The sequence below is a fragment of the Myotis nattereri genome (assembly GCF_964212035.1).
Source record: "Myotis nattereri genome assembly, chromosome: 13".
NCBI classification, from domain to species: Eukaryota; Metazoa; Chordata; class Mammalia; order Chiroptera; family Vespertilionidae; genus Myotis; species Myotis nattereri.
Window position 1 is genome coordinate 27,757,999 of NC_138088.1, and position 144,179 is coordinate 27,902,177.

Sequence of the window (144,179 nt, forward strand, 5' to 3'; positions counted from 1 at the left end):
AGCCTCATTTCCTTGTTTGTAAAACAGTCCTCACCTGTTTTACAGAGTAGTGGGGTTTACTCATAATGAAAGTAAGTGGCCAAGTATGGTAACATTATTTAGGAAATCCCCCATTTGAATTTTTTCTGATTCTTCTTTTTTCAATTAAATTTTTTATTCTTTTTAAATTTACAGTTGATATACAGTATTATATTAATTTCAGATGTGCAACCCCATGACTAGACATTTATATGACTTATGAAGTGGTCACCCCAATAAATCCATGACCTGAATTTTCTCAGCCATCTCATTTGTTTCAAATTTAAACCTAGAACCTTCCATGTGGTATTTGATGGGACACATTAATCTAAGCTATCCTATATAATAAAAGCCTAATATGCAAATTGACTGAACAGCAGAACCACCAGTCACTATGACGCGCACTGACCACCAGGGGGCATACGCTCAACACAGGAGCTAAGCCCAGCCCAAAGGCCCTAGGCCAGCCAAGGCGAGTGCCAGTGGAGGGCTCCTCCCACCCACCGATCGCCCTGCCAGTTGCCCCACAGATCAGCCCTGATCACTGGCTAGGCCTAGGGACCCTATCTGTGCACGATTTTCGTGCACCAGGACTCTAGTAGAGACAATAATTAGCTTTTACTGCTTTTAGTAACTTCATCTTTAGGATGGTGTAGGCTGTGTGAATGCTGAGGACGGGAGCCTCAAAGGGTGGTGTATGATTAGCAGTTCAGAACATTAGGCTACAGCTAAGATCAGCGATGATGGGTAACCTTGCACAACAATTTCAAAGCATAAGCTATTGTTTGATAAACTTACCTGCTCAACTCTAATCAGCATTCTAAAATTTGTCTCTTGGTTATGGTTACAAAGGACTGGCTGGCCACCTTGCTAGATTTGATTCTAAGTCTGGATGAGACAGAAAGGAGGGTTGTCTCAGGGAATACCCACTTGCCCAAGTGTCACCCTGTAACTCAGGAGATAAGGGGAGTTTTTGTTTTCCTCTATAAGCTTTCCTTCCGCAATCTTTTATTTAATTCCTACAGTGTGCAAAACACGATGCTAACTTAGCAATGGGCCAATAAGCTCTAACTGTAGACGATAGAAAACATTTCATGATACAAATCAGAGTGAGCTTGTTCCATGATACATGAGGAGTACGGACAGGATAGTGTCAGTATTCCACAGGGGCCTTCCCACCCAAAACTTATTTACCAGAAACGAACATTTTTGCTCAGACTTCCCCTTGGAAGGCTGTACATTCTTGGAAAACGACTCAGTGATTTACTTGGGCTCACCTCCTAAGTAATGAGCTTGTAAGGCACAGAAAAAAGGCACCTTAAAGTCATACCTTATCCTCCCCACCCCACATTGTTTTAAATTGAGCACCTATTTTGTTCCGAGTTCTATGCTAAATGCTGGAAAAATAACTCTGCCTAAAAAAAAGTCACAGACTTTCATTAACTGGAAATTGGGTTCCCCAACCTAGTCATCTATCCTCTCAGCTAAATTGGACTCCAACGAACATTTAGCTAGCGTCAGATATCACGCCTGTACCTCCATGAATAAGAAATCACTACCAATGCGTTTATGCAGAGGAGTGTGTGTTGCTGGCCAAGAAGATAGCTTAAGAGATTTTGGCAAATGCTTTTTAGAACTCAAACAGGTCCAGAGATTCTCTTCTGTCCTCCACTCACCAACCCCAAACCTGTGATGACACTTGTTTGGATGTATGAATCCTGAAGACAAAAAACAAACACCCCCCCCCCCCCGCCCCTTCCCACTTCTCATTCCACAGAGGATGGGGCTTGGATGGCACTGCTGTGTTGGGGCTTCCTGCTGAAGCCTGGGGGGACAGGGGCCCAGCCAGGGCCTGGGCAGCTCACTGACCTTGCAAGAGTCCACTACAGCTGTCATTCATGGAGAAGGTTGGGGAACTTGGCAGGGAGAAGTTTGAAAACATTTTGATTCTTTTGGTTCTAGAATATTTCTTAATGTTAAGTGCCTGTAGCTGAATAATTTATGTCTTCTTAGGGGCAATGTCCAATCTCCTGTTGGGGCAGGAATGTGGGAGCGGGAAATCTCAGCCTTCAGAGTCTTGGTAGTGGATGGTTGAGAGGAGATGTTTGTTCATGTGTAGAAAAATAGTTCATTTTAGGGTTAAAATAGTTACTTAAAACATTGGAGACATGGTTGTAGATGGCTCAGAAAGGCCCAGACTGGATAGGTGTTGGCATAGAAAGAAGGCATGGGAGGTGCAGTTGAAGAGAAAAGAAGTAGAGGGCTTCCACCCAGGTGTGGGGCCCCCTGTCCGTCTCGAGTACCAGGTTTTCCTCTTGTCCACCTGATCACTCACCTCTCTGAACTGTACTTGAGCTGCCATCTTTCTGATTCTGCTGCTTCTTCATACCAACCACTATTTTATCCCGTGTCAGGCATGCTGGGCTCTTGTATTACCTTTTTCCAGTCTTGAGATACTGCAGAGGCTAAGGCTTTAGAGCCAAACAGACCTCCATTCAAATCCCTGGTTATCCCTGGTGTGTGATCTTATTACCTAATCTCTCTGGAAATAGGAGTGTTAATAACTCACCTCACAAGGTTTTATGAGATTAGAGTCAAAGTATGTGTAGGCCCTTCTTAACTGTAGTTATGAATAAAATCCTTTCAACCCGCTGGAAGACAGGCATTATCTCTGTTCTCCAGATGGGGTAGCTGGTGGGGTTAAATGCCTGGTCCAAGGCTACACAGCTAATACCAGCCAGAACCAGGACCTAAAACCAGTTCCATCTGGCCCTAAGACCTTTGCTCGCTCCCCACTCCACCGACCATGTGTGACAAAGCCCAAGTTGTTTTCAGTTGAAGTCCAATGTGTCAAGTTCTGTGCCTAGTGAGTCTGCCCAGCCAAGTTCTCTAGTTTTCACTTGTGACCATCTTTATTCTGGACTCTTTGGTCTCACCTTGGCCTGAGTCAAAGAAGTTGGGAGGTGATGAAGGTAGACTATCTCAAAATAGTTACATCTCATGAAACACAGAATCCAATTTATCAGAAATTTTGAAAAATTGCTGAGGCAGTTATGTTAGTAGCTCTGAAGGAAAGTAACTGTGACCTCGTACTTCTCATTTGTCACATGAGAAGTTTACAGAATTTCACATGTCTTTTCCAGTGCCAACATTTCTGTAATATTTCAGACCCTTCACCACTGTTGGTTTTATTTTTAGCTGGAAAGAGAAAAATTTCCTTGAAGTCCTATTTTAATTAGGAAACAAGGTACAATAATCATGCCTGCAATCATTTAAGTAGAAAACCACATGCCATTTATTATGATTCTCATTCAAGCTTTCTCTCATGCAAGGCACATATGATTGATGAATTAATTTTTCAGATGTACACTTCCTTTCTCACATAACTCAGCTTTGGGAGAATCAAATGAAGCTTAATTAGTTCAGAAAATGCAACTTGAACTCAAATTTTAGAAATTTACAGAACAAACAAAATCCATTTACTGTTAAAAAGGCCCAACTTTTCATTTAAGTTCCGAATGACTCGAATTTCAGGAGTTCATGTCTCCTGCCTTGCCACACAGCACCCATTTCAGGAGTCTTAGGGGGACAAATCTTCATTATACCATAGAAACGGTAGCCATCCCAACAGGACACTCGTATCCTAAAACCCATAGGGCCAGTGCCAAATTTTTGTTGCCTTCCAACAGCTTGACTTGGTTTCCTAATTACAAGAAGAAGAAGAAAAAAACCCCACAGAAGTGAAAACATCAACAAGACATAATTACCATATGATTCCAAAGTTTCTAAAGGATACTTTATTGAATATAACTTTTATGGGAAAGAGACCTTTCCCATATGGAGACAAATTGAAAACACCCAACTTTGAGATTTTATTTTTAAAATATTTGCTGGGAAAAGTAGACTTAATATACAGGGGTGGGCTAAAGTAGGTTGAATTACCAGCCATCATTATATAAAAAATAAATAATAAGTAAGGATATGAAATAATAACTAATAATAATGACAAACTATACAATAAGAAATAACAATACAAGAATAAACTCTGTTTTGCATATTAACAGCTGTAAACCTACTTTTTCTCACTCTTATATGTGTTTTTCTTGCTGTAATGATAATTTGAACAACGTGCACTTCCAGTTTTCCAAGAAAGCTTCTACTTTCCATGCAGTTATTATGGGGTACTGGGGTCCAGGATGGGTAAGGCCCTCACCACTTCCTAGGAGGAAGACAGCAACTACCTATGGGGTGGTACATGCAAGCAACCACAATACAGTATCATGAGCTACAAAATGCTACAGACAAGTGAGCAATAAATTCTACCTGAGGAAGTTAGAATGGATCACAGAGGAGGTAACATTGGGTTTCAAAGGATAAGTAGGTGTTTGATAATTTTGCATGTTTAGGTGCTTAAAAGTACCTGAAAAGGATGATTCATTCAAAGGGTACCATCTACAAGGTAATGTGCTAAATGACAATGAATAATAGTCACCATCTCTTATTCAGTGTTTATGTGTTAGGCACCACTATTATCTTATTTAATTCTCACACTACCCTAAGAAGTAGGTACTGTTATTATCACCCCATTTTATAGACATGTTGAGGCACGAAGAGTTAATGTAACTTGTCCAAGGTCTCATGGCAAGTGGCAGATCTGAGTCAAGCCCTATCCATCTAATTCCAGACCCATCTCTCAACCACCATGTCCTAAAAGCATTCTTGTTATTTCTCTGTCCAGCTAATGATAAGGAGGTCAAGGGGAGAAACTTGTCAGTTATAAGTTGATCAGTGGGAAGGTAATGAACTAATTAATAAACAAGAATGAAATCACAGGTAGTAAAAGCTGGTGAAAAATAGATTAAAAAGAAAAACTGTACTTTCAGCTACCCTGGTTGCTAGTGGTGGTTTGTGGATGTTCCATTTACAAAGAACAGATTGTTTTGACGTGAATAATCTGACAACAGCTGTTGTAAAGATATTCTGGCAAAACCAGGGTCATCAGGCCCAAAGAGTAACTGCAAGACTGTCCACCCCACTGTTCAACCAGTGGTTCACTTTTGCAAAGAGCCAAGATCAAAGAAAGAGAGTGGCCATTAATAATTACATGTGAATATTTCCATTTCAGTACAGTCGGTTTCCATTGGAATACAGATCTTTTCAAACGGGACTTTTAATTGGAAAACATTAATAAGTCCGTGTAGTTGAAAGAGGGTGGCATCTGGGGACTGGAGAAGTTAGTAGTATCCAGGCTCCAACTTGAATAATGAGTAGCCTGGGTGGCTGCTCCATGTCCTGATAGAGCATAGCATGGCCTGGCACATGGCCTCAACAAAGAGTCATTATTATACTTAAGGGACCTGTTAAGCAAAGATGGACAGATTTCAATTATGTGTCATTTTTTTAAACATATGTCTCTGGGGAACTTCTGTCAATATTATCTTGACTATTAGATATTAATGGAAACAAGTAGGATAAGCACATTTTTGTCAAAAAGGAAAATATTTTTGAAATGTGACTCATGTTTAAGATTATAAACTTGAATCCAATGAAAAGTGTTTTTCTTTTAGTGAAAAAGACTTCACAAAGTATGTTCTGTTCTTTGTCTTGACCAAGAATCCACACTTAATATGGGGAATAATAGAAGAGAATTTGAGAAAGGGGTAATGTCTTAGTGCAGTGGTTCTCAACCTGTGGGTTGCGACCCCTTTCGCGGTTGAATGGCCCTTTCACAGGGGTCGCCTAAGACCATCCTGCATATCAAATATTTACATTATGATTCATAACAGTAGCAACATTACAGTTATGAAGTAGCAACGAAAATAATTTTTTGGTTGGGTCACAACATGAGGAACTGTATTTAAAGGGCCAGAAGGTTGAGAACCACTGTCTTAGTGGCAATAATTAGTAGGAATAATGCTATATAATAAAAGCCTAATATGCTAAGTGTCCGGTTGTCCATTCAACCAATCAAAGCATAATATGCTAATGATATGCTAAGGCCACTCAACCACTTGCTATGACATGCACTGACCACTAGGGGGCACGCCCTGGAGCCCTCCCACAACCTCTCCCCCTGGCCAGCCCCACCTCCAATCAGCCCCCAACACCCCGATTGGGGGCAGGGCCACCGGCCAACTGCCCGCGGCCTCTCTCCTGGACCCTACCTGTGCACGAATTGGTGCACTGGGCCTCTAGTTTTATATAATAGATGAGATTGTTGTTTTGCATTGTTTTGTTTTTGCCGGGGGACCTAGCCATTTAACTAACACACTCTTCTTCTTGAAAGAAAGAAAGAAAGAAAGAAAGAAAGAAAGAAAGAAAGGAAGGAAGGAAGGAAGGAAGGAAGGAAGGAAAGAAAGAAAGAAAGAAAGAAAGAAAGAAAGAAAGAAAGAAAGAAAGAAAGAAAATATATATATATTAGAGAGGAAGAGAAAGATAGAAACGTCAGTGATGAGAGGGAATCATTGATCAGCTGCCTCCTGCACACCCCTGACTGGGGATTGAGCCTGCAACCAGGGCATATGCCCTGACCAGGAATAGAACCATGACCTCCTGGTTCATAGGTAGATGCTTAACCTCTGAGCCATGCAGGCTGGGCCCCAACACATTCTTCTTATGGTTTCAGGAGTCAGAGTTGATTTTAGAAACCCTATTTTATATGAAAATATGATTGTAAAGGTTTTAATCAAGACCCTACAAGCTGATGTCAGGGTGAAGAACAGAGAATACAATGAAGTTTAACTCACAGAGACCAAAGGTTGCCGCTACTCTCTGTCTAACTTACTTTGTGGGATACCACTGTTCAACCATTCAATAAACAATGAACAGTTCAATTTGAATTAGATTATTTGGAATCTTGATGGAATCAAAAGAAAAAATAAAGATAAGTTTTAAAAACTAGATAAGAGAGTACTCATTTTATTTTCAGTACAACATTCTATAAAATAATAAATGTATTCCCAGTATCTTCTGGAAATAGGAGAGAAAAAAGGTAGGTAAAGGCATACAAATGGGAAGGGAAATTATTTGCAATCATCTGAAATTATGAAATATATCTGGCCCAAAACAACCTACAATGTCTTATATTAGAAATTGGAGGTGATATTATATTTTAACTGTAATTTTTAAATACTGTGATTCAAGATAAGACCGAGGTCTTGAGCTAGTCACACTATATATGTTCTAGGATACTTCACTTGTTTGAAATTTATTTATATTTTTGGTGTATGTTTTATTCAATAACAAAATTTTTCCCTAAAATATGCTGCTGTTAAATAGTTTTCTCCCAGAAGAATGTCCCTGCAATCTCAGAGAAGAAACACTTGGTTAATAAGCTTCTAGCCAATGTAAATCGACGTACTGAGATCCTCTTCACTTGACCCACAGTAGAATCTGAGTGTGTTTGTGAACTTGTGATGATACTAATTTGTGTCCTTCCAATGATTTAGATCTATAAACAGATCTGACATCATGGAGAAGAACCAAACAGGAATCAAACACATTCCTGTTTCTCATGAGTATTTTGAATGAGACAAGAACATGTTGTTTAGCAAAAGAGTGCATTTATTACAGAAGACCAGGATATCGTCATGTGTTAAATGACTGGTTTGACAAAAATAAAATCAGGTTATATTACTTTTAAATATATAAGGAAGAAAGGAGATTAATTTCTTTAGTTTTCTAAAGTTATATAAGCAACATTGTTTTATTTATTATTTTGTTGTTAATCCTCACCTGAGGATATTTTTTTCCATTGCTTTTCAGATAGAGTGGAAGGGAGGGAGGGAAAAGAGAGAGAGAGAGATGAGAGAGACACATTGACTGGTTGCCCTCCCCATGCACCCAGACCAGGAGTGGGGAGCGAACCCAAAACCCACATACTACCCTTGATGGGGAATCCAACCTGCCACCCTTTGATGCACAGGCCCACACTCTTAACCGTTGAGCACACTGACCAGAGCTAAGCAACATTATTTTAAATGAAAAATATGAGAAATGAAAAAAGCAAAAACAGAAAAAAAAAAAATCACAGTCATTCCGCCCAAACTTGACTGTTATGACCACCATTCACATTTGTAGGTTATTTCTATTTTATTTTTTTAAATATTTCTATTGTGAAGTCTCACATACATACAGAAAATAAAACTTTTATTTAGAGTTGAATAAGTAGGTAAAAAGTGATTGCCAATGTAACCACACCCAGGACAAGAAATGAACCATTGCTGGAAGTCCCCATCTTTGCCTTTCCCTTCACTTACCATCACCATCCTGAATTTGTGGTAGCCAATGCCTTACTTTTCTGGACAAATTTGCCACTACACTGTTGCCACCCATATAAGCAGCACTTAACTGCATTTTTTTTTTAATTTAAAAAGTTTTCATTATAATTCACATATACTATTGTATTAGCTTCAGATGTGAGTCAACCTTTATGTACCTTACAGAATAATCATCACAATAAATCTAGTAACACCTGTCACTGTACATAGTGATTAGAATATTAATGACTATATTCCTTATACATTATGTTCCCATGACTTATTTTATAATTGGAAGTTTGTACTTTTATTTTTTTTAATATATTTTATTGATTTTTTTTTTTTTTTACAGAGAAGAAGGGAGAGAGGGATAGAGAGTTTGAGACATCGATCAGAGAGAAACATCGATAAGCTGCCTCCTGCACACCCCCCACTGGGGATGTGCCCGCAACCAAGGTACATGCCCTTGACCGGAATCAAACCCGGGACCCTTCAGTCCACATGCTGACGCTCTTTCCACTGAGCCAAACCAGCCAGGGCGGAAGTTTGTACTTTTAAATCGCCTTCTCCTTTTCTGCCTATCTCCCTGTACCTCTCCCCTCTGGAAACCATCAGTTTGTTCTCTTATTTTGTTTCTGAAACCATGCACTTTTAATTCTGTTTTTCTGCTTTACATGATTATACTTAACACTGTGTATTTTATTTTAGGCCAGCTTTTAAAAATTTTCAACTTATGCTTTAAAAAGCAACTCTGTTTTTGTATGTAGCTGTAGCTCATTATTGTTTAAAAAAAAAATCCATTATATGAATCTATCTATCATCTACTAATGAGCATTTGGGGTGAAGATATTATAAATAATGTTTGGATATGTTTCCTGGTATGGATAGACATACATTTCTTCAGGGTACATACCTAAGATTGTGCTGGGGGGTCATAGATATTGGTTTTAATCATCTTTAAATGTTTTAACAATTTTCTAAGCTGTGCTTCTATTATTTCATATAATAATCATTTTATTAGACAAAAAAATCTTCCATTTGTGACTGAATTTCATGGCCTGGTTTTTTGTAGTAAATTCACTCCTCCCCTTTCTAATTTACCCATAAAAAATCTTAAAACTTATAGAATTTATAGCAGACAATTTCCTGAGTTATGTTCTGTAACGTAGGCAAAGAAGTTTGTTGTCATGGTAGATATTGAAGCAAAAATATTTTAAATAATTTTAGGAATTTTTTTATTGAGTTATATTTAACATGCAACATTGTACTTGATACATTTATATTGTAATATAATTGCCATACAAGCATTATCCAACATCTCTGTTGGATCACGTAATTATCATTTCTTCTAGAGTTGGGAATAACTAAATCAAGTCTCTTAAAAGGTTTAATGTTCATAATAGTGCTGTATTTTTTTTTGTTTTGTTTTGTCTATAATCACTGTGCTATGTATTAGGTCTTGAGGATGTATTTATCTACTAGTTACAAGTATGTACACTATACAACATTTCTCCCATTCTCTCCACCCCACACCTCCGGAAGAATTGTTGTTTTAAAAAGTATCGTGAATGTTTGCCCTGCCAGGAAAATCCTAGAATTCAATTTAACTCTTCTGTTAAAGGTGCAGTTTTTAGCTACACAATTGTGTGATACAATGAAATTAAAGGGCCATATTTTCAAAAGTCCACCCTTCAACATCTTCCTGACTTCTCTGAGAGTAATTTTAGAGTTTCTCTATGCAGGCTCCCCGCCCCTCAGCTTCATACACTAGCTCACGATCCAATAAAACCTTTTAATGTGCTTTGACCCAGGATCCAAGGTTGCTAAGAGACCACCTGCGCTGAATGCACTTTGTTCTAGCAAGAGCAGGCAGAGAGGAAACCAAAGAGCCGTGTTATCTGCCACAACCTGGGACTGAGTCAGGTGAGAAATGGATTTCTACTTTTCAGTCTTTACCAGTTGTTTCATCTTGCCCTCACTTCCTATTTGAGTCCCTCTCCTGCTGTTGTTGGAGGAAATTGAAGGTACCCTTCAGGGCACAAACAAAGGAAACAATCTGGCGGCGGAGTTTATAGGAGAGAAAGCCACTTTGCAAGCCCGTGTGTTATTCTTGCCCCTTGTTTCTGTAGCATAGGCAAAGTGTTGAATGTGGGGGAAATTCTAGATGTTCACTTTGCTAGTAGTCATTGCTGAGTAATTTGAGGCACATTATTTCTTCCTTTAGGAATGAGGCTATTTATTACAGAAATTAATCAAGATTGCTAAAAGTGGGAGATAATGACACCTCCATAAATCTCATCTACCTTCCCCTCTTTTTCTCCTCTCTTAAAACTCAACCTGCATTTTTGTTTTTGAGTGAAAATAGCACTAACCCAAACTTGCCACTTTTTAAGAGTACTGATGTTCATTTCAAGTTGAGTGTCTATAAGAAACTTTGATGTAAGCATCTGAAAATTCCTTATTTGACCTTGCATTCCTGAAAAAGGAGTTAACTGTAACCCTAACCCTAACCCTAACCTTAACCCTAACCTCCCTACCTGACTGACATTTGGTGAAATGCTCCAACAGTATGTTAACCCGACCACAAATTAACACTTTTACAAATTCTATTATACTTTTTAAAATTCCAGCTATTTTTAAACTGTTTGATTAACACTGAAATGTGGAGGAAATTAAGTGATTGATATCATATTAAATGACCAGAATATGAGTCAGAGGATCTTGAGGGGAAAAAAATCAAGATAATGAAAAAGACCTTGTGTTGTTTGATTTTTTATTTTGTTAATCCTCACCTGAGGATATTTTTTCCATTGATTGTCTAGAGAGAGTGGAAGGGAGGGAGGGAGGATGAAAGAGAGAGAGACAGAGAGAGAGAAAGACATCAATGTGAAAGAGACAATTGATAGGCTGCTTCCCGCACATGCCCTGACTGCACCCTACCCATGGTAGAGGTAGAACCTGCAACTCAGGTACATACTTTTGGGAATTGAAACTGAGACCCTTTGGTTCTCATCTGATGGTCCAACTACTGAGCAACACTGGCCAGAGCTTGGTGTTTCATTTTTTTTTAACTAAAAAGAAATGTTTTTACCTGCCTTTTTCCATGTTTTCAAATTTTCATTTCCTGGTAATACCTACTATATTATGGGTTGGAAGAATGACAGTTTCACCGATACCATTGTAAAATAATGTAAATGACTTAGCAGATAAGACTTTATAAATACTGATAACATAAAAAAGAAGTTATTTTGATAGTTCCTTGAGCTGTTTAGTTTCTTTTTAAAAATTAAATATATTTTTATTGATTTCAGAGAGGAAGGGAGAGGGAGAGAGAGATAGAAACTTCAATGATGAGAGATAATCATTGATTGGCTGCCTCCTGCACACCTTTCACTGGGATTGAGCCTGCAACCCAGGCATATGCTCTGACTGGGAATCAAACTGTGACCTCCTGGTTCATAGGTCCATGCTCAACTACTGAGCCACACGGGCTGGGCTAGTTTCTTTTTTAAACATTTACTTTTCAATTATAGTTGACATACAATATTAGTTTTATGTATATAGGAGGGATTAGACATTTATATATGTTACAAAGTGGTTGAGCTGTTTCTTTGAGAAAGAGAGGCAAGTTTGGGATATAGAAAAATCTATGATTATGACATAAAGTAGCCAAAATGAGTGCATGAAAAATATTTTAATTCATTAAGGAGTAAAACATTTTAGTTCTTTGGGTGGTTACAAATACGCCCAGTCTTGCCTAAAAGGTGATTCCTCATCACTATTTTTTTACAGTGCAAATATTAGACTTAGTTTTTAAAAAAATCAGAATTATAAATGTGTTCATTTGAGGCTACCTCTCTCTTTTTTCCTCTAGGAAGCAGGATCATTCTGGATATGACATCTAAAAACTGGATATTAATTTCTACTACTACCCCCACAAATCTGGAAGATGAAATTGTGGGAACAATTCTAAAAATTTTGTTTGTTATCTTTGTTGACTTAATGTCTATTATTTATGTTGTTGTAACTTCTTAAAAAGTTGACTTCCCTTTATAAGTAAATTTCATATTGAATTCCTGTGAATAAAAATTTGTAGTTTAATGTGTTGAGTGATTTTAATTTGATGACATCTCCAGTTCTTCTAGAAGCCAACAGGATGATAGTAAAATGAAAACACAGTTAGTATTGTTTAGTACTTTACGATTTATAAAGCATTCCCATAAATTAAAGTGGAATTTTTCCTTCCAAAATCTACACTACTGAGTCATAAGACTTTCTGATTTTTAACACAATTGTTATGTGGTAAATTGACTAAAATTTGTGGGTGTAATTATGGATGAAGTTGATTTTTTTTAATATATTTTATTTATTTTTTACAGAGAGGAAGGGAGAGAGACAGAGAGCCAGAAACATCGATGAGAGAGAAACATCGATCAGCCACCTCCTGCACACCCCCCACCGGGGATGCGCCCGCAACCAAGGTACATGCCCTTGACTGGAATCGAACCTGGGACCTTTCAGTCCACAGGCCGACGCTCTATCCACTGAGCCAAACCAGTCAGGGCTGAAGTTGATTTTTTAAGGCTGCATGCCTATGTGACATTTTATATGGTTCTATTTTTTTTTTTTTAAACACATTTCACTGATCCCCTACAGAGAGGAAGGGAGAGAGACAGAGAGCCAGAAACATCGACGAGAGAGAAACATCGGTCAGCTGCCTCCTGCACATCTCCCACCGGGGAGGTGCCCGCAACCCAGGCACATGCCCCCGACCGGAACCGAACCTGGGACCCCCCAGTCCGCAAGCCGACGCTCCACTCACTGAGCCAAACCGGCCTCAGCTATATGGTTCTATTTTTAACACACAAAGTTTAATATACAATAATCTTTTCATAGGATATACCAGTAATTTTTACATATTTTAAACACATTTCATCTGTGTGTAGGTGGCAGTATGTCATTTAATGTAAGGCTCACAGTAATTGTAGAAGGTAAGTGTTTGTTATTTCCATGTTATAGGTGAAGAAACTGAATCTTGGAAGAAGTACGCAAGCTTGAGAGCGTTACTAGGCAGTGGCAGAACCAGGTCTTGGGCCTTCAAAGACAAATAATGATAAGACAAGTTTGGTAAAAAGCAATCTGTAGAGCTCAACTTTTTTTCACAATAATGTTTTATTCAAGACCCTATGGCTGTATTTTAGTATATTAGTCCCCCCTTACCTGTGGGGAATATGTTCTAAGACCCTCAGTGGATACCTTAAACCTCGAATAGTACTGAACCTATATATACTTGGTTTGTTTTTTGTTTTTTTAATACATATGTTGTTGTCCTCGGAAACAGCACCACACTGGTGGGATCAGACTGGACCTGGACTCAATACTTGAGTTCTGGTTAGGAAAGAATTCAGAATCAAGACTCAAACTATAAGTGAACATTTACTTAGAAAATCACAGAGGTAGAAATAATTTGTGGAAGAAATGGGCTTAGGAAAAAAATTATAGAGGTAACGGAAAGGGCCCTTGGAAGTGAGGAAGGTAATGGTGGCTCACCTGGGGTGGGGGAGGCGGGGTTAGGAGGGGGAAAGGGATACGCACCTGCATGCTCCCAAGAAGGAGAGCACACTGGGTCCTCCGTCCTAAGGGTTTTAAGGTGGAGATTTTAGGGGAGGTCACAGGGGAAGATCTCAATACAATATTCAGCAGCTTTCCAGGTGTGTTCTTTCAGGGTCTAGGTTTCCACTGTTTGGTCAGAGCCAGGGCAGGGGTCATTATCTAATGCACCTGGTCCTGAGGTCAGCCTTGGTGTTGCTTGTCTGGTTTTGCTGCTTTTTGGGCCTAGAGCTGAAATACAACAGAGGGGTAGAAGTTATCTTTAGGGAGGAAAGGTCAGGGGGTCTAAATGACATGACCTTCCAGTGATATGCTAGGGGAGGAAAGGTCACCTGGGGATGAAGTCCTGCCCTACAGTTGTCCTTTGCTTGGTACCTGGGGCTTTCTATCCTGGTGACATTATATACCTGGCCCATCCTTGCTCTGCCCAAGTCTGTCTGTCTACCACACATATATACCTATGATAAATAAGGCACAGTAAGAGATTAACACATCTCTCTTTTTCAAAATAGCTTACTGTACTGTACCAACCCTTTCACTTAAAGCAGGGGTGAGGAATCTTTTCCTGCCAAGGGTCATTTGGGTATTTATAACATCATTTAAGGGCCATATAAAATTATCAATTTAAAAATTAGCCTACATTAACTCATAAGCTGTGTCATTATCCTATCCTATATAATAAAAGCATAATATGCAAATCAACTGAACAGCAGAACAACTGGTCTGCAGTGGGGCGGGGTGGGGGGGTGGGGGGGTGGGGGACTGGCGAGCAGGCAGCGCCAGGCCAGCCAAGGCACGTGCCAGTGGGCAGAGGGAGGGGATGGCTATCTGGGGGCATTGGCAACCAGCAGCAGCAGAAGGGCGATTAGGGGAGGTGGGGCCGGCTGCTCATATCCCCTGACCAGTCTGCCTGATTGCCTCTTGCAGAGGGAGGCCAGACTGAGGCTTAGGCCCGCTCCCACTAGGGAGCGGGCCTAAGCCATCAGTTGGACATCCCCTGAGGGCTCCCAGACTGGGAGAGGGCGCAGGCCAGACTGAGGGACCCTCCCCCCCAGTGCATGAATTTTCGTGCACCAGGCCTCTAGTAGTTTCCATAAGTTTATGTTGAGGAACGAGCTGTCTTGGAAAATATTGTTTTGTTAATTAAAAAACCTTGCTAGAAAAAAAAAAAAAAGCCTGCTATATTTGGTCAAAGATTTAATTAACTCATCCCTAATGCCTTGGCAGGGCCAGACCAAATGATTTCTCGGATCTTATATGACCAGCAAGCCAGACATTCCCCACCTCTGACTTAAAGGAAGCATTTTAAGTAAAAGCTTCTCTTTGGCATATTCATATTGCCAGCATCACTCCCTTGCCTCTTAGGGCCATCATTAAGTATAATAAGGTTTAAAGGAACACTAGCACTGGATACTCCAATGGTCAGGCTGCTTACTAGTGACCAATGGTGGGTGTACACAGCGTGGATGTGCTGGACAAAGGATGCTTCACATCTGGTGCAGGACCACTTGAGAATTCATCATGCTGTCCAGAACAGTGTGCAATTTAAAACTTGTGAATTCTTTACTTCTGCAATTTTCAATTTAATATTTTTGGACCGCGGGAGGTAGACCCCTTGTCATGGAAACAGCAGAAAGTGAAACCATGGTTAAGGGGGGACTACTGTATTGCTACTATTTAGTTTTATTCCACATTTTAAAATCTTTTGCAATAAGCAAGATTCTTTATCCTTTTCTCATACCCAATTGGACAATGCATTCTCTTCCCCTGTTTTCTTGATTCCTTATTTTCTGACAGTGTTAAAATATAACTGTGGAACGTCTGCTTTTTAAGCTTTTGAAAAACACTCTGTCCTCTTGACTTTTTGACTTTCTACATCGGATGCACATGCTCCACAAAACTCTGTTTTCTTCCATGTGATGATCTTCTCAGACTTTGCCCAATCATTAATGCAAGGTTTCATAAGAGACCTAATGAAGTGTGAAAGGAATCTGGGACCTTTGCGACTTATTACTTAACAGACTCTTACTGAACCTTTCAGTGGGGTTGGATATTTAACCTTAAGCCAAAGAGAGTCAAACTATTTGAGCATTTGTTGTGACAGAAAGTCTCACTTTTTCTACGCTATATTGTTGGATCTTTCCTTTTGAATAAATAGTCACCCCCTGTTGATGTGATGTATTTCTTCCCAATTCCCTCTATTTGGGATTTGTTGGAGCCTTTTATCAGGTACTGACAAGGGAGTAAAGTCACTCCCATCTTCAAGCAATTGTTTCTTTTCCCTGTGTGCTTGCTGGCAATACACAATGTGGTTAGAAGCATGGACTTTGAAGCCACACTGCCTGGGTCCAGATCTTGGCTTCCTCTCTTATAGTTTAATAGCCCTATGTCTCTGCTTCCATACCTATGAAACAAGTGCCTATGTCACAGGTGTGTAGAGAGGATAAAAATGAGATGGTCTGTGTAGAGTGCTTAGCACAGCTCTTGGCATTTGGAAAACCTGCAACCCATGGGGGGTTGGTGTTGTCAGCATCCTTGGGTGGAAGCAGAGGCGAGGAGACTCCTTTCATGCTGTGTGTGGAGTGTTATCGAGCCTCGATCGCCCTGCTTGCTCTACACTCCCCCCTTACCCTTAGAATGGCCTCACAGTCACCCATTCTATTGGCCCCAAAGTGTGATTCTATTGCACTGGACCCCAGCTTAGTTCTGTGAGACATCTGTAGGTCTAAATTGGATGACCCTGCAAAGCTTCTTCTGGTTATGTTATTTTGGGACCTGGCAATGATATTATAACATGACTTAAGACAACAAATAATACTTGATAAATGCTCTTTTTCAATAAGCAATGAGAGTCTTAATATTCAAGTGTTGTGGCTTTGTCATTGGAAATAGGTTGCTTTTCCTTCATTCCTCAAAAAATATTCGTTCATTTCCTTTTTGCCAGGCATGGTGCTGGGGGTGGGGTGGGGGGGGGGGGGAGATGAATGACTACCCAAATGATGCAACTGCATTTGAGGAAGTATCAGGAGGGACATGCTTGGGGTGTTATGAGGGTATGGAGAAGGATATTCTACCAGTAACAGCAATTCCTGGGAGCTTGTTAGACATGAAGAATCCTAGTTTCCCCCAGACACACTGAATTCAGAAATGCATTGTCATCAGATCCCCAGTGATTCATATGCATGCTACAGCCTGAGGAGCACCGCTGTGAAGGGAAGCTCACGGGACTAAGTGTTCCTTCCAACTGGCTACTGAGCAGCTATGTGACCCCTGGGCAAGTTGCTTAACCTCTCTGGGTCTCATACTCCTGCTGCGGTAGAACAAAGTAGAACCAAGAAAAAAAAACTAAAACAGCATTAATACTACTCACTTTGCATATCACACTGAAATACTGTGAATATGAAATGGACTGGACTGAAACTTACATGGAAATGTACAACAGAAAGGAGTTACTGTAAATCTTAAGCTGTTGTTACAAATGTTGAGAAGACACAGTAGCTCTGTGAGGCGAGGGACCTGTGACTACCTTTAGTAGAATTGGAAATGGATTGTTTTCATAAATGACAACACAATTCTGGCATGTCTGGGTCATATGCAGCCTGGATTAGGTAACACAATTTTCACTGGGTGGCTTTCTGTGGAGTTGCATAGAACGTAATGTCCACATGCCCTGTTATCACCAATGCGGCCACTGAGCTGGATGGTGTTTCTTAACTTCCCACTAATAGCTATGCATTATCTAGCCATGCCTGAGTTCAGGGATCTACAGTCTATTAATTAAGGTCCTGGTATCCATTCAAGTGGCCTTGCAACCTTCCCAGCTCTGTGGTCCCTTAAAGAGATTCTGCATTTGAGAGGAGAGGTCAAAAAGTGCCTGCTAGAATCCTTATTTTTAATGGCAGTACCTCACCGGAGTGCACTGTGCTAAGTGTTTTGCATAGATTATGTAACTTAGTCATGTCGAGAGCAACCCATGTAGAGGTGCAAGCTCAGAGGAATTGAATAAAATGCTCAAGTTCACACAGGACACCCTCACTGTGGTGACACAGTTAGGAAGTGAGAGCACTAAGACCCTCCACTCAAAACCATCTGCCTCTAGAACCCTGTTATTAATCATTCCGTTACTCTGCCTCATATCAAGCCCACAGAAGTTAATTACCACTGGCTCCTCATTTGGAAGGCAAGGAGTTTGCACTACAACGAAGCATCTTAATCCTATACTCAGGGATTCGTGAATAAACTGAAACCTAGCTCTGAGACATCATGGAGAAGAACTGCTTCAGTAGAACCTGGGCAGTTTGAGAGAGGATCTTAAATGTGTGGTGTTTGTGTGACCTGCAGGCCAGGTTGCTGTTGTGGGTTGCTCTCTACATGACTGTTATTTGCTGACCTTACTGGGAGCAGGCCTACTAACTGAGCAAGCTGAGGGCGAGTTGCCATGTAGGCCATTCTGGGATCAGTAGTGAGCCCAGGCTTATTTATAAACCCACAGCAAAGGGCCCTGAGCTCACTCTGCCATCTGACTTGGGACCTTGGTGAGGGAAGATTAGAGCAAGAGCACAGGAGTCCTTGGTGGCCAGCTGGGTTTCCCGTCTGAGCCATGTGCCCTTTCCACCAGGAGCTGGCTGCAGACTATTCTTGGAGGGTCAGTGTCCCTAGACTCCTATACAAGGTGTGATCTTCAAGTATAGAGACTGACCTTTTGGATGTTGTTTATAAAGTTTTATTATGACTTGTACCATGCAGATAATTTGCTCAATAAATATTTATCAAGTACTCACTGCCTATCTGATAGTGTTGTAGGCCTAGGGAAATACTGTGGTTCCTGTCCACATGGAACTTGCTTTCTGATGGGGAAGGTAGACAACAAACTGATAAACACATAAAAATTTCAGATAGTGCTAGGTGCCTTGGCAAAAATGAAACAGAGCAACGAGAGAAGGGTTTCTGTAGGGAAGAAGGTTTTAGCCAGGAGGGACTAAGAAACTTTTCCTGAGAAGATGACATTGGAACAGGGGCTTGATTGATGAGGAGCCAGTGAGGTAGAGACCTGAGAGAAGAATGAGGACTTCAGATGCAGAGAATAGCAGGTGCAAAGGCCCTGCTATTGCAAAACATTGGGAAGTGCAGTGTCACTACAGCTTAGTAGACATGGGAGTTAATTTTTCAGGATTGATACAAGTCAGCTTCTATGCAATTTCCCTGACATTTGTCCCAGTACCTAGGTGGTTAGGGAAACTTTGTCATGGCCGAATATGAAAAGAATATAAGGACTTCTGGTGTTCCGTGTCCTTTGTGCGGGCACGCATCACAACTTATGTTGAACAATGAACCCTCTCCCTGGGGACTGCAATTTTTCTCATGGTTATTTCAGGCTGATCATGTCTGGCCCCTTTGTCACAATGTTAAGCAGCTCCATCACTCTACTAGTTAAATTAAAAAGCTGAATCTTTAGGACAGCGTTTTAAAAACCATAAGCGAAGCAAAATCATATCTGCTGTAGTTTTTTATAACAGCTTTATTGAGATATAATTCATATACCCTACAATTCACCTCTTTAAAGTATACAACTCAATTACTTTTAGAATATTTACAGAGTTATGCAGTCACGACCACAATCAATTTTAGAACATTTCATCAACCCCAAAACAAACCCCATATTCATTAGTGCCCATGAGGAGTTGCTCCCCACTTTCCTCCAACCTACCCTCCTTCAAAGCCCCCACCCCTGCCAGCTCTAGGCAACTCCTAATCTACTTTCTGTCTCTCTAGATTTTCCTATTCTGGGCATTTTATATAAATAGAATCATGCAATATATAGCCTTTTGTATGTACCTTCTTTATGGTCAAATAATATTTCATTGTATGGACATACTATATTTTATTATCCATTCATCAGTTGACAGACATTTGGATTGTTTCCACTTTTTAGCAATTATGAATAAAGCTGCTATGAACACTCATGTACACATTTTTTTGTGATGGCATATATTTTCAGTTATGTTGTGTATATACTACTTTGAACCTTTTGAGGAATTGCAAATTATTTTACAAAGTGTCTGCCCCATGTCTATAGTTTTTAAAAGTTTTTTTTCTTGAACTCTCGGGGAAAAATTTTTGTCACCGTGATAATCCTCAGGATTTCAAATGTCAAGTAGGTAGATGATGAAATAAAGGCTGAATATAAAAACATTAATTTGATTTGAGTTTTAAAGCCTTCATCTATTTTCTTTAAATCTCCATGCTAGCTAGGAGAAATCTCCTTATTACTCGATTTCATGTCAAAAAGTTAATCACATAAGAAATTCCTCACATTTCCTTCAAGTACCTCAGGGCAGATAATAAACATCCAAGTTAACATGAGATACTTTTTCATTGAAGGTGGTTATGTTTACTCAATTAGTATTCATTCATTGGATACCTACTCTAAACCAGGCACGTGCCAGGTGCTGGATAATTTCCTGGTTGTTTTCTACTGTAGGAGGTTCACTTTATTAGTTGTGTGGTTGGAGGATTACTGTGTAGTACAAATAATTCTTATAGTTCCTTTCCCATAAGCAGACCCTTTGAAAATAGAGTTTTGGGTTCTTGTTATTCATTAGCTGCACACTTCTCCTTATAAAATATGCTATTTGGGCCATACAAAATAATCTTGACCAGCCAAAGAAAAGTTGAACCAATCGCCTGTCCAAGAATTACATCTAATTTAGAATCCAACTCTTCCGTTCATTAAGACCATTGTTGACAGAAGGCGAACCCAAGTTGACACCTGAGGAATAAGACGCAAGTCTTCTTGGTTAAAAGGCTGATTTTTAGACTTTGTTGGTTGCTGGACTTTGTTGATTTCTCGGACCAGTTTTCATACCTGCCTGACACTACAGAAACTCTTCTTGAATGAATTTCAAGGACTCAGATGCAGCTTTTGACAAGACATTCTGAAAGGATGTTATAAATGACAACCATTCATAGTCACTGTAAACTTATCAGTGGATAAAATTTTTCTTTTCCAATTATTGGAGAGGGAGGATCAGAATCCTGACTGGAATTCTTTGGTATACTCATGAACGTAAGCACACATAGAGCGCTGTGTGTTAAGCTATTTTATCTGGTTTAAGTCACTGAATTTTCACAAACACAAGATGAGATAGGTATTATTCTCTCCCGTTTTTATAGATGAGGAAATTGGCACAGAGATGATAAGGAACCTCATCAAGGTTACGAGGTAATAGGTAGACTTGCCTTCAGGGCTGTGTGCTTTAATCCTCTATTCCCTTTGCCTCTTATCATTCGACCTTTGAAACTTCTGTTTTTTTCATCTGAAAAATTAGGTCAAATGCTACATTGAGTGTGAGGTTGTACCTGCTAATCTCCAAGGTTTATTCTGGTTCTAAGACTGATTCAAATTCAGCAGTTTCAAAAGAAGCATGCATGCCCGGCAGGTATAGCTCAGTGGTTGAGCATCGATCCAGGAGGTCACAGTTTGATTCCAGGTCAGGACACATGCCCGGGTTGTGGACTTGATGCCCAGTGGAGGGCATATAGGAGGCAGCCAATTAATGATTCTCTCTCATCATTGATGTTTCTTTCTCTTCCTCTCCCTTCCTCTGTGAAATAAAAAAAATATATACTTTTTTTTTTTAAAGAAGCATTATCAAGACATAAAATATTCTGGGAATGTTAAAACACCCAGAAGCAGCCTTTTTGAGCTATATGTATGTCTGGATGGTCAGGTTCAATGGAAGGAAATGACCATGATTATAATTGTTCATGATGTTGTGAGTTAATTGAGCTTTCATTTGGTGGGTGCCATTATCCAAGTATTTGTACTGTGGGTCATACCACTCTAGGTTTAGAATGAAATGATTTTTCTCTGAACACAGAGTGATGGCTTTGGCTGTGGATAGCAGAACTGCTGGCATGCCTCTGTCTGAGTCAGCTGTGCCTCTGGTGTTTGATTGACATTTGCTTGTTGCTGCTAAAGGATCTGGCCCCTTCCTTCTAAGGCAGTGGTTCTCAACCTTGGCTGCACATTAGAATCACCTGGGAATCTTTTTAAAATGCTGATTTCTGGGCCTCATCCTCTGGAAATTCTGTTTCTTTGTTATGGGGTGGGGCCACAACATTAGTAACAAAGAAACAGAATTTCCGGAGGATGAGGCCCAGAAATCAGCATTTTGAAAAGATTCCCAGGTGATTCTAATGTGCAGCCAAGGTTGAGAACCACTGCTTTAACCTAATAACCAACCCAGATTCCTCTTCGTTACAAAAGGCCTGTTCCATTAAAACTTCAGCATTTACTTTGCAGGCACCACTACTCACTATACTGGTAGTGAACAGGTTTCCCCCTTTTTGTTTCTATTGCATATGCCCACCCATCAATGACTTTATTATCCAAATCACAGGCCAGAAAACTTGAGTCTAACCAAATAATTTTGTATTATTTCCAGCTGCAAAAAGAAAATATCTTGGAGCTATATTTTAGATTTGGAGTTTTTTAAATATTTTTTATGTTTTATTGGAACAATGAGATATAATATTTTGAAATTTGGGCTATTGTAGAGGATACTGCAGTATGAGGCATACATCCCTAATTTCCAGCAATTGTTTATAAGCTCTTAGGGGGAACCTGGAAGCCATCCCAAACCTTTCTTTTTACTAATCCCCATATCCATCAGATGCATGGTACTTCTTAAGCTCTCAAATTGGTCCCCTTATTTTTTAATAATTAAAAAATATTTTTATTGATTTCAGAGAGAGAGAGAGAAACATCAATGATGAGAGAGAACCATGGCTAGGCTGCCTTCTGCACATCCCCCACCAGGGATGGAGCCTGCAACCTGGGCATGTGCCCTGACTGAGAATTGAACCATGACCTCCTGGTTTATAGGTCGACACTCAACCACTGAGCCACACCGGCTGGGCTATCTTATAATAATTTTATAGGTTTTATATTTTACAAATTTTTTTGCCTCAGCTATCAAATCAACCTTCTAATTAATTTCCCTTCCAGTCCATCCTCCAATGTGGTTTGTAAGAGTGGCCATTTTGAAACACAATCCCAACAGTGCCATCCCATTATTAGAATCCTTCAGTGATGCCTCTTTGCTTTCTGAGTAAAGCCTTCATATGGAGTCGAGAACTCCCATGGCCTATCCCACTGTAGAGGACATTTATTGTGTTTTGTCTAGTCAGCATCCCAGTTTGCTTTTGGAGAATTACCTGTTCCCCAATGAGTACTCTCAAAGTGTCCCGTCTTCCCCTAACTGAGAGATGGTTACATTGCCCATGTCAGGCCAGTCACACTCTTTCTTCTGGGACTTTGAACTTATGGAACATGCTTGACTTTACATTTTTCCATCAAGAGTATATTTTTCCCTTGGCTGGCTTGGCTCAGTGGTTGAGTGTCAACTATGAACCAAGAGATCATGGTTCAATTCCTGGTCAGGGCACATGCCTGGGTTGCAGGCTTGATCCCCAGTGCAGGAGATAGCCAATCAATGATTCTCTCTCATCTTTGATGCTTCTATCTCTCTCTCCCTATCCCTTCCTCTCTGAAGTCAATAAAAATATTTTTTTAAAAAGAGTATATTTTTTCTTTATAACTTTTAGCTTAATGGGTTAGTAACCATTTTCTAAACTATACTCAACAAAACAAAGTTGCTGCAAGTTGGATAGATCTATGGTGATCATATTTAAAAACAAATATTTACTTGCTGAAACCATAGGGCAAAATGTTTGAACTGTCCACAAATTTTAGACTATATAGAGCCTGAACATATAGAGTAGAGGTCATGCTTTTTCTCCTTCATCATGTAAGGCAACTGAAGAATTAAATGATCTGTTGCAGCAAAAATAAATTACTAACAGTTTGAGCATGCATTCATTCACTCGCTCATTTGGTCATTCATTGTGCTCTAGGAACAGTAATGAACAGGACAGACCTGCTATCTATTCTCAGGAGTTTATAATTTCTCTGTGCAAACAGACAATGAACACATTACAGATGCTGTGAGTCCTATACAAGGAAATATACTGGCTGCTTTGGAAACTGGTACACATAAAGGTGTAGGTTGGTTTTGGTCATGGCCTTGAAACTGTATAATCCAAGTCAGAAAGATGAGAACTAGAAAGTGTATATATATGTACACACACACACACACAGAGGACATGCACATTCTTTGTAATTTTATATTCTGATTTCCACTCTCATGGGAAAATACTAGTTGAGTGGAAAATACTAGCATGGTTCTCTGTAGCTTGAATGCCTGAATTTGAACCCCAGCCTACTCCTCATTAACTGTGTGATGGGGGGCAAATTATTCAACTTCTCTCTAGTTCATTTTCATAATTGGAAAAATGTCGATGATAATAACAGCACTTACTTTGTAGGTTTATTGTGAGCCTTAGATGAGTTAATACATGTGAAAGGTCAGTCCTCTCAGTGTTAACTCTTACCAGCCTTGAATCATTTTTCTAAGGTAGAGTGGGAAGGGTACAGCCAGACCTTTAGAAGGGCCTAGAAGGGCCTGAATCCTTCTCCATGACTTGTTGATTGAGTGACTCAGCAAGCAGCTTATTGTCTCTGAACTCTAGTTTCCTCATCTGTAAAATGGAGGTAGCACTATTTAACCACGTAAGATTGCTTTGAGGGATAAATGAAATAGCATGGCTCTTAGCAATTACCAGGCACTCAAAGACTAGCATTTATCCTTCTCACTCCCTTCTCCCCAAATTGAAATCACTTGAGCCAGAGACTATGATGAATGAAAAGGTAAGAAAAGATGAAACAATATTCTAGAGAATTGCAAGTAAAATATGTATGGCATGTAATAATAAAGGTCATTTTTAACATTTGAGAATTGGTCTTTTCAACAAAAACTCTACAAACACCAGAGGGAAAGATTTATCCACTGCTATTATTTTCTGATCTTTTATCTGTTCGAGTGTGAATGAATGAAATGGAATAGAATGATTTTTAGATCTCTCTCTGAGTTAACTACTATAAAAACTCTAAATTAGATTTTCTTTACTTATTTTTATTTCAAAGTGTAGGGCCTATACAGCTATGCTGTCATTCATAAACAGCGGAAGAACAATGGGTACAAAAGGGAAGAAATCTACCCTGGTATAATAATCCAGGAAGGAAAGTGTGGTCAGACAGGCAGGTGCTGCACCAGCAATTCAGGTTGCTCTGCTAATGTCCCACCCTCCTCTGACCAACCCATGCCTTCCTCTGCCCTTGGTTTCTGCTGCGATGAGGACTGCAGAGCAATTTCAGGTTTATTTCCCCATCTTATTCGCTGAAAGATTGGGGCAATAAATCGTCTAAGAAGGGGAGACCTTCTTAAAGGCTTAGACTATTTCACCCATCACAAACTTCTTAATAAATGCTTCATCATAATAATACAAGGTACAGAACAAGCTCCTTCGTGTTTTTTTTAAAATGCTTTCCCTAGGGTTTCTTTCTTCCCAAGGGAGGTTCATTTAAATCCAAGTCATTTAAATGGCCAGCCTTTTTCTCTCACTTCATCCTGTTGAAAGTACATCGACGTCCGGGCTCAAGAGAGACCCAAAGGCAGTGGCTGCACAGAGCTATAAAGTCAGCAATATTGAACTTATCTGCCCCTCACCTTGCAAGCAGCTCTTGCATCCCTGTGTCACTGGGGGGTAAAAACTCTGGATGGTAGGGAGACAGTTTTAGTCTTGTCTCTGCCAACCTGCTCCCCACCCCCTCTCCACCCTGGGGGGTGGTCAGGGGAACATCCCTAGCTTCTCTGGGTCAAATTCCATTCATAGGTAAAGCATCAGGGTTGGATTAGATTGCTGAGTTCTCTCGCATGGCTACATGCTCTGCTGAGGTGTGACTGAACAATGAACCTTCACAAGGGGTAGGGGCAATTTTCACATTCCAGCCTGGCAGCTATTCCCAAAGCCAAGTGGCCAATGGCCCCAGAGCCTGCTCCCATGCCCCCGAAGTTCTCCAGGCTTCCCTCTGCCCACTTCATTCATCACACTGAGTCTGGACCCCCAGGCATTTGAGTTTTTGACCTCTGGGATCTAGTCTTATGCTAACATTGGCCCATGCTGTGTGTAAGGGTAAGCTCATTTTCAGTTCTTAGTTGATAGGCGTGGACTGGCCCCAACAGACATGGAGTGCTGGCCATATACTCTCTTTAAAAGAAATCTGTGGCGATTTGGTGGAGATGAGAACAGGTCCATAGCAACTTCAGAAACTAATTGGTGAACACAAACATTTTCGGGCAGGGCTTCCTTGTCTCCCAATATAATTCCATATACAGTGACTGGTTTGACTAACTACCAAGAGGACATTTGTTCTGACGATTAGGGGGTATTTGAATCAAAGAAAAAACTTTCTAAAATATCTTTTATTGACACACATAGAGAAAAGGACACAAATTAACAATGTATAGATCAATGGTTCTCAACCTTGGCTGCACATTAGAATCACCTGGGAATCTTTTTAAAATGCTGATTTCTGGGCCTCATCCTCTGGAAATTCTGTTTCTTTGTTACTAATGTTGTGGCCCCACCCCATAACAAAGAAACAGAATTTCCAGAGGATGAGGCCCAGAAATCAGCATTTTAAAAAGATTCCCAGGTGATTCTAATGTGCAGCCAAGGTTGAGAACCACTGGTATAGATCAATGCATTATTACAAAGTGAGCACACTTGTGTAACCACACCACTTGAGTAACCATTGTGTTAAAAAAATAGAACATGATGAGAAACCCTATTGTATCCCTTCTCCTAAGAAATAAATGTTTTATGTTAACAGAACCATCTTTTCATTTTTTCTTTCCAGAGAGTATTCCTGGGATCACCTCCCTTTTCGTCTTACTGTTACTTAAATTTCCTCCCTAATCTTTCTCCCTCTGACAACAAAAAAATAATGTCAGCTAGCACTGGCCAGTCTCTTCCCCATAGCCTGGTAGGAAGGAATGGAGTGGGACAAAGTGATGACCTGCTGTTTGCATATCTGTAAGAAAACTTGACATGCGTCGTCAGGGCCCACAGAGTTTTTTGTTTGTTTTGTTTTTTTCATTCTCATCTCACAGGCAGGATAAGAAAACGGAAGCTCAGGAAGTGCAGAAATCGACCCTTTGCAAAGTGTAGGGTCTGTAAGTCAAAACCAGAGCCTTCCGTGTATAAGGGAATTCTCATCCCCGTGCTGGGTGGCCCCAGGCCCCTTTGAAAAGCTAGTAGAAGGTATGGTGCCCCTTCCCAGAAATATGTACACACACACAGGACACCAAAAGGTGCATAGTGTAGGCGGTTCCCACACCAGGTGAGGCCCTGGTACCTGTGGACTATGCCAGTCGGTTGCAGTGACTCTGTGGGGATACAGCACACAGAGCCTTGCCCATTACCTTCCAGCCACAGGTGGGAGTGTACTGTCAGCGCAGTCCACCCGCAGGACACCCCCTAGATGTGGGCACTGCGGGGCGCCCTGCTTTCCGCGGAGCTGTCACAAAGGACAGCACTTGGCATCCTCACTGCTCTCTGCCCGGGAGCACCGACTCCAGAATTCTGGTGCCCGTTTCTCCGGGATCGCTGCCAGCGGAGTATACAACTCCTGACCGACGGGCACCCGGCGGCCCCGGGAGCCTGGGAGACCAGGGGCGACTCGCATTCATCTCTAGACCCCGGGATCCCCCCACCTGCGCTTGGGCCCTGGGAGGGTCGGCGTCGGCACAAGCGCGGCGGCGGGCGCGCTCCTGTGAGCGCGGAGAGGGCGCCCGGCCGGCGGTGCCAAGCTCTACCGCCTTGGTGGCTCCCGGCCCGGCCCGGGGCCCTGGCAGTGCCCTCCCTCCGCCTGGCCGGCCTGGCCCCGCACCGCTCCGGGCCGCGAGAGCTGGAGCAGCGCCCCCACCGCCCGCTTTTCCGCCTCCATCTTCTCCGCCTCCGCCTCCTTCCCCCGGCAACCCGCGCAGTCCTAACCGGTTTAGACTGGCCAAGGTGCCCCGCAAAGCCGCGAGGGGTGTGTGTGCGGCGTGGGGCAGAACCCGGGGAAGGACTTCCCGGGGAGGAGGCGAGAAAGAAGGTGGAGCCCAGAGGAGGGGGCCGGCTCCCTTCCTCCATGTGGCCGCCGCCGCCGCGGAGCTCGGCGGGGGCAGAGGGCGGCGGCTCCCGCGGCAGCGCGTAGCGGGACCGATTGCCCAATACTCCGGCAGGGGCCGGGGCCGGGGCTGGGGCCGGGCCCCCGGATAAATACCGCCCGGCAGGCCCGGCGCTAGGGGACAGCGGCGGCCGAGGTCCCCACTGCACCACCGCCCGGCCCACCCGGGGCACCGCGCCCCGTGCTGCGCCCCGGAGTCCCCCACCGCGGCGGGTGCGCAGGTAAAGGGCTGGAGCTCGCGGGAGGGTCCCACGCGTGGGTCGGCCGCCGTCCGAGCTGCCGAGCTGCCCAGAGGCCAGAAGTAACTCCTCCGACTCCGAGTTGGAGGCGGCGGCGGCGGCGACGCTGTCACCCGCGGCCAAACAGCTCGGAACCGGCTTCTGGTGGGAGTGTGTGCCGGGGGCTGAGAGCGCTCCGTGCGCGCGCGCCCACCGCTGACAGCCCTTTTGTTGGGGTGCGTCTCCGTGGTGGGCAAGTTCCCCCAGGAATCCGAGGGCGGCGTTTTGAACGGAATGGGAAGCGAGAGCGAGAGAGAAGTGGGTCCTGGGAGGAAAAAGGTGTTCTTGGGTTGGGTTCGCGGGGGAGAACTGTCCCGGACTCCCGTAACCGCATCTGGGGCTGCTGGTGGCAGAGCTGGGGGTGGGGGTGGGGACGACTCAGCGGGCCCCTATTTCCCAGAGGGCATCGAGGCCTCCCGGCGCCTTGGTGGGGACTTGTGCTCGCAGGTGCCCCCGGGAGGGTCGGAATTAAAGCCCGAGTTCTCCCGGGCTGTGCCGCGCCAGTTCAGCATCTGGGAGCGCAGGAGCCCAGCCTCTCATTCTGCTGGGCAGACAGGGCCCCTGGGCCTCCTGGACACCCAACTGGCACCTGGGAGGACTTGTGCTGACCGCTCCACCGGTGGCTCCCTAGGGCACCTAGTCTGGCTTCCGCAGCGCCCAGAGCTGGGGAAACAACTGATAACCAGTTAAAAGTTGGTCACCAGCCTGGCCGGTGGGCTCAGTGGTTAGAGCATCGGCCCAAGTACCAAAGGGTCGCAGGTTCCATTCCTGATCAAGGGCGCATACCTGGTTGCAGGTTCGATCCCTGGCCCTTGTCCTACCTGGGTTGCAGGTTCGATCCCAGGCGGTGGTCTTGCTAGTGCGGGAGGCAACCAATGGCTATGTCTCTCTCATATCAGTGTTTCTCTCTCTCTCCCCCCTCCCTTCCACTCTCTCTAAAAATCAATGGAAAAAAATATCCTCAGGTGAGGAATAGCAAAAATAAATAAATAAATAAATAAATAAATAAATAATAAAATAATTTGGTCATCCAAAACAAATCAAAGTTTGTTGGGATGCCAGGTCTAATCCAGCACAGATCAATCTCTTGGAAGTTTAGGCAAAATTTACACTAAATATATTACTTACTACTTACAGTAAGTTATTTAACATAACTTTTTTTTTACTAGTTTCCTGTGTCACAGTTAGTTTTGGGTGTATTTTATTTTTCCAAATCTTGAATTAACCTGGATAGTAGTTCTGATTGTAGGTGGATTTACACCCAGAGTAGTCAGCAGTTCCATCAAATTTTGTTAATTTGGTATGTCCTAACAATTTCTTAGATTCCGGTTGGCTTCAGGTGTGAGAAATTGTTCTGGCTCGTTCAGGCAGAGAACTGAGGACGCTAGACAAGATTCTGCAGTGAAAGCACCGGTTACTCACTATACAATCACACCTTCTTTTAAATAACATGTGAATGCAAATAACAGAGTTAGTGCCCAAGTCATTGCCAAAAATGTGTGTGTGTTTTAAGGCCCTGAGAAATGGAAATTACAAAACAAAATAGTTGCACCTGCAATTTTGCAAAGACTCATACTTTTAGCACCACTGGCTGCCTGAGGACATCCTTCTCTGTTTCTTAATCTTTTGTGTGTAGGCAAGTAGGGTAACAAGGACCCTTCGTATCAATAGGATAAATATAGGGGCGGAGAAAAGATACAGGGAGGTAGATCAGGATATTAAGAAATCTCTTCTAACTTCTGACTGTGACTTTGAAGAGATAGTGCTGATGGTATGCATTGGTTGGTGTCTGAAGCTGTATGAGGGCAGGTCATGGTGCTTAAGGGGTGAATCTGGTCATGAAGCTCAAGCTATAGAGGATGAGAGTTAGACAGACCTGGTCAGATTTACAGGCTTTATTTCCTCATCCCATGCCTCGATCTTTTGAACCCCCAGCTTTTGTAGTCTTTTTCTTTTAAAAAAATATGTTTCATTGATTTCAGAGAGAGGAAGAGAGAGAGAGAAACATCAATGATGACAGAAAATCATCAATTGGCTGCCGCCTGTACATCCCCTACTGGGGATAGAGCCCACAACCTGGGCATGTATCCTGACTCGGAAGCGAATCCTGACCTCCTGGTTCATGGTTAAAGGCTCAACCACTGATCCACACTGGATGGGCTGTAGTCTTTTTCTTAAGTGAGGTATTTCTTTAACTTAATCGGTATAGAACGACAGTGGGAAAGTACAAAAGAAAGTGTCTTGCTTCTATAACTATAGCTTTCCAAGAATCACCTAGGACTTTAATTAAAAACTGGAAGAATGTATATATTTTGAGCTAGTTGGCCTTTTCTTTGGGAAGTTCTTTATAAACATCAAAGTATTTCCTGAGACTGCAAAGATTATGAGACTGAACTATAAGTTAAAACTAAGTTCATGGGAAGAATACATAGTCCCTGCCTTCAAGAAGGTTAGCCTCTGGAGAAAGATAGGCATGCTGACAGATATTTTCAACACCAGATAGTTCGATTGGAATCAGATGGCAGTGATATCAATAGTGTGATCTTAAATGGCAGAGGAAAGGAAAGGTTCACTTAAGGTTAAAAACTGAGAAAAGTTTTGTGGTGGGTATAGCATTTGAGCTGGGACTTGAGAAAGGAAGAGCATTTCCTCAGTGGAATGGAGGCCTGCTGGAACAAGGGAATAGTATAGAGCAGCGGTCACCAACCTTTCAGACCTCATGGACCACCGCTTGGCGACCACTGGTATAGAGGAATGGAAGTCTGGTGTGTTCACAAGCAGAAGAGCAGGTTGAAATAGCTGGAGCCTGGAATTTAAGGTAGATAGGCTGGGAAGTAGGATAGGGCTAGATTATGGAGAACATGACAAACCATGCTAAGAAATTAAAATGTCATTGAATATTATTATTGTTATAGTTACACCAATAATTTTAGCATTATTAGCTGTAGTTCATACCTTGAAGTTCAATTTTGTGAGCTTCCCTCTCTAAAATATGTAAATTAATAAAATCCCAGTGGTACATGGTTCCTATAAATGTTACTGTAAAAGAGTAATGTGTTCTGAGTAGCCTTCAATTTTGGGAGCGTGCTTAGCTCAAGCCAAATCTGATCCCTAGAAACGATAGTATGGTGACATTAGTTTTCCAGAAGAAATGAGCCATTATTCTAGTCCCCCCTACCCCGCCCCCACAGACACAAATCTGCAATTTTGTGGTATAACAATTCTTAGTTTGATTAGAACTTTAGATAGGAAAATACCTCTACTTCCCCAGGCCAATAAGCAGAGTAAAGCCACCTTCTATTTTCTGTTTCTATTATTATTGGGCCCCTAGAGGCCCAATGCATGAAATTCGTGCAAGGGGCTCGGCCCTCGCAGCCCAGGCTTCAAGTTGAAGGTTGTCCAGAAGGATGTCGGAAAGTCATTTGGCTCTCCGCTCTAATTAGCATATTATGCTTTTATTATTATAGATTATTACTGTTTATCAAACATGATATGTCAAGTGAGCTAACACGCCTCATTTTATCTATGAGGGCATAACTTATATCTTAGACTGAGAATTTCAACAGGTTACTCAGCTAAGTGAATGATGGGACCAGGATTTGGACCCAAGAAGTCAGTCTTGAGAGCCTATCCTTTGAATAATTGTGCTATCACATAACAAGGGCATAATTAAAGGATAACTATTATTAATAGTAGTCAGGAGGAGTGTTTCTCTGTTTTCCTTTGTATCCTCATTCTCATCATTCTGAGCATTTTATTTTATGTTTTATAATTGAGATATGATTGACATATGACATTGTATTACTTTTAGGCATACAACATAATGATTATATATATAATCATTTTAATTTCTTATATATATATGTAAGTGCTTACCATATAAGTTTAATAAATACCCATCACCACACCCAGTTACATACTTTTTTTTGATGAGAACTTTTAAGATCTATTCTCTTAGCAACTTTCACATATATGATACAGTATTAACTATAGTCATCATGCTGTACCTTCCACATCATTCTGATTAATTTTACTTTACACAATCACATATTTCAATGTTTTAACACATTTTCAAACTATTATATGAACTTGTACATTTGCCCACTCAAAAGAAACTCTTAACCTCTGAGAAAAGACGGGATATAGGGTAAAGAAAACATTAATGAATACAAAGACCAGGCCTGCCAGGTTCTCTGGAAGAGTGTCAATTTTAAATATTCTTCTCATTATTCGATAAACCCCCAAATTGCACTACATCATATATATATATATATATATATATATATATATATATATATATACATATATATATACATATAAATTGATTTCAGAGAGGAAAGGAAAGGGTGAGAGAGATAGAAATATCAATGATGAGAGAGATCATTGATTGGCTACCTCTTGCACACTCCCTACTGGGTATCAAGCCCAAAACTCAGGCATGTGCAGTGGCCAGGAATCGAATGGGAACCTCCTGGTTCATGGGTTGATGCCCAGCCACCAAGCCACACCCGCTAGGCAGGCTCCTTTGATATTTTGCATGCTATATATGTTGCCATGTGTTTTGATTTTTATTTTGAAAGTGATGCAACAAATATACTAGTTTGTACATGACATACTGAACTGTGTATTCTGACAACTGATTGGATTCCACATTGTCATGTACAGATGATGCAAATCATATTAAGCAAAAGACCATACCAGTTTAGACAGCTTCATCATAGACTTCTTCACCAGAATACTGCTATTAGGGCCAAGCTTTGTGGGATAGGGGTTGTATGGAGCATACTAGATAAAATGCAACAAGAACCTGGCTGGCAGTACAGGGAGCATGGGTAAGAGTTTGGGATATAGGGAGGTATTATACCAATCAACTTTTGTCTAAATGTCTGGCCCTCATTTTGCTTATACTTCTGTTAAATCTCTAGGTCTTTTTATCTATTCTCAGACTATGAGTGATTTTAAAATTCTGCTATTTTCTCTGAACCTGAGAGCAGGACTTGGGAACAGGTGACGGCTGCATTAGTCAGTAAGGGACCTTGATACTGGTCTCTCCCCGGGCATGACACATCTGAACCTCAGTTTCCTCATACAGATGAGGAAATCGAGGCGTTGATAAGAGCAGTGGCAGCAAGTTCACAAGGGAAGATGGGCATCAGAGATAAGCAAAGCAGATTGGGGTGGGGGCATGTCAGGAGAGTACAGAGGAAACGACATGCAAGTCAATCTTGGTTCCATGTCAGGAAGACATTAGGGAGTGGAAGGAACTGGAGACAACATGCCCATTCAATGAGGGCCAACATTAGTAAGTTCTAGACAGTTTTATCTAAGAACCAGGGCCCAGTGTTGCCAGACCTTCTGATTTTTCAAGAGAGTTTGGAAATTTGAATTTTTTATAAAGAATCTCCCAGATTTAAAACACTGGAAATTCATTCAAAATTGCTAAACATTAAATAAAAATAAAAATAAAAATTGGGCAGGCCAAACAAAACACCTTTGGAGATCTAGAGCTCAGACTTGGCCTGAGCACTGCCAATTTTCTAGGTGATTTCCGAGTTTCCTTTTGGCTTCAGACTTCCATGCCCCTACACTTAACCCGTTTTATCTGACCTATTTCTTACCCTTTACTAAAACATATTTCAGTGCTCACCATATCTAAATTATGATAACTTTAGAGGAGCTTTTTGTCATGTGCTGGACTATGTATGATAAATCTATACGTTCTTTAAAGTCAAAGGATGCCTTTTTTTTTTTTTTTTTTGGATGGCCATGCTATTGACATAATTCGAAGGCCCCTGCAGTTAATTACTTGTGTTAATTATCCCTTTTAGGGACAGTTAGTATGGTTATGGTTTAATTCCAGGACCCAGAGCTGTTTCTCTAAACATTTTAATTCCTGCTCTTCCTTCTCATCCCAGTGTGAGATAATAATGAGTGAGGGAATTGATTCGGGTTTTCGCCTGGACAAGGTGTATTTATAGGCTTGACTTGTGGTGCTAAGACAAAGGAATCTTCACCCTGGCAAGATTTCACTATCTGGTCTGCCTCTCTTCTTAAACATAGAGCAATCTGGGGATATCTTTGAATTGCAAGTAGGTGAATAAGGGTTTGGCTGTTATGAGTTCTGCTACTACAGCAGTTTAGTTTTCTTTAAGAGCATATTACTGTGGATCCAAAAATAAAAATGGAAATAAAGGTAATGGATTTTCATATGATTCCAATCAATTCTGGCTCCTAAGAGACCTGTGCAGAGAAATTCTTTAGTGACATTTTTTTCAAAGCTGGAATTTTTGGATTTGACTGGCTAAGGTGTGTTCTTCGCTTTCTATCCATGAGCTATTTTACAAACACAGGGGCATGACTCTAATTGAAAAGTTCAGGGCAGATATTGACAATGGGAAGGAAGAATTCGAGTTAATAAAGCAGGAGTGATGCTTAGAGAAACCACATGCATTACTGGGATGAGTTGACTGCAAGAAGACAAACAGAAGGCTCTGAATGACAGTTCTGAGCTACAGTTCGTTCTTATCCTGGCTCCAGTGATGACTCAACCCTCCTTTGCACCTCTGAGAGTGTAACTACCTCTGGATGTTTAACATTTAAAACCTAACCTGAAAGAATCAGGTAATTATTTGATCAAACCATCCGACATACCATCTAATGTTATATTGGTAAAAAGTTGAGATTCAAAACATCAATTTTTTATATTTTTACACAGATATTTGGCTAGTCCTTCAGATTCAATGATGGAAGCAGGCTATGAGCTCTAAAGAGTCAGGGGTGTCAATCAATTTGACCAAAAACTGCAAGGCAAACAAAAGCTTCATTTGGGGGCCTTTTTGGAATTGCAATTCTGGAACCAGATTCGGATAGGAACCCAACTGTGTTCTGAGGTGGAAAGAAAGGGATAGAGTTTATTAAGACATAAAAAAAGGGGTTTTCCAAAGCGATTGCACAAGTTGCTTTGAAAGAGCTGTGATTGATGCTGGCAAGCTCAGTGACTTTATACTGTATATGATTAATTTCTTGTGTCCATGGCTAGGTGAAAAAATATTGTTTGGGAGAACCAAGATGGTAGCATAGCTAAACCCTACCTCCCACAACCACATCAAAATTACAACTAAAATACAGAACATCCATCATTCAGAAATACCTGAAATCAGGTATTGATTGGAAGTCATATGACTAGAGAACTAAAGAAAAAACTCATTGAGACTGATAGGAGAGAGGAGGCTTAGAATGGGCTTGTCCAACACACAACTTGTGGCGGTTTTTTACTTGGGAGGAATATCGAGGCTGCAGAGGCCTCCCATGAGGAGCAAGGAGTCCAGTCCCACACCAGACCCCTCAGAACAGAGTTCTAGTGCTGGGAAGAGAAGTCCCCATAACTTCAGGCTGTAAAAACCAGCAGGGATTGTGGCTTAGTAACACAGAGGCTGCTGGAGTCCCAGGCAGTTCCTCTTAAAGGTCTGGTGCACCAACTTACTTGGACTCTCTCCCTCTGAGCTGCAGTGCTAGGGCAGTGGTTTGGGGGGACCCAAGGACATACAGGGAAGAACTGGGTTGTCTGGCACTAGGGCAAGAACTTGGGGTGGCTTTCTCCCAGACAAAAGTGCTGGCAGAGGTCATTGTTCCTATGCTGAGACTTCCCTCTTTGCAGAGCTGACTAGCAGGAGCCATATCTGAGTTTCCATCAGCCTGATTCACCCTGTTCACTCCACCCCGGTGATTCCCTTATATCCCGCCCCACCCAACTTGCAGCCCCACGCAAGCTGTTTGCAGCAGCTTTTCCATATGAATAGTCTGCACTGACTCAGGTTTTAGACTCCCCTAAAGTCTCCCAAGCAAGTAGCAGCAGGCATCAGCATGCCACATTCTTCTCAATAAGAGGCCCTTGGGGGCCCAGCGCCAGCAGCAGCCTGCCTTATTTCATAGCTTGGCCTCTCCTGGGCACTTCCAAGTCCAACATAAGTAGCAGCCATCTATAAGCTCTGTAGCTTGTGCAGGGTAGCCCCAGACAGGGCACAGACAGTGGCTGACTTTGTACCTCCAGGAAGGCCCCAGAGCCAGTACACTTGGTGGACAGCTTTAGACCATGCCAGATTACAACTCTACACATCCATGACCAACACACTCAAGGACAGACTCAGTGAGCACCAAAGCTCCACTGAAGCAAGTCCTGCTCCATAGCGGTATCTCTTGCACAGCAGCTCTTCCACTCTAGTTGCAGCTGGTACTCAGTGCCAACTGGCCTGGGGATCAATTCCTCCCAGTGATACCAACAGCAATCAAGGCTCAACTACAACAACACAGTGAACACAGCCCACACAAGGGTGTACTTAGAGTGCCCAACTCAGGTGACTGAAGAGGCTGAGCCACTGGGCCCTACAGGACACCTATTACACAAGGCCACTCTACCAATCCCAGGAGGCATAGCAGCTCTACCTAATACATAGAAACAAACACAGGGAAGTGACCAAAATATGGAGACAAAGAAACATGCCACAAATTAAAGAACAGAAGACATTTCTAGAAAAAGAATGAAATGAAATGGGAGCAAGCAAAATACTAGATACAGATTTCAAAACAGTGGTTATAAGGATGCTCAAGGATCTTAATATGAGCTTCAATGGTTATAAGGATGCTCAAGGATCTTAATAAGAATGTCAAGGATCTTAGTGAGAATTTCAAGGAAATTAGTAAGAACGTAACATAAAAAAGATCCAGTAAGAAATGAAGGCTACATGAACTGAAATAAATAATTTACAGGGCATCAACCATAGAGTAGAGGATGTCAAGAATCAAATTAGCTATTTGGAATATGAGGAAGCAAAAAACACCCAATCAGAAAAGCAAAAATAAAATAGAATAAAAAAATACAAAGAGAGCATAAGGAGCCTCTGGGACAACTTCAAGTGTACCAACATTCGCATTCATGGGGGTACCAGAAGGAAAATAAAGAGTGCAAGATATTGAAAACCTATTTGAAGAAATAATGACAGAAAACTTGCCCTACCCGGTGAAAGAAATAGACTTACAAGTCCAGGAAACACAGAGAGTTCCAAACAAGAGGAACCCAAAGAGGCCTATACCAGGATACATCATAATTAACACATTGTTTGCAGGTAGTTTTTATCACGCGCTAACAGGTGGCGCAGGCCATTTTTGCTAATTTTTTGCGCAGATGGCAACGTTCAGTAAAATTATGATAACTTTAGTTTACGTATTTATACGTTACCTGCATTCTACTGCTAGTCTATAAAAAACGTATTAATACGTGTCCTGTGCTCTACTACACGGGTAGAACGTATAAATACGTAAAACGTATAAATACATTTCCCACATACAATGTGTTAAAATATCAAAAGACAAATAGAGCATCTTAAAAGCAGCAAGAGAAAGGCAATTTGTTACCTACAAAGGAGTGCTCATACAACTGTCAACTGATTTCTTAACAGAAACTTTGCAGGCCAGAGTGGGGTGGCAAGAAATATTCAAAGTGATGAATAGCAAAGGCCTGCAACTAAGATTACTCTACCAAGCAAAGCTATCATTTAGAATTGAAGGTCAGATAAAGAGCTTCACAGACAAGAAAAAGCTAAAGGAGTTCATCACTACCAAACCAATATTACATGAAACATTGAAGGGTATTGAAGAAGAAGAAGAAGAAGAAGAGGAGGAGAAGTAGGAGGAGGAAGAAGAGAAAAGGAGAAGAAGGAGAAGGAAAAAAAGATAAAAATATGAACAATAAAATGGCAATAAATATATATCTATCAACAATTGAATCTAAAAATCAAAATAAATAAAAATAAACAAACAGGAAATCTAATGAACAAAATAAACTGAAGAATAAAAAAGAACCAGAGACATGGAAACATGGAACAGACTGATGAATCTCAGAGGGAAGGGGGTGAAGGGTAGGAAGAGATTATATGCATATATGCATTACCTATGGATACAAACAATAGGGTGGTGAAGGCCTGGGGTGGGGTGGGAACTGGGTGGAGGGGGCAAGTGGGGAGTGGGGGAAGGAGGACATTTGTAATACCCTCAACAATAAAGATTTCAATATAAAAAATGTTTGATTGGATAAAATAATTTTTATTTACTTATTGATTTAAGAGAGAGAAAATTGACTTATTATTCCATTTATTTATGCACTAGAGGCCCAATGCACAAAAATTTGTGCACTCAGGGGGGGTCCCTCAGCCCAGCCTGTGCCCTCTTGCAGTCTGGGACCCCTCAGAGGATGTCTACCTGCTGGCTTAGGCCTGCTCCCTGGGGGATCGGGCCCAAGCTGGCAGTCAGACATCCCTCTGGCAGCCCGGCAGCCCTCGGGGGATGTCCACTTACCAGCAGGAGCAGACCTAAGCTGCAGTCGGATATACTTAGTGCTGCTGAGGAGGCGGGAGAGGCTCCCGCCACCACCACAGTTCTGGCACCCGTCAGCCTGGCTTGTGGCTGAGCAAAGGTCCCCCTGTGGGAACGCCCTGACCACTAGGGGACAGCTCCTGCATTGAGCATCTGCCCCCTGGTGGTCAGTGTGTGTCATAGTGACCAGTCATTCCCAGTGGTTCTGCTGTTAGGGTCAATTTGCATATTACCCTTTTATTATATAGGATAGAGGCCTGGTGCACGGGTGGGGGCTGGCTGGTTTGCCCTGAAGGGTGTCCCGGGTCAGGGTGGGGGTCCCCACTGGGATGCCTGGCCAGCCTGGGTGAGGGACTGATGGCTGTTTGCAGGCTGGTCAAGCCGCTCCCCCCCAGTGGGGACCCTCACCCCATGGAGGTTTGGCCAGCCTGGGTGAGGGGCTGATGGCTGTTTTCAGGCTGGCCACACCCCCTTTAGGGTGGGGGCGTCCCCACTGGGGTGCCTGGCCAGTCTGGGTGAGGGGCTGAGGGCCGTTTTCAGGTTGGCCAAGCCCCTCAGCAACGAGAGCTCCCAGCCTCTCCTTTTTTTCATTTTTTTTTTATTCTGGGATTTATTTACCTTCTATAATTGAAACTTTGTTGCCTTTTGCGGAGGCTACAGCCGGCCGAGGGAAGCTTGGCTTCCTCCATCACTGGAGCAACCAAGCCTCCTGCTCGCTCCAGTTCCGTGGCTGCCGGCCGCCATCTTGGTTGGGTTAATTTGCATATGGTCGCTCTGATTGGCTGGTGGGCATGGCTTAAGGCGTAGTGAAGGTACGGTCAATTTGCATGTTTGTCTTTTATTAGTGTAGATTTATTGGTTGCATATATATATACACATATATATATATATACATAAATACATACACATATGTATATATTGATTTCAGAGAAGAGAGAGAGCGAGAGTGAGATAGAACATCAAGAATGAGAGAATTATTGATTAGCTGCCTCCTGCACACCCTACACAGGAGATCGGACCCACAACCCAGGAATATGCCCTGACTAGGAATTAAACTGTGACTTCCTGGTTCATAGACCAATGCTCAACCACTGAGCCACACCAGCTGGGTAATTGGTTGCTTCTTGTATGTGCCTTGTCTATAGATCGATCCACAGTGCTCTAACCAACTGAGCTACCCGGCCAGAGCCCCAAAAGTTTCTTTTTTAAATAGAGGGTTCAATGATGCTGAGCCAGTTCCAGGAATTGCTTTGGGAGGTAGCCGTCTAGTTTAGCCCAGTTCAAAAGTTTAGTTTCACATGGAGGGTGTGTATTAGCTCAGCTTCCTGGAAGTCTCCCATATCCATTTTATATTACTCTCTTGACAATATCAACTTTATTTTGCAGTTTTTCTTTCACATTTTCCCCCTTTTGATCTAGATTTTTTCTTAGAAAGCATTGATGATCAACCATGAGGAAATATTGGTCCATCATTGTAAAAGCAGCACTGATCCCTCATTGCCAGGAAGGCTCATTCCTGGTATGTCATGTCCCACATAGGAAGGAAAGCAGTTTCCTGAGTTTACAATAGGAGAGCTTATGGTCGGTCACATTTGAGCAACAAAGAGGCTTGTTGGAAGCAGAGCTAAGTCACATATTCCTCAAATAGGAAGTTCTTTTGTAGACGTAGTCTCACTTGGATTTATTTGTTGTATCATCTCTGGACATTAAGCTACCTGATTCTGGCAGTGGCTGTTAGTTATTGTTTGATGCACCTGGTAAGACACCTAATTAAGGTAGTGAACAGTACAATCACAAAAAGCAATATGATTAAGCCTGTAATATAGAACAAAGCCAGGTCCCTATTCTTGTGGGCAGCCAGCTAAATAAGTCTGTCCCATCCTAATTTATAGAGTAATAAATAAATACTCTTTTTATTCAAGGATCTTACCATTCTTTTCTAGAATCTCAAGTTGTTGTATCACTTTATCTGATTTGTTAACATAGAAACAAGATTCATCTCCCAAAAGGGCACAAGTACCACCTTGTTGGTTGGCTAACAAATCTAGAGCCCCACAGTTTTGGAGTACTACTTCATCCAGATTGTCAGTTATTCTTTGTTGTTCTTCAAGACCGGTTGCAGTAGTGTTTAATGCTTGTGCTACAAGAATAAAAATATTTCTGATGGACTTTTTAAATTCAGCTATTCCATCCCAAGGGAAGAAAGCTCTAATAAAGCTCTGTCCAAAGCCTCTATCTATATAGGGTTTTGGGTGGAGAGAGTACCAAAAAGACCATACCCCAAATCCCAATTCTGTTTGATTCATGTTGGTTGAAGTTTATTGACAAAATAGCTTAGATTGGGGATAATGGTGGAGGAAGGGAGAGTCTTTCTGGCAACAGCATCAGGTCCTAACATAACAATACCACATCTGCCTCAGCGTGGGGTACTAACGTGACCTATATTTGGGTCCCACATAAGAGGAAACACCTGGTGCTCTCAAGTGAGAGTATGTAATTAGGCCCTTTAACCCAAACTTCAGGGAAGTATTAAGTCCTATTTCTGAGCAGAGACTTCATCTTAACCATATATTGGATGATCATGCAGAAGACATTAAAGCCATCATCCTATCTAATAAAAGAGAAACATGGTAATTGGTGTACGACCGCTACCCTTCCCATTGGCTAATCAGGGCGATATGCAAATTAACTGCCAGCCAAAATGGTGGCCGGCAGCCAGGCAGCTTGAAACTAACATGAGGCTTGCTTGCTTCAGTGACGGAGGACTGCAACGTTCCCTGCCTGCCTTGCCGGCCTCTGAGCCTGCAGTTTCAAACATTGTAACAAATATAGAAGCTAAACAAAACCCCAGAAATCAGCTTTCAGCGAGCTGGGATCTCAGAGCTGGAGTTGATACAGAGTTTCGATTATAGAACCGAAACAAACCAGATACCTGCTTTCAGGAGCGGAGGCCTAAGAGCTGGAGCCTCAGAGCTAAAGCTGGCCCAGAATAAAAAAAAGAAAGAAAAAAAGAAGCAGCTGGGAGCTTCAGTCCCAGCCTGAAAACAGCCCTCAGCCCCAGACTGGCCAGGCACCCCAGTGGGGACCCCCACCCTGAAGGGTGTGTGACCAGCTGCAAACAGCCATCATCCCCTCATCCAGGCTGGCCAGGCACCCCAGTGGGGACCCCCACCCTGATCCAGGATGCCCTTCAGGGCAAACCAGCCAGCCCCCACCTATGCACCAGGCCTCTATTCTATATAGTAAAAGGGTAATATACCTCCCAGCACCAGGATCAGCGGAGCTGCGAGGCCTCCCGGCACCAGGATCAGTGTGACAGGGGGCAACGCCCAAACCCCCTGATCGCCCTGTGGCTCTGTGTGTGACAGGGGGCGGGGCCACAACCTCCCTATCGGCCCTGCTCTGTTCGTGACAGGGGAAGGCGCCCCAACCCCCTGATCGGCCCTGCTCTGTGCCTGATAGGGGGGAGTTCCCCAACCCCCTGACCACCCTGCGGCTCTGTGTGTGACAGGGTGCAGCACCCCAACCCCCTCACCCCACGGGCCCTGCTCTGTGTGTGACGGGGTAGAGCCATAACCTCCCCATTGGCCCTGCCCTGAGTGTGACAGTGGCGGCGCCCCAACCCCCTGATCGGCCCTGCTCTGTGGGTGATAGTGGGCGGCGCCCCAACCCCCCCCACACACACACACACACGAGCCCTGCTCTGTGTGTGATGAGGTAGAGCCATAACCTCCCCATCTGCCCTGCCCTGAGCGTGACAGTGGCGGCGCCCCAACCCCCTGATCCGCCCTGCTCTGTGTGTGACAGGGGGTGGTGCGCCAACTCCCCTATCGGCCCTACTCGGTGAGTGACGGGGGAGCTCCTCAACCCCCTGATCGGCCCTGCTCTGTGTGTGACGGGGGAGCTCCCCAACCCCCTGATTGGCCCTGCTCTGTGCGTGACAGGAGGTAGCTCCCCAACCCCCTGATCAGCCCTGCTCTGTGCGTGACAGGGGGCAGCGCCCCAACCCCCTGATCGGCTCTGCTCTGTGCGTGACAGGGGGTGGTGCCGCAACCTCCCCATCGACCCTGCCTTGAGTGTGACAGGGGGTGGTGCCCCAACCCCCCAATCGGCCGAACCCTGAGCGTGACTGAGGGTGGCATCGCAACCTCCCAATCCGCCCTGCTCTGTGCATGACAGGGGGCGGCGCCCCAACTCCCCAATCGGCCCTGCTCTGAGCCCGAGCAGGGGCTGCACCTAGAGATTGGGCCTGCCCTCTGCCACCCGGGAACAGGCCTAAGCCAGCAGGTCGTTATCTCCCGAGGGGTCCCAGACTGCGAGAGGGCACAGGCCAGGCTGAGGGACCCCTCCTTCCCCCGAGTGCACAAATTTTTGTGCACCGGGCCTCTAGTGTGATTTATAATGAGTGATTCAAAGAGCCCCTGATGTTTCCATATATTTGGATCAGGATTGAAAGGTTAGCATTTGATTTTTCCAAGTTTTCAGGCTGGCATTTCCTAAGAGACATATTTCATTTGTTTTCCACAAAACACCAAACTTTTGATCTAGTCCCCAAGTCATATTCCAGAGCCGAAGGATATCCTCTTTCCAGGAGTGAGTGGCATTATTTCCGGAATTTCCCCACATCAGAGAGACATTGTAAGAAGTAACATTGCAGTCACTTAAGGTCCCTTGAGGTGTGAACTCCTGGTTGTCTGAATCATACGAAAGAGTGTAGTCACTAATGCTTAAAGGGACAAAACCCACGATTCTGCCTAAACCATCTATATCTTCAAAGCAGACAGAGAAGTCATCAGTAAGCGTCCAGATTGTATTTGGATAATCCCTTGTGGTTTGGCAGGACCTCATGGATGAAAGATCATGTGTTCCATTAACATTTTTTTTGAAGTTTGAGAATAAAAAAGACTTTAAATCTGGTGTTATGTCAATTTAGGTTTGTAAGCTTTCAAGGCTTAAGGGCCAACCCACTAATTCTAGTTCATTATAAGTATGGTTAGTTCAGGTGTGTATATTCACAGTCAGTTAAGTTGGCACTGTTGGATAATTGTTGGATAGGAGGAGCAAAAGACTGTGGAAGAGCAAATAGGGAAGCCATTGTAGTAAGCAGACATAAGAATCTGAGTATGTCCATCCTGAAATTAGAGTAAAGAGCTAGGAAAAGGAAGAATATAATCAGTAAGTGAGACCAAGATAGTCAAATAGAAAATCAAGTATAAGGGTTGCTGGGTGGAATCATGCATGACTGACCTGGTCGAGAGTCTTGGGAGAGCCATCTGCATCAGGTGCCATCTGCTTCAATCCTAGAATGAGAAATCTAGTGGTGGACTTGGGTTGTTTAGAGATTTTCAGGTTAAGACCTCTAGTCCATTTGCAAGACTTCAGAGGACCCTAAAGGCAGGGGGGAAACCTATCGAGGTATGGTTTTTCCCAGGTTGTACTATGGGCAGATTTGGCATTTGGGGTATACCTGGGAAGCTATTTTTGAAGATGAGATGACCCCCAGTAGTAATGTTTTTCTCATAAAACCATTTTTGGTCAGTGTTTTAGTGAGTTAAGTCATGCGCATATTGTAATATGTGATGTTGTATGCAGTCAGGGAGAAGTGGTTGGTAGTTCCGAGCTACCCATAACATTCTTTTAGGGCCAAATTTACAGCCTTGTTTTAACCGTTTTTTAAAAACTTTGTGGAACAGCCAAATTATGTGCTTCCATAATGTTATCTTTTTAAAACCCTAATTGTTTCTGTTGGTAGGATGGATGTTTCCATTGGGTGCTGAGATTGTTTTAATGCCTCTAACTTAGCAGCAATGTCAGCCAAATTATTACTTCTGCTTTCTTCTATATTTGCGATGGAATGTCCAGGGATATTTATGATTACTTAAGATTTAGATAATTGGATAACCACTAAGAGTTCTAAAATATAAGAACTGTTTTTATCTTTGGTCCAAAACAAGTCGACAATCCTGTTTCAAGAGCTCACCTCTCAAAGAAGATGGAGGGCATCTTCATCGATGTTTCCTCAGAGGGTGAGCAGAGGAGGTGGTCATCCGAATATTGTAAGTGGGTGGACTGGTAAGGACATTTTATACTGGCAATATCTGCCTTTAAAATTTGGGGAAAGGAAGTCGGACTTTCAGTGTGGTTCTGAGGCATTACTGTCCAAGTATAATGTTGCTCTTTCCATGTGAAAGTGAGTGAGGATTTAATTTCAGGATCAGCAGGGATGCTAAAGAAAGCACTACAAAGATTTATAACTGACAAGAATTTATTTTCTGGTGGTATGACAGAGTAAGGTGTGAAGGTTATGCATGACTGGGCGCTGGGGTATTAACATGATTTAGGACTTAGATATTAACTAAAGTGACATTTAACAGGGAGGATAGGAGTATTAAAAGGGATCATGCAAGAAATAATGAGGCCTTGTTTGTGATACAGAATGAAAGTAGCCAATGTCGGTGACATTTTTTGACCAATGTTTATTGGAATGGAATCTAAAAGAGGATTTGATTCCGTTAAAGTGACAGGAAAAACCTAGAATAGCTATGGGTAAGTCTATGGATGAGTTTTTTTTGAGAGTCATTAGTTAGAAGCTCAAGATGTAAGAATATTTCCTCCTTTTGAAAGGAGAAAATATGGGCTTTTTGAGTTTTAAGAAAGTCGTCTCATCCTAAGACATGAATAAGGGCAGAAGGAACCAAAAGACATTAGTGGATTTCCTGCGCAGGTTCAATTTGAGAGGAATTGGAAGGGATTTGAAGATAGTCATGGATTGATTGGAAACATCCACCATTTGTGTGGCTTCTGTACTCTGAGAAAGGAGAACGGAGAGTCTGGTGGAGTTCAGAATTGATAAGGCAGCTCTGGTTTCTACCAGGGACTTGGTTACCTCATTCCCAGTAGTTAGATCAATTTCTCGTCAAGAATTAGGAGCATGGTAAAAATCTTCTTTTGATCCTCTGGGTAACCTTATTGCTGAGAAAACTTAAGCTGGAGACCTTAAAGAGGATTCACAAATTTTGTAGACTTTTATTTGTTGTATTTATTAGCCTTGTAGTTGTTTTTTCAGCTTTAAGCAATCTTTTTTTTTCCAGTGTCCAGACTTTTTACAATAATTGCAAACCCCTTTGAATGGTAGTTTGCCTTGGGGACTCTGAAAGACGTATTTGCCATTAATTTAATTACAGGCTCATCCTTGAAGTTGCCTAAATTTGAGCATTTAGAGTTAGGGCCTATGTGGCTTTCTTTTGGGTATCTTTTTGGGTAGCCTGGGCTTGCTGCTCAGGATAGTTTACTAAATCATGGGTTTACATGGTGGCCCAGTTAAGGTGTAATCTTTTTTACCAGTTGTTCAAGTTCGTCCTGTAGACCCTCAACAGAGGCTGAATTAAAAAGCATCAAGGTGTCATCATTGACTTCATCTATGCTGGGTTACTGTTTAAAAGTGTTTTCAAATCTATTACAGTAATAAAAATGGTTTCATTGGGGGTTTTTAACACTTTTTAAAAATTTCTTACAATCAATAACTTGAGGAAAAATCTTGGATATCTTTTCATGAAGCTGTTTAGCCAGCTTTGAGGCTTTGTTCATGGTTTCTTGTTTTTAATGGGAAAAATCTCTCATAGAGTTTTGCTATCTCACCTTGTTTAGTCATTGTCTGGCATTCATTCTCCTATGAGCATATGGATACCCGTGGTCGGCAAACTGTGGCTCGCGAGCCACATGTGGCTCTTTGGCCCCTTGAGTGTGGCTCTTCCGCAAAATACCACAAAATACCACGTGTGGGCGCGCACGTACAGTGCGATTGAAACTTCATGGCCCATGCGCAGAAGTTGGTATTTTGTGGAAGAACCACACTCAAGGGGCCAAAGAGCCGCGTGTGGCTCGCGAGCCACAGTTTGCCGAGCTGCAGTTTGCCGACCACTGGGTAGGCTGATAGAAGTCAGAGAAACCTACCTCATATATCTGGATAATAAGCAGGAATTCTCTAGTAAACTCAAGGTGTCTTTTTTGAGATTCGGAACGTCTTTAGTAATGGTATGAAGCTCAGCTTTAGTCCATGGGGTAGAAAAAGTAAGGAGTGTTGACTCAGGCCAGTCAAGTCCAATGTTTCAACTTTAAAAGGAGAGAGAGAGCAGGGGGTTCTAATGGAGCCTCAGGTTCATCGTTATAAAGCAGGAGTTCAGGGAGTGAGGAGTAAGGGGAGGACAGGTAGGCAGTAAAGGAGCAGAAGGTACAGATAATGAGACATCAGAAAAACATTTAGAAATTTCTTCAACTTGAGTTTCTGAGGCAACTTGGAATTTGCTTTGGTTCATTTAGAATTTGTATTTTGTAGGAAAAAAAATTTTTGAATCACCTTATAAGTTGAGAGGCCTCAAAATGCCAATTAAAATATACTTCCCATTCAGGTTGCTTAGTTCTGTAGTCTTTTTCCAATTGTAATAAATGTTATACTAGCAAGATTGCCCAAATTATGAGAACTTAGAGGAGGAATGACTAACTGTTGGAGAGTTAGGGTCGCATCAAGTAGGAGGAGACATTTAGGCTGTCTTTTTAAAAAATATTGATTTTTAAAATATCAAATCTTTATTGTTGAAAGTATTACATATGTCCTCTTTCCCCTCCATTGATCCCTTCTAGCCCCGCCCCCCCTTCACCACCCTATTGTCTGTGTCCATATGTTATGCACATATGCATACAAGTTCTTTGGTTGATCTCTTTCCATCCCCCCATTTCCTCCCCCACACCCGCCCCCTGCTTTCCGGAAAAACAGGTGTTTGTCAGTAGGCAAGTAAAGAAAGGTACTACAGCCCCTCTAGCAGCTGGTGGGGACTGAAGAGTCGGAGGCATAGTAAAGGGAAAAAGCATGGCTTAGGAGCTGGACTGTGACAGTGGCTTGGGGATCACAGGTTTGTGGGACATTCTGGAGAGGTGTGGTTGGAGCTGGATCATTGCAAATCTTCAGAGGAAAACCAAAATAACCAGCAAACTAGCTGGGTATTTAAGGGCCTAAATACCTAATATCACATAGACAAAACATGGATATGTAAAACCAATATTTTCATTTTAATCTATAATTTTTGAGTAACATTATTCATTGATGGAGGGCTATAAGTTCCATCTTTGATTTCTTGTGTGCTTAGAGTAAATTAAACAAAAACTTGTTCCCTGATAATGAATAAACTGTATGTAGTGAGGAACTATGGGAAGATAGTTGGAAGCAGAATTTGAGACGATCAGAAGCACGGTCTGGAGAGATGGCTCTGGCAGCGGCCTGGCCAATGAGCTGCAGCAGGCAAGGAGGGTAAGCAGAGGGACCCATCACAGGTGGCTGTGACAGTGCAGGATTGGCAGAGACGATGGAGAGGAAGAGTCTGATCACAGGGCTCTGCAAGACCCTGTTTCTGGTTGATAGGGACACTGGGGAGGTGAAGCAGGGAGGGGATGAGGAGTGGGCTTTCTGCTTGGGAAAATGGAAGTATGGTGATAGTTTTCCAGGTGAAGTTCAGGAGGAGGAATTCTGGATATGTCAAGCAACTTACTATTCCCATTTTATAAATGAGGAAACTGAGAAGGTTCTTAATTTGCTTAGCCACACGGCTAATGGTAGAGCCTCAGTAGGACTCCAGGAGAAATGATTCCAGGATTCTTGTTCTAAACTGGAGGCTTTTGGTGTTTTGACTATGACCACAGTAAGATGTACTTTATAGCCTGACCCTGCACACATACATGGGCGCATGTAAACACAGAAGCAGAGTTTCGCAAAGTATTACCTTATCACCATGCAGGAGTTGCTCTTATATTTTCTATTCTCATCTATTTCATTCTGTTTTAAATTCCAATTTTTAAAAATGCTGCTCACAATACATGATTTATTTCAAGACCCATGACACATTGCATAGCTTGAACAAAACTGCTGTAGACCACCACTGTGCATTGCTTCCCAAACTATAGCGTAATGCTCTTTTCTTTCTTTCTTTTTTTTAAACATTTTTATTGATTGCAGAGAGGAAGGGAGAGGGAGAGATAGAGAAACATCAATGATGAGAGAGAATCATTGACCTGTCTCCTGCATGACCTGTCTCCTACACCTAGGAATTGAGCCCACAACCCGGGATGTGCCCTGACCTGGAATCAAATTATGACCTCCTGGTTCATAGGTTGACACTCAACCACTGAGCCGTGCTGGCCAAGCTTAATGCTCTTTTCTATTAAATTCAAAAAACATTGATTGAGAGCCTACCACATGCATAGATATGGAAAGAACATAAAGAATATAAGATGTGCCCTGAGCCCAAAGTATCTCAGTGTAGTGAGGAAAAAAGGAGAAAGACAAATAAATGACTAATTAGGATGCACGCCAATCAATACCAAAAAAAAGGGAAGAGTATCAACAGCACATAGTGGAAACGTAGAGGAAGCAGTAATTAATACTGGCTCTTAATATATGTTGCCTTGACTGGTAATGTTTAGTGTTTTTTGCATGCAAGAACACTAAAAGACTTTTATGAAATGAATAGAAATATCTTTGGAAAAGACTTTTAAGAATAAAGGTGAGCCCAGCTGGTGTTGATCTGTGGCTGAGCATGAACCAAGACATCCTGGGTTTGATCTCAGTCAGGGCACATGCCGGGGTGTCAGGCTCCATCCCCAGCAGGGGCAGCTGATTGGTTATATATACTTCCATATTTAAACTTGAAGTTATCAGTGCTTATAAAATATGTTCTTATAAATGGGATATAGTCAGGCCTTGTCTTTTGTCTACTTTGACACTCTGCCTCTTAGTTTAGGTTCTTAGTTCATTTGCATTTAATCTCGCTCATCCATGTTCCTATTTCTCCAATTCCCTTCCTCTTTCTCTAAAACTAACTAAATAAATAAATACAATTTTTTTTAAAGAATAAAGGCAAAAATAAATTTAAAGACCATAATATTCTGTGTATTATGCTCAAAGGAGTGGTCAAAGTAACATTATTATTATTTCGGTATCAGTTTGTTCAGTCTAAGTCCCTGAATGATGTCAGCACATTCAGTCATATTAAAGAATATCCATTTAAAAGGTTTTAAAATCGAGGAGTATTTGTGAAAAGAAGTTTACAGCCAACTTTCCAAAGTAAAAGGATGCAGCCATAGGTATCATTTATGAACCTGTCTATCAAAAAGCCTGTGGACATTGGGGTATAATGAGGAGTAGTGATGTTTATCTGGTAGAGTTTTATGTATTTTAAAAAGATACCATTTGAAAGTTTTTGGTACTGTGTCTGATACATAGAAAATGTTAATAGAAAATGGTAATTAAAAGTTATTCCAAGATGTGACTAAGTCATAGTACATTTAATCCTTAGAAAAAGTTCTTAATCCCATTGTTTAGGTAATTCCTAAGAAAGGATAGTATCATTATTGAGATTTAAGGACACTTGAAATATTTTTCTTAGTCATGATTGACATGGATGAAAAGATCCATTTAAATAACTAAAAGCAGTCAAGTCTTTCATTCTATGCTTGTAGACTAGGATGTGCAATGAGTTAAGATGGTCTATAGTGCTGTACTTCAGTCCTTTTGCCTAATGGCCCAACACATTGAAATCACCTCAAACCCTTTAACAACCTGGCCTCACCCCTGAGGTCCTGTTTTCAGTGGTCTAGGGTTGGCCCGGGCATCGGTCATTTTTAAGCTCCCAGGGTGATTGTACTGTGCAGCCAGGTTTGAAATCCCTTGCAGGTCTTAGTGTATCCTTTGGTGATTAGAAACATACTCAGGTGGATATACAACCTTAAAATGGGATCCGTTGTTTGCTTTTTTGATGCACACAGAGTTACCACCTTTTCTTAAGAACTAGTTTAGAAAAGAAGAGCTTAGGAGTCTCTTGTAGCCCTTGTCAACTTTGATGATTAATTCTCACTTCTATTCTACCAAAAAGTACCCCAATAACTGCAGAGCAGCATCTGGGAAAGGGGTGTTAGTCAGCGAGTGGCTTCCTGAGTTGAGCTGAAAGGAAGGAAGGAAATAAAAGAAGAAAATGAAAGCAAGGCAATGAAAGCTAACCTTATTTGGACTTCAGTGCCTCTTTGTTTTTCTTCTCTTGGCTATTGGTGACCTAAGAGCACACTGTCTTTGTCATTGTGGTCTTTCCCCACTTGCTGACTTGTTCTTACTGTCAGGAAATTATCCAGGATGCTGAAAAAAAATATATATATATCTTTTTATTTTTTCCTGAGGGAGAAATTTGGTAAATATGGTGTGTGTGTGTGTGTGTGTGTGCGTGTGTGTGTACGTACGCACCAACTATTGTGGTAGAGAAGTGTGGGCATTATGGATATTCTGGTCAGCTGTATTTATAAGGATAATACTTCCTCTGTCAAAATAAAAAAATGAATTTCTATAGCAATCAATTATGTTTCAAAGGATACAGAATAATGAGATTTCTGTATGTCAGGCACTGTGCTAAGTGCTTTACATAAACGAATATTTACTCCTCACAGCAATCTGATGAGGGAAGTTACTATCATTCTCCCCAGTTCATGGATGAAGAAAGTGAGGCACAGTGGTATTTCAGTGACTCGATGAAGGTCACCTTGGCCAGTATCAGAGCTTGGATGTACACTCAGGTTATCTAGTCCGTGTTCCTATTCCTTATGCTAAATGTTCTAGAATATATGTCTTCACATATTTATAGAAATAAATATATCTCTGTTTGTACTTGTATGAAACTGAAGCTATTGACATAACAAAAAAGTGGAAATTGTTCTAACTATTCATTGGGACCACATAATGCTATTAACAAAAGATCCCAGCTTCCCCCTCCCATGAATCCTCCCTAAACTGAGAGGCTGTTTTGCCAATTTGAACAAATTAGTAGGTGAATCCAACTTCATGTTGACAGCTTTATTATAATCACCATCAACATTATCATCGTCATTAGAATGTTCTCAGAGTTTTGCCATGACTGCTCTACTGGGACTGAGAGGCTGTCCAGGGCCTGTGGCTTGGACCCAGCCAGAGAGGTGGGGTGACCATTTTGGCACTGGCTGCCTGGAGATTCTTGGAGCTGCTTCTCCCTGCATCTTTTCCTGGGTTGCTGCAAAGCAGCAGGATGGCATTGTGGGTGGTTGAGTGATTCTCCACAGGCAGTGTGCCCAGGCTTGGCCATTTGGGACAATGGGGAAGAGGCAGGAAAAGACTTTTCTCTCTTTGTGCTGGCAATGGTGTGTCCTTGCTCTCCTTGGAGCCACAGGAAGAAACTGAGCTCATTCTGTAGCCAGACCAGCTAGAGATTTGGGGGATTGGCCACATCAAAGTAAGTGTGGGGTTAATAGCATTGTCACCACCAGTGGAAATAGTGCCAAATGCCACAAGCAAAGAGGGAGCAGGCATCTCTCCAGTCCTTTGTTCTCCGTCTGAGCTCCAGAGTACTTACTTGGAAAAATAAGTCATGCTCTCCTGAGAAGGTCCAATTACCGTATTTTTCCATGTATAAGACACCGTTTTTTTCTAAAATTGTTAGACTGAAAATAGAGGGGCATCTTACACGTGGACGTCAGTGAGGAGGGAGCTGGGCCTGTGTGTAGCTGCCCATACCTTGTCAAACAGGCTTCCTCCAATCACGAGCCTTATTGTTACTGACATCAGCTGATGCTGTAATTGGAGGTGGAGGTGGAGAGTGCACAGATGCAATAGGAACCTGAGCTTTCTGAGTCCATAAAGATGTCAAAAGATAAAAAGATAAATACCGGTAAGCGATTGCCTTACTCTGCAAAATTCAAATGGAATCTAATCAGTTATGCAAAAGAGCATGGAAATAGAGCTGAAGAGAGACAATTTGGACCTCCTCCCACTGAGTGTATGATCAGACAGTGGAGAAAACAGGAAGAACAACTCCTTAAGATGCCAAAAAAGAAGAAGGCATTAAGAGGAAAACCAGCAAAATATTGATTTCTTAATTTTGGGTTGAAAAAGTGGGGGGCGTCTTATACATGGGGGCATCTTATACACAGAAAATACAGTATTCTGCTCTTGTTTTGCATAAGTTTGATTTTTTAGAGACAGATACTTTTCTATCAACTTATAATTCCTTTAGGTGTGTTAGCATGTTAGAGGTTGGTTTTTGAGTTGTTTGATACTTTCTTACACGATTTCTGTTTTCATAAAAAAAACTTTTGCACATCTACAGACAAATGGATGCAATCATCTTTTAAATTTCATATCACACACAACGATGTCCTTCTGTGTTTTCCCAAACATTTCATAGAAAATAACATTTGCCATGGTCATCACTCCTATAAGAATTTTTGCTTTTGTTTCTATTTGAAATCTAGATGTGTAGAGATCTTTGGGGGTAAATAAGCTTTGTCCTTGACAGCATAGATGACAGGGGAGAGCTAAAAGAACAGCCAAGTGCTGGCTGCTGCCTTGGAGTGGATCGGCTCAGAGCAGAAGAGTTTCCACTTGCTCCAGCTCCCCTTTCCATGATTGAACCCCCCTTTTATCTTCTTCCCTTCCTCCATTGGGACAGAAGAGTTGACATTTGGTCAGAAGTTGTTCTTCTATCCTATAGGGCAGCCATTCTCAGTCTGCTGGTGTGGCCTGGCATCAGGCATATTTAAATCACCCAGGTGATTCCGTGTAGTCAGGGTGAGAACCACTGTGGTTGGACAATGTTTTCCAGAGTGCATCTGTGGATGGCGTGTGTCAGAATCACAAGGCGACTTCTTAAAAATGCAAATTCTGAGAATCCTAACACATTGAAAATGCTTAGGCCTTAAGCCTGAAACTTGAAAGGCAAACAAATCCTAGTAGTACATACCTCATTTGAATCATTCCAAGTTGTAATGTGCCAATATTCAGATCTTGGTTTAAATGTTCTAAGTATTAAGAAATAACTAAAGACTAAAGCTTGGGAGCTCTAGATTTATAAATGTTTTAGTAACTAGTTGCTGTAGATCTCTGGTGTGAGTCATTATCAACTACTCCTTAGATAGTGACTTTCAAGTTACCAGGAATACCTATGGTTATTAAAGTAATTGCTAACATTTATTAACACTTTTTTTACTGTGTGGTAGGCACTGAGCTTTGCACTTCAAATTCACTGATTTCCCGTTTTATAGATGAGAGTATTGAGGCTCAGGGGCAGTAAGTAATTTGGCTCAAAAACACATGGTCAATAGTGTAGGCTGGATGGGAACCCAGATATACATCTAATAGCAAAGCTCAAGGTTTTAACCATTACTCAGCAGGTACTGGTCTGATTTATTTCCAGTTGGTGGTTCTATCTTGCCTTTATTTCACCAACAGTAATCATTCTTTAATAACCCCTTTCTGAATGTTATGTATAAATATCTCTTAACCAGTACCTACTGTTCTAGAACCAGATATTAGAAAAACTTCCCTCTTCCTCTCTTCCCCAGCATTATGGTAAAACTAAGGAGTAAAGGGAAGCTATAAAGCAATTGAAAATATTGTTAACTGGCTTCATAAAATTTTCTTTACATCCTTCTTCTATGTGTACATAAAGCAGGCAAAGGTCACTGATGTTTACATTAGAAACTCTGAAATTATGTTTTGTTTTCATTGCTTAGATTCTCCTTTTATGATGTGTAGACATACCTGCACCTTAACATCTTAACTACCTCTCTTACACTTGTCTTCATCAAAGGAGATTTAAGTAATTTTATTTGAATTCTGAGCTTCAGTATATATTTAGTATATTTGTTTACCTATATTTTATTAGAATTCCCAAAGAATTCCTTGCCTTCATGTTTCTTTGAATACTCCAAGAATGCTTTTTATATGAACTTCCAAAGAATTTTTTTTATCAGTGTAAATGTTAGCAATTACTTTAATAACCATAAGGTACTCCTTTGAAAGCCACTTTCTAATGAGTAGTTGCTAGTTACTCACACCAGAGATCTACAGCAACTAGTTACTGAAACATTTATAGATCAAGACTTCCAAGACTCTTTAATCTTTAGTTACCCAAATCACAGTGGCGGAAACAAATGTTTGGAGGGGCAAAGGTCACAGTAGGGAGAGAGCAGTGCCAATATAGGAAGTGCTTCTGGCAGAACAAGTGTGCCTTTTAGTTTATGAAACTTGTTACCTATATTGGAGTCAGAACCAAACTACAATTTTCAGTAGCTTTTGAATGTTTCATTTTAACAGCTTTGTTGAGCTATAATTCACAAACCATAAAATTCACCCATTTAATGTGTACAGTTCGGTGGATTTTATTCAAGAGTTACATAAACTGTACCACAATCTACTTTTAAAACATTTAAACATAATTTTAAAACATATTTATTACCCCAAAAAGAAACTCTGTGCCCTTTAAAGTAATTTCCCATTCCTACCGCTCAAGCAACCAATTCATCCCCACCAGCCACGTATGAGGGTTTCAGCTCTCCACATCCTGGCACATGGTTTAGAGCCTTCCATATAGAAAGAGGGGCATAAATGTAACTGAAGGAAGTTACCTAATTCTCCTTTTCCTTTAACAACAAATTCTAGCTTTAAGAGATATGCTATCTTTTATGCTAGCCATAATCAAATTTTATTGACTAATACTTTCTTATTATGGTTATTTTTATTTTATGCTCTCCTCTTTTCTCCCATGGAGGTTTATAATATGTGGAATATATTTAATTATTAAGTTAAGGATAAGAAATACACTTAAATTTTAAGTTAACATTTTGTGATATCCCATCAAACCCTATAGTGTGGTTAAATTGCCCCAAAATTACAATGCTCTCTCAAAATAGTTTCTGGTTTTGAGTTTTATAAGATGTCTTTGTCATGCAGAGTCCAGGTTTGTTAACACTCTGGTTAAAAGAGTCCATATTCTCAGAGTGTACTAGAATATACTATGACCATTATGTGTTTCTTAGAAGCATGTTTTCATTCAGTTATATGAATAAGGGCTCCAAATTTTGAACATACTCATGGAACACGAGTCTAAATAAAACAATACCTTCTGGTACTTACCTATCTTGTTATTTTTGTTTAGGAGAAAATCCACAACTTAGATAATATAAATGGATTATTAATGCTAGGCTTTATTATATAACTGCGACTTCTATTTGGGGGTTATAAACACAGGCTTCTTGAGACACTTTCTTCTTCAATTGAGCATGTCGTCTTCCTGTTTCTGTTTTCCTCTGGGAGCCCTGGAGAACCTACCCTCTTCATTTCCCACCAAACCTGTCAGGCCTATCCTGATCCCACACCCAGGCTTTTGTTGTCCCTCTTGCCAGAGCCACCCTTTCATGAGTCTCTGCATTGTTCTTTACAATTGACCTATTTCATGAGGCCTCCACTCCTGCTCCTGTCTTAATTACTTCCATTTCCATCTGATTCCTAAACATTTAATATTAATCCACCTCTTTGACACTCAATTATATGCTCTCTTATGCACATATCGTCCCTTTCTAACTGGGTTATAGTCTCCTTGAGGGCAAGGACCAGACATGTCATATCTCTTCTGATTTCCCTTGGTATCTAGTGCAATGTAATTTAAATTGTAAGTGATCAAAACACCTTTTGAATAAACTTTGCTTTTATAATGCATTTCTGCAAGTAGTATAGAAATTTTGTTAACTTAGAGTTTTTATTTAAAAGAATGTCAGAAAGACGATTTTATCACATTGGATCATAAGATATAAAGAAGGGGAGCTAATAAGATGAATTTTTCAGGACAAAAATATGAAAATATGACATGTCTATATTTTCCATACTTTGTGGTCATAGGACTCTACTCAAAAGTTTAACTTTTGGCCCAAGTTAACTTTTTGGGACCAAGTGGGGTATGGGTGGGTAAAATTATCAACTTGAAATTACTGCATACTCACAATTTATTTATTCTGTTGCACATAAAAGAGATGAACACCAGCTACATCAACAAAATAATTTACTGAGTTAGCTCATAGAATGAAATGGAAGACTGGAGAAACTAGGCTTGGGTATCCCTAGGGAGTCAAGGTAAGGAACTGACAGAAGGCCTCTTCAATACACTACTATTGGGATCAATAAACTCTAAATAGTTTTCTTTCATTATTTATAGCCTTTCATTCAAGATTCAGGGTCCTGGGAGAGAAATCCTACTGGCCTTGCTTGGGCCAGGTACCACTCTACAGGTCAAGATCAAGGAACCTTGATGAATAGTCCCACCAACTGTTTAGCATAAGGAAGACCCAAATCCCCCAAAGGAAAAAGGGCACCATTACAAAAGGGAGGAAATGAAAACTAGTCTGTTTGTAAAATCTCCTTACAGAATACAGAATATCAGAGAAGTAGCAAGTGAGAGATATCTAAGGAATAGAGAAAACTACAGGAGAAAGGTATTACCCTGACAGAAAACAATAAATCACAAAATGGTATTTTTCACCATGCTCTATTGATACTACATGTATCTCAAACTACGAAACAAATGTCAGAAGCTGTTAGCCAACACTTTATAAAAACTTGTCTTTCTAGTCAGAGTTGGTACACATGAGAGCTTTGTATTTTAAAGGTTTGCTCTCTAGACTATTTCCTGTGAGAAGAATTTCCCTGACTTCTTGTCCTATGTATTGAAATGTCACCCCAGGCAATGCAAGGTAAGGTAAGGCAAAGCAAGGCAAGAAAAGGTATTGGGTGGATAGAGGCATTTCTGTCTAGGTAGGTGCTAAAACTGGGAGGAAAGATATTCCTCCTCACCCTTTCACTCTCCCTCCTCCAAAAAATATTGGCTTTTTCATGATTCTATTGCTTTTTTGTCTATGTGAATGTGTACTTTTCCTAATGTTCCATAATTTGAAGATTTAAATGAAGGAGAATCTCAAATGCATTTTTTTCCATAACCTTTTAGTTTCATTAGATGTTTGGTTATTGCTGTCATACATTATCTAGTTTAGGGAATTAAGACTCTTTTCTTTAAAAGGGATTCTGAACAAAAATTGCAAAGTACTAAATTCAGGAAAAGACCAGAATTATATTGTTTACTTTTATAATAAAGCAAGTACTGGAGGGAGTAAATTTCTGATGAAGGGGCATATATGATTACTTCAAAGGATTTTAATATTTGGAGTATTCTGTCTGCTAACACCATTGTGTGGTCCAAGAGACTGGATTTTAGATGCTACCGTTTTGTGCACAAATTGTAACATCTTTCAGTTCTTAGTTATTAGATATTGAAATATTAAAATATTGAAGATTCAGTTACTAAATAGTCAAGTTGTTTATGCAAAGGCCTATGGCAGGTGGGGACATGATTTTTGCCTAGTGCTCTAAATGTCAAAGTGAAAGTATTTACTCAAGCTTAGGTAAATTGATGGGTGTAACTATGACTCTTTTAAGCTAGCCAAATGTCTCACCATCTAATTAAGGATGTGAATGAATGGATGATTGATATTCCTAATGCCTTTTTCTATTATCTGATGAAACCACAGCCAGGGCAATGGCTTGGCAAAATCTTTGAGCAAAGAAGACTCTGTTGACCTTGACTATAAACCTGGCATGGTGAAGAGACACAAGGAGGTGTAGATTAAGTGGGAGCAGGGAGGTCAGACTTTGGACTTCCAAATGCATTGCCACATATATTATTTCAGAACTTAGAAAAAGAAGAAACATTTTCAAATTTTTCAAAAATTATCATTATGATACCAAAACTTAGTAAAAATTAAAAATAAAAATAGATAAATCTTACTTCTGAATTTAAAAATTCCCCTAAGCAGATTGATATAATCAAAATAGTGCATTAAACAAGGAAGATTTAATCCAATAATTCAAGGATAGCTTAATAGTAGAAAATACAGACATTATTACATTAAAAGTTTTAAGGAAAAAATCATAATCATCTCCTTGGGTACTGGAAATGCAGTTGATAAAACATAGTAAGCATTCTTTATAACACTCAAAAATAGAAAAAAAAATGAATGTTCATATAACTTGTGAAATAAACCTATCTTAGCCTCAGGGGCAGCACCTTGACATTTTAAGGCATTTCCACTAAAGTTAGAAACTAGACAAAGATATATACTCTTATTACTTAACATTATTTTGAGTGTCCCGTTCAATGCAGAGACAAAAGAAAGAAATCAGGAGTATAAAAGTTCAAAATAAGGAGGTAAAACTATCGGTTTGTAGATGAATATATAACTATATTTTATTAAGTGTTGTATATACATAAAAGAATCATCTAAAATGCAGGCAAGAGAATTTAGTAAGGTAGTAGGATTCAAAATTACCATACAGACATCAACAGATAAATCAAAGAAATAACCCCAATTATAATATTAGTAAAAAGGATAAAATATATAAAATAAAAATAAAAAGAAATGTTGGGGGAAACTTTAAGCACTTAGAACACAAAAGTAGACTTGAACAAATGGAAATTAACACCCTGTTCTTCGCTAGACTCAATATCATACAAAGTATTAATTGTCCTTAAATCGATATGCAAATTAACTTTAGTCCTCATGAAAACATCATCAGATATTTTTAGAGTCAGATTCAGAAATTTATATAAAAAAGTAAATGAACAAGAAGAGCCAAGGAAATACTGAAAAGCTATGCAGTGACGGAGAGAGAGAGAGGAGGAACTTAGCCCCACTAGAACTTAAGGTATATTTAAAATACTTTTTTTTAAAGACTTGGTAATTAAATGAATGTGGTAATGGTGAGTGAATAGATAGATCAAAACCTATTCTTGCTAAGAATCTGCTTCCTGAGAACCCAAAGTGTAACAGTAAACCCAAATCAGTTATTTTCAGTGGCTGGATGAGGCTGGAAATGTGGTGAATGGAGATAAAATTGGGAAGGAGACTTTTAACTCTATGCCTTTTTATAATTAAAAAAAAAAATTGGAGCCACATGTATGTATTATTTAAATCATAAATTAAAACATTTCAGGTCCACTTTATATGCCAGTGATATTTTAGGCTTTTCCACGTGTATTTTTTGTAAACGTCTTTTAGGTTTCAGTTTAGAAGATATTTTTAATCCAAAATACTATGCCCCACCTCACTCTAAATAGGCTTTTCTTTCTTTTTTTTTTTTTTTAAACATATTTTATTGATTTTTTACAGAGAGGAAGGGAGAGAGAGATAGAGAGTTAGAAACATCGATCAGCTGCCTCCTGCACATCTCCTACTGGGGATGTGCACGCAACCCAGGTACATGCCCTTGACCGGAATCGAACCTGGGACCTTTCAGTCCACAAGCCGACGCTCTATCCACTGAGCCAAACCGGTTTCGGCTAAATAGGCTTTTCTTTTCTGTGTTTGTTTCAGACCCACAGAGGCGCGCCTCCTGCTCTCACCTTACGATGGAAGTGAAGAAGTCACCTGATGGCGGGTGGGGCTGGGTGATCGTGCTTGTCTCCTTCTTCACTCAGTTCCTGTGCTACGGGTCCCCGATAGCGGTGGGGGTCTTGTACTTAGAATGGCTGGATGCCTTTGGTGAAGGGAAAGGAAAAACAGCCTGGGTCGGATCCCTCGCAAGTGGAGTCGGCTTGCTTGCAAGTAAGTGGGCAAATGTATGCTTCTCCTGACTCATTAGTCATTTAATTACGTTTGCTGCATCATTAACACTGTGCAAGGCATAGTAGGCTATTTGTTTTTAAAGTACAACATGTTTTTCTTGCCTTCATTGAGATTATATAACCACTCTTAACCTGTAATAAGCTTGTGTGAAAACACAGAAATTCCATAAGATATTCATTCATTCATGTCTTTATTCATTTATTGGCTACTGTGTGCTAGACAGTGTGCTAGATGCTGAATATGAAAAGATGAAGAGCAAACACATCATTCTGTCCTTAAGAGGCTCACAGTCTCGTGAGAGACACACTTCCGTGAGTAAGAATGATACAGGGAAATGAGGGCAGTGATTCAGGAAATGATTCAGGCAAGTCCACTGAATGCTGGTAGTCCTATTACATGTTTCATAATTATGCCTCTAATTCAGATACGCTGTGATCAAATCACATGTTCTACGTTTGTATCACCTTTATAAGAAAAATTTTACGTGGCAAAGGGCAGTCCCATCTCACAATGATGACGCTATTAAGGATTTTAATATAGTGTTTTTTAATAAGATATATGTGATATATTTTGTGTGACCTTCATATAATGTCTCCAAAAGTAATATTCTTGATAAACGTTTATATCTGATATAATAGTGATTCCTATAATCTTTACAGAGAAAATAGCAGAGGGGCTTTTATATTCATTTTAAGACTTAAAATCATATGGCACTTCAATTTCTGGTATAATAGTTTAAACTCTGCGGTAATATTTAGTGATTATCACTCTAACTTGTTGGCAAACTTACAGGTGTGCTAAACTGGTGACGTAGATTGGATCATTAGCCCCGGGGTATCTTCCTGTGTGCTGTGAACTTGATGTGATTTGTTGAGCAAATCACAATTTCTATTCTAACAGGGAAAATAAGGACGTTTAATATAGAGATTTGTAAGGTATTTTTCAGCTCTAAAATAATTTGGAATGGAAATAAAATGCATTAGCCATTTCTTTTTTTAAAAATGTTGTCTTTCCTAAATCATAAAGGGGACTTCTTAAAACAAAACAAAATAAACAAAAACAGTTGCTTCCAATTGATGTTAAGTTAAAACTAAGACTTGCTCCTAATGACTATGTACAGTGAGTGACTGGTTATTAGACTTGATGGTTATTAGACTTATTGTGATGATCACTTTGTAAGGTATAAAATGTTGAATCACTATGTTGTGTACTTCATACTAATATAATATTGCATGTCATTTAATATTTAAAAATAAAGTAAAAAAATAAATACATCCAACTTAAAAAAACAAAAACAAGACCTGAAAAACAATGATGGATCATCTGGCCATGTCGCATAAGATCATTAAGCATAACCAAACAAATTATTTTGAGCTCAAGAGAAACAGTAAAAGTTTGCCCAAGATTTGTTTGAAAGGGTTTTTACCACCCTGAACATGCATGATCTTGTCTGAAAGGGTTTTTCAAAATGTGAATTGTTTGTAAAACTGCAAAGTACAAGTGGATGATCATTTATATGTTAATATACGTATTAATTTTGAGAAAATGATCTAATGTGAAGGGGAGAGAATTTCTTAATGTTCTCCAGTTAGTCACCATTTTTATTAGCAGATATTAAGTTAAACAGAAATGTAGCTACCTTGCTGCTCAGAGCTGAGGCTGAGACTCTGAAAACGAAACTGCACTCTATCCTTTTTCTAAGTTAACTCTGTCGCAAGGGCCAGGAGCAGCTCCTGTTACTTGTAGGCAAGGTTGGCTGCATAATTTGCAGGCCCCAGTGCAAAATTAAAATGCAGGGATCTTGTTAAAAAAAAATAAAGAAAACAATAGAACAGCAAATCATTGTGTGGCCTTGCTAAGAGCTAAGCCCTGTGTACTTGCATAGGTCACAAGCCCATGAAGCCAGCCCTGCTTGAGGCTGGAGATATAGAGTATCCCACCGAAGTTCAGAGGAGACAACAAGTACTGGTGTGGGGGGTGGGATGTTGGTCTTAAGTCAGAAACTACTTCAAGTCCTGGTTCTACCACTATTTAGCTGAGAGATCTTGTGCAAGTCACTTAACTTTCATGTCATTAACTAGGAGAGGAGGTACTTGGAGTAGGTAATTACAGCTTTGGAAGATGAGCATAGAATAAGGAGACCAAAGGCTTAGACAATGAGGAAATGGTGGGAAAGAATGATGGCTGAAGAGCCACCCCTTAAGGTTGTGTGTGTGTGTGTATGTTGTATGTGTATGTGTGCACTTAATTGTTGTCCACTGAACATATGTGATGTTGGCTTCCCTTGGCTCTTCATAGCATAAATTAAAGGACAAATCCTGAAAACTTTGGTAATATAGAATTAGCAAGAGGGGTCTACAAGTATGTGCACCACATTAACCATTTACTTTTTTGAGAACTTTGTTCTACAGAGAAACAAACAGATCAATATCTTGGAAATGGGAAAAGTATCTCATGTTGATGATTCAAATGATTGTCAGTGGTTCTTAACCAGGGGGATTGTTAGAATCACCTATAGAAAAATTTCAGCATATAATCACCTGGATTTGATCATTAGGCATTCTAAGTCAGTCAGTCTACACTGGGGCCCAGATATGTGAATTTTTAAAAGCCCCCAACGTGATTTTCAGTTGGGAGCTACGTTTAAGCCTCTCTATTTAGAATTTCTTGATGTATGATTTGCTTAGACATATTTATAAAGGGAACTATTGTATGTTTCTGCTTGGATGTGGCACTGCTTCTGCCACATAAATCATGAAAAATAAATTATGTTCAATGGTTCTGTTTTTTTTGTGGGGTTTTGGTGAAAAACACATGTAAATGGGCATCTTTGCATTCTTTTTGATAAAAGATAATCTATACATATGTGCATGCATATATATATATATAAGTATACACACACACACATCTTTTTTATAAAAGATGGGCTTATAAAAAGTTGCTTTTTTTAAAAAAATTTTTAAATTGATTTCAGAGAGGAAGAGAGAGGGAAAGAGAGATAGAAGGATCGATGATGAGAGAGAATCATTGATTGGCTGCCTCCTGCACGCCTCCCACTGGGGATTGAGCCAGCAACCCAGTCATATGCCCTGACTGGGAATCAAACAGGTGACCTCCTGGTTCAGAGGTAGACACTTAATCACTGAGCCACAACAACCAGGCTACAGTTGCTCTTAAGTTCAGGAATATGTATGCATTACTGGAGTTTGTCCAAAAAGCCAATTTCCTACCCATCTGTGAGTGGTGTGGAGAGGGTGGTGGGCCCAGGAGTCTTCTTTTAACTAGTTCCCCAGATGATTCTGATATAGGCAGGTCATATCATATGTGAGAAAAATGTGTTATTTTCTTTCCTCAGTTTTGTCCAGAGAAGGCAGGGTAGGCATCATCTTTGATTAGTTCTGTGATGTGACCTCTGGAACTTTACAGTTGAGCAAGGCAACAGAGTAAGTACCATTGCCCAGCAGCATAGACTTTCTGTTCTTCATATACTTGTCCCTTAAGTTCGCCAAGTGCCCTGTGTGCCTGGCTCAGTCCAGCCACTTTCACTTACTTGATCTTAGTTGATCCTAAAAACAACGCACTGAGATGGGCGTTATTGTCCTCCAGGTTGAGTGACCTAGCCAATTTGAAGCCCATTCTCTAAGAGAAAGTGGCACCTGAGCCCCAGTTTTCTAACCTGCTAAGCCCATTTCTTCATCTTTAAATGGGAGGTAATAAAAGTGCCTACCTTACGTGCTTGTATGGTAAATGCTCAATAAATATTGCTTAGTAGGGAACCAGAGTTACCCACAATAAAATTATTTTCCTAAGCAGTCCCAAAGAATCTGTAAAAGAAAGGGTCCCTTCAGGATGAAAGACAAAGACATTTCTAGACGGGTGAGCAGGAGGGAGAGCTAGAACTTTGTCAAGATTGTGCCTAAGCATCTGAAATTTAAAGGACCACCACTTGTCTCTGACAAACCTAGATTTGGGCAGTAGTTGAGTAGCACATTAGAGCTATGAAAAAAAAAAATTCAATTCTTAACTTTACAGTCTTCATAATCTTAATTCCTTCTCTTTGAAATTTGAGTAGTTGAGGAGAAAATACTTCTTCCTCTGACATGATTTGTCTGTGCAGATTATCCTCAGGATGCATAAAGATGCGTACCAAAGAGCCTACCTCTCTGAGTTGTATATTGATAACCAGCTCACCATCATTATACTCCCCCACAGTCTCCTCTCCTCTGTGCTAGAAGGGATTAGTAGTCTCAAGGAAGAGACAGGAAAAAGAAAAGGTTACTGATAATTTGAGACGTCCCAAACATCAAGGAGAATAGCAGGAACCAGACCATCTTTGGAGTTTTATAAGATAGGTGGGCCACACAGGAGGATGGGCTGTATGAGGTGGACGGTCAGGAAGAGGGCGGGCCATGCAGAGTCCTCGTATGCACAAGTGTGGAGTCTGCATTGCAGATGATGCACTTTGGTTGAGTAAATTTGTCTGGAGAAGGAGAGATTGTGATGGTTGGGAGGTGTGATGGTCATTGTCAATTTGGCTAGGCCACATTCCCCAATTATTCAAACACTAATACAGGTGTTGCTGTGAAGGTATTTTGTAGGTATGCTCAAACTCCATAATCAGTTGACTTTTAAGAAAGGATGATTATCCCAGATAATCTGGCGGACTCATTCAATCTGTTGAAAGGCCTTAAGAGAAGAGATGAGCTTTTCCAGGTTAAGAAGTTCTCTGCCTGTGGGCTGTAGTTCAGCCTGTGCCAAGTTCTCACCCGCCCTTCCTTGCCTAGCCAGATCCCACAATTGCATAAGCCAATTCCTGGTGATAAACCTCTTAATATATAGGGTTGGTTTATAGTTTTGAGTACATGGAACACAGTTTATTCTTATATTATGATTTATTAATTATTATATTATTTTCCGTAAGAACAACTATAAACCTATTGTTGCCCCAACCTACATGTCTTCTTCTGGTTCTGTTTCTCTGGCTAAAACCTGAATGATACAGAAGAAATGAAAGGAAACTGAACTAATTCAAGAAGGGTGGGACCATTTTTTAGACAATAGAGTTGCTGAAACAGCAGGGAGATCTTTTGTTTCTACAAAGCCCCTCAAATTGCAGAGTCAATAAATCTATCCCTAAATTAATCTAGTGCAGGGATGGAAACATCCGCCTGTGGGCCGTGTAAGGCCTGAGAAGTCATTTGGTCTGGCCCTGCCAAGGCAACCACAGGTGGGACTTGAAATTCAATAAATCTAGGAGCTTTTTTTCATGGCAACATAAATTTTTGTTAAGTGATTTATATTAAGCAGATGATGTCGTAAATGTACAAATGGCCGTTGGCAGAAAAAAGGTTCCCCACCTCTGTTAAGTGAGTCATTATGGCCCACAGGTTTGTTGAATGTGAGTGCTGGCTGGCAGAGCTGGGTGTGATCATATATGTAGATTTTACTCCCAGGCACTGTTACCACTTTCAAGCAGGACTGAAATTCTGCCTCCTACAAAGATTCTGTGTCAGTGGCCAGTTCACAGAGTATTAGGTAGTTCCAGGATTGGTGAGAAGAATGGCAGGTTTTAGTTAAGCTCTCCTCCATCCCTACATAATACTGTCAAACTAACCAACAGACAAAGCAGTCAATCCTGTACATAGAATCAAGGATTTGAGTGGATGTGGCTCCTTCGTGCCTTTCTCTTCCTCAGAGAGAGGATGAATTTAAAATTCTTGCTCTCAGGAGGTCACGGTTCGAGTCCTGGTCAGGACTCATGCCTGGCTTTCGGGCTCCAATCAGTGATTCTCTCTTATCTTTGATGTTTCTCTCTCCCTTCCTCTCTGAAATCAATTAAAAAAAATATTTTTTAATAAAATGAAATTCCTGGTCTCAGCAGGAGGAAGGAGTGCTCTTTTGTTGGGTCCCCTGCTTTTTAGGAGGAAGGTAGGACTCTTGTGGGCCCAGTCTACTCAGCTAGGAAATCCTTGTTCCACTGCAGTCACAACCTGGTTACTGCTCTATTTTCTTTATCATTGTACCATTGTTGTAGGCAGCTAGAATGGCACTGGGTGTTAGCCTGGTAGGGTCAGACCAGACCTGGGTTCAGCAACTTCAGCACTTGAGTTCTGGCTAGGAAAGAATTCAGAGCCAAGACTCAAACTATAAGAGAACATTTACTTAGAAATCACAGAGGTAGAAGAAGTAATTCATAGAAGAAATGGGCTGAGGAAACAAGTTATAGAGGCCAAGGAGGGCCCTTAGAGCTTGGGAGTGAGGAAGGTAATGGTAACAACCCTAAGGGGAGGGAGGGGGGAGGGAAAGGTGGGAGTGTGCCCCCAGACGGGAGAGCCCACTGGGTACCCAGTCCTAAGAGTTTTATGGGTGGAGATTTTAGGGCAGGTCGCAGGGAAAGATCTTAATAGGATACTTATCAGCTTTCCAGGTGGGTCCTTTCAGGGTTGGTGTCTCCACTGATTGATTGGTCAGTGCCAGGGTTGGGGTGTCATTATTCAATGCAGCTGGTCCTGAGGTCAGCATGGGGTCGCTTGTCTAGTTTTGCTGCTTTTCTGGTCCTGGAGCTGAAATACAACTGAGGCCGAATGTTATCTCTAGTGAGGAAAGGTCAGGGGTCCAAACAGCATGACGAGCCACATGCTAGGGGAGGGAAGGTCACCCTAGGGGAAGGTCCCACCCTACAGTTGTCCTTTGCTAGGCACCTGAGGCTTTCCATCCTGGTGACCTTCTGTACCTGGCCCATCGTCCTTGCTCTGCTCATGTCTGTCTAAGTGCCTCCCACACCATCGGCCTACATATGGCTTCAGTGAAGCAGGCCTGGCCATCTGACCAATTTTGGGACTCTGAAACTTTCTGGAAGAGAGAAGGGCATAGAAGTGAATTTATGTCCTGAAGGGAATTATTTCTTTCCCGAAACTATCTAATAATAATAATTACATATTGGAAAATCACATAACCAGACTTTATGGCTCAGTTCAAGACTTAGTTCCTTGGCCCCTGGTGATCTCCCTTTTTTGTAAACCCAAAACACATGATCTGGACCTTTCTTTTGGTGCTTATTGCCAATGACATTAGATTCTTATGTGTGTTTATTTTGTCTTTTGGTCTAAGTCCTGGATCAGAGAAAAGATGTCAGGTTTTCCTGTCGCATTGCTGTACATTAATAACAAACAATCAGAAGGATAAATGAAGAAAACAATCCCATTTACAACTGCATCAAAAAGTGTAAAATACCCAGGAATAAACTTAACCAAGGAGGTGAAAAACTTCTACTCTGAAACTGTAAGACATTGACGAAAGAAATTGAAAAGGACACTAATGAAATAATATACCATGCTCATGGTTTGGAAGAATTAATATGGTCAAAATGACCATATTACCCAAAGCAGTTTACAGATTAAAAGGAATTCCTATCAAAATACTAATGTCATTCTTTTCAGAATTAGAATAAATGTGGCCACAAAAGACCCCAAATAGCCAAAGAAATCTTGAGAAAGAGGAACAAAGTTGGAGGTATCACCTTCCCTGATCTCAAACTATACTACAAAGTTGCAATAATCAAAACAGGATGGTACTGGCACAAAAACAGACACACAGGTCAATGGAGCAGAAGAGAGAGCCCAGAAATAAACTCTTGCTTATATGGTCAACTAATCTATGACAAAGGAGGTAAAAATATGCACTGGAGTAATGACAGGCTCTTCAACAAGTGGTATTGGAAAACCTGGACAGGTACATGCAAAAAAGAAAACTGGACCACTCTCCAACAACATATACAAAAATAAACTCAAAATGGGTTAAAGACTTAAATGTAAAGCTTGAAACTATAAAACTCCTAGAAGAAAATAGGAAGTAAACTATCTAACATCACTCTGAGTAATATCTTTTTGGACATGTCCCTTGAGCAATGGAAACAAACAAACAAATAAATGTGACTACATCAAACTAAAGAGCTAATACACATCAAAGGAAACCTTCAGCAACACAAAAAGGCAACCTTACTGACTGGGAGAATATATTAACAAATTAAATATATCTGATAAGGAATTGATACCCAAAATATATAAGAAACTCAAACAACTCAATAACAAAAAATTAATCTGATTGAAAAATGGGCAGAGGACATGAAAAAAAACATTTCTCTAAAGAAGACATACAGATGGCCACCAGACATATGAAAAGATGCTCAACATTACTAACCATTAGGGAAATGCTAATCAAAACCACAATGAGATACCATCCCACACTAGTCAGAATGGCTATTATAAAAAAGTCAACAAATAACATGTTGGTGAGGATGTGGAGAAAAAAGAATCCTTGTGTACTATTGGTGGGACTGCAAACTGGTGTAGCCCTTGTGGAAAACAGTATGGAGATTCTTCAAAAACTATGACTCAGAAATTCCACTTCCTGGTATTTAGCAAAATAAAATGAACACAATCATTTGAAAAGATATATGTACCCCTATGCTCATTGCAGCATTGTTTACAATAGCCAAGATATGAAAGCAACCCAGGTGTCCAATGATAGATGAATGGATAAAGAAAATGTGACACACACACACACACACACACACACACACACACACACACACTGGAATATTATGCAGCAATGGAAAAGAATGAAATCTTGACATTTGTGACAACATGGATGGACCTACAGGGTATTGTGCTAAGTAAAATAAGTCAGACAAAGACAAATACCATATGGTTTCACTTACATGTGGAATCTGAAAACAAACAAACAAATAAAACAAAAAGATATTCATAGAAACAGAGACCAAAGGGATGGTTACTAGAAGGGAGAGGTTGAGGGAGAGGTGAAAGGAAAGGGAAATATAGACAACAATATTGTAATAAGTGTACATGGTGACATGTGATTACCAGAATTAGTGGAGTGATCATATTTTAAGGTTTAAAAATGTTAAATCACTGTATTATACATCTGAAACTAATATAACCCATATAAGATTGTATACCAACTACACTTAAATAAAAATAAATTTTTGAAAAAGATGTCAGCTTTTCTCTAAGTAAGCAGCAGGTGGCAGTGTGGAAATAGAAAATTTTTTTAAAGCAGTTTTCAAATTGCCATTTTCATCTGTCAAAGAATTTCTAATCATTTTTTCCTTAAGCTTAATTTTTTCAAAGATTCATGTGTTAGGCAAAAGTGATTTAAGAATTTATTACATAATTGATAATAAAGTATGTACTTTATAAAACAGAGGGTTTGGTTGAAAATTACACCTTCATCCCCACCCCCAGCTTCCCAGACTCTGGATTTCCTTGTGGAGTTAATAACATGCATTAAGGAACATAGATTTGAAGTCCTACTTTGAGGATGAAACAGGAAACTTTTTAATTATGCCAGTAATAATATCTGTGTTTCGATTCCATCGTGCTTATTACATTTGTAAACACTGACTCTCAATGTAAATGCTATTTGTTAAACAACAGAGAAAGGCCATGCCCTTATGGTGTCAGACAACCATTTATGAGATTTGAATCTTAAAATCATGAAGTATCTAAGTATTTCTCATTGGGTATACAGACAGCTCAACTATTAGGAAAGTTTGGTATTTCAAATGAATTTTTTCTTTTAAAACACGGGCACAGAATATTCTCCTCTGTGTGTCATATAAATATTTCAGTGTATTCTGTTCTGGCTCACACTGGAGAGGACCTGAAATGGCAGGGGTCAGTTCATGATCAGGGAGGAGTGTGAAAGAGCCACAGGTATTGAGAGCTAAGTGCTATCTCAGTGGTCATAACCTCGTCTTAAACTAAATGTGCACTTAAGCCATTCTCTGGTACAGCAGCTCTCCCTTATCTGCAGTGGATATACTAGTATTCCACTGGGTGCCTGAAACCGTGAATAAGTATCCAGCCCTATATAAGCCATGCTTGTTTTTTTATACATCCATACTTACGATAAAGTTTAATTTATAAATTAGGCACAGTAAAAGATAACAATAACTAATACTAAAATAGAGTGATTATCACAATATTCTTTATGTGAATGGTGTTGGGGCCATTATTAGGAAAATAAGGGTTATTTGAACACAAGTACTGTGATACTGAGACAGTCAATCTGATAACCAAGAGGGTTACTGAGTGACTAATGGATGGATAGCATATACAGTGTGGATACGCTGGACAAAAGATTAATTCAGCTCCTGGACGGGACAAAGTGGATGGCGAGAGATTTCATTATATGTTGCTCAGAATGGCACACAACTTAAAATTATGAATTGTTTATTTCTGGAATTTTCCTTTTAATGTTTGCAAACCACAACTGACTGAGGGTAACCAAAACCAGGGAAAGGGAAACCATGGATAAGGGTGACTACTGTAATTGGCAAGAATGCTGGGCTTGGGGTCTTTGGATTCTGGCTCTACCACTTACTAACAATAAGACTGTGGGTAGATTTCACCATTTCTCCTTTTGACATTTCTTAAGACTTTTTTTTTATTGAAATAAAAAATACATACAGAAAAGTGTATATATCATGAGAGTATAGCCCAGTGAAATTTTCATAAGCTCAACACACCATGAAATGAGCACATTTACATCCTTCCATGTAAATGAGACTATTGGGCTAAATAACTTAATATCCTTTTATTTCTAACTAGAGGCCCAGTGCACAAATTCCTACACAGGTGGGGTCCCTCGGGGTGGCCTGCGGAGATTGGGCCCCAGCTCGCGCCCCCAGCCTCGCAGCTCTGCATCCCCGCCTGGAACCCCGCCTGGCACCTCGCCTTGGCCTGACGCCGCCCCCTCACCTGCTCCAACATCTCGCCTGCAGGGTGATGGATCAAGGCCGGCCCCCCTGCCCGGCTCCCTCAGCGCCTGGGAGCTGGGCGGCGGCCCGAACCCCACCGCTGCCGCTGTTTGCCATCTGCAGGGCGATCGGTGGGGCGATTGGGCCCCCGCTCGCACCCGCCTTGGCCTGGCGCCTCCCACTCACCTGCTCCAACATCCTGCCGCTGTCCCACTCTCGTTGGGGCCCATCGGGGCGGCAGCACCTCCTCTGCTGCCCACTGCCAGCACTACATCACCAACGCCCACCATGTTCCCCGCTGCCCCCTGGTGGTCAGCGCACATCATAGCAAGTGGTCAAACGACCGCCCAGGGGGACAATTTGTATATTATATAGGGTATGCTAATCTCTGTAGTTGTAGGTACATTCCAGATACAGTGCTGGTGGGGAGGAATTTCACTAGCACTTAATGCTATTCCGTGAGAAGTTGCCCACCTATACATAGAACAGATCCAGGTAATGGTCACTTTTGCCTGTCGGTCAACAGTGTGCTGCCTTCCCCAGATTCCAGGTTACACACATGGAATGTAGGACAGTGGAACAGACCGACCCATCCCTGGATGGGTAGGGTACTTTTCCATTTGGCCAGAATATTCTCAAGGAAGAGAATAACTACTTCAACCCCACCTCTTCCCTCCACAGGGTTGCAATTGCTTGGATTCAATCATTCAACACATCCATCTTCATCATCAATTATAAGACAGGCCTTGTGCTGGAAAGAAGCTCTGGATAGGAAAGGTGCCTGGGACATGCAGGAGCCCAAAATCCTCAGAATATGAGGGTTAAGACCAGGGTCGCAGGAGTCAGACTAACTGGGTTTTTACTCTGTTTCTATTCTGTGGCGCTGCTGTTGCCACTGGCATCACTGAAGAATGAGCACTGATTGGGCACTTCCTTGTCCCAGGCCTTGTGATCAGCGTTACACCTGCGCTCTTATTTGTTCTCCTAGGAAACGCTATGAGGTGGCCTCAATTTCAGATGAAGAAACTGAGGCACAAAGAGATCAAATAAGTTGCCTGAGATCAAAGAGCCAGCAGGTAGTAGTGCTCAAATTCGAAGAAAGTCTCACTCAGAACCCCCCACTGAACTATGTGACCTCACCCCCATCCTGACATGTGAATTTCCTTGTCAACAGAAATGAGGGTAACAATAGTATCTACCTCCCAGGGTTGCAGTAAGATGAAAATAAAAGGAGGTTGTTTATGTGAAGTATGCAGTGTCCAGCACATTGTATACACACTGGAGATGCTTATTATTATTTTAGTGTTGTTATTTTATGATGCAAAGAATCATTTTACACTTAGAGTGGGATGGGTAATACGATTGTGAAAAGGAGATGACTGTGACATAAGTGAAGGTTTCATTTCTTTTTTTAGGTCCTGTCTGCAGCCTCTGTGTCTCATCATTTGGAGCAAGACCCGTGGCGATCTTCAGTGGCTTCATGGTGGCCGGAGGCTTAATGCTGAGCGGGTTTGCCCCTAACATCTACTTTCTGTTTTTTTCCTATGGCATTGTTGTAGGTAAGAAACCTAACCACTGTAACTTTCCTAAGCTCCAAGAGCTCATCATAACTTTACCAATGTCCACTTCATTATTTCGTTAATATAGGAGGTGAAAATGTTCAGTAATAATTTACTATCAGTGGCCAGTTCACCAAAAATTGTTGCCTTGGTAAAATGTCTATCAGCGAAACGAAATATTTGAAATGACAAATGTATTTTAACAGTGCACGTTATGGTTTCTTTCAAGGAGCAGGAAGGCATTTCATTTCCGTGCTTGTCTCTAAAGCACACAAAAGGAATAAAGAGGGGGCAAGAGGAGACATGTATGTGACTAACGTCTGTCATTTCTCACTGACCTAGGGAGTGGTCCCTTTCATATTGGTCGGTTAAGCAGGGCTGCGTTCTAAACATCCTGCTGTGTCTCACTATCTATCACCACGACCCTGATCACAAAGTCAGAAGAGAAGTAAAGAGTAGATTGTAAAGCACATAATTTGTTTTTAAGATAAGGCATGATTGAAGAAAACGGAGTGGTGGGGATGACTGATGGTGACCTTGATTACAGGAGGGGAAAAGCAGAGCGCTTGGGGCTTGAGAGTTCTTTGGGGGATGGGGGATGCTTTGGTGATGTGCTCTACTAATTGTATTCAATGTTTAACATCATCAGACTCAATATTTGTAGGAGCTGCTTGTAGGGAATTTGAAAAAGACTCCTGCTTTTTAAATTTTTTTTTTGGTGTCTGAAAAAGCCTAATTTGTTGACTACCAATATTTCTCTCTTTTACTTGAGAGTGTTTCCCCAATCCTATATAATAAAAGGCTAATATGCAAATGGACTGAACGGCTGAACAACCTGTCTCTATGATGCACACTACCACCAGGGGGCAGACGCTCAATGCAGGAGCTTCCCCCTGGTGGTCAGTGCACACCCCCAAGGGGAGCGCCACTCAGCCAGAAACCGGGCTCATGGCTGGTGAGCACAGGGGAGGTGAAGGGAGCCTCTCCCACCTCCATGGCAGTTGGACATCTCCCAAGGGCTCCCGGACTGTGAGAGGGTGCAGGCCGGGCTGAGGGTCCTGCCCCGCCCCCCCCCCAAGTGCATGAATTTCATGCACCGGGCCTCTAGTAATAAATAATAGGAAAAATAGCAGCTAGCATTCACTGAGTACTTACTGTGTGCCAGGGTCTGCACTAAGTGAGATATCTGATCTCATTTAAACTTCCCAAGAACTGTTTTATAAAAAAGGAAGGTGAAGCACAAAGTGAAATGACCAACTAAAGCAACATAGCGACAACATGTGGGGTAGGGTCCACTCAGTCTGACACCACATCCTGACTCTTTTACATTTTTGTAATTGTTTTTAGTGCTTTTAGAACCCAAAGTTTATTTTAAATTTAACTACATGCCCTAATACTTCTCAGATATTAATCTAAGTAAGCAGGTCACTTGTCAGTTCTTTGAGAGCACATAGTATATGTTTGACATTTTATCTCTATAAAGCTTAAGGCAGTTTTGAACCTGTAGCTACAGATATATTGAGTAATCATTTTGCATTCTTGTCTGAAATAATAAAAATAAAAATGTAGATATCTATGTTTATTCATGATGGGATTATGCCTTTCAGAACACAGGACAAATTATTTCTTCCAAGACAAAATTTATTTTTGGATTGTTCTTTTTGCATAGGATATTGAATCATTAAATTGAACCAGTGGTATGATTTGGGTATCTTCCCTAAACTCTGGACTAATCATTTAAAATTTCACAGGGTTTTGCTCCTACTCATGGTTTCTAAAGAAAGCCTTTATGAGCACATATCCAAAGTTTTCACTGACCTAAAAACTAACAAAAAGTGACACATTTGCATTACCTATAGATACAAATGATTTTTTTAAAAGAAAAAAATTAGCTGACATTGCCAAAGATTTATATATGTTTGATTGTGTTGGAAGAGTATCTAAGGATATATACTAGTAGAAAGAAAAAGACAAAATTAACTAAGTCCCATGATTAAATTTTAAAATTTCTGTAGCAACAGAGGGAGCTTTACCAGCTTGTGAAATTGATTTGGTTCATGTTACTGGAACCTTTCAATAGCTAACCTGGTCCCCCTCCCCTATGAACACATGGTCTTCAATTCATTAAATATTGGTCTTGATTTACTCTTGTGGCGGCTGCTGGTGGTGCTGGTGGGGTCACAGAGCGTCCACTTGGCTTTCCCCACTGTGCTAACTCTTACTCCACTGGCCAAGAAACAGTTGTAGGGGGTTGTACTAACTAACATGTATGCCTGCGCCATTAAAAAGCAGCAACTGGGGAAATGACTGTTGGATGGATCCACGGACTCAGAGGGCCTACTGTGAGCCAGACCTGGGCCATGATCCTACACATTATCTGCTTCCCCCATGTGACCCCACTCTAAAGAGAGACCATGTAAATACCTCAGGTTCCTAATTAACAATGTCAGCTTGTACCCAGAGTCCAACAATGCTCAAAACATATCCCACATATCCCAGTGTGTGATCACCTAAATGCCGCCGTGGTTCTCTGTGGGTAAAGAGTCAGGGTATGGTTATCTACTTGTCATTGTGTTTGTTGCAATGTCCTACCTTCCGGCATAACCAGCCTCTCCTCTAGTTGATGGATTCTGGGTCAAAACGGGCTCAGGTCTGGGGAATATGTATGACTCTGATATGGTGATAGTTGCATGGTTTGAAATCATGCAACTAGGAGGAAGTGGTCAGCTCATGGAGAGACCCTTGGGCTTCGGGCCAGGAGATGTAGGTTCTGTGAGCTTGAGCAAACACCTTTATTTCCACAAGTGACTGTCCCCTCACCGGAGGAGGCGGGCTTAGCAACCTACTTCCTTTAGGTCTTGTGGGGACTCCATGAGGCCAAGCAAAAGATTTGAGTTGGATTTCAATTTATAATTTAAAAAAAACACCCACTCTGGCAATTATTGGGGCCCTGTGAGCTACTCCTTGCTAGCAGATTATTAACAGTTATTCCATGGTTGTCTTGTGTGTGGTTTTATTTCATCAGTAGGCTCACAATATAGGGCTCAGAGAATATTTGTGAGATACATAAATGAGATAATAATGAATAGTGACACATCCATTCTGTCACCATTTGAAGTAGAGTATCCAATTGAAAAGGCAGTGACAGGAAATTATTACCCAGTCTAAACTCATTCTCCTTTCTGTATTATGAGTTCCTTAGAAAAACACAGGCAAGATGCAGTCTAATGATAATATTCATGGAGCACCAGCTCTGTGTAGAATTGTATTCTAAGCATTTTCATTCATCAGGAATGAATGAAATGGGCTCTTAAGATAGACAGACTGGCATAGGGAAGGAGCAAGCATTAATAGGAAGGCTCTGGGGTCAGACCATGTGGGTTAACTGTATTAGATCCACTTGCCAGCTATGTGACTCCAGATAAGTTACTTATCTTGTTATCTCATTTTTAAAAGTGAGCATAATAATAGCATACAACCTATAGGGTTTTACAGATTGATGAGATAATGCAATAAATAGTAGCTAGTATAACCATTATTATTAGTTTTGTGCCTTTGAAAATTATTTAATCTCTCTGGCTTCTATTTTTATTTTTTATAAAATGGGACTAATATGAGTACAGAGATATTGTGACTGCTCATGGGAGAATGTGTACAGAGAAGCACACAGAGGTATTTAATACACATTTGTTCCCTTCTCCTTGAATTTCTTTCTGACCTCTTAGTTCAAGAGCACAGCAGCAATTTTTTCCTACTAAAGAAGCTCTGTGGAATCAGAAATATTTATCTAACAGGTTAAAGAATATAGGAAAAATAAAATAATATAGTATCATGTTTAATCATCCTATAAAAGATCAAAAGAATGCTGAAGAGTGTTAATTGGCATAATTCTGTTTCACCATTTAATCGATATTTTAAAAAATAACATCTTGAACATATGATGTTATCTTGTTCGGTTTTTGTGTAGCTAAAATAAATGGCAGCTTGCCAGTCTTTTAATTGGCTATAAACCATGCTGCCAAACCTGGTAATTCAGGCTCCTGTTTTCTTAGTAACTTTCCTAAATCAGAAAAAAAAAGGGTAGCGGGAGACTGTGGAGGGGGTGCAGAAAATATGTCCTCAATGAATTGCTCAAGTGCCTTCCCAATAATTTCTCTTTGCTTTTCTGAAAAGTACAACTTCAAGTCAATTTCTTTTATTCTCTTTCTCCATAAGATATTGTTATTTAGTTACCTGATTACTGTCTTCTTAATATTCTCTTCTTGATTTTGGGAAAATTTAATTTTCTTTTTCTTCATTTTCTTGGTAACATCTGCATAGAGGAGGGGAAAATCACATTCGTAGAAAACGTAGCTTGGGGCGGGGGGAACCACATTCATAGAAAATCTGATTCTCTTACTCTAGTTCTAGCTATTGAGATAAAGGTCATTCTCTATATATTTCCTTTAGCAATTAGTTTTATAAGCTGTTTTTTGTTTCTAATGGTTAGATCATTAAAGATAGTCTTTTGTCTCTCATGGATGTTCAATTATAATAAGGAATTTTGATCTTCTAATTAGTCTCAGGCTATATCCACATAATGCCATTATACTCAGGTAAAAGTGAAAAAATGTACCAATATAATAGCTACTTTTAGTACCTTATTATGTTCCAGGTATTAAATCTTTTGCATTTTTTATGTCTTTTAAGCCTTACAGTTATCTTGTGAGATTGTTTTAAAGATAAGGAAACTAAGGAAGTTTAAGTAAACTCTCAAATTCCCAAAGTCACACAGCCAATACATGATAGAGTTGGGATTTGAATCTATACCTTTGCTCTTAACCAGTCAATGTCATGTTCAGGAGACTCGGGCTAAGTATATAAAATTTAGAGTCATGTCAAAAAAAAAAAAAAAAGGGCCAACTACTTGGACTTTTTAACTTCCCATGCAGATGTTTTAGCCTGAAAACGTAAGAGTACTGACATTTAACTACTTTAACCTACATTTAGCTGCCCTACACTTGGATGCTCTAACCTTATTTATCTTTTTCAGCATCCTAAGTTACGTTCTCATTATTTCATTTCCAGGAATAGATATTTCTGTAATAGTATTTGCAATCCTAACCAACTCTTTGAACAGGAATATGACATACTGACTCAGATATTTAAAGAGGGTGTTGGAATGCTTGTTTCAGAATATACTGAAGTGAATTCTCCAAAATGACCAAGAGAGAAGTCCCTACACTTTAGTGACCAACTGTCCCAGTTTGTCCAGGACTAAGGGCTTTCCTCTAGTGGTCAAACAGGGGAAGTCCTGGGCAAATCTGAGTATATTGGTTCCCCTCTGGCACACACATAGTCTGGATTGTGTGGCTCCACCTCTAGCACTTCTTAATATTGCGATATTAGAATGCACTGTTACTAAAATATTTTATTTTTATAAAAATAATACTGCAGGAAGAAAATTTTATATTACAAATTCAGGGGTTCGATAGATATCTGTTCAGTTTCACACACAAAATATGTATAATCATAGGATATTTAAAAATAAATCATAGGCATTTAAAACAATATGTACACCATTTCAAACTTTTTATTGCTTGACCCCCCCAGATAAACCAAAATTTCATTTTCATGATTTTATTCTTACGCTAGTTCTTAGAGGTGTTTGCTTTTGGTATTCTGATTAAGAAGCATTTTATAGCCCTAGCTCTGTTGGTTGGGCATCTTCCTATACACCAAAATGTCACTGGTTCGATTCTCATGCTGGCCACATGCTGGGGTTGTGGGCTTGATCCCCAGTAAGAGGAATGCAGGAGGTAGCCAATGGATGTTTTTCTCTCTCCCTTTCTCTTCCCTTCTCTCTAAAATCAATAAAAAAATATTTTAAAAAATTTTAAAGAAGGATTTTATAATATTACAGTATTTTCTTTCAATTTTAAAAATATACATATATTTTTATTTATATACCCATATAAATACTATATATATGTATACATACATAAAATAAAAAAAAATGATTGTTGTGTTCATTCTGCTTATATATTTTGAAAACTTGTCATGGACTTCTTTCCATTCAATAAATATATTTCTACAACGTTCTTTTTTATGGTAACTTTAACAGACAGTTTTTAATATATATTGATTGGCTGCCTCCTGCACACACCCCACTGGGAATCAAGCCCACACCCGGGCATGTGCCTGGACTAGGACTGGAACCGTGACCTCCTGGTTCATAGATCTACACTCAACCACTGAGCCACACTGGCTGGGCTTGAGTTGAGTGTTTGAAGGACACTAGGATATGGTCAGGTGGACACAGGTTGGAAAGGAAATGAGTGGTGGGAGAGGACATCCCAGGAGTTCATATGCTCATAGACATGAAATAGAGTGCAGTCTTCTCATGGACGTTTGTTTAATGAATGCACAAATCATATGGGAAGTTGCAAATCTGTCTAAGTATGGTTGTAACAGAGGTCAGTGATAAAGACTTTTGCTTGGACCTTATTGTAGGAGAGTGATGTGATGAGCATTATATGATAGCAGTTTAGGAGGTAGAATGGTGGGGAAAGGACCAGAGGCTAAAACAGAGATTGAGAGGCTATAGCTCAGATCAGAAGAGATGAGGTGAACTGAGGCAGTGGCAGTGCAGAAAGGCAGGGGGGTGGTGATCATTTAAGCAGTGGGGGTCATAAACCAGCGGTTGCCAACTGGTGGTCCACGGACCACTGGTGGTCCATGAGTTCCGAAAGGTTGGTGACCACTGTCATAAACAGCTTGATGTCTGGGTTGATGTGAAGAGATGAGGGAAAAAAGGGCCTCTGAAGTTGTGGTTTCACCCCGAGGTATGAGAAATGGAACATATGGTGTGAAAAGGAAGTGTTAGAAGCTGTAAATATATTTAATTTCCACCTGTTTAAGTAAAGGAAACAATGATATTTTACTAATGTTTATGCTTTCAGTTGTTAGTGATACAGATATTTAGTTTTAAAATTATTATGCTTATACTGACTTATGAACAATAATAGATACAGAGGCAGAGCTGCCTCAAACAGATTGTCAAACTGCAGCGGGAAAGCCGGGGAGGGTTGGGGGGCAGGAGGGAGGGGGGTAAGAGATCAACCAAAGGACTTGTATGCATGCATATAAGCATAACCAATGGACATAAGACACTGGGGGGTAGGGGAGGCCAGGGGATTGTCAAGGGCGGGGGGGGGGGGGGGAAGGACACATATGTAATACCCTTTGTAATACTTTAAGCAATAATAATAATACAAAAAGATGGAAGGGAAAAAAAAGTTTAAATAGAAGATCCCACAGTTCCCCAAAAGGCAGAGACACCCATCTTTCTCTTCTTTTTGAAATGTCAGAGTAGACAACTGAGGAGAAAAAGACCCCAAGTTTGGGAGAAGAGGAGAGGGCCTCATTAAAAAACTTACTTACGTGGTTTTGTCAATTGTAGGAATTCTAATAAAGTGCTTTCTAATGCAAAGACTGAGTGGGGAGTTGGACACAAAATGACATCAGACCCACATGAAGGCTGCAGCTTAACCCTAAATTAAGAAGTGCCAAAGTTAGCGTCCGGAAAGAACTCAATTAAATGGTCCATGCCAAAAAAATAAATACATACATAAATAAAATTATTATGCTTATGCTGAAGGTTTATGCTCAGATTTTTTTTCCACTGTTGGAAGTCTAGTAAAAAAATTATCGGAGACCAGGGGATCCTTTAAGGCAGTGGCTTCCAACCTTTTTAGTCTTGGGTCCCTTTGTACTTTTTTATTTTAGGACACCCAAGGAGCTTTTGATTATGTAGATTATATTTATTGATACTTATCCTGTTAAAATTTACTATCTTAAAAGCTGAGAAATTTAAAAATATTTGTTTAGTAATTTATTTCAAGGTAATAACAAACCCACTTCATGTTAATATAACTAACATGCTTATGAAAAATAACTCTATTTCTGCCTGGCCGGTATGGCTCAGTAGTTGAGCGTCGACCTATGAACCAGAAGGTCTCCTTTTGATTCCCTGTCAGGGCACATGCCTGGGTTGCTGGCTCCATCCTCAGTAAGGGTATCAGGAGGCAGCCCATCAATGATTCTCTCTCATCATTGATGTTTCTATCTCTCTCTCCTCTCCCTTCCTCTCTGAAAGAAATAAAAATATTTTTTAAAAAAAGAAAAACAACTCTATTTTTTCATAACAAAACAAAATTGAGAAGAGTAACATTGTTTTACATTTTCACTAATATTTTTAATGTTTGGCTTCTAGAAGACATCTGCATTCTCCTATCTATCTGCTCTGTGCTCAGTTGTTGCAATATGTTTTTCTGATTGAAGTGTATGAAGGAAATCTGGTCTCACACAAAGGTATAGTTGGAAAATGGAGGAGATTTTAATAGCCTTTTCAGGTAATTGTAGATATTCTTCGTTGTCATTCAGTAAAGGGCAATTTTCTGAAGGTGAATTGCAATTTGTAACCTGATACCACACCAGTAGACTTTTGTGCCCTGTTATATTAAGTCCGTTTGTTTAGTCTGTACTTTGATCTCTGCATTCAAACCTAATTTTGTAACATCATGAATTGGTTATTTGAAAAATAACAGTTTGTTGAGTTATTTGAGAATTTAAAAATGTTGGCACATTTCATTATTTCTTAAAAATCATTTTTGTTAGCATCATCAGTAGGCTCATCAGAAAATCTATATGTATTGGGAAGTTGTCAAATTCATGGTGATAGACACAAATTTCCAAAATTCTTGTTTTTGCTGAAATTTCTATCATTGGTAACAATGACTGTCAGTTGTTTTCCTTATTAATTTGTTTTCCAGGAAACATCTGCCAAATACCCAATCTGAATAAACTACTTTGTCATACATTCTTTCAAATACAAACAAGGTTACATGAGAAAAGTGGCTATTTTAGCTGACTAGTAAAAAGATTACATAAGCGCTTTCCTTGCAACAATTGTAATTCAGACTAAGCACTTTTTAAAAATTGTGTTTGTTTTTACTGTGAGCATGTGATGGTGAAGCATAGAAGGTGTAAAATTTGTCACCAATACCATGATTTGTGCTAAGGCTCTTCCAGTTTTACTGACCATCAGCATAAATGTGAACACAATGTAAAAAAAACCAACAGAGAGCATCTTAGTATTATTATGAAAAGAGTTTTGACTTTGCGAGCTCCATGAAAGATCTTGGGGACTCTGGAGATGTCTTGTTAATAACTGCTGATTTAAGATCATCCTGATACAGACGTGGGGAGGCCTTATGCCACCTTCTGCTTTTTGAAAAGTTTAAAGAAAAGGCATTTCAAATTTATGCTACATTTTTAAAAAAGCGAGATAATCTTATTGGAAACCCATGGCCTTACAACAATTTTTAAAAACTTATTTATTTTTAGCCAAAATTACAAGTTTAAAAGTTGCTATTTCAACTTTTCTAGACTGGCATTTAGTAATTGTCTTTTTGTGTGTGTGTCTAAATGCCTAACATTTGTAAGAACCCTAACAACCAAATCACAGGAAACTAAATTCATCCCTCTTCCTTAGTGAAGAGTAACTATTTCATTTCACAAAACTGATTGTCCAGAAACAAGTCTTATATCATGTCTTAACGTGTTCTATATGTAGTAATAACAACTGTATCAACCAGTCCAACTCCTGTTTTAGTTGTTAGTATTTCTTCCCTGAACTCAGACGAAAGGATGCTTTATTTTAAAAGGTTTATTTAAGTGTAATTGTTTTAATCTATCTCATTTTTAAAGAAGACTTTTTATGCAATCAAAGATGATCATCTGAGTCCTGGGTTATTTTAAGAGCTAATTTCCTAGAATGTTTATGTGATATATTTGTTAAGTCCAAGTATTTTTTCTAATTATAGTACCGGTAGCAATTAAAGGTAATGAAAATGATCTTAGTAACTTACCTAATGGGCCATGGTTAAAATTCAGTTTTTAGACTATAGCTTATGTGTCATTTATAGAGTGATTCTTAAGAACAGGTGATGTTACAGATGAAAAGCAAAACGTTATGGGTTAGAAGCCAGAGGAAATTTTTATGAAAAACAAACTGAGGTCAGTAGGTATTCAATAGGGATGAAAAGTTTAAGCTAACAAACAAGAGCATTGGAGGAGATAAACATTGAACGTTGGGTATCAAGAAAGGGAAGTTTACATTTACAGAAAGTAGGGAATAGTATAACAAACAACTATATGCCACTTACATTTAATAATTATTCATCTTATTTTATTTGTTTTGTCTTTTTTTTGTGTGAAGATACTTTAAACTAAAAGACATCATGACATTTTACTTCTAAATAAGGTAATGTTGTTATGAGAATGTCCAAAGTGATGGAAGAGTTTATCTGAGCCAAATGGAGGACATGCCTAGAAGTAAGATCTCAAGAGTTTGAGAAAATGCTCCCAAGAATGACAGTTTCTCAGTTTTTTTTATGTATTTGGAATCAAAGGAGGGAATTTAAGGAGATTACATAAAATCTATTGGTGGTAGGTAAAGGAGATGGGAGAAAGCAAGTTCGAGAAATCTCCCAGGTTGGATAAAAAATGGAGGGATATATACTCCCTTTACATTGGTGGGTAGAGGATAGTTAACATTTTAACAGTTACAGTAAGTAGATGGTGTTCAGGCAACAAGATCCTGTGCTCCCTTGAGGGCGGCTATACCCTTGAGGAGTCTGGAAAAGAGAATTACTCTGGCATTTCAAAGATGTGTTAACCTAAATGCACAAGTAGGATGGACAAAGCTTCAGGCAAAGATAAACCTTTTACAAAGAAAGTTATAGGCCTGGTGCTTAACTACTTACCATGACCTGCCCCAAAAGAAATTTATGATCAGCTCACCTTGGGAGGTTATTTTCAGTTACTATGCTTGTCAGATTTATGACATAATCCCTTTTTTGTTTATAATAATTTTCAGCTCTAAAAGAAAAAAACTTACAAGTATACATTTTACTGTGATGTGTTAATCTGAAGACAACCAGGGACATGCCCGAGGGTCTTTGTTTTGCAAATTAAGGTGTGCAAGCTATAAGCTCTTGCAAAATAGGTTGGGATGATGAAAGGGATTTTATAAAATTGTTTAGAGGACTTAGAGGAGAAAGAACAGTGAGCGAAGGACAAGAACTTGGGAAGCGAGACAGAGATATTAAATGGGCACATTTGATTACACTTTGCTATTTGGTATGTGACTTAACCATTTTCTCTCCCTACAATATCTTAATTTAAACTTGCATTATTCATTTATGCTTTATAAATTGGAATATTTTTTTTCAACTTGTCCCTGACCTTTGGGTGTGTAGAGTGGAACCGGAGCCTACATAAATGTGTCCATTGGAGCTGCACGACTAGCATTGAATGCATCTAGGAATTCATATTTGGAAGAGTTTCAGTCAGTTGGTGACAGAATGCTCTATTGGAATTATTCCCCCCCCCCCTGTTTTTTTGCATTGAAGTAATATATGTAATTAATCTAAGCAATGTCTTCTTCTGTTTAGGTCTCGGATGTGGCTTATTGTACACTGCAACAGTGACCATTACGTGCCAGTATTTTGACAGCCGCCGAGGCCTTGCACTTGGCCTGATTTCAACAGGTACATTTTCAAAATAAGTACAGTATTGCCCCTATTCAGCCTTCTAATCAAAGTTAAAAGTTGGCAAACAGATATGTGTAACTAACTACTCCCAGCTACCACTCAGGTAGCACCTTTTTTTTCTTTTCTTTTTTTTTTTTTTGCTCTATTGCTACAAGGAAATTTTATTTTCCACTGTAAATGTGGCATAGCGTTCAGAAAAGCCTAAGATAGACATATGAAAAACCGTTTATTTCAAAGGTGTGTTAACCTAGAGGCACAGCAACACTGGACAGGGCTTGCTTCAGGCAAAAATAAATCTTTTACTAAACAGTTATAGGCCTAGGGAATGACAACCCAGCCCAGTTAGGAATTTATGATGGATGAGATCACCCTGTGAGCTTACTTTCCATAGAACCCTTTTTCTTCGTCCACAAATATCATATCGGAAAGAAAGCTTATGGGCCCAGTGAATTGAGAGTCACGTGCTGGTGAGAACCTTGCTGAAGGAAGTGGACAGCATGTATATAAAGCACCTTATCCCCGAGAAAGACAGGAGAAAAGGAAGGGAAATGGCGACACTGTCAGAAAGACGGATGCTGATGGCTCTTGACCTCCATTTATTGTGAAACTTACAATTCCCACACACAAAAAGTGGAAAAGGCTGATTTATGAATACAGCTCACTCACCTGTGTGCACAGCCAGGGACAGGCTGTTTACTCTTGCTGTTCCTTTAAGAATCAAGAGATGATCACTGCGGGGGTGGGGAATATAAACATAAAAATTTATGGCCTCTGGTAGTTTAAAGTGGTGCTTTATTTTTCAGTTGGATTTTTTCCCCTAGGCTGTTTAGGGAATTTATCAAAGTTTCTGTAGCCAATATCTTATGAGTTTGGTTAGGAGATAAAGCTGCCAAGTTTAGTAAAAGCTGTACGTTTACGTACGCTCCTTGTTAGTGAGTGGGTGTTCTTGGGAAGCCAGGCTTTCAGATACGCTGAAGAACTTTAGTAGTAGATCTGACCACAGGATCCAAATTAATGTTTTGGTCCTGAGGCCAACCCAGGGGCAGCAAAGTGATTCCAGATGGAATTATATCTGGCTGGATATTTACTCAAGGTGGTTTAAAGAAGCATTGGCAGGTGAGAAATGGGAATCATAGTGTAGGGGGAGACATGGCCAGAATCAGAGGACATGGCTAAGTTAGAAATGGGAACAGAAATAGAAAAAACAAGATGGAGAATCCAGAACGGTTACAATACAGTTTCAAGAACCCGACAGGATCGCCCAAAAGTGTGGGGAGTGTGATAATAGGCATGGAAGCTTAAAGGACAATAGGTCTTACCTATCCTATGTATTTTTTGTAGAGGCTCTATAATGATGCAACAGGCACAGACCCTGGAGGCAGACCTGGTGTTGAGTCCTGCCTGTGTCACGTCCACTAGCTCTCTGTTGATGGACAAGTTAGTTCATGGTTCTGTTAACTATTAAGCCTCAGCTTTCTGAACTGTAAAGTGGGAATAAAAGAGTCCCATCAGGGTATTGGGAATATTAAAAGGGTTATTGTGTAAGACACATGGCAAGGGCTCTAAAAGTATTAGCCATTATAATTATGACCTAGATTTCCCTGAATCTCCAAATTTATTTGTGCTGAAGGTGTTGAAAATTGTTTATTGAGAGAGCTGCTCCTGCTTTTCACTCAGTCTAGGGAGGAGGGCATAAGGACTTGAGCCCAAAATGGAGCTACTATGGACAGTCGAGACTTGGCAGAATTAAGGAGTTTACAGTGTCAACTCACAGGGAGCTAGGTGAGGCAAAATTAGGGAGAAGCATGAATCTACTGTCTTAGTCTGTTCAGGTTGCTATAAGAAAGTACCATAGAGTGGACGGCTTATAAACAATAGAAATGTATTTTTTATAGTTCTGGAGGCTGGGAAATCCAAGAACAAGGCACCAGAAAATTCAGTGTCTGGTGAGGGTCCATCTTCTGGTTCACAGAGGTCATCATTTCATTATGTCCTCAGATGGCCAAAGGGGAGAGGGAGCTCTTGGGGTCTCTTTTATAAGGGCACTAACCCCATTCACGAGGGCCTCGCCATCATGACCTAATCACCTCCCATAGGTCCCACCTCCTAATATCATCACCTGGGGGGCTAGGTTTCAGCATATGAATTTTGGGGAACACAGACACTCAGTCTCTAGCATCCAACTTCAGTGAAAGAGATGACAAGCAACATATAACGCACAGTAGAATATTTTTAAATTGAACAGAAGTTAATAGTGAAAAGCCTTGCAATATGGGACGTAGTTGAAAGGAGCCTAGGCATTAAATGAAGGTTTTGGGAACTCGGTCTTGCCCCGTAGGGGTTGGTAAACTAATGCCCATGGCCCAAGTCTGGTGTACTGCCTGAATTTGGACAGCTTACAAGCTAAGAATGATTTTTGCTTTTTAGTGTAGTTTTTAAAAATCATAAGAAGATATTTTTATGGCAGGGGAAAATGATGTGAAATTCAAATTTCAGTGCTCATAAATAAAGTTGTATTGGAACACAACCATGCTCATTCCTTTACAAACCTTCTCTGGCCCCTTTCTTGCTTCAGTGGCAGAGTGGAGCATTTACGACAGAGATTGTATGGCCCTCTATGGCTTAAACATGTATTCTCTGGACCTTTATAGAAAAAGATTATTGGTCCCTGGTGTTAATAGTTAATCAAAGCATGAGTGTCTCTCTTACTGTTTCAGTAACTGAACATCAATTACTATTTTCCCTCTTTGTGATAATAGATAACTTAGACATGCATGGAAGCATAATTCATCCTTTATTCCACTTCACCATTTACACTGAGGATTTTTAAATTAGGGTTTTCTTTTTGAAAATTAAAAATTATAGTTTCCAGTTCCACAGTTCCACAAGAAAGCTCTGAATTACTCTTTATTGCCCTGAAAAGATTCCTGCATCTTTCTAAGCTTTGGCTGCATTCTTGTGAGATGTAGGCTGGGGAAACTACTGTCTAGTCAGTGCGTAATTTGATTGTGCTTTCCTATCATATACTGAGCACATCATATGTATTCTATATATTTTGGTTGAATTAATTTAAATGTCTTTCTTATATTTCATGATGTTGAGGGCTAAACTTAGTTGATGAGCAATGGAGAAGTTGCTTATTTTTTCAATTTAAGGTCAAAACACAGAACTTGCAGAACGCCAAGAGTACTTGTAGGTATCTAATGTTAGGGCACTCACTCTGTTAGGATCTATACAGAGATATGGTATTAGGCAAAAATGTGAATTAACAGTGAATGGAGGTTACTGCAGTACAGAAGTACATGAAATAGTGCTATTTTCCATTCTTTCGGTTTGTTTTCTGAAGTGCTTTTAACTTTGGGAGTATGTGTCACTTTTAAAAAGATAAGGGAAGGATTAAATTTGTCTACTTATTATCTTTCAATAGTCAGCAAAGAAGATACTATCTTACTAACCACAAAATGACATTATTGTAGCTGCCATTACATCAATATGAGCTACTAACATTTTAATGCAAAGAGTTTTTAGGGAGGGCATTAAAAAGTTAACTTCTAAAATGTTAGAGAGGGACAACTATGGTCCCAGAGAAAATGCTTCTTTACAAGTCTGAGAGTCATTTGGTTATTTGTAAGAATTTTTGATAAGATGGGTTTTTGCTGCAAGCATGGCATCCTGTTGGGGTTACGAAGTAATTTGGTATAGATCATTTTAAAAGTATGATCCACCCCCGTAGCCGGTTTGGCTCAGTGGATGGAGCCTGCAGACTGGGAGGTCCTGGGTTTGATTCCGGTCAAGGGCATGTGCCTTGGTTGCGGGCACATCCCCAGTGGGAGGTGTGCAGGGGGCAGCTGATGGATGTTTCTAGCTCTCTATCTCTCTCCCTTCCTCTCTGTAAAAAATCAATAAAATATATATATATATAAAGTATGATCCACCTATTTACCTATTTTTAAACAGTTCTATTTATTACTCTCCTGCTTTTTTAGGTGACATTTTTCAATGATATTTAAATTTTAAAATACTCAATTTTTTTAAAAAGTTGAAATCAGAACACCGCTAATTAATTCGGCTGATGTAACATGAGGTTCCAGTATGTTTAGTGTGATCTATGCTTAAAAAAAAAAACACACCCAGAAAATCCAGGAAAATTTACTAGGCATACTTTGTGATTTCAATACCCTATCAAATTCCACTTTACTCTTTTCATAGTTTAGTAATGTGAATCATTATATTCTGGTGATTTAGCAATGGATTTGAACTATCACACCATGACAAATATCCCATAAAAATTAAAATAATTTTACTAAAATTCTTCAGCTCAAAAATTAAATATGAATATTTACTTGTTCAAAGGGAATAAATATATAGCACAGAGCCTGGCACATAATAAGTGCAAAAAAAGTAGTTGCTTAAGGTATTTGTTAAGAATATGGGCTCCAGGAGTCAGAATGATTGAGTGTACCTCCTACTTATGCCATTTACAGCTCAGTGGCCTGCGGCAAATTTCTCAACCTTTCTAGCCTTCAGTCACCTCAGGTACAGGTTGGGAATAATAATAGGATCTATACAATATGATCATCATCAGGATTAAACAAGATCATGCAATGTGCAGTGTTGAACACTGTCTGAACTACAAATGCAATTTCTTAAAATAAATATTCTATCAGTATTACTATTATTGTTGTTATCATTACCTTTCATATTCTTGCTGTGATTTTTCATATGATGGCACACCTGAGTGCCAGTGGAAAAAAAGAAATGGCACTGTGGTACCAATCATACTTGTCCCGAGAGCCCCACATTATAAGAGATTAAGATTGAACAGTTCCGTTTCCTTTTCAGGTTCAAGTGTTGGACTTTTTATATATGCTGCTCTGCAGAAGCTGCTGATTGAGTTCTATGGACTGGATGGGTGCCTGCTGATTGTGGGTGCTTTAGCTTTAAATATATTACCCTGCGGCAGTCTGATGAGACCCCTCCGGTCCCCCGATTGCCCTTTGCCTGAGAAAACAGCTCTGGAAAATGTACCAGACAGATACTCCACTTACAACGAAAAAGAAAAGAACCTAGAAGAAAGCATAAACATCCTTGAAAAGAGCTACGGAGGCGAGGAGACCTGCAGGAGCACGCTGGCCAATGGTGACTGGAAGCAGGACAGCCTCCTTCCTCAGAACCCAGCAAGCACGGCACACACAAAAGAGACGGAAACCTACAGAAAGAAGGTGGCAGAACAGACATATTTTTGCAAACAGCTTGCCAAGCGGAAGTGGCAATTATATAAAAACTACTGTGGAGAAACTGTGGCTCTTTTTAAAAACAAAGTGTTTTCGGCACTCTTCATCGCTATCTTTCTTTTCGACGTCGGAGGCTTTCCGCCTTCATTACTTATGGAAGACGTAGCAAGAAGTTCAAATGTGAAAGAAGAAGAGTTTATCGTGCCTCTTATTTCCATTATTGGCATTATGACAGCAGTTGGCAAACTCCTGTTAGGGATACTGGCTGACTTCAAGTGGATTAATACCTTATATCTTTATATAGCTACCTTAATACTCATGGGCCTGGCCTTGTGTGCAATTCCATTTGCCAAAAGTTATGTCATGTTGGCCATACTTTCTGGGGTCCTAGGGTTTCTCACTGGTAATTGGTCCATCTTCCCGTATGTGACCACAAAGACTGTGGGGATTGAAAAATTAGCCCATGCCTATGGGATATTAATGTTCTTTGCTGGACTTGGAAATAGCCTTGGACCACCAATTGTTGGTAAGATATTTATCTTAAAGTCACCCAGTTTACTGTTCTCCTTTGTGACTTCCCAGGATATAGAATTTCGGGTTGTAGTAATAGCACAGATTTGCCCAAAATAAATCTGCATGGAAAGTGTCATGATGATGATTTATTCAAAATCACTCTGCCGCCCTAGCCGGTTTGGCTCAGTGGATAGAGCATCGGCCTGCGGAATGGAGGGTCCCAGGTTCAATTCCCAACAAGGGCACATACCTCCATTGCAGGCTCAATCCCTGGTACAGTGCTTGTGGGAGGCAACCAATCGATGTGTTTCTCTCACACCGATATCTCTCCTTCCCACTCGCTCTAAAAATCAATGGAAAAATATCTTCGGACGAGGATTAACCACAAAAAAAATCACTTTGCTATAGTTGCAAAGCCAATGTTCTCGCTCAGGAATTTGTTTATTCTTTATTTGGGAGGAAACCAAAATGCCTGTTTATTCTTGTCCAAATTTTGAGAAATTCTCCTTTTCTAATTCCCAGCAGGCCATCTACTTTGAGTAGATGGAATATATATTCTAATATTAACTGTATAAAATTGATGAAGTTAGAGTATGGGCTTCATATTCATACTACTTATATCAAACTCACTTTTTTCTTCCTCTCTCTCTCTCCAGGTTGGTTTTATGACTGGACCCAGACCTATGACATTGCATTTTTTTTCAGTGGCTTCTGCGTCCTGCTGGGAGGTTTTATTCTGCTGCTGGCATCCTTGTCCCCCTGGGAAACACGCAAAAAGCAACTCCCCAAGCCAGCTCCAGCAGCCTTTGTGTACAAAGTTGCCTCTAATGTTTAGAGCAATATTGGAAGGCAGTATGAGACTGTTTTTTCAGAGAAAAATTACACGGTGGCTGACGCTGACTGATTTTTTTAAACATATCCTATTCTCTATGCAGCCTCTATCTCCTGTATGTTTTCCCCTCATTTCTCTTTTCCCAAGAAGCGGGACTATTCTGTGTTGCTATGATTCACGAGTTCTTGACATTGTAAAAATTTTGGCCAGCCTCAGAGGACGTTCTGTGTGTAGAGAAATAATTTCTCTGCAGACTCCATTCGTTCCATTGCAAGGCACCCAGAGGGGGCTCTTCTGTTTTAGACCTGCAGGCGGCATGATGAGATATGTGTGCTTGCCGCTATGGACTCTTCTCTACATTAGATGAGCTAGTGAATAGAAGACTTTGAGCCAGTCAAGAAATGAAAGTAGTTACTAAGGATTAAGAATTGCAGTGGAGCAAACTGATCATTTTTTTTTTTTAAAAAAAGGCATTTTAAATTACAGTCACCGGTTCTAATCATTCTGTTCTATTTACCTTGATGAAGCACCCATCAAGCATAAGGTGTTTGCTGAGATGCAGGAGATCTCCAAACGGAGGAGTAGTCACTATAGCCTTTCTTCATGGTTGGCCGCTATAACCTCTCTTACTTTTGTCTGTCAGCATCCATTCAGCTGATGTTTCCCAGGAAGTGCTGATTTTACTTATTTCCAAATTGGAAATGCATATTTAAACCATTCCGTTCTGGCAAATGGGAGACATCCATTTGCTTCGGGCACAGTGAGGACGAATTGCAAGTCCTTGCATATCTTCTTGGTTTATTTGCTATTATCAGATTTTACCACTATCACATTTTAATTCAAGGGCAGAACTAAAAAGTGTGTTTGTGTGTGTGAGTGAGTGTGTGTGTGTGTGTGTGTGTGTGTATGTGTGTGATGTTCTAAGTCTGTGTGGGACATGGGAAGGGGAAAAGGCAATAAGAAGTTGATACCCTGATTCAACTTCATTCATTCTTAAGAAAAATGTTCTGGAAGAAAATAAATGTTTAATGCATTGACATTTTTCTAAATAAATGTTTTTAAAACTTTTGTATGCATCCAATTCTTCTATAGGTCCTTTAAAAAAAAATACCACTCTGAGAGACTTTAATTCTGTAAGTCTAGGCTGTGGGCCAAGGATCTATATTTTTAATGTGATTCTGATAACACAGCCGGGGTTGAGAATGACTGTTGTAAAACTGGCAACACAGAAACATTTATTCTCTCAACTAAAACAAACAAACAAGAAACCATTGAGGTGATAAGTTTTTATAAATAGCCAAGTGTGATTCTTTAAATAGGAGGCACTCTTCCCATTGTGCCAAAATTGTTTTTGTTTTTTTCATTTCTTTTGAAATACATATGTAAGCTTATTTCATACTTCTATGTTGCCTTTCTTCTAAGGCACCTGAAGCACTTTATAAGCATGAATCCCCACAACACCTCATTGAGGTGGGTAAATAGTGCTTTTCTATGCAGTAAACCTGGGGTATGGGGAGTTTCATAACAGAGTTAATCCTACTCAATAAGGAAATAATGGGGCTCCAAAGTGCCTTGGACTTCCGCTCCATACTCAGATTTCTGTACCTCATTTTTTAGTTACTGTTGAGGTTGGTAGATAAAATGAGTGACATTTAAAAAAAATTAAACTAAATGTTTTTGTGTTGTAAGTTCCTTTTAGCCAATGTTATATTCAGGAAGTCCAATAACCTGATAAAGCTTAATGTTTATGGCGTCCCCACATTCGTCAATGTTGATAATTGTCCAAATGCCTCTCTTCTATGTCTACTAATGTCATCCAATGCGTGCATTATCCATTGTCTAGGGAATGAATTTTAATGCACAATAAAATATTTTTTGTTTGTTTTATATCAGTTTGGTTGCTTTTTCTCTTTTTAGCCAGTCCCCCTTCCCACTTCAAAATTATGTACAGTGACACCTCCCTTGAATGTAAACACAGAAATTACCTGCTAACTACTTCGGTTTCCAGGATTTGATGGTTGGACATCAGTATCTGCAAAAGTCAGTTTGCTAAGTTATTTTGACCATTGCCTTCCTAAAATCTAATATGTCAATCCTACAGAATCCTTTTGAGGAAAAAGGGACAGAATCCTTTTCAAGATTATTGGTAGGCCGTCGTTGGGGCATGACTATTCAAATCTTCTTTTCCAGTGAATTTTCTTTCTCCTAAACGCTAAAGGTCCCCACAAGACTTGCAACCAAGGGAGCAATAGGCAGCGGCAACTTGTCCTGGGCTAACCCACTAATCTATCTCCAAAGCCCTCTTTTCTCTGACTTTCCAGTGAGCTGTCAGCAGCCCCGCCAAGGCTCTCTCCTGTTGCTTCTTCTGTCCTAGATAGAAGCCCTTCCTTGTTTAACTGTCCCCAGCTTTAATAAATGTACTCTCAAAATTTTTTTTTAAATTATTAATGATGATCTCATCAGTCATTAATGGAATTTTTAAATCCAAGCACATTATCTTATTTATCCCTACTAATAGCCCTATGAAATGGGGATTATGATCCTTGTTGTATGGTTCAAAACGTAATTTTTTAAAAATATATTTTATTGATTTTTTACAGAGAGGAAGGGAGAGAGAGAATTAGAAACATCGATGAGAGAGAAACATCGATTAGCTGCCTCCTGCACATCTCCTACTGGGGATATGCCCGCAACCCAGGTACATGCCCTTGACCGGAATCGAACCTGGGGCCTTTCAGTCCGCAGGCCGACCCTCTATCCACTGAGCCAAACCGGTTTCGGCAAAACGTAATTTTCATGCTATGAACAACATATATGTCATTTCCAAAAACAAAATGAGAAAGGTTTGATTTCTAACATGTCTGGGATATGGGGCCTAGCTGGGAGGGTTGCTACTAAAGCCAAGCTTTTAGTGTATAGAGATGTGATATTTATAGAAATAATTATTTATAACTTACCTATTTCTTAAGAATTAGCTTTTTAAAAACACAATAATGAAATTATATTGATTAGAATACAATCTTTCTTTTGTGAGTTAAAAGGTATTTCTTGATATTCCAAGTGCCTGTGGCTGAGCTGGGGAAAGCTTGAACTAAGAGAGTTTGCTGGGGACCCTCTTCCCTGAGTTTAATACTTCCTCACTCCTCTCTCTCTCTCTCTCTCTCTCTCTCTCTCTCTCTCTCTCTCTCTCTTTCTCTCTCCCTCTCTCTCCACTTAGGAGCCAGCCGGTGATCTAATTTTCTCTAGAGTGACCATGTCATCAGAAGATAAGGTTCAGCCACCAACTTTTGAAGGCCCCATGAGAAACAATTTCCAAGAACCAGGGGTTCCAGCCCTGGGAGGTCATGACTGAATGGTATATCCATCCTGTAATGCTGGCTGGGAAGTCCCATAGCCTCAGAGAGTCTCAACTTCTAGCAATCACTGTAGGATTATCTTAACTCAGGACATTCCAGGAAAAGGAGAGCTCTAATTTTATGGAAAGAATATCTCATTTTTTCTTAGAAGGACTATTATATTGAACAGGTAAAATACACAATATACATTAGCAGTGCTAAACAGTTTCTCTTTCATGAACAGAATTTTGGGGCATTTTGCTTTACAGTCAATTGTCTGAAGGATGCCAGTTAATGAGCTGCCTCTTAAAATAAGGAGTTTAACCACAATCAGGTAAAATGATCAGTTGGCTTTAGCAGTGTGGAGATCATTTGTTGACCTTGACAAACAGTTTAGAGGAGCAGTCAGTACACAAGGGAGACCATGAATATAGACAACTTCTAAGGCATTTTATTCTTATACTAGAGGCCTGGTGCACAGATTCATGCACTGGTGGGGTCCCTCAGCCTGGCCTGTGGGGATCGCGCTGAAACCTACTCTCCGACATCCCCCGAGAAGTCCCGGATTGCGAGAGGGAAGTTCTCGGGTGACCCACCCTGGAATCGGGCTCCCTCCTCTCTGGTTCCGGGTGCATCACCCAAGAACACAACTGCCAAGTCACCACAGCTCAGTAGCTCCTGCATTGAACGTCTGCCCCCTGGTGGTCATTGTGTGTCATAGCTACTGACCGGTCGGCTGGTTGCTTAGGCTTAAATGAATTTTCAGTGAATTTTCTTTCTCCTAAACTCTAAAGGTCCCTACAAGACTTTCATCATATATATGATGAAAATATTGTTAACTGTTGAACTGACTTGAGCCTGGGATTATTTGGCCCCAAATTACTGTTTCTGTCCCCATGAGAGGTTTAAATACAGGGACAGTTAGTGTTGTTTTTCCTCATGACCAAAAACAAATTCCTGACTTTGATCATCCATGATAAGCATGTATGGGGATGTCCTGGGGGAGGATGCACAGATTGTTACAAATTCACCCACAGTTCAGGAAAAACAACTTGAAATGTTTGTCTGACTAACAGAATGACCCCTGGCCTTCGTTTCTATGAAAGTTACCTCTACTGCATTAAGTAAACTAAGACAAGCCATTCTGGTTGGGCCCGTTGGGTGGCAGGTGCTCTGGATGAGGTGGGAAGTCATAACCCGCTTTGATTCTACAGCACTGACTGCTTTTATAAAAGAGCTTTCTTATCTGATATCTCATTTGATCCTCATAACAAGCATGTGACATAGGCAACACAGATGATGGTCTCACCATTGTACAGAGGAGAGAACTGAGGACTCCAGTGGCTGAGGAATTGCTGTAGGGCACAGAGCTGGGATGAGCACTTGGGACTTCAGTCAGATTCTACGTGCTAACTCAGCCCTATTGCACTTTGCTCAAGGGAGCAGCAACCAAGATCTGCCCCCCTGAGTCATGTCTTCCTGATAATAGGAAGGAAAAGGGCAGCATTTAGCCCTTACCAATAGCGAGGTGCTTCAATAACCTGAGAATGCCCTGCTCGCCTTCGTGTCTGGAAGTCATCAGCTCTGGCCTGAGCTCTGCTCTCACCTCTTGGGACCTTTCAGATAGTCTGTTTTTCACAGGTTGTATCTCAAAGTCTGATGGGAGGTGACAAGCCTATCGGGTTGTATGGGATGACATCTACTTCTATTAAAATCAAGTGGAGCTCCTTTTAAATCCAAGAGATTAAAGCATGAGATGAAATAACATATTAGATGAAATAGCAGGTGGCTCTTCATTTTGTGTTCCTGACATTATATAACTTAGCTTCCATTTCCAAGAATGTTCCAGAGCTAATTTTAGAGAGTGCAATTCACATAATAATGTTCCTAGTCAAAACAAATGAAATACATCCATATGTTATATTTGTATGGGAGGACATTAAAGGGGAAATTTGGAAATGAGGTGGTGAGATTGATCAAGCTGAATTTTTTCTGAAAGCTGATTATTCCTCCTTTACGATGTTATAATGCCTATAAAAAGGCATCAAGGTGAGATCACAAGGATCCTCAAGCAGCAAACACATACTGAGTGTCTGAGAGTTTTCAGAATGTGGGGCACTGGTCTGATTACTGATACACAATAAGGTGCGTTTACGTATGACAGGTTAACTTCCAGTTTTCTGGCTCTAGATGCTTAATGGAATTGCTAAGGACATCCCAAACTCAGAGGAGAGAAAGCCCAGATGGAAATTCTTCCTATGCCTGAAATTGGAGCCCTGACAGCCAAGAATCATAAGATCTAAATGAAGGAAAAGCAAAAATACTGTTGAAAAAATGGCTGGTGAAACCACACATAGTCTTAGTGATCTTCTGCTGTCCAACAATAAGTATGTATGCAAAGAGGCATGTGGGGGTGGAAGAGAAGGGTAAGAGGACTGCATGCCCCTTGGAGCCCTCAAGTCAAACAGACTTCCTTTCCAGGCGTGAACCCGGGTTTGGTGAAGAAGTTTTGATACAGCCACTCTCATATGCTCAGGATGACAGACATTGGAATAAACTATTCATAGACAATTCAGCAATATCAGAATTAAAATATGCATAGCATTTGATCCAGCCACTTCACTACTAAGAATTTACACTAGTCTTGTAGATGTGTTAAAAAGTGCACACAGTGATCACCGCAGCAATGATTGTAAGAGAAGAGCTGAAAACAACTTCCATGTTTAAGAAGCGGACTTGCTAAATGCACTCTACTGTATTGATATAAGGAATTACTGCACAGCCATTGAAGACAAGGATAGACTGAGTGTATTGATATGGACTGTGTTTCAAGACATAGTTTTTAATATATTTTGTTGTTGATAGTATTACAGATATCTCCCATTCTCCCAGCCCCCTTACTTAAGACATATTAAATGAAAGTGTAGGGTGTGTGTGTGTGTGTGTGTGTGTGTGTGTGTGTGTGTGTAGCATGTGGGTATTGTATGTGTAGCAGTCAAGATCCCATCAGGAAATGGAATTTGCTCCAGATAGTTCAAATGTTGAGACTTTAATGAAAGGACTCTGGGCAGAGGTGTGGGCAGAGGCACCTGGACACTCGCACCAATGGGAAGCCTCTACTACCCTATATTGGAAACTGTGGTTCTCTACTTAGGTCTCCTTTTCAGGGCTGATGCACCCATTCCCAGTGGCTGGAAATATCAACTGTTGTTGGCTCATAGCAGACTGTTCCCTGGGTTGCGCTCAGCTACAACAGCTTCATTTAGGCTACACTCATTTCTGGGGGTGGCTATGGCCAGTGACTAGCTGATTCAGGGATAAAAGAGCCCAGCCACCTTGTCTCAATTTGGGACAATTCTGAAGGGCCATCCCAGCTCCAGAGCACCCTGTAGCATCAACTAGGCCTCACTGAACTGTATTTCATGCTAGCTTCTCCTGGACAATTCTGCTTTTCTCCTTCCCTTACAGGTGTATCTCCCAAGGCATACTTCAATAAGCCATCTGCACGCACCTCTCCATCTGAGTCTGTTTACAGGAAAACTAGTCCAAGGTACATCCCTGGAGCTGAAGGGCTGAAGAAGATGGCGCCTGGAGTAGGGGCTGCATGCAGGAACTAAAGGTGTGGAGGGATGCAGCTACCACCAGAAATATGGGACAAAAGCAGAGAAAGAGTAGATACCCAAACTTCTATATCGTCCGACTCTCCAACACCCTTCCATTGTCTCTCAATGGACAAACTAATTGGAAACCAGCCAGCAGGGGAATTTGGATAATGAGGTAAGCAGGGACCACCTCTTGGGGGCAAAGAATCGGACATAAAATGAATAGGGAATGTGAGTGGCAATTCACTTATATAAGCAGGAGGGACATATAAATACTAGTACACTTATACTATAACACACATAAAATATGCTTGCTTATCCATAGAACATTTCTGGAATGATCCAGAATTAAATATGTGGTTGCTTCTGGTTAGGGCCACTGTGCAACTGGGGAATGAAGGATACTTGCCCTTCATTCATTTTCTTCTGGCCATTTGAATATCTTTTATACATATGCGAATGTGTTTAATATTGTATTTGAAAAAAATTTAAAATTAAAGTATTAAGCTTCTAGGTAGAGAATTGAGGAGAGAGGTTGGAATGCGTGACTGGTTCCTTCATTTATGGATAGTTACTAGGTGCCTTGCATTGTACTCCATGAAGACCCCTCCTCTCCAGGAATTTACAGTCTAGTGTGGTACAGAGGGTGACAACAATGCAATGAGGACAGTGCTATATATGAATGAAGGTGGATTGCAAGCTACAGTGGACTAGAGCAGAAAGTGGGTCTCAATCTCAGCAAGTCTTCAGTGTATAGGAGAGAGCCAAAGCTGAGACTGAAATACTGAGAGTTCCACCTCAGTTGGCCAGTAGGACTCATTCAGGATAAAGGGAAGATACTGGATAAGTAATGGCAAGAAAAGGAAGGATTTTGTATGCTATACTCACTAGTTTTCATATTGAGAATACATGGAAGATAAGTTTTGTTTTTTTTAATTGAGATAAAATTAAGTGTGCAGTTGATGAGTTTTGGTAAATACATATACTTCTGTAATTACCATCCCACCAACATTTCTATTACCCCAGAAATTTTTCTTAGGCTTCCCTGCACTCAATCCACACTCTCTGGGGTAAATCACTGTTTATTTATATCACCAAAAATGAATTTTGCCTTCTCGTGAACTTCATATAAATGGAAACATTTAGGATCTACTCTTTTGTGTCTGACTTCATTTACTTAACATAATGTTTTTGAGGTTAAGCCATGTTAAGTTTGTCAGATAAAATATAGGATGCTAAATTAGAATTTTAGAAAAACAACAAATAATTTTTAGTAAAAGTATGCCCATGAAATACTTGGAGTTGTATTTTTATTTAATAAATCTGATAAGTCTAATCTATAGTGTTGTGTTTTCAATAGTCCATTAAAAAATGCTGAGCAGTACTTTAAAGTATGAATGCACCATAATTTGATAATTTTTCTCCTGTTAATGGATATTTAGGTATTTCCTGTGTGTTTTTTTTCCTTGTTGTTGTTGTTATTACAAATGAAGCTTCTGTGGATATTACTGTACAAGTCTTTTTGTGACTATATGTTTTTACTTCTCTTGGGAGAAATACCTAGAAGCAGAATTGCTGGGTTGAGAGGTAGAAAGGCATTTTTTTTTTTTTGTTATAAGAAACTCCAAGTTTTTCATTATATACTCCACGAAAGAATTCTGAGCAGAGGAGTGATGTGGTCAAATTTATATTTCAGAAATTTCCCTCTGACAGGAGATGGTACATGTATATCAAGGAGATGGTAGGAGGGAGGGGCAAGACTGGAGGCAGGAGGCTGGAAAAGGCCATTCAGAGTCCAGAAGAAGATGACAGATAGTTGGATGGTGGTGGAGGAGAGGATGATAGAGAGATCTAGAAGGTTGGTTGACTCAGTAGGCTTCTTAATGCATTATCAGCGAGAGGTAAAGGAAAAGGAGAAGTCTGGGTGTATGTATGGCTTTCCTGGCAGGTCCTTGCTGAGAATTGGTAGGGACAATATCTGCTTTATACACTAAGCTACATGTAGAATGGTGTCTGAACACAGTAGACTACAAACCAATATTTTGAAAAATATATATTTTATTGATTTTAGATAGAAAGGGAAAGACAAAAACATCAATGATGAGAGAGAACCATTGATCAGCTGCCTCCTGCATACCCACTAGTAGAAATTGAGCCTGCAACTCAGGCATGTCCTCTGACTGGGAATTGAACCGTTACCTGTTGGTTCATAGGTTGATGCTCAACTACTGAGCCACTCTGGCTGGGCTACAAATCAACACTTCTTTGCCCAACTCTTATGGCCCATGTCCCTAAGGGGAAAATCCTCCTCCTCTTCTCCTAGTGGAAGCAGCTGGGTGTCTGGGAAATAAGCTCTATGCAGTCAGATGGGCGAGCCATTCCCTCCACATGCTGTCACCTCCATAGCAATTGTTATTAGAGCAGCCGTGGGCAAACTACGGCCCGCGGGCCGGATCCGGCCCATTTGAAATGAATAAAACTAAAAAAAAAAAAAAGACCGTACCCTTTTATGTAATGATGTTTACTTTGAATTTATATTAGTTCACACAAACACTCCATCCATGCTTTTGTTCCGGCCCTCCGGTCCAGTTTAAGAACCCATTGTAGCCCTCGAGTCAAAAAGTTTGCCCACCCCTGTATTAGAGCGTTGAGGGAAAGCCCTGGAACTGAGTCCTTTTCTTGCACTTCAGGGAAAGCCTCGCTGTGGCTGCACAGGTGTTGGGCCACAGGTCTGATTCCCTTATTTCTGCTCTCTCCCAGGGTGCAAAGTAATCCAATGCCTGTTCTTTTAATCCAATAAGGGATTCATTACTGCTGAGCCAGGGCTGCAGTATCAGCTCTTCTTCCAGTAATCTAGATGAAAATGGCCTCATTTCCAAGGCCCATTGCTGCAAAAATTATGTAAGAGCTATAATCCCAGAAGAGAAAGCTGGTTTATTCTGTCTCCTAGAATTTCTGAGTCAAATGAGAGCTTGGAGAGACAGACATCTATAAATTAGAAACAGAATTAACCAGAGTCTGAAGAACCAAATCAGATTGAGACCTTGAAGCACAGAATGAAAGTGACTTAGTCATTTTATTCCACGTGGATTTCTGACAAAATAGTTAAACTTTAGATCCTAACTTTCTACACTTCAGAGATTTCCTGCTCTTTGTTCTTCCCAAGTAGCTTAACCCCCAGGGGAAACTGACCTCGGAATCTCTTGGGACAGTGGTCGGCAAACTCATTAGTCAACAGAACCAAATATCAACAGTCCAACGATTGAAATTTCTTTTGAGAGCCAAATTTTTAAACTTAAACTATATAGGTAGGTACATTCCACTTTAAATTCACGGTTTTCGTCTTCCGTTTTTCTTTGCTTCTTCTTTGTAGCCATCTCAAACAGGGCACCTAAAAAATGTTTCATTTTATAATAATATAGCCACCAACACAAAAGAATTACAATTCTTAAATTGATGACAAAAATACCTGTAGGATTTGCAGCTGGTTGGAAAAATACAGATAACTTTATGCTTCAAGTAGGTACTTTTGTCAACCGCGTGCGATTTGCAGACGGGACTAGCACTAACCACTGCACATGAGACTGCTGACTGACTGGCTCATTCAACTCGTGCATGAATCCTGCGGCCCGCCTGCGCCGCGTCTCCCGTCGCCCAACCGACTGACACCCCCCACTTCTTCTAATGCCACTTCTTCAAAATAGACTCGCCCAGGCCGAAAACCGACTTCTGCGCGCCTGCACGTGGTATTTTGTGGAAGAGCCACACTCAAGGGGCCAAAGAGCCACATGTGGCCCACGAGCCGCGGTTTGCCAACCACTGTCTTGGGAGAAGTCAGCTTCCTTTCTGATGTGGGAGGCTCACCTGCAGGGCTCCTACGTGGCCTCCTGACACCACTTAGGAGTTTTTGCATTTCTCACCTTAAGCCAATATATATATGCAAAGGACATATGTGCAACATGGACACATGCATAAGCTCATAGTACTGAGGGGAGGGAATAAAGGACTGGTAAAGGTTGTTCTGCTACCCATGAGCTCATATTCTCCTCGGAAAGAATGACATACAATGAGAGCACAAATTGATACCTGTCATGATAGAGATGAGTGCAAGTTTTAAGGTGTGGGGAGATGCAAAATATTTGTCCACTGGTAGTCACTGCAAAGTCTCATTTCTCACCAACAACCATGGCCTGGTGACTAAGTGGGTGCCAGATGGACATGGGACATTTGCAGGGGGCCAGCACTGATGCCAAGAATGACAACTGTCCTGTGAGTCCAGGCCCTATCTGGGAGTGGTGGGATGGACACAGGGAATGAGGGTGCTGACTGGGTGACAGGCACGTCAGGCCTGATGGACAGAGCAGTCAAGGCCATGGGGACACAAGGAGGGGTTGGGGTACTAGGGTAGGGTTATCATTCCATTGGGAGCGAAGTATTTCAATATCTTAAGTGCTATCTTGTGCCCTGTTCCTAGAGCAGCAATATCCTACAGAAAAACAATGCAAGTTCACATATTTAATTTTTTAAAAATTTAGGAACCAAATAAAAGTGTGTGTTTTGGGTTGCAGGTTCATTCCGGCCCAGTCAGGATGCTCTTGAAGCAACCAATCGATGTGTATCTCTCACGTGGATGTTTTTCTCTCTCATTCTCCCTCCCTCCCTCCTTCCACTCTCTCTAAAAGTCAATGGAAAAAATATCCTTGGGTGAGGATTGAAAAAAAAGTATTTATTTGAACAAAGGAGGGATTACAATCTGGGGCATAGGTTCAGGTAGCAACCTAAATTTTGCTGCAAATGGAACAAAGAAAGACAGGGTTTATAAAGGGTAAAACCACAAGAAGCAGTTCTCATGAGGTCCTCCATGTCAGTGAAGGTTGTTGGCTGGGTCAGCTGGGATTGGTTAGGACCATTATGAAAATGGAAGATGCTGATTATCAAAATGGATTGGTTTCTTTCAAGGTGAGAATGTAAATGGTTTGGTCAACATGATGAGGAGGAACTAAAGACCATATATGTCCACACAACAATCATTGATCCAGGATGTTTGCTGTTCAACCGTGAATTGTTTAGCAATAGGTCAGCAACTTAACCAGAGTTCCAAGACCTGAGATGGGAGACTTGGTAGGCCCTGCTTCCTCACTGGCCTCCTGATTACATTTTAAACGACTCTCCATTATCAAAAGTGAAAAGAAAGAGGTAGGATTAATTTTTATATTTTATTTTACCCAATAGATCCAAATTGTTATCATTTCAACATGTTATCAATATAGTTGACATTTTTTGAAATCCAGTGTGTATTTTAATATTATAGCCCATTTCTACTCAGAATGTACCCAACAGCCACTTATGAATACACTATTGTCAGTGTAGGTCTAGAAAGATAGTGCGAAGGCCGTCCTCTTTCTCTCTCTCTGATCCCTGGCTTTTGGGGGAAGTGACTTGCAGTTGCCTAAAATTTCCTGGGGGGGTTCCTTCACTGCTCATCCCACCTGAAAACACACACAGCCCTTAACAGTAGGTGAAGAATATAAAATGAAGACATGGTGGGTTTTTTCAGTTCTGAGGTCAGTTACATTAATTGCCTGGCCCATTGCTTCGTTCTGGCTTCATTACCAACCAGTTTGACTACTAAACTGTTCTTTAAGCTCCTTTAAATTTTCAGACCAAAATTACCTGCAGCTTCGAATTCCTGAAACCCAAATATCTGTGGCTTCACTAGGATAAGAGGGAATTCACTGTGTGCTGAGGCCTTCCTTCGGAGACCCTGCCTTGGTTGTATTTTCCTTTTTTGTTCCGTCACCTGGAAAATGGACCTTTGCGCTCCCCTTTTCCCTCCTCGCAGCAGGTAACACCTGCCACCTCAGGAAGCATTTTCTGTGCTTTAGCACCACCTTGTGGTTTCGGAGGAAAAGTCCAGAAGTAGGCCGCATCCATCTTGGGATCCCTGAGCATCATGAACAGCCTTGAAGGGCCATCTGGCTTTTGCTGTCTCCTTCAGGCTGAGAGGAAATGAGATTTGTTACTGAATATGGAATGTCTCCTGTAGGCTAACCTGCCTGCTGAGAAGTCAGGCGGTGTAGTGGGTCCCATCTGAACTAAGCAGAGAATCGTGCAGAAACACAAGTCCAGGCTGCTCCTACTCTATTACTTAAATTGAATTGTGTCCACATTTCACAGATGTCTTGGCTCAGCCAGAGAGCTTGGCATCTGTGTCTGCTGTTACTGTAAAATGTTGAGGTAATGTTTTCAGTTGCTTCAAGTTAGGAATTAGCTTCTGGCCACCAATGGTACATCCTGGAAACTGCGTACGCTTCACGGACCTGCAACCCAACCCGCAGCTGACTTTCACCAACAAGCATGCTGGTTTGGCCAGCGCAGGTTGACAACAAATGGCATGAGGAAATGGACGGGTGGAGCAGGACCTTTGCTGACGTCCATAACCTCCTATACTTCCTGTCATCTTGCTCCTCAATCCCTTTATCACTTACTTCCGCTGGGATGGTGTGTGAGTTTTCAGTTTCCTTACGGGTCTGGAGAGGTTGATTGATTTGCCTGTGGTCACACTGTTAGTCACTGGTAGACCCTTATTGACCAACTTATCATTCTTAACGATGGACTGCTTCAACGCACAAATGTCCTAAAGTCCGAAGTTTGCAGAGATATGCTTGTGCCAAGAGTGAGGAACGGAGTGAATGTCCTGAGGCTCCCAGTCTCCCAACACCAAAACCTTAGCGTGATTGTGCTAATCCTATCACAATGCGTACGCATATCAAACAATCGAATTTTAGATCTTAAATAGATACAATTTCTATTTGTCAATTATATCTCAATAAAGTTGTGGGAAAGAACCTTAGGAGATCTGTTTAACTATTGTTGCCAGTTAAAATCCAAGTTCCACCCTTCATTAGCTGTGTAGTTTGGGCACAATTTCCTCTTCTGATTCAATTAATATACATAAAGGCCTGAAACAGGGCCTAGGGCAGCCGTGGGCAAACTACTGCCTGCGGGTTTCGGCCCGTTTGAAATGAATAAAACTATTGAAAAAAAAGACCATACCCTTTTATGTAATGATGTTTACTTTGAATTTATATTAGTTCACACAAACACTCCAACCATGCTTTTGTTCCGGCCCTCGGGTCCAGTTTAAGAACCCATTGTGGCCCTCGAGTCAAAAAGTTTGCCCACCCCTGGCCTAGGGCCTGCTAAGGATTCACTGATGAGGACAATCAGGGCTGTGACTAAGTGAGGGTCCAAAATGACTCTGCAGGTGGGTGCCTCACTGGTTCACTCCGTCCTGGCCCAGAGGACAAGGATGATGATGAAGCCGTAGTCACATGGTGTTTGCCCCAGTCAATCTGGGCTGCCATAACAAAGTACCACAGACTGAGTGGCTCATAAGCAACAGGATTTTTTTCCTCATGCCTTTGGAGGCTGAAAGTCTGAGATCAGTGTGCCACAATGGCTGGGTCCCAGGGAGGACCATCTGGTTTGCGAATGGCTGTCTTCTCATTGTACCCTTTCATGGCTGAGAGCAGAGTGGGAGAGCTGGTTCTCTTCCTCTTCTTATAAGGACCCTAATCCCAGCATGGGGGCTCCACCCTCATGACCTAACCATCTCTAAGTCCCACCTCCTAACACCATCACTTTGGGGGTTAGGATCTAACGTAAGTTTTAAACAAATATTCAGTCCATGTTCATATCATTGCATGTCCCAAGCGGGTTGAGGAGCAGCTAGGCAGCCCTGATCACTTCATCTCTGGTCTTGCCTTCTGAGTTTCTCCATAAGGGCTTCATTCCTCCCGGACACACGAGAGGACCTCAGGAGAGCAAGCCATTAAGCTCTTCCTCATCCTTAACATTTCCCAAGGTTTAGCTGAGAGGAAGTTTTAACAGGGGAGAAAAACAGCGTGCAAGAGACTTGCGTAGGTAAACAGGCTTGGAATGGAGAGGAGAGGAGAGAGTGAGCCAGGAAGGGGGAGACTGCAGGGTCCTGGACACAAGCTTCCCCGAGTCATGACTATTGGCTGAGCACGGCTTTGCTGACCCTTTGCGTCTGACAAGTGAACTGGGGGGTCCCATGATCCTGAGTGGAGATCCTTCCATATCAAGAAATGCACATCTGCTTACACATTCTGCTACATATTCCAACAAGGGCAAGGAGTAATGATTGTGATGAACTGGGTAGAGCAATTTATGCCCTCTCCACCTGCTCCCCAAATTAATCATTTCCTGTGTTGTTCTTTCCCTCCCTCCAAAAGGGTCATAAGGCACCTGCAATTCCAAATACTACAGAAAAACAGACACAGCTCCTGACTTGAAGGCTCCTGGATTGGAGGCAACACTATGGGGTCCTGCCTGCTCTTGGCCACACTGTTCACATTTGTGCTAAGGCTCTGGGGCTGCCATACCAGTCACATCTGTGGCTGCAGGAAGGACTAAGGGGCACAGGAAAAAACCCTCAGAACTAAAAACTCCTTCCCAGCAGGTGGCCTCAGCACGGGTAGTTCCTGTGTGACTCTCTGCGGTGGGTTAAAGCATTGGCAGTCCTTAAAAGTACAGTTCTGCTAAGGGAGCAATTAAAGTGTTTACCTACCACTTTAACCACAGTACAAAAGTACATATTACATGGATTTTGTGGAAGGTGAGTTTTGAAGGGGTAAGTAGTATACACCTGGAAGGAAAATGTCAAAATGCAATATTGCAGAGGATAGGAACATTGCATGTGGGAGCGCGCGCGCGCACGCGCACAAACATACACACACACACACACACACACACACGAAGAGGCTACAAGCACAAAGCACTGCTGCTTAGGAGCATACTCTGAAGACTGGCAGGATTTACATGTATTTGTCTTGGGCTACCAGGCAGCCACCAGGCTCTTCTGCTGGCCCTTGCAGGCACAAAATGAATATTCAGTGCTTGAAATGCCTTCCCCAGAGCTGGATCCTAAGGGCCTGTTCAAACCTCAATGGAGGGGAAGACTTGGATCCAATATCAGCCAATAAATAACAGACCAAACCATTAGAATGCAAGACCTAAAATAGCTGAAGAGCTGAGCATTTAGGCCACATGTTTGCAGGGAGCTGGGTGGAATGTGGCAGGGGTAGCAGTCTCTGAGTCTTCTTTGAATTCTAGAGTCTAACAGGGGTGGGCAAACTTTTTGACTCAAGGGCCACAATGGGTTCTTAAACTGGACCGGAGGGCCGGAACAAAAGCATGGATGGAGTGTTTGTGTGAACTAATATAAATTCAAAGTAAACATCATTACATAAAAGGGTACAGTCTTTTTTTTCAATAGTTTTATTCATTTCAAACGGGCCGGACCCGGCCCGCGGGCCGTAGTTTGCCCACGGCTGGTAGAAGCAAACCAGAACTGGGGAGTTGAAACTCCTATCTGCAAAGGAGACACGCGGGGTGGGTTCAAACTCTTATTCTTTGATTTTCTAGATGTATTCATTAGGGTGTTTAGATGATATTTACTATTTAATAGAAGAGGAGGTTGAGATTCTGGGTAGTTCCAAGGCTGCTAAAGTAATTCCATTGATTCCATCAGATATTCAGTTCTATTTATCCTTCTGATCTGACATCATCAGTATGTTGGCTTTTGTCCTCAAACATATTATCTTATGGTAGCAAGATGGTTGCCGTAACCCAAGGTATCACATTCCCACACAATTACAGTGGAAGAAAAAAAAAAGTGGATAGAAGTAATTGCTAATTACAGCGGAAGAAAAAAAAAGTGGAGAGAAGTAATTGCTTCTAAGGCATGCTTTTTCACAAGGAAGGGAAATCTCAGGAGCCCCTTGAGACTTCCCTTTGATGGCCTCTGGCCTCGATGGGTCACAGGCCCTTGTCCTAGCTGTGACATTTTCAGCCTCCAGAGTGAGAGGTGAACTCTGCCAGCAAAGGGTAATGTGGTCAGATAGGCAACTAAGTGTCTGAAACACAGGGCAAGAACCTTAGTATCTCTATCTTCAGTTTCTTCATCCATAAGTTGGTGTTGCAGAACTATGGTCTGCTATAGACGGAATGTTTGCGCCTCACCCCACCCTCCAATTCATATGCTGAAACTTAATCCTCATGAATTGGGAGTAGTGGTTTTATAAAAGAGGCTCCAGAGAGCTCTTCTGCCCCTTCTTCCAGGTGAGGACACAGTGAAATAATGGCCATCTGTGAACCGCAAAGTGGGCCCTCATCAGATACTTGCTCTTAAACTTCCCAGCCTCCAGAACTGTGAGAGATGTATTTCTATAGTTTATAAGCCGCCCATTCTATGAGATTCTCTTCTAGCAGCCTGAGCTGACTAAGACATGTTCCTAACAGAATGCCTGATACCCCAGATGAGCTCCATAAAACTGTGTTCTTTCACTTTCAGTATCCATAGCTCAAGAATTTCAGGAGTCCATTGTCCCAGTGGTCATGTGTTTGGGGGTCATGAGGACAAATGATGGGGGCAAGTGAATTTGACTTAGGTAGGGTTGACGCCTTCCTACTAGACTTTAGATTAGAGCAGTGATGGCGAACCTATGACACGTGTGTCAGAGGTGACACGCGAACTGATTTTTTTGGTTCATTTTTCTTTGTTAAACGGCATTTAAATATATAAAATAAATATCAAAAATATAAATCTTTGTTTTACTATGGTTGCAAATATCAAAAAATTTCTATATGTGACACGGCACCAGAGTTAAGTTAGGGTTTTTCAAAATGCTGACACGCCAAGCTCAAAAGGTTCGCCATCACTGGATAAGAGCATGATAGGGCAGTAATAAGGAAGAAGGAGGAGGAGAGGGTAAACTCCACAAGGGGAAAAAATGGTTTTGAAGGCTTCTAATTGACATGTGCACAGGACTTCAGAAGGTGCCTATTTCTAAGACCTTAGGAAGCTGATGAGCCCCGCCCAGCTGCATTTCCTCCAGGGCCAATTCAAATGGTGTAAAACAGAGGCACCAGACACTAGTCCCTGCAGAAGCGACCAGGTTGACATCCCCCATGCTGAGCAGCACAAGGGAAATGTGGATGTTGGGACATTCATATGCGGCCATCCTGGCAGGAAGGTCACAGAGAACTTTGACATAGTACCCTGAGAATTCACGTGAGGCTAGGATGGTTGTGATGCTTAAAGGGGGATGAGCAATTAATATTCAAAGAAAGAAAACATAGGAAAAATATCATTTTGGAAACCATAATGAAAGTATTAATCCAGGCGGGCATGATCAAGTTGTGTTCAAAGCACTAGATGGTTGAAGGACAACCGAGCATTCTCATAGCATCAAAGTAGTACCACATGGATACACACTTAGGTGTGAGGTGACAACTGTACAGTGGAGTGTGATAGCAGACCGTCATCACACTGATCCAGGGGCAGGCTTCCCGTACCAATGGTGCTTCAAGTCTTTAGACTGAACTTCTATTGTCCAAGAATAAGCTGACCAACACTGCAGGAGAGCAGCAAAGACAAATCCAGAAGCTGGGAAATTCTCCAGGATGTTTGCAGTCACCTATTTCACCAGGCAGGGGCCACTGAATTAGGGTAAACGAGACTATAGTAAAAAAAATTAAGAGATGCAATGCCATCTTTGTTCTGAATTGGATATTGTTTTCAACAAACGAGCTATGGCATTTTGGGATCAATTGGGAAAATATGAATATTGTCTGGATATTCATTGAAATATTAATGTGGAGGTCATTGATTGAAAAAAAAAAGAGAGAATAAAATAGTATACAACCTCATTTCAGTTCAGTACACACATATATGTCGATACATATGTAGAAAATGACCCAGAATGACATGCACTAAGGTGTTAACCCTGGTGGTCTCTGCACGGTAAAAATGTGTTTTTATTTTTTAAATTTTACTTGTTTGTATTTTATTATTTTCTTCCAACGCATATGTCCTGCTTCTGTAATAATAGCTCATTTTTTCAAAGGTTGTTTTAAAAATTCTTAAACCAAACACACAAAAGGGGGAGAGAATAGAAAAGCATGATTGTTAAATTGTCAATTTTGCTGAAATCTGGCTCGATCTAGGAGAATATCTATGATGAATAGCTGTATTGTTTGTTCTCACTCTTCCTTTCATCTAAGGAACAATTGTTGAGCTGCTGGAAGTGGCTGCCTTGAATATTTTCTGCGTCTGTCACGCCACTGTAATCAATCTGGCCACTTCCACCCAGCAAAGGCATTTTCTCAGCACGGCTCCTGGAACACATTTTAAAGCTTTTGCTTTTTAATCGTTGGAACGAACAGCCTCTTCCCACTCCTGCTCCTGAAAAACTGGGACCCAGAGTCAGGAAGTGATTACCCAAGGCCTGAGCCAGTTAGAGGACAGGGATACAGGTCTGATTTTCTTTCTTCTGATGAATCAATTCACTTGTCATATATTTATCATCTACCCTATTCGGGTACTGGGGGGAGCATGGTGGTGTAGGCACTGTTCCTGTCTGCAGGCCTGCCCCTCGTTGGGAAGAGCTTTTTTTCTCAGGAATGCCCTCCCCTGGGTTCAAAAGACCCTTGTCTATTGGGTAATGAACTAACCATCTAAATGTGCTTCTGTGAATTTCCACATGATAGGTAAGAGAGTCTTAGTTCAATATCATAGTTCAATTACAGGAGCAAAGTGTGCCTTCTGCCTCTTTACTGGGAAAGTCAATAACCCAATTGTGACATGTGGGAAAATGAAAGAGTTCTACACAAAATAAGGGCTCTGTCTCAACCACAGTGCATCCTGGGGGAAGTGTTCTTTCTTTAGCACATTCTCTGATTCTCAGATAACCCTCATAAGAGACTTAGGGACTCACTCTTTCATGGTTTAATCATTTTGCTATTTCTTAAATGAGTATTGCAGGCAGAAGTCACAAATCAGGTATGGCTGAAATGAGGAAGGCTGGGCTCAGCATTTACCTTTTAATCCTTTCTATTTTCCATTACAGCAGAACTATCCTCAGAGGGATAGAGCTGGACGTGGAAAGAAATTGTTGTAATAAATAGCACTGATTGTTTCAGCAGCACAGGCAGGGCCTGAACCCATGCTCCTGGTTTCCTCTGGACACTGTATTGTATAGCACTGTGAGACTGCATTCTGGTTCAGCCCAAACTATAAGACAAATATCCACGAGCCCATATTGATATGAGTAAATGGTTGGATAAGTTAAGTAATGGGGAAAAGAGGCAAATTTCCTATGCAGAAGGGTTCCAACTAATCTGTGTAGATACTCCACCTTCAGTGAGGTGAAGCTTAACACCCTACTCCTTAGCTGTGGGCTGCATACAGTGACTTCCTTTCTAGGAGTACAACGTGGAAAGGAAGAGAGGAAAAAGAGTACTGTATAATGGAGGAACCTGACAAATACTACTTGAGCCTGTTGATCAAGGTCAACATCAATAGTTAGCGCGATTGGTGTGGCTCAGCAGTTGAGTATTGACCCATGAACCAAGACATCACTGCTTCGATTTCTGGTCAGGGCACATGCCTGGATTTCTGGCTCGATCCCCAGTGGGGGACGTTCAGGGAGCAGCTGATTGATGATGTTTCTCTCTCATTGATGTTTCTATCTCTCTATGCCTCACCCTTCCTCTGTCTCTAAAAATCAATAAAGGTAAAAATATATTAAAAACCCCACATCCATAGTTATATAGCATGCTAATAGTATATACCCTTGATACAATGTGATGAAAATGTTAGTTTACCTCTGATCTTCCTCCCCCAGAAACCTACAGCCCTAGTCAGATCATAAGAAAAAAATCAGACAAATCCTAGTGGTGGGACATTCTACAATATACCTGGTTAGTACTCTTACGATGGTAGCTTTAAAATGTTGCCTTTATATAGTCCCGCATCAGCTCACTTTGTTCTGTTTTGATCTTTGAATTTATTTCAAATATCGCTTTGTATCTACCACCTCTTACAAGTTTCAAATGGTATTTGCCTAAATTCAAAGTGTTTCTTACCTTTAAAATGATTTGCTGCAAACTATTTTAATCAAAACCTTCTCTTGGAACAATAATCCAAAAAGATTTTCTTTCATTGCCTATATTTGCTTGGAATGGTCATCTCTTTTTCCTTTAAAGCCTACCTGATTTAAAGTCATTGACAAGATGTACTGGGATAGGAGCCCCCTCCCTCCACCCACCCCATGCCAATACTGTGACTCAACAGTCAAGATAGAAAATATAGTATCAGTCAGATATGTATTAGAATGGGAACACAGCGACATACTTGCAAGATAAAGTCACAGTTTGGCATTTTTAAAACTCATAACCTTTTTGTCCAGATATAAACCAAAGACGGAGAGAAACTCTGAGACTGTGTCAGCTATTTTACTCATGGCTATGCTCTTGAAAGGGAGAGTTCGATCAATGCACACAGCTAGCAAATGTTCCTCTAATGACATAGTCATTTGGGATAAGTGAGTTTTATTTTGGCTGAAGAGGGAGTGAGTTATTGGGGAGAGTCTGATCTACTGGAACATCAGCCGTATTTGTAAGGGAGAGAGGCTGCTAGGAGATTTGAGATGTTCTGGCTGAGGAACATTTGGCTATTTGAACAGATGTCTCAATTTTTTAAAATATATTTGAGGTCCTCCATCCATTTGTTTGAAAAATTAAAAAAGGTTGGGTCATGGTCTATGATTTCAGGAAGAGAAATCTGAGAAAAATTGTTCTTGGCTGTTATACATTAAATAAGATACTTTAAGACTACTCAGTAAGGAGGGACATTCAAAATGCTGTTGTTTTAAATAAAATTATATTTCTGTTGAATTATTATTAACTAGAGGCCCAGTGCACAACATTTGTGAACTAGAGGGAGTCCCTCAGCCTGGCCTGCGCTCTCTCGCAGTCTGGGACCCCTTGGGGGATGTCCAACTGCTGGCTGGGGAGCCGGCCTACGCCGGCAGTGGGATATCCCCTGAGGGATCCTTAGCACTGCTGTGGAGGTGGGGGAGGCTCCCGCCACTGCAGCTGCGCTTGCCAGCCATGAGCCCGGCTCAGGACTTCTGGCTGAGTGGCACTCCCCCTGTGGGAATGCACTGACCACCAGGGGGAGCTCCTGCATTGAGCATCTGCCCCCTAGTGGTCAGTGCTCATCATAACGACCAGTCATTCCACCATTCGGTCAATTTGCATATTAACCTTTTATTACATAGGATTACTAAAGGTTGAACATGGCCTAAGCTAGAAAGAGGCAAAACTAGAGTTACAAGGTAGGGCTCCTAATGACCGTGACAGGATCATTTCCACTATGCCTTGTTGACATGGAAGGTATGAAAAACTTAGAATTCTTGTTGGAGACCCAATATGTTTTCATTTATTGCTGGATCTCATTGTTCTATTTATTAAAAAGAAATAAGTGACCAACCTTGGCATAAAAAATGTAAATAAGCTTCCCATTCATCATTTTGTGAAAGTAAAACCACATTTTAATCAATATAAGCAAACATAAAAATTGCTATATATTTCAAGGTCCAATTCCCCCATATTTAAAACCAACTGAAAAATATTTTGATATAAATGTAGATTCACATGTGCTTGTAAGAAATATTACAGAGAGATTCCATATACCTTTCACCCAACTTATTCCAATGGTAACATCTTACATAATTGTAATATACTATCACAGCCAGGAAATTAACACTGATACGCTCCATTGACCTTATTCAGCTTTCAACAGTCTTATATAGCCTTATGCTATGATCTTAGGAGATGTACAAAGTCTGTTTTGTTTTATTTCAGTGAGTCCCCATAACATAGAGGAGAGGGCATGCACAGAATGCCAAGGCAGCCAAGCCCAAATCCAAATCCAAGCTGTATGAACTCTGCATGCTTCCATTTTCTCACCAGTGAAGTGGGGATAACAGTACTGACTACATCACAACGCTGCTGGGAGAATAGGAAATAATGCACTAGGAAATAATGCACTAGGAAATAATGCCTGGCACTTTCTGGAGGATCTGGTACATAGGTGTGCTGAATAAATATCACTTGTTACAATCATGCCCACTCCTTTCTGTATGCATTCACTTTCACGTTATTTTCACCCCACGTGTAGAATTTCCATAGCTGCTCCCACCTTCTAATCAAGGTTTTTAAGGAGAACAAGGATGTCTAAAGGAAAAAGTACTATCTATTTTTGGTCCTCAAAGGGATATGAAAACAATAGGTTTGTGCATAGAAGAGGAGCAAATCTTCGCTTATTTACAGAAGAGAAGCTGTCCCATAAATACTTTCTTGGTTGCAATTGTTAACAGAATATGCATCCCTAACAAGTTTGTGTCACCTCAGAAACAAACCTGAGATAAGGACTTAATTTATTTGGAATATGATCAAAGAAAATATGAGAGGAGTAGACAAATGAAACAAAGGAAAGGCACCCCCCCCCCCAAAAAAAAATAAATAAAAAATGTCTGGGAGGCAGTGTGGATGTGGTCTCACTGAAGGAGTCAGGGATCTGGGTGTTTATCAAGTCCCCTAGGCATTGGTGGATGGGTGCTCCAGAGTGGGAGTGAATTAATTCCCTGGCACTTCCCATCAGCTCCAGGACAGAGAGAACCCTGAGGCAAGCAGTTAAAGGTGCTGGCAGTGGGAAATGGAAATAACCAAGAACATGGTAAGTGTCAAGGGCATAGGGGTGGATTCTGCTACAGTCTGTTTCTTGCCTCTCACACATCCACTTGTGGCCCATGTTAACTTTATCTCATACTATTTCTAAACAGTATATACTATACTGTTTGTAGCTTGTCACAGGGGTTACTGGACAAGCTACAGTCCCCACTGTTGCCATTGGTTTCAAGGACATCATTGATAATTATCACCTTCTTCTTCCACAATTCTAGGTCCCTCTCACCCTCAGCCACCACTTCCGCATGTGGAGGTTGCTTACACAGCAGGATAATCTACACCTTCATCTCTGAGGGGCCTGGGTCCCTGGTTCATGTCTTAGTGATGCTTTGGTTGTTACACTTGCTCATTTATAGTTACTGGGGGGCATGGAAGCATCAAGAGGGACTCTGATGAATTCTCTGATCTCCAGACCTACTTAGATAGCGACAACCCTACCTACTATAATTACCAGACAATGATCTCTGGCAATATAGAAACCCCTTTCTTTACCTGCCCATAATGAAAGATTTTGGTGGAATCCTTATTGTTTTCTCTAGTTGAAGCATTCCTCTCACCATAGGCCCATCCACAGTCTTATTCTCCAGACCTAAATGAAGGTGGGAGTTTTACCTGGGGTAAGGATATCATCTTCATTATGCATGTAGGAAGTGAGAAAATGACCACTGAGAAACTGACTTGGGCCAGTTTCCTGTTTATCACCTTGTCTCCTCTTCACTCCCTCCACTCTAACAGGGGGGCATACAGTGATCTGTGCAGACCCTCTACCAAACAGTCCGCAAGGCATCTGGTCATTCCCTTATCCTCTGGGTGCAAACAGATGGGTAAATGGCTCTAGGTCCTTTTGGGGTGGGATTAGAGGAACTATTCCATATGGACTTGCTCTGGTATCGCAGATTAAATGCTTTCAGTAGCTTCAGTGGAGTGGCTGTGATCTGAGAGCTGATTCTGGTCTGGAAACAAGGCCCGAGTTGGAGTATTCATCCGTTTCTGTCAGTTGTTGGTTGAAAGCTGTCCTGGAAGCACTAATTCCCTGGCATTTCTGATCGGCCCAGGAGGAGCCCAGTAGGTTCCTGTGGTCAGAGAAAGCCCCCAGGCAAAGAGTAGCGGATATTGAGCAGGCATGCCCGAAATGGTAAACACCGAAGGATCACTGGGTGTGGGGCACCAACCACACTGTTGACAAAGCCAGCAGTTTGGGAAAATTTGGGCATAGTATCACCCACAGGTATCAGAGAATCAGTGGATTTCTGCATCCGCTAACTTCAGGATTTATTTTACTCCCACAATCCCAATTTATAAGTGGATTGTGGTTAGGATCTACTTTTTCTCCTCTAAATTAGAAAAAAAAGCACGCTAATTAATGAAAGTCTTTATAAAAGCAACACACATGATCCTTAAGAAAATATTGTAATACAAGACATGGACTATGAGCCATAGGAGCACCAAAAAGAAATTTATTATTCTGATGAGCAAGTTAAGAGGGGAGGAAATACCAGAGGCCTCGAACATCTCTTCTGACTTCCTTGGCTCTGGTCTCAGTCCCTGCAGCAACGGTTTTCAACCTTTTTCATCTCATGGCACATATAAACTCATTACTAAAATTCTGCAGCACACCAAAAAATATGATTTTTGCCGATCTCACGCAAAAATAGGCATAATTTTGGTTCATTCACTCTGGAGGGCTATTATTGGGTTGGCTGTTGTCATTTTTTATTTGATAATCAAAAGAGGTGAGTGGCCCTGACTAAATAGTCAGGTATTGCATGTTTAAAAATTCTTGCAGCACGCCTGCTGAAAATCACTGCCTTACAGCATCAGAACATCCCCAGGGGATAGGAAAGATTTGACTATCGTTATGAGTTTATCAAAGAGAATGATGGATACTAAAAAAATTAACATGTTCAAGGTCACATCATAAATTTCAGGAATACAACTGTGCCTCTTCATCCTGATTAGTATTAGTATTCTGATACTCACTCAGCTACTCTTTATCTCACTTCAATTGGTATCTCAAAATATATTGGTAAGCTCATACTCCACAATCTGTTTTCTCTGGGGGAATGGAGAATGACAGCCTACCTATCATGCACGTTGCTGTAGAATGAAATGTGACTTTTATGTAACCACAGTAATATATGTACGCTATAAAAATGCCTTGCAGTCTGAAAATGTTACAAATAAATTGGGAAATGAAGACTAATATGCTACTGAAAGGTTATAATTTTCAACTCTCAGTGTGAGTCAGACCCCAGGCTCCTTTGAAATGGGGTTGACAGTTCTCCAGCATTAAGCAGACACACAATAGAATTCATCTTACACATTATAAATGTCTCACCCACCACCACAAATGGCAGACGCCTTGGGACCTCTTGTTGGAGGGGTGACCCTAACAGCCAGGTAGCTTGACAGTAATATCTTCCTGTTAATTTTGTTCAGACACAATCTGTCCTTACCAAAAATTTCCTTGCAGGAATATTTTACATCAAATGGCCTTGTAACATACTTATGATGATATTCACATATAAAACGCTAGAAGATTTGTGTACTGGAATTGTCAAGCCTTTCTTTTCAGTATCCAAAGTAGTTTTAGCAAAAGGTGCCACATATATATTTTAGGAAAAAATATATGTGAATAAAATGTTGATATTTTTAAAAATATTTTTTTTACTTATTTCAGAGAGAGAGAGGGAGAGAGAGATAGAAACATCAACGAAGAGAGAGAATCATTGATCTGCCACCTCCTGCACGCCTCCCACTGGGGATGGAGCCCACAGCCTGGGCATGTGCCCTGACCGGGAATGGAACTGTGATCTCCTAGTTCATAGGTCCACACTCAACCACTGAGCACACCGGCTGGGCAAAATATTGATTTTTCAAGGGCTTTATCTATTCTTTACTTTATAGTGGTCCCCCCCCCCCCCCCCGCCCCTTATCCAAGGTTTCACTTTCCCCTGTTTCAGTTACCTGGAGTTTACCATGGTCCAAAAATATTAAATGGAAAAGTCTAAAAATAATTCATACATTTTAAATTTGGAGCCATCCTGAGCTGTGATGAAATCTCGCGAGGTCCTGCCCAAGACCGGGACCGTCCCTGGCCAGCCCCTCCGCACTGCGCATGCTCCCGCCCCTTAGTCGGGAGGAGCCATCTTGGTTGTCAGACCCGCTGGCGGTGGTACCTGGGCACTGGAGTTCAGGTAAGCCTGGCTTTACTTAATATTGGGCCAAAGCACAAGAGTAGCGATGCTGGCAATGCAGACATGCCGAAGAGAAGCCGGAATGTGCTTCCTTTTAGTGAAAAGGTGAAAGTTCTCTGCTTCATAGAGAAAGAAAACAACAACCGTATGCTGAGGTTGCTAAGATCTGGACGAACCTTCCATCCGTGAAACTGTGAAGAAGAAAAAGAAACGTGTGCTAGTTTTGCACCTCACACGGCAAGCGTTACGGCGATGGTGCATTGACAGTGCTTGGTTAAGATGGAAAAGGCATTAAGCGCCTTTTGTTGGTGGGAGACAGGACATGGTCACAGCTCGGTGATCCTTCTGACGTATGACGTATGACGTGCTGACGTGTTGACGTACGACGTGTTCGCGAAGGCCCGCAGCAGCCTAACGCCACCGCGCAAAGCCGGTCACCCACCTCAGGTCCTCTCCTCGCACAGGCACTGTCAGCTCACACAGCACAGGAAGGGCGAGGACAGACAGGAAGGGACTTTGGGAGAGAGAATATTCACATAACCTTTATTATGGTACGTATTGTTATGATTGCCCTACTTTAGTATTAGTTATTGCCGTTGATCTCTGACAGGGACTCATTTATCCACTCAGCTCTACTGTAAGCATGGACACATAGGGAGCACGTACTGTGTACAGGGTTCACTGCTGCCCGCGGTTCCAGGCGCACCCGGGGTGGTGAAGTGTGTGCCCGGCGGATAAGGGTGCGCTGCTGTGCTGAGAGGACGAAAGGCGGAGACCGATGCTGGCCATCGCTCAGTTCCCAGAGAGCTCGCTGCTGGAGCCATGTTGTGAGTCTTTGCTCCAAATCTTTGCTTTTTGTTCAGACAGCGAGTGAACAGTCTTCTTCCTCTTTACAAAGGTGAAGTTAATTGAAGGGAAAGGAATGTTTGATTTCTTTTGTCACCTCCCAGCCAGCCACACATCCGTTAACCCCAGCAGTAGATTGTATTAAGCCTTTTATTTTTCTTCGGATCTTTAAATTCCTTAGAGTCTGTAGAACCCGCTTTTATTTTGCGAGAATGGAGATGATGCTTTTCTTCCCTCGGCGTCCTCAGCTCCTCGCAGGTTGTCCGTCCGCAGCAGCGCTCTCTGGGGCCCCTGCCCTTGCTCTTTGTCCAGCGTGAAACTCATTTCGCGGACCTGGGTCCCTGTTACACCTTCCTTGTCTCTCTGTGACTTCAGTTCCCTCTGAACAGTGTGAGTTTCACCTTTTTCAGCGTGACAGCAATGCTCTGAGCTCAGTGATGGCGAACCTATGACACGCGTGTCAGAGGTGACACGCGAACTCATTGTTTTGGTTGATTTTTCTTCGTTAAATGGCATTTAAATATATAAAATAAATATCAAAAATGTAAGTCTTTGTTTTACTATGGTTGCAAATATCAAAAAATTTCTATATGTGACACGGCACCAGAGTTAAGTTAGGGTTTTTCAAAATGCTGACACGCCGAGCTCAAAAGGTTCGCCATCACTGTCTTAGAGCGGACAGAAGTAAAACAGGGGGCACATTTGTTCTTGTGGTTCGTTAGTATTAAATCTTCTCCCCCCCAAAGATTTAATGCAGCGTATATCATAACCTAAACAGAGCAAGCAACAAAGAGTTAAAAATGAAAACACTATGGTGAACATTGTCTCCCCCTCCAACCCCAGGACCTCAATGAAAAATAGTCATCATTAGCTAATTAAAATATTCACTTCATCTTGGGTCTTAACTTCTGACTTACGAGTCATGGCTCTTAATAAGCCACCCTTAAGCTGTGCGTTTTTAGGCTTCCCATTGCACTGAACAGTACTGACCCACCTTTACTTTAAAATGTTTTCAAGGCCTGCCACTGACCCGTTTGTTTTGAATGGTGATTGGGTGAATAGGAATTGCAAATCATTAGACCTTTATTATATCAACGGTGGGCTTTGGAATAGCAAAGACTGCATCTTACCCAGTTAAACACTTAAATGACCTTCAGCAAGCAGATCAACGTCTTTGAACTTAGTTTTCTACTCTATAAACGAGCTGTAATGATTAACTGTAATAATGTCTGAAAGCCTGAATAAGGTGACTGACAGATGAAGGAAATCTGTAAAGTTTCCCTCTCCTTTGAATGAATTGTGCCATCAATTCTATATTAAAGCAATCAATTTTGAAACATTATGGAAAGTTTATTTTTACAGATTTTTATTAGAGCAAATTCATTAATCAGGATTCTGAATACTTGAAAAAACAAACAAACAACCCATTAGGACTTCAAGCTCTCAATATGTATTTCCAAATCTTTTCCTAATAAGACTCATTTTTCAAAGTTTATAATGACTGATATCAATACTGTACAATTTGTCAGAGAGCCTTTAAACATTTTTTAAATAAAATTCAACTTGTGGAAGTAAAAAATTTAAAACCTAGTTTTCTCTTAAGCTTTTAAATTTAACTTATAAATCTCTGGTTCTATTTATAACCCTAGTATTAAACAATAGTTTTTAAGAGACATTTTTATGAAGTTTCTTAAGTTTTGCTGAGAGAGGGAGGGAGAGAAAGAAAACTCATGGACATGGAGAATAGTGTGGGGATTGTGGGGAAGGAGGTGGGATGAGGGGAGGTGGAGGAGGGTATAAGGGAGAATAATTGGTGATGGAAAGAGACTTGATTTGGGATGGTTAAACACACAATACAGTGTACAGATAATGTGTTGTGGAATTGTGCATCTGAAACCTGTATAATTTTGTTAACCAGTGTCACCCCAATAAATTCAATAAAAAGGAAATAAAAGCAAAAGCATACAAACAAATAGAGAAGTGGACAAGAACTAGAATAGACACTTCACAACAAAGAATATGTATAAGGATAATAAAAACACAAAAAGGTACTCAACCTCATTATTCATCTGGGAAATGAAAATTAAAACCACATGATACTCTGCCAGAAAGCCTATTAATCAATATGCACCCCTCATAACCAATTCATACATCAAAGACTCATATAATTAAGGAATAGTTTTAATTGCCACCTCTATACAAAGTAACATACTTCATCCTAAGAAATTTTCTCAGATGATGGGGAGTAGAGATGAGTTCTAATTGCTCTCATTCTTATAAGTCAGGCTGGAGGGAAAATTCTTTTAATTGTCTGTCACTTTGCTTTCATTACTGAATGAGAAGTACCCATGTACTTAACACAAAATAGGACTCTTTTGAGAACTGAGTAGAAAAACTAGATGAAAAATCAATCAATATTTTTTAGTTTTTAAAAAATTGCTGATAAAAACCCAATTCAAACTAGGTTAAGTAAAAGGAGGGATTTATTGGAAGAATACTGGGGTAGTCATGGGAAAAGCAAGCCATGAAAATGAGAAAGGTGCCATTGAACCTTAGGAAGTAACAGCTGGAAACAGTGACTAGAACATAAGCAAATCTCAGTTTCTGCCTCCCATCTCTGATTTTCTCTGAGTTTTCATCCTTTTCTCTTGTCATAGACTGGCTTTTTCCACCAAGACAAATGTCATATTATATTGTCTTATATTTATATTATAAATATAAGTAGGCTATAAAATCATAAGGGTAGAGAACTCATTTATATTATCTGTGGCTGTATCTTTAGCACTTGACATCTGGCATGCATAATTGGTTCAATAAGCATGTTTCAATAAACCATTGTTGAATAAGTGAAGGCATAAACAAAAGAACAGGGAATAAGTACATTTGAAGAGCTATGGTAGCCTGGAGAAGGCCATAGTAATGGTACACTATATAGAGAGTTTGAGAGTTTCTTGAATAATTCTTATAGCCAATTTAAAACTCTTGCTGTGTTTGGCACTGTGCCCAAAACTTGACATACATCATTTTACTTAATCTCTGTAGGTTGGGTTTTAGAATTCCCATTTTATGTCTGATGAAGTTTAAGTAACAATCCAATGGTTGCACTCTAGGTACACAGAGTAGCTGTGTTTAAGACTCAATACCTAACGCTCATTCCTATGTTATTAGCCATTACCCTGCATTGATTCCATCGTCAGCAGCTCCAAGGATGAGAAAAGAATGGACTACCTTGGTCTTCCAGCCCTTGAAGTCTATTTACAACTTATTTCTCAGGAGGGAAGGAAACCTTCCTGATGTCATTAATAGATTGGCCTTGTAGGTTCTTTGGGAACTGAATAAGTGGGTAAATTCTTTTTTTTTTTTTTTTTTAATCTTGTAATATGTATTTCATTATGGGTTTATTGAAAGCAGTTCTTATCTCAAACAATCTTTAACATTATTTATTTATTTATTTATTTAATTTTTTAATTAAATCTTTATTGTTCAGATTATTACATTTGTTCCTCTTTTTTCCCCCCATAACTCCCCTCCTCCCAGTTCCCGCCCCACCCTCCGCCCTCACTCCCCACCCACTGTCCTCATCCATAGGTGCACGATTTTTGTCCAGTCTCTTCCCGCATCTCCCACACCCCTTTCCCCCCCAAGAATAGTCAGTCCATTCCCTTTCTATGTCCCTGATTCTATTATAATCACCAGTTCATTCTGTTCATCGGATTATTTATTCACTTGATTCTTAGATTCACTTGTTGATAGATGCATATTTGTTGTTCATAATTTGTATCTTTACCTTTTTCTTCCTCTTCCTCTTCTTAAAGGATACCTTTCAGCATTTCATATAATCCTGGTTTGGTGGTGATGAACTCCTTTAGCTTTTCCTTATCTGTGAAGCTCTTTATCTGACCTTCAATTCTGAATGATAGCTTTGCTGGATAAAGTAATCTTGGTTGTAGGTTCTTGGTATTCATCACTTTGAATATTTCTTGCCACTCCCTTCTGGCCTGCAAAGTTTCTGTTGAGAAATCAGCTGACAGTCGTATGGGTATTCCCTTGTAGGTAACTGAGTTTCTTTCTCTTGCTGTTTTTAAGATTCTCTCTTTATCTTTTGCTCTTGGCATTTTAATTATGATGTGTCTTGGTGTGGTCCTCTTTGGATTCCTTTTGTTTGGGGTTCTCCGCGCTTCTTGGACCTGTAAGTCCATTTCTTTCACCAGGTGAGGGAAGTTTTCTGTCATTATTTCTTCAAATAGGTTTTCAATATCTTGCTCTCTCTCATCTTCTGGCACCCCTATAATTCTGATGTTGGTACACCTGAAGCTGTCCCAGAGGCTCCTTACACTATCCTCGCATTTTTGGATTCTTTTTTCATTTTGCTTTTCCAGTTGGGTGTTTTTTGCTTCCTCGCATTTCAAATCATTGACTTGATTCTTGCGCTCCTCTGGTCTGCTGTCGGGAGTCTGTATAATATTCTTTATTTCAGTCAGTGTATGCTTAATTTCTAGTTGGTTCCCCAATATAACATCGAGGGTCTCATTAGTTTTCTTGTAGATCTCATTAAGTTTATCAGCGGCTTCTAAACAGTTCTTGAGAGACCTTAAAAGTGTGGTTCTGAACTCTAGATCTTCCATTGACAATTTTGTCCTGTTTCTTTGTCTCTGCATTTTGTTATGCTTCCTTGGTGCACCCCCTAGTGGTCTTTGTTCGTGGTTTTATAGTTAAATCTTGATTGTTGTAGCTAATTCCAGGGAGGGTTTGACCTCCAGGCCAAGTGGTTATGAGAATCAGCTGTGTCTCAGAATTTGACTTCAGCGCTGCGCCTCCTCTGAGTGTCTGTATGCGTTTCTCTTTCCTCCTAGTTGTAGGACTTCCATTCAGCCAGCGTTCCAGTGGTTTTGGGTGATGTCCGTTCCGTCTTTTAGTTTCACTTTTGAAGTAGTTGTTCAAAGCAGCAAACTCCGGCGTTAACCTATGCCGCCATCTTGGTTCTCCCAGTAAATTCTTATTCTTCCTGGTAGTGAATTAAAATGTGAAAAATAAAATTAGCAGTTATAGTTTAACCATGAGGGAGAGAAAGAATAGTTATAACCTGATTAACCATTTGCTGAAGCTTGTTGAAATTAAGTAGTTTAAATTATGTAGAGTGAAAAATTTAAATTTGATAATTATTTTCATTCTCTGGTTTTATTATGGGCCTGAGTGAAAAATTTCCAGAATCTAGTGATTTATCAGTACAAAATGTTTCCTAATTTAGAAACAATGCCATAATTACCTAAGTTTTTTCATTTGTTCTATTCTCAGAGTTCATGTTTACGTATAATAAGCTCGCAGGTGACACCCAATTCTCAGAAATTTTTGCAATTCTACTTTTGGTTTATTCTGATGGCAAATTTGTCTTTGGTAACTTCCCTAGAAGGCAACTTTCTTATATTTCCCTCTGTTCTTTATTTTCATTCTATATTAAAGAATTCAAAACATGTGTAAGTGAACATTTAGCCCGTCATTCAGATGGTCTTTTATTTATTTATTTGGTGCTGGGTAAAGCCAGCCCTAGAATGAAATAGACCTATGATCCTGTCATTCAGAGTGACATGATATTATATGAATATGAAGGCTAAAGATAGGCATGTGAAACTGACTCTCACTTATGCATTAATATTTTTAACTGTGATCATTTTTTGATCTTGTAATTATGAATCACAGAGTTGGATTTTTTGAGTGTAATTTACTAGAGCCATAAATTCTTGATGAAATTTCAGTAAGCATGTCAGCCTCTTTGATTAATCAGTTTGTTCATGTCAGTGCTAAGCATGTGAAAAATCACATTTATCTCTTTTCTTGTCCTGTGTTACGTATAAGTTCATAAACTTCAAGACAAAAAGACTCATCCTTTCCATTCCTTTTACACTGTATTTCACAGTGCCCCCAGCAGCGCTTTAGCACCCAAAGAACACTTGATGACAGTGTGTAATTGACACTTCTCTCTTTGGGGTATAGCTTTCTTTGGAGAAATAATGTAGGAGTTTCAGTGTCTTGCTCTATGTGGAATGCTAGTCCATATGCCTCCAGAAGCTGCTGGTGGCTGAGGACAGATTCCATTTGACTTGGCAGTAATTTCCTTTTTCTTCATTTCCCACAATCGATCTATTTTTTTTTTTGTTTGTTTTTTTAAATATATTTTATTGATTTTTTACAGAGAGGAAGGGAGAGAGATAGAGAGTTAGAAACATCGACGAGAGAGAAGCATCGATCAGCTGCCTCCTGCACATCTCCCACTGGGGATGTGCCCACAACCCAGGTACATGCCCTTGACCGGAATCGAACCCGGGACCCCTCAGTCCGCAGGCCGACGCTCTATCCACTGAGCCAAACCGGTTTCGGCCACAATCGATCTATTTTAATGTTTCTCAATGCTTTCCATCTCTATAATATTAACCCAGACCAAGACATCTTTTCAGGTTTATGTACAAGCAAACCCCTCCCCTTTTTAAAATTGATTTTTAGAGAGAAAGGAAGGGAGAGGAAGAGAGAAAGAGAAACATCGATATGAGAGCAGAACATCCATTGGCTGCCTCCTGCACACCCACTACTGGGAATTGAGCCTGCAATCTGGGCATGTGCCCTGACCCAGAATTAAACAGGCAACCCTTCGGGTGCACGGGAAGTCCAACCAATGAACCACACAAGGGTATGTACTGTGGCTGCAGGCTCCTCCCCTGCCCGGGCCCTGGTCAGGGCGAGTGCAGGAGGCAACCAATCAGATGTGTTTCTCTCACATTGATGTTTCTTTCTGTCTTTCCCTTTCTCTTCCACTCTCTCTAAAAATCAATGGAAAAATATTCTCAGATGAGGATTAAAAAAAATATTCTTCATAATGCTGTAAAAAAATTAGGGGATAGAAGCCTCATTGAAAATGAAGTAGAGAGGACAGAAGGTAGTGCTCTCATCCCCTACATTGATCCCACAACTAGGAGAACTCTATAATATTCCTCCCAACTTCCTGTTCACATCTATAAGAGTTTTCTTTATTTTAGCAGACATGTATGTTCCCTGCAGCAATTCTTTGTTGTTCTGGAATAATCCCATTTTTGCTGCAAAGGAAAGGAGAGGGTGCTTACTTAATCATTAACTAAGAGAAAACAATGAACTTTCTAAAATTCCTTACTGAGACAAACCATGGGGGTAGTCACGTCTGTCTTCTGCAGCTTCAACACTAGACCAGTGATTATAGAAAAACAGTTTGTTCTTTATACGCCTGATAAAAATCACCTCAAAGTTTCAAAGTAAATTACTTCCAGACCCTATCCCCAGGCTCCCTGACACCAGGGGGTGCAATGACTCAACCTTATCTTCCCTAAACATCCCTTCCATTTGATGTAAAACTGTTAATCATTGAACTGTTTGTACCCTAATTGAAACTTGTCACACAGCAGAGGCACTTTTCCCTATGTCTCAGCTTATATAAGTGCTAATTTTTCTGATGTTGGAACACTGTTTCAAGGTTTCTTGAAGCTTTGCTCTCAGGCTATAGTCCTCAGGCCCAAATAAGATACTTTCAGATATTCTGGTTCTTTTTGTAGGCATGAATTTGAGTTTAACAAGGACCTCCAGGGATTCTGATACTAACTAATGTTTGAGAATGACTGTCAGTTTGGCAAGATGGGTATGCTGGATGGCCTAGGTTGGCTAAGCACTGTGTTATGAAGGGTATGTTAGCTTCTTCGGGTTGGCCTCCCGAGTATTTTGCAGCCCCCAGGTGAGTGCCTTACATGCCTGACTCTGGTCCTTGCTCTGCTTGGAATCAGAGATTGCAGCATCAAACACTGGTTAAGAGCACAGAATCGTTGGCACTGCCACTTCTTAGTTGAATAATCTTAGGCAAGTTATTTATGTATGCTGAACCCCCAGGAAACAAAAATAACCATTACATTATCTTTACAGAATTTGCTTCAGGAATAGATGGAATAATCCATGTGAAGAGCTTTGAACAGTGTTCATAGAAGAACAGGAGTACAGTAGCGCTGGGCTTGTCCTATGGACCATTTTCCCCCCCTCTATGGGGAAGGTTGGCCTGATTATCAAATGACACGCTCACATGTTTCCAGAACATAACCTTTTCATAACTTGGAGATGTCCAACCTAGATGGTTTTGGCTTTGCCATTAACTAGAGGAGTAAATCAGCCCGTACAGACCATAGTTATCCCCAGGGCAACAAACCTACCCAGTTGCCTGTGGTTGCTTTTGCATTAGCCAGCATCTTTCTTTAGAGGAGTGCTAAATCCTTGGCCGATACTGTCAACAATAAACAGCCTTCTCTTTGAGGAAAATGTTTTATAAAAATGGAATTGTTTAAAACAAAGCCTCTTTTCAAATAGGGTAAAACATTGAAAACTTAAAAATATACACCCAGGGAAGAAAGCAAAATCTAAGGAAATGTATTTGAAAATGTAGTATCAGTGAGAGATAATGAAGTGTTTCATCATAGTTTCTCTGTTATTTTGCTCTCATGGGTAGGTAGAAAGATCAATGGGAAATTGCAGATAATTTTAGAGGTACATAGAGGGGAACTATGGGTTTCTTATTTCTTTTTGTTGGCATCTATCATGGTCCTTTATTTGATATCCCCACAGGCCACCACCCCTAGAGTCTGTATCTGCCTTACTGAATTGGGGACCATTTCTCCAAACTCTTCCTGTCTCATACTGCACAAGCCCACTGCAGGTCTTGAATGCACTCTGTATAAATCCCAGGCCTGCTCCAGAATTTTACTTCGTGGGTATCCTCTCTGAATTGTGACTTCCCAGCTGCCGCCTATGTTGCCTTCTCTTTCTGGCTTTCCTTTGCTGTACCAGCCTATCTCCCATACACTGTTACCGATCTGAAAATGGGATTTAAAACAAAGCCTTTCAGCCAAAAGAACACTCCAAATTGATTTTGTTAGTAGGAACTTTATTGCAAACCAGCAAGATAGGAGTGCACCGAGGATCATTCCTAAAGCAGTGCCTCCCCAAAAACAAAAGACCACATGGTAGTATAGGGCTAGTTGCTTACATCATAGCATGTTGAGGTATGTTTGAGGTGAGCATGCACACTAAGCAGACAGCTATACACATATATATAACATGTACAGAAAATGGTGAATAAGCCTGCCTTGGGTAGAGATTTCAGTATTATAATGAGGATATGATGAGAAAAGTTTATGCTGAGGCCACTGAAGGATCCTTTCGTCAGTTCCAACAGGCCAAGGGCAGTTTCTAGCAGCTTCCTTATCTTTATATTCTGGTCCTGAAGGAAAACATCCCAGGCAAGCACTGTTGGAGTTCCATCATCAATCAAGCAAACGTTTAATCTTGTAGGCTTTCTCCTAGCCCCTAACCCTTCTGTCCCAGCTAGATAGGCTACAACACCTTTTATCTTCAGTGAATTCTACTATGTGTTATTTTTCTCTCTGTTGAAGCCCCTTTAGAGCAGGAAGAGGGACTCAGGCTTCTTTGTATCCCTGGCATGTCCTAGATGCCCAATAAACATTTGTTAATGCTGATGGTAATGATGTTGACTGAAAACTGGGTTGATTCTCCAGGCTCTGCTTATGATTAGATTCTTAATTAATTTCAGGTCCATGACAGCAATTAATAAAATGTAAATTGCTCCCTACTTCAGACAGCAAGGCTGTGATCAGGAAGAGTAACTCCCAAAGAAGTTTTAAGTAAGTTTCTCCCTTTTCCTGGTGCTAGTTGGTACCATGGCCAGGATTTTGAGAAAAGACACGGGCAGTACAAGGAAACTGCTAATAAGTTACTGTTAACGCCCGTGTGCTTCCAGCAGATAAATAAGCATTAGATAATATTTTTAAAAATTCTCCCAAGAATTCCAAATGCCTTCCTTTCCCTCAGCTGCAGAAGGACACTAGGTGTAATTTTCCACTTTCCCTCACTGCTCTCTGAGTCACAAGGATGGATACATTCAAGAAGGGAGCTGGCAGGGACTGATTTCTACAAGTCATTGAAGGCATGTTATTAAAAGTTAATGTATTTCCCTAGCCAGGTTTGGGACTAATGTAGCAATAAATGGAATGAAGATGGCTCAGACTTCTTACATAATGAGAAACCAGCTAATGTGGAACTAGGAACCTTCTGGTTTTCTAGGGGGAAGGGCAGGCATTGAGCAGTGTTCAACATTTCCAAAGCATCCACGGCAGCACAAGAATCCAAGAGATGAAGGAATATTGCCTTTTTAGTCAAGCTATTCCGAATTAAATCTCTCCTACTTACATTCTCACTGTTTGCTTCTTGGTTTGGGGCTCAGCGTGGTCATATTAAAGCTTATATTCCTGGGCACCTATGGAAGTCTGTGGTGAATAGAGAGGAAGTTTCAGGGTGTTGTTTCAAGGTGAAGAGGGCAGGCTTTAGGCCAGAGTTTGAATCTCAGTCCTGTCACTTACTGACTTGGATATGTTGTTCAAACACTAAGACTCACTTTCTTCCTCTTGGAACTGATAACAGTACCCTTAGAGCTGTAAGAAGTAAATGAAGTCATAGCTGGAGAATGCTTAAGAGTGCTTAATGTATAGCATATTCACAACAAATGGTAGCTACTTTTACTATTGGTGTTGAAAGTTTTTAATTAACTTCATTTCTTCTGAATTGGTGAAAACAAATTCAAGATTCTTTCTGTATGTCTTCCTTTTTTTCATCTTTCTTTCTGTTTCTCCCTTTTCCACTTCATCTTCTCTCTTTTTTTTTCACTTCATCTTCTCTTTAAGCCTTTATAATTCTATTGGGCTTCCTAGAGAAATAGACATGTTGCAGGGTTTATGTGGGTGTTTTTTTTTTGTCATTGTTGAATATAAATACTAAATAAATGAATAATGATAATGTTTCAGGATATAATAGAATGAGCTAAAATTTTATTTCAAAAGTGTCAAAGCAACACTGGGGATATGAGTGCCATCCTTTCAGAGTTGTTGTGAGGGTTAGAGGCAATGTGCTCAAAAAAGTGGGAGCAATGATTAGTAACTTCCTCATCCAATACTAAGGAATGATGCCTCTTGTTTTGTGCTCTATTCTTCAATTAAATGAGCCTTAAGAATTAAATTATTTTACATTTATTGGAATATCCTATATCCATGTTTCTCAACGAGTGGCCTAAGAACCCCTAAGTCGAAATCACTTGGGTAGTTTATAAGCATTGTTTATCACTTGGCACCACCCCAAGCCATCTCAACCAGAGGTATGGAAGTAGAGACCTCTGGATCTGCATTTTTAACTAACCACATGATTTGAGGACCACTAACTTATTCAAGGGCAGTAGTTGGGATGGTTAAGAACAAAATGTATGAGTCTCTAGCTCTAATTTATCACCTAGGGTCTAAATTAAATTTTATTCGCAAAAATGTTTCCTAAAAGAAGAACTAGAAAATCTCTGTTGTAGTGGATAGAGCATATGTTGTCTTGGGTTCAAATCCTGACTGGCAATTGTGTGCCAAGTGACCTTGTGCAAGGGGTTTGCAAAAGACTGCAGCCCGTTTTTGTAAATGAAGTTTTGTTGAAACACAGCCCCAACCATTAATTTACTATAGTCTCTGGCTATTTCCAGTTATAATGGCAGTACTGTGTAGTTGTTACAGAGACTGTATGGCTTGCCAAGCCCAAAATGCTTACTAACTGCATCTGCATTTAAGAAAAAGTTTACCTTTCCCTAACTTAGGTGAATTAAAGTACCCCTTAGTTTTCTCATAGGTAATATGGGATTAATAATACCTATCTTGTATGGTTGTTGAAATAAATAAATTATATAATTGATGGAAATTTCCTAGTATGGTTTCCAATAATAAGATTGGCTAATATTGTTTGCTATGTGCCAGGCACTGATTTAAACACTTTACATAGATTTTCTTACTTATTGTTTGTAACAGTCTGTGAAAGCTTATTATTATTCCCATTTTACAGAGGAGACAGAGAGACTATGAGTAATCTGTCCAAGGTTATACAAACTACTGTGCTGAATTTTTTCAAATAAGGTTAGTTTCCTGCCTTTCCTCCCTCTCCTAAAGTTGGCACTACCTGTACCTCATCTATACACAAATCTTAAAACAAGCCCTCTGAATGTGAGAAGATTCTGAAGTGGGGAAGGGATTGCAGAGTTTATCCCATATAAACTCATTGTTTTAAATTTAAGGAAATTAAGACCCTTTGTCTAAGCCCCATAGTCAGATATTTGCAAAGTTAGGACTGTCCTCAGGGGAGCCCTCACACACCAGTCAGCTGATAGCATTAAACAATTGATTGGCTCATCTCTGTGTAGGAGTGTGTATGGTTGAGTAAGAACTAAACACTTAAGTCCTTACTGCCCTCAAGGTTATAACTCTTTCAAATACACTCATAGTTATTGGATGGGCTGAGCTGCAAATGCCTGTTAAATCCAGACCATCTTTTCAGGTCTGTGTCCCTCCCCACCCCCAGGGATTTAGGGTTTTCAGTAGTATGCATCAGTATGACCATATTAGCTATTAAAATATTGAAATATTTCTGTATCTGTTGGAAACCCCTGAGCCTGCCCAGTGCTTTCTCGTTGACCTGGCTATCTGGACCCCTGTCTCCCCTCTTCTCCCTACAATCCAACAATTAAAAAGTTAACCTCTGGAAGGCTAAGGGGCTTAGATGGCCCTGAACCGGGCCTCTGGTTGTTCAGTGCAATTGCAGAGCTAATTGCTAAATCCAGTAATTTGTCACCCCAGTTTGACATTCACTTCTTTGGGCACAACAGGATGAGCTGAAACAACCATATTCTCTTTCTCAAGAATTTATACTTACAAGACAAGATAGTGAGACTTTTAACTGGAAATTGGAACTTTAAGAGGATAGTGAAGAAAGTGGTGGCCAAGGTGGGCTCTGAGCAAGACTGAAATGTGAGGAAGCTGAAACTCAGTGAGCTGCAAAGGCTGGGGGTAGAGGGTGGAGGTAGAGCACATAAATAGAAACAGTGACACCACAAGTGAGAGCAGATGGTCCAGGAGAGGGACAGAGGGAGCCATTGGTCCTAAGATCCACATCAATTGTTGAATGGTTTCTAGTTTTAACAGACTCCCTATATATGCCTAAACCAAACTCCTTATTCCTGAATAAATCTCTTCATAAAAGAGCCAGACAAATCAGTATGGTTTCAGCCAACAGTTATTCATTCTATTTAAATTAAGCTACAGTAGGAGACCCATTACATCATTAAATCTATTGTAAGCATCATCATACCACAGATTACATCAATAGCATCTGCATGACTGGCCTGGGCACTACGAGAAAATAGACCCTCATTGTGGCGAGGTTAGATGAGGTTAGCAGCTGAAGCCTAGAAGCCTAAACAATGCTCTGCTCTCTCATTTCTGGCCTTGATTCAGGGCTGCTGCCTGTGAGTATGAATTATCACTTTTAATAACCAAGTGGACATTTAAATGGTAATGAGAATATTATGATTTTCCAAATGAAAAGCCTCATCTAATGCATTTTCCTTTGAGAACACTAATTTGAAAATAAAATCATAGTTAATTTAAGCTGAGTTAAATACATACAGGCAGCATTGGAAATTACCAGCAAGTGCCATTTATACCACTGCTTTTACACGAATGCACATCTACCTCTACAAGTCTATAGTTTCTTCCTGGGAAACTGAGGACAGTTGGTGAGAGATTGGCCACACCTGAGTCTTTTCACATGATTATAAAATGTACTGGAAGTTTGAAAGACTGAAAGATATGAGAAGATTTTAAGTAAAAATATTGATAAAAGGCAAAATTATTCCAAGGGCTAGACCAGAAATGTAGTTTCGAGGTAAGGCAACACTCAGGAGAGAAAAAAATGTCCTTTAACCTGATATCTGAAGCCCCATACGCTTCTTCACCCTCTTTGCCCTCTTCCCATCTTCTGTGCCTCCACCTCGTGGACAATCCTGGGGGTCACCTGTCTCACTGTCTCTGCTTGCCCTTTCCCTTCAACTCAGAAAGCCCAAACCTCTGATGGAAATTCTGTGTCCTTCAAAATATATGTCCTACCTTCTCCACCATCCCCCACAATACATAATTAAGTCCCTGTTCAAAGGACACTTCTGGGGAGCCTTCCTGGACTTCTCAGACTAAGTCCGGTGCCCACATCACTCCTTGTTTTCTTTTTGTTGTGACACCAGATATTTATATAATTATCTAGTAAATGTCTATCTCCTACTCTAGATCAGCTGGGGCAACGTGAAACATTTAGTTTTCCAGGCCCTGGAGATTCTGATTTGGTGTGTCTGGGATAGGCACTGGGGAAGAAGGGGCTTGCAATTTCTAACAAGTACCCGGGTGATTCTTATCATCAAGAACACTTGGCCGATGCTGCTGTAGATCCCGAGACTCCAGACTCCATTGGTTTGAAGCAAGGCCTTGGCAGAGTGAGCGAAGGGACAGTATTTTCCATGTCCAGTTTCTGTTTTTGTTTCATATCTTTTGTAGAAAGACTTGCATTTTAAAAAATAACATGTTGCTTTTTTGATCCATTCTGATTAGAATATTTACCCCCGTAGTAGGAACCTTTTCTCCTTGAGGGCCTTGATCACACCTGCCTTACTGGCATCCCCTTCCTGTCTGCAAGTGATGCTGGTAGGTGTCCTTTCATTTGTAGAGTCTGTTGAGGTTGAGATCAGCTCCCCCAGACCTTCTCTCAAGGAGCCCTGGGCTAACAAATCAGGCAGGGCTTTGGTCAGGAGAATTTTGAGAGAGTTTATTGGTTATAGAATATTTCCCAAGAAATGGACCGCAAACAATAGGCTGGGCTAAATCTGATGCAGAAAGACAGCCTTTCAGAGTGATTTTAAAAGCTCATACAATCCCTTTTTAAGTCTCCCATTATTTCCATTGTATTCTTAGCACACACAGGCAAAGTGAACACATGTGGGTGACAAATGATGAGAGGGAAAAGCACGCCCAGGCTGGCTTGCAGCCTCCAGCGCTCGCCTTAGGAGCTGCCGATCCCACCTTCCCCTTCACAGTGCTTGTCTGTTCTGCTGTCTGGCCTCTACTCATAAACAATGAACCCAGAAATGAGTTACAAAATTTTGAAACCACATGACAAAATATTTTAGTAAAAAATTAGTTTATTTCCATTGAGATCATATTAGTGAGACTTTCCTTAGAATTTGATTTTGTTTTTTCAAAAAAATTCAGATTATAACCTAAACGAAACATTATTAACCTTACCTATACATCCTGAGAGTGGGGAATTTTGTGCATGATGGATGACCTTGTATATTCACCTAAAAGTAAACATTATCTTATGAATCACCACTAGAATCCGCACAGAGAAATAACACCTTGTTTCTTCGGATCATCTTTAAAGCTGAGCAGCTTCGTCCTGAAGGTTGCATTTCCTTTCCATGGGAAACTGGCTCTCTTACCTCTGCAGGAACATTGAGGTGTCATTTAGGTTTCATTCCACTTGGGGTCAGTATTGTGCTCCTGATTGCTGCTATGCTCTTGTTTTTGTAACTTAAAACGTCAATTTGGGAATCTCAGCGGAAATATCCATATAGTAACAAAATTGGACTGCCCCTTCGATTGCCAGCTGCAAAGTCACTTTGTAGCAAACTTGGTGGCCAACTGATTTCAACTCCTTTGTGTCGGCACCCTCTTTTACTATTACCTCTGAACCTTTTTATCCTTAGGAATGCTATAGGGATAGGATTTGCTGTGACAGCTTAGCATCACACAATGGTGACAAAGGCTTAGCATCAAGGAGGTCTAGAAGGCAATATTTTACCTCTAGCCATTTCTCCTTGTTGCTGTTAGCAAAACCAATTGGGTTTTTCTTTACAGGAGGTAGATTAAATTACATGTTTCAGGTAGAAGAAAATAATTCCCCCTCCCCCCCCCCAAAAAAAAACACAAAAAAAACACACACCAAAAAAACCCACAAAACAAAACAAAACCAAAAACAAACAAACAGTTGTTCTCTTCCTTAGCTGCACGTTAGGATTGCCTAAAGAAATTAGGATTGCCTAAGGTCAAATTCTGATGTCCAGGCCATATCCTAGAATAGAGGGAAATCTGGATGGAGAACTCAGGAATAAGCATTTTTTAAAGCTCTTCAGATAACTTCAGTATGTAACTAGAGTGAGAACCACTGACCTAAAGGAAAATACAGAGTGCTGGAGCTAACGGTAAATACAGAAGAATTCTAGAGTTAAAACAGGCTAAAAAAATGAGCCAGAAATCACAAAACTAGTTCCTTCTATTTTATTAATTATCAATATGACTTTAGACAGGTAATGACCTTGGGTTCTTCTTTTGTAAATAGTCTAAGGACCAAAGGTCATGGGATATGACAGTCTTTTGAAACAGGCTGTGCTTCACCTATGTGTATTATTATGGTCATTTTATAAACATACCACTCACTTTTATTGTCTTTATAAACCTTAAACAGTGTCCTCTTCCCCCTTTCTGAATTTGACTTCTTCAAAGTGTCCTGGGCTTCAAGCTGATATAATGGAAGCAGAATTTCCTAGATGGGTCCTGGGCAGGAATCTGCATTTTTAAAAACAAACCATGGGACTTCCAGTTTCAAACAATGGAATAAGTGCATTTCATCCCTCAGCTTTCCCAAGAATACAGCTAAAAACATTACTTGCAGAACAAGCACAAGAAGTGTCTGAAAGATGGAGAGAAGGTAAACTGGTTAAGGGCCCCAGGTTTCAAGGAATCACATGACCGTGAGTTCTCTGGGTTTTCATTTTGCCTCCTATATATCCCAGACTGGTTGCTGGAGAAGCCTGCAACCCAGAAACTTCAATGGAAGCAAAGTCCCAAGAAAAGCCTGTTCTCTCTTGTCAAAAGTTGGGAAAAGGGGTAGTCTAGCAAGATAGAAACTTTTGGACAATAAATGGCCTTTCCTGGCAAAACACCAGGGAAGAAACCATGTTGCACCTTACCTTGTCAAAAGGTCAAGTAGTCTAGATGGAGGACCTAGACTCGCTCCCTGGACTGGAGGTAATAATGAGGTCACCACCCCCTCCATGCTCAGGCAGTGTTTGAGGAAGCCAAGTAGGGAGCCTGGGTTTCTGTCCCCATTCTGGGGTGGTGAGGCACCCCTTCCTGGACCTCCATCCTCTCCATTCACTGGAGGCCACCAGGAGTTTGAAGGTCCTACTCCATCTGGTGGTAATGAGTGGCTTCCCACTTCCCCACCATAGGGGTGCCCGTGGAGGTTGAGTGAGAGAGTCTGGACTTCTATCTCTTCCCAGTGGTAACGAGGAAGAGAGTCAGTGTGTTCCTTCCACCACTGGCCCAGTTTTAGCTTAGGCAAGCTAAAATAAAAATGTAAATAAGATCTAGAGTCTTAAAACATAACCCCCTTAAAATGTGTCCACAACACACACAAAAATCACCCATGAAGCCAAGAACCAGGAAAATCTCAACTTGAATGAGAGGAGAAAATCAACAGATGCCAACATGGAGATGACACAGATGTTGGGGTTATCTAATATTTTAAAGCAAACGTCTTAAAAATGCTTCAGTAAGTATTTATAAACATGCCTGAAGCAAATGAAAACAAACTATTGAGGTGATTTCTGTGCACCTCAGTGTTTGAAGACCACCAGTTCAGGGAGTTAAGGCTTCTCTGAAGAGATGAGGCAGCTGGCCAATTAGGACTGTTTCTTTAACTCAACATTTCTGTGAGGGCCTAAGCCTACTTAGTCTTAACTATCTCTTGAATGCTTCCAACTTATTTCTTGGTAGTGTCATGTAAACCTATGTAGACTGAGTGACTTGACTCATAATTTCCTACACGCATATACTTACTGATCAGTACTCAGTGGGTACTTGCAGGGAACCCTCGTAAGTATTCAGAGTCCTCTCTCTGGGTATCTCTGTTCTGTCTGGAATGGTGACTTGCAGATTGTAGCTGCCTTGGTCTTCTCAAGCCCACTTCAGTCTTCCCAACTCATAGATATTGCAAAGCTCTACCTGAGTCTTTCCTCCCTTCTCTGTGGCCTGAAAACCTTCCCCAGGTAGTAAACTGGGAGACTTGGTATCACTATTTTTTGTTGCCTAATATTGAATGTCTTAAGAACCATCATTTCTTATCTTTTGTAGATTTTTTTTAGTTGTTTTATATAGGAAAGTGAATTCTGTCCCTGTTGCATTATCCTATATAATAAAAGCCTAATATGCTAAGTGTCTAGTTGTCCGTTCGCCCGTTCAACCAATCAAAACGTAATATGCTAATGATATGCTAAGGCTGCTCAACTGCTCACTATGACGTGCACTGACCATCAGGGGAAGATAGTCAACCTGGCGACCAGTTGCTATGACATGCACTGACCACTAGGGGGCACATGCTCTGACCAGTAGGTTAGCTTGCTGCTGGGGTCTAGCTGATCGGGACTGAGTGAGACGGGCCGGACATGCCCTGGAGGCCTCCCTCAGTCCCTCCCTAGCTGGTCAACCTCCCGCATCCCTCCCCAGCGCCAGTCGTGCACTGGTGGGTTTCCTCAGCCTAGCATTCGCCCTCTCGCAATCCAGGACCCCTTGGGGGATGTCGGAGAGCTGGTTTCAGCCTGATCCCGCAGGCCAGGCTGAGGGACCCCACTAGTGCATGAATTCGTGCACCGGGCCTCTAGTAAGTTCATAAAATGATGATCCCTTTCAAAAGTTACAAGCATATGTGTCTTAGTCTATTATGGCAGCTATAATAAAATACCATATACTGGGTGGCTTATAAATAACAGAAGTTTATTTCTCACAGTCTTGGAGGCTGCAAAGTCCAAGATCAAGATGCTGGCAGATTCAGTGTCTGTTTGGGCCCTCTTTCTGGTTCATAGATGGCACCATCCAGCTGTAAGTTCACATGGCACAAGGGGCTAGGGAAGCCCTCTGGGTTCTCTTTATTATAAGGATACTAATCCCATTCATGAGTGCTCCACCCTCATGACCCAATTACCCAATATCATCACACTGGGGGGCGGGGTGCAGTGGGAATGTAAACATATGAATTTGCAGGGGGAGGGCGGGGGAGGGATTACAGACATTCAGATCAGAGATTCTCAACTTTTTTCATATCATGATACACATAAACTAATTACAAAAGTTCTGCAGCACACCAAAAATATATTTTTTTGCTAATCTGACAAAAGAAAAGGTGTAATTTTTATTTCATTCACACTGGGCAGCTATTGTGTTGGCTGTTGTCATTTTTTATTTGACAATCTAAGGTATTACATGTTTTGAAAATTCTTGCAGCACACCAATTGAAAACCACCTATTTAGGCCATTGCAGTATGTAATTAAAGTGGATTTTTTTCATATACTTTAAACCCCTTTTTTATTGAAGGAGATTGACTCATTAATCATATGTAAATTATTCCAAGGCAGAGAGTAGAGGCTCTTTTATTATGACCTAAAACAAAGCAAGCAAAACAAAACAAAATGAACAAAGGAGTCACTATATCATGCTGTTCAATCAGGTGACACCAAACCCTAAATTCTCCAGGTCTGATTTGTGGTTCTTGGCCCTCACACAAGCTGGGACAAGATCATCCGCACACACATCTAGTGGGTGTGCTTTTTTGAGTATTTGAGACAGTCCAAACACATACCAATGACCATAAGATGGGTGGGAAGTTGAGAAATGATGAAGAGGTTCCTTTCTAGTACAGAATTTCTAGAATGTGTTCCTTGAAATTCCAGTGTTTTAGAAGATATTGATAAGTATTCAGGGAAAATACCAACCACAGAATACAATTTCATGGTCAAATAAGATGGGGAAATGTATAAATATAATGTCCTCATTAAGGATTCACAATGCACTTGAACTCTGAGAAATTCTGCAGTTAACTTTGATTATGTCAGACAACCAAGTGCTTTTGATAATTTCTCCTTTTGCCTGAAATAGTTATATTTTTCATTTGCTAACAAGATACCTGACTACTCCAACCAGAATCCAATCCATATATGTACTAAAGTTATGGAAGTAAAACATATATATCTGCAGAGTCCTTGAACTGATATTGCTTTTAGTTCAAGTCCTCAATGAGAAAATTGTAAATTGAAACAAGAAGTAAATATTATTAACAAACTTATTGAATTCTTGAAAAACACAATATATAAAAAGACAAGATTTCAAATTTTTCAGGGATCATGAATACATTGCCCATCATTATGCCTAGTGCAGCCTGGGTACATACTAAGCATTCAGTAAATACGTGTTTATTAGTCATTCACTCAATAAATATTCATTGAACACCCATCATATCTCAGGACATGTATTAACATTAAATAAAAGAAATCAAATTTAAAAATAACCTCTGCATCACAGGGAGTTTGCAATTCATGGGGAACAAAAATAAATAAGTAGTCATTGCTCATTAATCCAGGAGTACCTTTCCATTCCCTCCTGCACAGATACTACTTGAGGACCTACCATGTACCAATCACTGCTCTAGGATCTGGGATGTAGGGACAAACACAAAAGATGGAGTCTCTGTCCTAAGGAGCTCGTGATTTGATGGTAAAGACAATTTAGAAAGTGATTGGATATGTTAGTAAGCAGAAGAGAAAACCAAAATCTGAACAATAAGTGAGCTAAGTGAAAGAAGGTGGTCCTGGGCCCATGTAGAGCCTTGCACAGGAAAATCCTGACAATGGGAAGGAACATGGCTGCACATGCATTGAAGGACAGCCAATGTGGCTGGAGCAAAAAGCAAATGGCAAGTGGCAAGAGGGAGCGGGCTAGGTCATGCCCATCTTACAGGCCAGATTTAAGATTTTCATCTTTATTTTATGAGCAGAAAGAGAGTGATGTGAGCAGATTTACCTTTTCAAATGATTTCCTCTCTAATTGTACTATGGTTACATGAGAGAATGTGTTTTAGAAAACACACACTGAAGAGTTTAGAGGTAATGGGACACAATAAGCAATTTACTCTTAAATGATTTTGAAAATATGAGAGAGAGAGAGAGAGGGAGACGGACTAAACAAAAGGGGCAAAATACAAACAATTGGTGTGTCTGATAAAGGGTATATGTAAGTTGTTTATATTATTCTTGCAACTTTGAGTTTGATATTATATCAAAGTAAAGTTATGAATAAAATTGCTCCAGCTGTGGCATGGAAAATAGATTGGCAGGGTCTACCAGGAAGGGGTGCCTAGGAGACTGTTTCAGTCAGCAGCAGGCCAGAGGAGCTGGTGGTCTAGGGCAGTGGTTGGCAAACTGCAGCTCGCGAACCACATGCGGCTCTTTGGCCCCTTGAGTGTGGCTCTTCCACAAAATACCGACTTCTGCTCATGGGCCACGAAGTTTCAATTGCACTGTACATACACGCCCGCAAGTATTTTGTGGAAGAGCCACACCCAAGGGGCCAAAGAGCCGCATGTGGCTCACGAGCCGCAGTTTGCCGACCACTGGTCTAGGGTGACAGCAGTGTGGGACAGATCCCTGGGATGGTTAGTGCAGGATCTGGGTGAGGGCCTGTGAAGTTGAACAAGTTAGTGTGGCCTCAAGGAGCAGCCAAGAGGTAGGGAGGTGGGTTAGTCTTTGGGGCCTTGGCCCTTTGAATTCGCTACTTTTAACCCACCCTGTACAAGAGGACGATCAAAAGCGGGGGAATTGTTAAACTAATTAAACTAGGAGGCCATTAGACTTATGTGGCTCTAATGCTGTGGCTGCCTACCTAAGTGAAACAAAATCTAAGCCTGTAAAGGTTACGAAATCAAAACTCCAAGGACAACCAATTACAAACAGCCAGCTAAACTTTAAGCTCTAGCTGATCAATACTTGCCTTCCTTTGCTTCCCCCTTTTCTCTGTAAAAGTCTTTTCCTGGGCTCCTGTGGGTGGAGAGCTTCTAACCACTTCTGGTTTGGTGCTGCCCAATTTGAGTTGGTTTTACTCAGATAAACTCTAAAAATTAATTTAAAAAGTTGAATGATGTGTATGTGGGGAGTATTAACCAATTAATTGATTGACTGATTTTCATAATGGACCACGGTGCAGTGGAGGAGATACCGAGAACTATTTAGGATGTGAGATAAACAAGATTTGGTGGATGCTTTCAGCAAGCTTTGGGGGAGCCCGGGTGATGGCAGCTCCTGTGTTTTGCTCTCAGTGGGACTCAACTACCCTCCTCAGGTGTCTTTTCTGTCCCTCTACCACCTGACTCCTCCTTCCTTATTTTTCCTGCTTATTATAACTTGACCATGTTCAGTCCACACAAACATTTTAGCTATGGTTCCCACTACTCACGTGCTATTTTCTTTTTCATGTTTATTGGTTCAAATTTCTGGGAAAGTTAGTATGATTGATTCCATTTATCATTTTAAGTAAGACCACACTGGCCTTTGGCCAGGCATTGGCCAGTCCTTCACACTAGCTGGGGCTGAGTGGGCATTTCAAAGTCAATATGGTCACATGAAGAAATAAGCCTGCCTATTTAGTAGAGGCTGTAGGTGGGAGAGTGTTTCTCGGAGGGATGTAGAGGTAGGGAAAACCCAGTGGTTACTACACCTAGAGTAAGTTTCACAATAAATCAAAACTTCCATGTACGACCTCACTTTACTCACACAATAATGTTGTAATGTAGATGGGCTGGGCTTATCTCCATTTTATGAATAAGAAGACCGATATTCAGAGAATGCCCTTTGTAGAGATAAATGCAGCATCTGATCTGTACCTCCAATATTCTTTCTCAGTCTCAGAATATTAGAGATGGAGAATTAGATAGTCCAGCCACCTGTTCCCTCATTTGCACCAACCATTCTTTTTGCACATATGCAGAGACCCAGGGAGATTGCCACAAATTGTTCACTATTGAATCTATTTGAAACAACGTTAGAAACTTCAGATTTTTATTTACTGTTCTAACAATGCTGGCTGAATTATAATGCTATCCTATTTTTCCTTATTGCATTTTCTCTTCCTTTTACAAAGGAATAGCTTGAGGTTACAGAATAAAAATCTGAAGCTATACAATAGAATTTTCCTAAATTTCTCAAGTGCTTTTAGCTGTTCTGTGTTCCTGACTCTGAATTTTAACTAGGGCAAGGATTGGTCCATCCTATCCAAGTTCCCATAGCAGCTTTTTATCTTTTTTTATTGTTGGCATGATTACAGATGTCTCTCCCCCTTCCACCTTTTTGCTCCCTCCCCCATCCCATTCCATTCCTGGCTTTCACCACATTGTTGTCCGTGTCCATAACAGTCTTAAACATTCTATGATGTTGGTGCTAATGAAAAGAGCAGAAGCTTTTCAAGCCAGCCCTGCCTCATAGAGGCCCTGATCAACCACTAGACCAGCCGTAGGCAAACTACGGCCCATGGGCCGGATCCAGGAGAGTTCTCTTGCTCTCCCCTCAGCTCCTTCACCAGCAGCAGTGTTAACATGGCAACGTCGGGAAACTCGGCCGCAGCTCCTTCTTCTGAGTCCAGTTTAAGAACCCATTGTGGCCCTCGAGTCAAAAAGTTTGCCCACCCCTGCACTAGACAGTGGGGAGAAGTTTCTGAAAGGGGATACAGCCAAATGAGCCTGAAATCTTAACTCTGATCACTGTCATCACAAGTAGTTCTTTCTGCAGCTCATCCCCTTTACTCTATCAAAAATCTTGAGGTTCTCAAAACACCACAAGTGCAGCCCAAACACAGTTTTAAAAGCATGGGAAAGACTTCTACTTGAAATATTTGCCTTTCGAGACTTGGATTCAGAATAGGCTTGATGTCTATTTTTTATTATCTTGTGGCTCTTGTGTGAATTTCTCTGGCCCCTTCTCTCTTTCAGGCTCTCCTTACACAGACTCAGTAGAACACATACAGGTGTTTGTTGCTGCCAGTGGACATGGAGCTGCTGGATGTCAGCATAAAACAGGTGAGTAATTGCAGAACTTCCATAAAACAATGTTCACAGCAAATCTGAAGTTGCTTGTCAAAGGTGAACCAGATTAAGATCTTAGGTGGATCAAAATAATATTCATCTGGTTTTACAAGACAAATCAGGTCATCTGAAATAATCTAGAGATCAGAGAATTCAACAATTGGAAAGCACCTGGGAAGGAAAATGGTCAAGAAAGTTTCTAAATTTTGCATATAAGAAAGAAGTAAAGAAAGTCGTGTAGAGAATGCAGAGTGAGCTGTATGTAGGTGTCTCAGGTCCAGTCAAGGCTGTGCTGGTATTTAGCATCCTCAACTGAATTAGGCAGCTAAGTTAATTTCTCAAGGTGAGTGCTTTTGGCGATAAAATAGTTTTTGACTAGGTTATCACTAAAGTCTCCTTTAATTCAATGATGTGAAATGCATGACACAAAAACCAAGTCTGCTTGTGACCACATTTTCTCCCTCTGGACTGATTGCAACTTCTGAGATCATGAGTAAAACCTAATTAGCTGGCGTTGATAAGGTTATTCACAGGATACTCCCGGCATCCTGGGCATCTTGTTCTATTCTTGTCATCTTGTCTCCTATTTTTCCTGAAGAATTTGACACTCATACCTGACACACTTCTTAAATTGGATATCCAGAGAAGTGATACATATTTTAAAACCAGAACTCCTTTAAACATTTTGTGCAAATGTATTTAATTCTAGAAGTGAAAATCCAATATGATTTATACTTTCCTTTGTATAATAATTTAAATGCAGCAAGGATTGCTGTTGGAGCTCAGAAGAAAAGGTAGATAAGAGCTATATTTATGTGCTTATCTTGCCTTTAAATTAACTCCCCTTCCCCCACTTCTTGTCTGAGCCCTTTGGTTGCCATGGAAACTGGCCTGGCCTCCAACTGAGATTCCTGTGAGACTTAATTGCATTCAGAATTTCATAAACTCTCTATTAACCTTTGCCTGACAGATACGTGTATGATGCAAAATGAGTTAGATTACTGGTTTGAGATGATGTATACATTCAGGTTTCATGTGCCCAATGCTCTCTTTCAGTCAATTAAACATGTAATAATTGTGAGAGTGTTACTGTTGATGTATTTTTTCCTTTTTAAAGAAAATGCCAGATTTAATATGTACATACTGAATAAATAAGTATATTCCTAAGAGAAGGTTCAGAATGAAAACTGAGTACTATGTCTGTATGTTTGAATATATTTAGATATGCTGTTTATTTATATCTATATATTACAATATATATGTTTGTGTTGGGCACTACTTAGTATTTAACATATGTAATCTCACTTCATCATCCTAATAACTCGATGTAGCAGGTACAGTGGTGCCCACCATTTCACAGGTAAGGAAACTGGCATTTAAAGAGTGCAAGGTTCCACAGAAAGTGGGTGGCAGAGCTGGGACTAGAATCCAAATCTGTTTGACTCCAGTGCTTTGAAACCTTCCATATGTATTCATTTGTATGCCTCTAGAACCCATCAAGGGACTGTGTAAGGTTTAAGAAACAATCTTCTTTAAGTAAATCGTTCATTTTTAGGAGCAGGAAAAACAAACATATAAGACACAGTGCTTGCTCTTGAGGTGGGGTGTGGGGGAGAGTGACAGGAGAGAACAGACATGGAGATATAATTACAAGTTGCTGAGACTTATGTCAGGTGTCACTGCATAAAGCCCTAGCCTCACTACATGGTCATGCTCAAAGACACAATAGCTTCCCTGTAAAATGACTGAAAAACAATTTAAACTCTGTGTTCTTTAAGAATGCCAAAAGCAATCCCATTTATACACTGTAACTAAACATCTGTTTCCTCCCCTCCCCATGTAACTCGCACCTGCAGTAGCTTTAGTGGCACAAAGGTACCATTTTTGTGTTATTCCAGCACCATGTGTTCAAAGCTCTCCTCTCTTTCACTGTCAGCTCCACTAAACTAGGTCATGAACTTATCCCATGCAGTCTTCCCTGTTGCTGTCCAGTCCCTCAGG

General features: G+C 40.8%; 2 protein-coding genes across 3 annotated transcripts; both read left to right on the forward strand.

Annotated features, from left to right (window-relative positions):
- The first annotated feature begins 10,083 nt into the window (after positions 1 to 10,083).
- Positions 10,084 to 12,361, forward strand: MRLN (myoregulin). The gene is made up of 2 exons (XM_081104608.1): positions 10,084 to 10,199; positions 12,151 to 12,361. The coding sequence occupies exons 1-2, from the start codon at positions 10,121 to 10,123 to the stop codon at positions 12,309 to 12,311; spliced, it is 240 nt and encodes a 79-aa protein (XP_080960734.1). The 5' UTR covers positions 10,084 to 10,120; the 3' UTR covers positions 12,312 to 12,361.
- A 15,690-nt stretch (positions 12,362 to 28,051) lies between these two features.
- On the forward strand, positions 28,052 to 92,585 carry SLC16A9 (solute carrier family 16 member 9). Of its 2 annotated transcripts, none has more exons than XM_081105429.1 (6): positions 28,052 to 28,244; positions 59,931 to 60,161; positions 72,378 to 72,521; positions 84,020 to 84,115; positions 88,961 to 89,878; positions 90,522 to 92,585. In XM_081105429.1, the coding sequence occupies exons 2-6, from the start codon at positions 59,966 to 59,968 to the stop codon at positions 90,698 to 90,700; spliced, it is 1,533 nt and encodes a 510-aa protein (XP_080961555.1). In that variant the 5' UTR covers positions 28,052 to 28,244; positions 59,931 to 59,965; the 3' UTR covers positions 90,701 to 92,585. The 2 variants fall into 2 exon arrangements, with proteins under 2 accessions (XP_080961555.1, XP_080961556.1); XM_081105430.1 differs by having other exon boundaries at positions 28,140 to 28,244; positions 72,359 to 72,521.
- The last annotated feature ends 51,594 nt before the right edge of the window (positions 92,586 to 144,179 follow it).

Coding starts and splice junctions, on each gene's coding strand:
- SLC16A9 (XM_081105429.1), top strand. CDS start 59,966: ATGGAAGTGAAGAAGTCACCTGATGGCGGGTGGGGCTGGGTGATCGTG. Junction 72,522..84,019: donor TTCCTATGGCATTGTTGTAG/GTAAGAAACCTA, acceptor TCTTCTGTTTAG/GTCTCGGATGTGGCTTATTG. Junction 84,116..88,960: donor ACTTGGCCTGATTTCAACAG/GTACATTTTCAA, acceptor TTTCCTTTTCAG/GTTCAAGTGTTGGACTTTTT.
- MRLN (XM_081104608.1), top strand. CDS start 10,121: ATGCACTTTGTTCTAGCAAGAGCAGGCAGAGAGGAAACCAAAGAGCCG. Junction 10,200..12,150: donor ACAACCTGGGACTGAGTCAG/GTGAGAAATGGA, acceptor TTTTTCCTCTAG/GAAGCAGGATCATTCTGGAT.